Source organism: Galeopterus variegatus, unplaced genomic scaffold, assembly GCF_000696425.1.
Source record: "Galeopterus variegatus unplaced genomic scaffold, G_variegatus-3.0.2 Scaffold136, whole genome shotgun sequence".
NCBI classification, from domain to species: domain Eukaryota; kingdom Metazoa; phylum Chordata; class Mammalia; order Dermoptera; family Cynocephalidae; genus Galeopterus; species Galeopterus variegatus.
The window spans coordinates 603,167-747,345 of NW_007726247.1; the positions used below are offsets into that span (position 1 = coordinate 603,167).

General features: G+C 40.2%; 2 protein-coding genes across 6 annotated transcripts; one reads left to right on the forward strand and one right to left on the reverse strand.

Moving 5' to 3' along the window:
* Positions 1-10,549: 10,549 nt before the first annotated feature.
* Positions 10,550-60,813, forward strand: DMTF1 (cyclin D binding myb-like transcription factor 1). 4 transcript variants are annotated; one of them, XM_008589327.1, is made up of 19 exons: positions 10,684-10,743; positions 11,322-12,642; positions 20,114-20,234; positions 21,629-21,745; positions 23,847-23,969; positions 30,379-30,473; positions 35,880-35,994; positions 37,060-37,136; positions 43,516-43,673; positions 44,991-45,023; positions 45,917-46,026; positions 48,210-48,438; positions 49,744-49,895; positions 52,438-52,647; positions 55,664-55,749; positions 57,757-57,912; positions 58,318-58,698; positions 59,382-59,526; positions 59,746-59,952. In XM_008589327.1, the coding sequence occupies exons 4-19, from the start codon at positions 21,637-21,639 to the stop codon at positions 59,850-59,852; spliced, it is 2,286 nt and encodes a 761-aa protein (XP_008587549.1). In that variant the 5' UTR covers positions 10,684-10,743; positions 11,322-12,642; positions 20,114-20,234; positions 21,629-21,636; the 3' UTR covers positions 59,853-59,952. The 4 variants fall into 4 exon arrangements, with proteins under 4 accessions (XP_008587543.1, XP_008587563.1, XP_008587549.1 ...); XM_008589321.1 differs by lacking the exon at positions 11,322-12,642 and having other exon boundaries at positions 10,550-10,743; positions 59,746-60,813; XM_008589334.1 differs by lacking the exons at positions 10,684-10,743; positions 11,322-12,642 and adding an exon at positions 19,635-19,671.
* Positions 60,814-60,837: 24 nt separating this feature from the next.
* Positions 60,838-81,196, reverse strand: TMEM243 (transmembrane protein 243, mitochondrial). Of its 2 annotated transcripts, XM_008589360.1 has the most exons (5): positions 81,085-81,196; positions 80,290-80,560; positions 63,807-63,857; positions 62,683-62,787; positions 60,838-61,431 (listed from the first exon to the last, which is right to left on the reverse strand). In XM_008589360.1, exons 2-5 carry the CDS (start codon positions 80,365-80,367, stop codon positions 61,309-61,311), a joined length of 357 nt encoding a protein of 118 aa, XP_008587582.1. In that variant the 5' UTR covers positions 80,368-80,560; positions 81,085-81,196; the 3' UTR covers positions 60,838-61,308. The 2 variants fall into 2 exon arrangements, with proteins under 2 accessions (XP_008587582.1, XP_008587573.1); XM_008589351.1 differs by lacking the exon at positions 81,085-81,196 and having other exon boundaries at positions 80,290-80,648.
* Positions 81,197-144,179: the final 62,983 nt, after the last annotated feature.

Below are 144,179 nucleotides of genomic sequence, written 5' to 3' on the forward strand. Positions count from 1 at the left end.
AGGTTTGGTGCCTTTGTCAAAGATCAGATAGCTGTAGGTGTGTGGATTGATTTCTGGATTCTCTATTCCATTGATCAGTGTGTCTGTTTTTATGCCAGTACCATACAGTTTTGGTTATTATAGCTTTGTAGTATAGTTTAAAGTCAGGTAGTGTTATGCCTCCAGCTTTAGTTTTTTTTGCTCAGCGTTGCTTTGGCTATAGCATAATAATATTTTTAAAGCTATTGCTTGCTGTTCCTTCCTGCATTTTCTTGTACCTATTATCCTTCCCCCATCATAAAGGCAGCTTTTATAATTTTCTATACATTGCCTCAGAAGAAGAGCATACATACAGGCTAGAACAAAAAAGTGAATTAAATTTTCAATGGATTTTTATAAATTTGTATGAGACAATAATATTAAAATTCAGAGCTTGTGATCTTTAGGAGCTGGGAACTATGGAGAAAATTGGGATTTGGGGATTCTAAAACCTTTTATGTAAAAACTAAGAGAAGGGCTTAGACCACCTAAATCAGAGTCTATATCATGAACCAGAGCACAGGGAGAATGCTAATTACATAAGAGCAGTTTTCCCAACCAAAAGGAAATGAAAATTTGACAAGCTAGTGAGTACTAGTAGGTACCTGAGAAGAAACCTCCATATGCTGCTCCTCTCTTGGAGTCAAAATCCTAGGTTGAAGGGAGAGAAAGGAATAGAAACCCCAGATATGTTTATAGGGATCCCAGAAAAGAAGTGACCACTTTCTGACTTTTCAGGATTTTGTCCAGAAGACTCCATGTTCTAATTAACTAGTGCTAGGAAAAAAAAAATTCCAAAACATAGTGGCTTCAAACAACAATAATCATTTGTTTATTGCTTATAGTTTCTGAGGATCAAGATTTTTGGAAAAGCTGGGATAAGCAGTTCCAACTAGTGAACTAGTGGGTCCCTCATGCCTTTGCAGTGAGATGATAGTTGGAACTGTAACAATGGGTGAAGGGTGTCCACTAATCCCTTCAAAAGATGGAGCCTAATCTCTATCCCCTTGGCTGTAGGCTGGCCTTAGTGACTCACTTCTAATAAATAAAGTGGAAATGACAATGTGAGGTTCTGAAACTAGATCATAAGAGGCATTGCAGCTCCCTCTTTGCTCTCTTTCTTGGATCATTTGGTCTTAGGGAAGCCAGCTGATGTGTTGTGAGGACACTCAAGTAGTCCTGTAGAAAGGCCCATGTGTGAGGAATTGGGACCTCCTGCCGACAACCATGTGAATGAGCCATCTTGGAACTGGATCTTCCAGTCTCAGTTAAATCTTCAGATGACTGCAGCCTCAACTGACATCTTGGTTGCAACATCAAGAGAGTCCCTATGCCAATCACACAGCTAAGCCACTCCTGAATTCCTGACTCACACAAACTGTGAGGTAATAAATGCTTTCTGTTTTAAGCCACAATGTTTTGGGGCAATTTGTTATGCAGCAATAGATAAGCAATATGGAGGGGAGGCTGGAGCAGCTAGGGTCTCTCCAGTCAGCCCCCTCTTTTCATAAGTCTCAGGGCCTCTCATTTGGTTTTTCTGCAGGGGCTAATTTGGGCTTCCTCCCAGTATGGCAACTGGACTGTGTATATGGGGACTGATAGGCTTTTTTGACCTATTTTCACAAGTCACATAGTACCACTTCCTCCATTCTCTTTGGGTTAAGATAGCCACCAACACTGTCCAGTTTCAAGAGGAGGGAGTCAAACACCCCCATCTGTCAATGGTAGGAGTGAGAAAGTCACTCTGTATAAAAAGCTTATTGGATGGGCAATACTATTGCAGCTATCTTTGGAAAATACAATCTGCCACATTGCAAGCCTCATAGGGACGTTTCAGATCCAACAGGGCATTTGAATAGTAGATTAGCAGAGTTATAAATTTAGGAGTCGTCAGAATATAGAGGGTAATTGAAGCCATTGGAATGGATATTACTTAGGGAGAGAGAGCAGAATGAGAAAGAGACATAGTCCTATGAGGTCATCATGAAGAACTCTGAAATTTAAAAGCCAAGGCACCAAAGAAGTGTTTAGAGAAGTAAAGTGCTGTATCACAAAGCCAAGAAAAAGTGTATTCGAAGGAGGGACAGGTGATCATTTCAGGAGCAAATGCTGCTGACAAATTAAGTAAAATGACCACAAAAAATTGTTCGTTGGATTTAGCAATGTGCAAATAATTAATGATCTTCAGCAGCAGGTAAGGGGCGGAAACCAGACTACAGTGGTTGAAAATATGGAAGAGGTAATAAGCACATTGAGGGGTGGGGGTGGGGAGGAGAGATGAGCTCAAAAGTACAAACAAAGGGATTAACCTTAAATAAGAGAAGGAACATCTGTAGTATTGGAGGGAAGGAGTTTAGGATGAGCACAGATGAGTGCATAAGTGTTGCAACAGGCTATTGAGGAAGTGTATGTTTAAGTCTCGGTAAAGGTCTTTTATTGAGAGACAGGTAAAAGGAATAGCCATCAAGGTCTGAGGAGCACACTGAAGGCTCCTAACAAAAGAGAATACAGATATATTCCTTGCAAACCTATAGTGTATGATCCATGACTTAAGATTCCATAGGAATCAAATTTCACCTTTTACTTGCTTAAACAACAATAAAAAGAAATAGAACCAATTATGTTGCTTTCTATCTAAAATGTGATAAAAATAAAGAATTTAAGAACATCAGAATCTAATACCAAGTGAAAATGGGAATGGTAGGAAAACTGTGGTCACTTGTCACATCCTACCATCAGATACAAGCCACCTACCCTAGGGAAATCTAATTTTAAAATTTTCATTCAATTTATTATTTTAGCAAAATGTTTCTGTAGTAGAGAGAGGTAGGAAAGGCCAAAAAGTAAAAGGCTTCAGATTTATTTTCATATTTATTTTCAGTTTGCACGGAACAGATTTCTTATAGAATACTATATTTACTACAACCTTTCCAAATAACATAGTTATTTATACTACTATGTATGAGCCATTGTTGTACCATATATTTCTCCTACAATTGGTCTATAATGGTAAGGTGGCATGGGTTTCTTCTCAGGGGAGATCCAGGTGAAAATTTATTACAGGCTCAAGATCAAGAGTGTTCTCTATAGAGAATGACTACATGACAGATGGCTCTTTGGCAAAGGGAAAAAAGAAAACACTGTAGCATCATGTGAAAATGGACTCCTGTTCAACAAAAATAGGGTTTATCCAACTATAATGGAAATAGAGAAAAGAGATTCACCTTATTTTGGAAAATGACTGTAATAGCCTTATGTCTTACTATATATAGCAGGTTGAACCAACACAGACCAAAGTTCGGCAGAAATATAAACTTCTGGTAAGAAACGTAAACAGACACAGAAAAAATAACATCAATAATACTGTCACTGCTAAAGTCACATATCTTCCTTACCCTAAGTTTGCTAAAATAGAACTGCTGCTATGGCTATAATTACAAGATACGATTACATATAATAATGTTATCCTCAAGTCTAAACAGATGACCCATAGTAACTTCTGCTTTTCTAATCCCATCAGTCCCAATTTTATTAAATTAAAAGTTATATATTACATGTATTTTTTTTTTTCCTTTTTTTTGTCTTTTTTCGTGACCGGCAATGGATCGCAACCCTCAGTGTTGCGCCCGTACCGGACCGGGACCGGCAACGGGATCGCAACCCTCAGTGTTGCGCCCGCACCTCGCTCAGCCAGTGAGCGGCCGGTCTGTATGTGGGATCCGAACCCTCAGCAGGAGCGCCGCCGCACTCACAAGCGGCGCACTGTAGCAGTGCGCCACCGGGGCAGCCCATTACATGTCTTCACTAGGTCTGCCCACTTAAGACGCAGTCATTATAACAAAAGTATTATGCTCTGGAATTTAATTTGATACAGTTATATTTAATACAATGTAGATATTCTTAAATTAGATAGGTATTAAATGACTGAGTTGATATTTCAGGCAATTTGGGGAGAAGAATAACCTGCCTTGACAAACAGTGGTTTCTGTTGGGTTTAGATTTTAACTCTAACAATTTCAGGTCAAGAAAGACCTTTAGCGTGCATGTGTTTATATGCATCTGTTGCATATATATTAAGGGTATCCAGTGAACCCCAGTAGAAGGGGATTCCTTAACTAAGAGGCCATATCTATTTCTCTAGTGCATAAAACACCTTGTCCAGAAATGTGAAAACAGGGCAATTTCCAAGAAGAAACAAAAAAAAATTTTAATCAAATTTATAATATCCCCTTCCATATCCATCAGCAAGACTGCCATTTTGAAATGCAGCTTAAAATAAGTTAAAAATATATCTAGACATAGATTATCTATTATTATTAGATAACTGTCTATTATTAATACATTAAAGAAATTTTTGATATCCCAACTCTCCCCACTGAAATAGAATTGTCCCTAACAAATTCCACACAGTCAGAAAAACAACAGTTCTCTTTCCGTGTTATTCATTCTTTGTTGTTAAGGGTAAAAATAAGTAATATCTAACACTTCAGGGCACTTACTATTTGCCAGACACTGTTCAAAATGCTCTAAGCAAAAGCAATGGCTCTTGGTCCATCTTTCCTAATATTTGCAGTTTAGCTTAATCTGCTTGATACCAAGTGATTTGATTCATATTTTATCTTCATCCCTCATTAAGTCGTTAATTACAGGCAAGTTTTAAGGGCAGTTGCCAATAACTGAGTAAACTGGTGCTTTAACCAAAAAAGTTTGGTACAAAGATACTTTGAAAATACTACTATAAAGTAAACTCCTCCACTAGAATATATGTTCTTTGACAGCAGAAATCTTGTCTCTCTTGATCTCCACCATATTCCATGTGCCTAGCATAGTGATCAGCACAAAGTAGGTGCTCAGGAAGAACTGATAAATGAAATGAATAAATGAGTATCACAAATGTGCAAACTCCTGAAAGTTATAAAGATTACAGGGGTTCCTTGTTTCTTTCTCTGTCACTGCATTTTCTGTGCAAGGGAATTAGATGTATACTGAATAGAAGATAAGGGGATTAATCTATAACACATCTTTTAAATGCAAGAAAGCTTTTTCATATTTGAATTTTAATGCATAATTCCTATACCTTTGGTTTTATTATTGTTGAGACTTGCCTTTGATCTACCATAACAATTCAAAATTTCCATCAACTGTTGGAAGCTACTACTGTAGAAAGAAAAAAAAAATCTTGCTGAACAATAGAGACATCTACTGGTTAAATAACGTGCTTCTATCCTTAAAATAATGCATCTAGATGGACAAGGTTTGGGCAGTAAGGTTTAGAGTAACACTGAACATGTGGCATTGTGTTAAAATAAACTCTTCCCACTTGAATAATAATAAAAGGTAACATTTGTTTTATTCCAGAATTATACAAGTAGTGACACTATCTGAAAAAAGGCTGTGGCTCTCCTGTAGTCAGTAGTTATTGCCAAAGTATTGAAATGGCTAGCTTCCATATCTCCTGACTTAAGACAATTATCTTGGATATCAACAAATATTTAAGAGTCTCCTAAGTTAAGGTACAATGCCATATGCTAACTGAAGGAAACTGAAGCTATGACATGGCAGAGGTGGCAGATGGCCCATCTCTGCTCTGTCTGGGCATGTGCTGAGCTCCGGCCTTAGACTGGTAGAAATACTATCCAACCTTCTTTTAAAAAAAGGGAATTCCACAATATGCAATAGCATGGATGAATCTGGAGGACATTATTCTAAGTGAAATAATCCAGTCACATAAAGACAAAGACTACATGATTTTATTTATATGAGGTATCTAAAATAGTAGCATTCATAGAATCAAAGAATGGAATGGTGGTTACCAGGATTGGGCCACGGAGAAATGGGGAGTTACTAGTCAGTGGGCATAAAGTTTCAAGCAAGATGAATAAGCTCTAGTGATCTGCTGTACAACACTGTACCTATAGTCAACAATAATGTATTTTACCTGTAAAAATTTATTGAGAAGGTAGATCTCATGTTACATGTTCTTACCACAATAGAATAGAATTTTAAAGAATATATATTCAGTTAACATCTGCAAGGGACTTAGCCTACCACTTGGCAGTGCTGTACTATCACCATTCTGTAAGTATTACATTGACCTACTGCTTTCTAAAATTTCACTCCTTCCTGCGCTAGCTGGAGAAATGCCTTCCCACCTCCCTCTCCCTACTATGGTGCTTCCTTCTCACCTTTGTAATTTCTGCTTAAATATCTCCTCAGAAAGACTTGCTCTGCACTCTCTACATAAAATTCACTTTCAGAGCACCCAATTTGTATCTTTCTTGGAACTTATAAAAAAATGGCAATTATTTCTTGGCTTACCAATAAATTGTTCCTCTCTCTTCCATACTAGATTATAAAGGAACAGGTCTCTGAGTCTGGGCCCTATTTTAGTAAAGTTAACAACCGTTTTGCTTTGCATACCAAAATTCAAGGGCAGAATGAAAACTTCTATCCTCGTTAGCTGGAAGTAACTGAAGCTGTAGCTTCCCATTCCCCTAACTGGAAGAGGAACCAATTTTTGCTAATATCCCATTAATAGGTCTCAGTAAAGATCTATTGCAAAAGAAAAAAAGTGAAAAGAGTATGAAGAGGTGGTAACCAGGTTGAGGGGTTAAAAAAAAGTGTGGAAATGAGACAAAGACACAAAACAGAGAGCGGGGAAAAGAGATAAGATAGAGTGCTGTAAGGCCCAGAGGAAAGCCTATGGGAGAACCTGGTGTGTGGGTCTAACTAGGGACAGTTTATTCATTCCTCTATAAGCATAGGAATTCCTATCAGCTCTCCAGAAGTTCTGGAAGAACTTCCAGGGTATACTTATCAGCTGTTTTAATAGACTCAGAGGCTGTGTAGAAAGAAAATTACTCAGTAATCATATTTTTCTTTTACTTTGAACAAAAACTTTTACATATTTTTTTCTGAATCATACCATCTAGTACATGAGATGCTCATGAAACAACAGAACCTGCTTCTCAGTATTGGAAACACTTTCATATCAATATATCAACCTTTCATAAAAGAAAGGTAATTTCATCAATATTCAATCACTGATGACGTTACTGAAGGTGTTATAAAAAATCTTGAGTCCAACAGAGTTAATCATAACCAGAAATGCAGGAAATATTACAACTGTGCTATAATTACTTTTCTAATATAATAACTTCTGTTTGGGATAGAAATGTTTCTCATTTTTTTTCTATAAAACATTTGATTCCTAATTAGGTAAATCCTATGATAATATTCAAAATCTCACACATTCCATAGATACACATTGACTTAGTAAGGCAGGATAATGTAGAAGTATAACTGCAGAAATTTGCTCCAGGATTTAATTGTGACATGGATAGGCTGTATGTTGATTATTCAAGTTAAAGGTATAGAAGTGTTATTATGACAATAGATTTACTTTTCAAATTATATATAATAAGCTAATATTAAAATACACTTGTCTTCCCCAAGTAAATAACAACTGACCATGGGAACAGTTAGTTAACAAAGAAACTCTCCCTGAAAGGGAGAGTTTAATTATGAGGATGCAGTTGACATTTTTAGGGAATTAACAGCACAGTGCAAGCTGATTTAAGGTTTTGCAGAAGAGAATGGGTAGCCAGACTATAATTTAGATATCACTATTTTACGCCTTAGTGAAAAGAATCCTATAAGGTTATGCTTTACGAAAAATGTGGCTAATTAGGAATTACTTTCTCATAAATGTTAACGTCAGCAATTTTGCATATATATTATTTCATTAGAACTACTGAGTAGCTTTATTGCTTTTCTTGTTCAGGGGTTTATTAGTTTCCATTTTTAATGCTTACTGTGTATGTCAGGTTCTGTGCAAAGCATGTTATCTATTGTATTCTGAAAAGTAGATCTTATTACTTTCTTTTTTCTAAGGTAAATAAAGCTTGAAGAGGTGAAGAACCATACCTACTCTTAAGAAATGGAGCAAAGATCCACACTCGGGTCTGACTCCAACGTTTATACTATAATACTATCCTGCCTCATAATCTTGCTTACATAAACGTTACTTATGTACTCACTAAAAACTGAATATGTCATAACTCCAGTTGGATGCAGAGACTAACACAAATTGGTAATAAAGTTACCAACACAGTAAAATGCTGCTTCTATCATTTACTCTTGAAAATCAGTCAGACATGTCCATCTTCTAGTTAAGAATTGGAAACTGGTTGTAATCATTTGTTTTCATTATGAAAATACTATTACCAAAGTGTATTTTGTGAGCTGCAACAGCATACTTCAGAACATAGGCTCTAGAGCTGGCTTCAATTATGATTCTACCAATTACTGTGTCCTCTTGAACACATTCCTTCGCTTCTCTTTAGCTCATGTGTAAAATAGGATTCATTTGTAATAACTGTAGTGATGCATTTGACACTTGAGAACATTAAATGAATTTAATATATGTAAAGCATTTAACTGAAACATATGCACTGAAAGAATGTTGGCTCACACTGTTCAAAATCCAAAGTCTTATTTAGCCCTTTCATATTTATTTTAAAATAGAAATTATTTTTTAGAGCAATTTTAGGTTGGCAGCAAAACTGAGCAAGAAGTACAGAGAAATCCCATATACCCTCCTGACCGCACACACGCACGTGGTCTCCCCACTACCAATATCCCCCACCAGAGTGGTACATTTGTTAACAATCAGTGAACCTACATCAACACACAATTAACACCTAGAGTCCATAGTTTACCTTAGGGTTTACTCTTCACGTTGCACATTCTATGGGTTTTGATAAACCTATAATGGCATGTAACTACCTTTATAGTATCACAGAGTAATTTCAATGCCCTAAAAATCCTCTGTGCTCCACCTATTCATCTCCCCCTACCCCTAACTGCTGGCAAAGATTGATATTACTGGCTCCATATTTGCCCTTTCCAGAATGTCATAAAGTTGGAATCATATATAGCTATTTCAGAATGGCTTCTTTCACTTAGTAATATGTATTTAAGATTCCTCCATGTCTTTTCATGACTTTATAGCTCACTTCTTTTTTTAGCGCTGAATAAAACGCAATTGTATGGATGTACCAATTTATTTATCCATTCACTTACTGAAGGATATCTTAGTTGCTTCAAGTTTTGACAATTACGAATCAAGCTGCTGTAAACATTGCATGCAGGCTTTTAATATGAACTAAGTTTTCAATTCATTTGGGGAATAACAAGGAGCAACTGCTGGATCCAAACTGTCTTCCAAAGTGGCTATACCATTTTGCAGTCTCACCGGCAGTGGATGAGAATTCCTGTTGTTTCACAACCTTGTCAGTATTTGGTGTGTTTTGGCTTTTGGCTGTTCTGATAGGTGTGCAGTGGTATTGTTGTTTTACATTTTTAATTTTTATGAAATGCAACATTGGTGAAAATGTTACTCCCAAAGAATTGCATGGATTGGTGAAAACTATGTACATTTGGCTGAAAACCTAAGCAAACACTTATCTTCCTAAACCTATTTGAATGTGTAGTTTGCTTATTTTTCCCCAGTGTTTCTTTGATGAATTAGTGTCACTTACACTTAGTCTTCCAATTACACGTTGTATTTTTAAAAAAACAGGATTGCACAAAACAATCCAAACTGCTAAAACAAGGCAAAAATATCCTGTCTTAACTTCATCAGTTACTTAAAACCATTTTAGGATGTACATATTCCTGACAGTCTTCGTTTGACCTACGCAACTGATACTAAAAACCCACTGTGAGTCTCTACACAATCGTTGGATGCAAGAATATTAGCCAAGTCAAACTTTTAAAACTTGTCACCCGAGTAAAGAAAGGAAAGCTGAGTACAATACATTTAATTCTATAAACAAGTAAAATGAGGTTGGAATCATAAAAGGAATTGTAATAGGACTCATATCACTCATCTTCACAAGGCCTGCCGTGGAACTCCAAAAGCGAAAGCAAACGAAATCTCCGCCCGTGTCTCAGAAAGATTTTGGAATATTGGCCTGGGGATGGGGCACGAGGACTGGTCTTCTCTAAAAGCTCTCCTGGTAATCGAACCTGTACTTTAAGAGACTGGACACAACAGAGTAGCATCTTCCTAGTACAGTAGCGAGATCATACGCACAGAGGACACTTTTCACCAAGAATTACATCACACGCCCAACCAGAAAACGCCTCATTTCAAGTGCCTTGGGCAAGGAAGACCAAGCCTGAAGAACCAGACACACTCTCCCTGTTTTCTTCTGCATTCAAGAGCCCGGGTTCAATGCCTTCCACAACGCGGCTCCCTCCTCTCCGATTCACTGGAAACGCGGCCCTCATGGCCTAAGTGTTCCCAGAGCCAAAGGGACCATAGCTGCACCCGAGGAGAAGGGCCTTCTTTATAACGTTAACAGCGTCATAGTCGGTGCCAAGATTCCCTAGGAAGAATAAAGGAGAAGAGCGGCAAACATCTACGGCCACACAGATGAGGTCTGACGCATCAAGAACCAAGGCCCTTTTTCACAGTCCGACTTAGCCGGAAATGACGCCAGCAGCCGGCGCTTAGGGCCGCCCCGCGAGAGGGGAGGGCGGGAGGGGGAGCGTGTGGGGACCTGGGGGCGGGGCGCGGCCGTAGCTCCGTTTCCGGTGGCTTGTCGCGCTCGCTCGCTCCAGCTGCAGCCACTCTTGCCCGTGGCTGCTTCCTCCATCCTGGTATTTTTTGGAGCCTCCATCCTGGTTCTTCCAAAGTGCCCGGACCCAAAACAGGAAGTAAGTGCGATGGAACCTTCAGGTCCCAACTGCCGCTAGGGCCGCTCCGCCCAGTGGAGCCTGTCCGGCCCCCTTGTTGCCCGCTAGCTCCCGCCGATCGAAGGAAGCTGTCGGCGCTCGGGCACCGCGGGTAGGGTCGGAGCCGGGCCTTCGTGACGCTGAAGCTATCGTCCCTGCACGCCCAGGCCAGGGCCTTCCTCTCAGGGCCAGGCTGGCGGCGGTGGCTCGGGCTGCAGAGCAGGAGATCGAGCGGCAGTCGAAGCACAGCGGCGAGCCGGCGGGGGCGGAAAATGGCGGCGGCTTCGGAGGAGCTAAATGGCGCCAGGACCCCTGGGGGGGTGGGGTGGGCCTGGCGCTTTGGGAGAGAATTGGGTAGGGGAGTGGGGACAGGGAGGAAGTCTCGCTTGTTTTCTTGTGGGTGTTTTAAAAAATTTTTTGTTACCTTTTTCGGTTTTGTTGTGAGGGTCCACGAAAGAGGTGGGATTGGGTGGGGTTGAGAAGTAGGGGCGGGTCTCGCCCCAACTGGTCCCCTGCCCTGTTTTTTTTGTTTTTTTGTTTAAACCTCGTTTGCGTCTTAGGCAACGCTTCTCCGGTGTTTGGGGGCTGAGACTCGCCCAGGCTGGGGAAATCGGGATTGCTGGCCGAACCGTCTCTGTCAGCAGGAATCTCTCGAAAGGAGTCCTCACCGGGCGGAAAAAATGTGTCTGTAAAGTAATAGTTGTCATCGTGCCGAGTTCCGAGGAAGTTTTTACATTTTTAAAATAAAGTGGACTTTGCTTTGAGAATCTCTTCAGGGACGTAGGTAGAGTGTTTTACCCCAGGCTCCAGAGTGGATTTGAGATAAGTGGCCAAGTGCTGCTCTGTACAATTGAATGATACAGCATATGTTTTTATAATGAAAATATTCGGTGTAGATAAGGAAAGGGTGATAATTCTATGAAATGTAAGTCAGGATTCCTTCTCCCTTTCCCTCATTGAATTTGTGTGGTTGCTTCTCTCAGAACTTGATGGATCGTTGTGTACCTCCTTTCCGACAGTAGGCGAGGTTGCTTGTTGGAACATCCGACAATATGCATATCCCGTAGGATTACTTTATAATATTAAGTCTGAGATTAAAATAGTGCCACTTGGAAATTTTTTCTTTATTATACCTATTTTTTAACTCGTGGAAGAAAACCATGTGTAGGTTTTAGGCTCCATTCCAAGTGAAAATATTCTTCCATTATGTTGAAAGTTTTACAAACATAAAGTCGATTTTTCTTCTTCAGTTAAGGATTTTCATATATTTCCTTTACTTAAGATTTCTTTATGCTCGGTTTAAATTTGTTCCAAGCAACTTTGAGGATTACTGTATTGTAATTATTTTTGTAATTTGAGTAATTTAGCACAACTTGGCATTTAAAGATCCGACGCTTAGCTTTTTACTTTGGTATGGAAGTAATGATTTCATGTATTTCATTAAAATTTAGAAATTTAAGATTTAGAAAATAAAAGGTCACGTTTACATTAACATTACCATAATTGTCATCCTGAGAGAATACAACTTGGCATGAAAATAAAATTTTTCTTCCATTCACAAAGCACAAAAACAGCTTGATTCTGTCAAAAAAAAAAAAAACACCGTTACTCGCAACAGTTACAAAGAAAAATGCATTTCATGATTTATAATAAATTTATTATTTTAACTCCCACATACTAGATGCTTTTATGTGCCATCAAAAAAGCTAACTTTATATTTTATTTTATTTTGCTGTTTTAGTTGATAGGCTTACCCAAAAATATTCTTTTGGGGACTGATCTAGAACCTGCATATTCTATGTGAATCTCTTTAACTGATTACATTTGAGCTAGATTGTGGAGCCAAATTGCTATTGCCCTATCTTCATCAGCATTGAACCAGTAAGTACTGGGCATTGCATAATTCTTAGAACTTTTAAGTACATACTTTAAGTTGTTAGATGGATAAATAGATACTATGGAAACACTTTTTTCTAGGTGTTCAAGTTTTATCAGCACCGCACTCTCCCGAGTGAGCCACGGGCCGGCCCCGGGTGTTCAAGTTTTAGAAGTATTTTGAGGGGGAGAAATCAAAGTTTTGGAGTTAGGATTTGAGCTTTCAAAGCAGAGCATGGTTGGGAAATAGGTTACCGGTAGAGAATCATATCAAAAGTAGGTAGGTGTGTTTTTTCCAGGTGCTTAAGAAAAAAGTCAGGAAGGTTATCCAAGTCCACCCTAAGAGTGCTTTCAGGGGGTGGGGGTGGAGGACAAGTGTTTAAGTTAGATATCACTAGTTAGTATTTAAATAAGAACAAAAAAACCCTAGCCCTTACCATCCCCATGTAATGCTTACCCATTAGCTTCATTTATCTCCCCAACATCTACACACTCTAATTTTTATTAAGGGCATAATAAACTTTTATTGTCCTAAAAATAACATCTCATTACCTTAAACAGCTGGTTTTTGTCATGCTCCATTAAATACATTGGCTTAAATTAACATTTGTGAGGATGAATAGGATAATGCAAAACAAGTGTTCCTAAGGATTTACAGCTTCACACGTTAAATTATCGAGGGTGCTTAGTGTTTTCAAAAGCATTGAGATCCTAGATCACTTGTATTAAACACACACATCTGTTACGAAGACGTCAAAACTTTAGTACAGCAACGAAATTTAGGAAGGGTTTATTCCACTTTTTTTTGTTTTATGTATAGAGGCTGCCTATTTAACACTGAGATGTTATCCTGCCTTCTCAAGATAGACTTTAATAGTCTATTTTCTCTTAGTGTTATTTTCAGCACTTTTTTTCCCATATAAAAGGATTCCCTAGGAACTGGTACACTTTTAAATGCTTTGCAAGTTCAGCTCCAAAAGCTTTTTTAAATTTCTAAATGATACATGATGATCTGAGAAAATGATAAACCTATTGCCAAGTGTTAAATATAAAATACAGGCTGGCTGGTTAGCCCACTTGGTAAGAGTGGTGCTGGTAACACTTAACGTCAAAGGTTCAGATCCTCAGACCAACCAGCCACAAAAAAATACATATCAAACGTGTATGGCATTGGTTTCCTTTCATGTCATTTCTCCTTTTGTCTTTATGGTGTTTGTTTTTGTTTTGTGAAAATTCTTGTAATAGAAATTACAAATAGGTTTTGTGTCTCTTTTGATTCCGTCAAGGTAAATGATAAGTTCAAATAAAAGGAATAACCTGTTGATTGTGTCTGTTTTTTTAAGTTTGTGAAAAGATAGCCCATTCCGTGACTGAATACCAGAAAGAAGTTGTCAAGAAAAAGCATACTGGAGAGCTCTTTGTGAACAATCTTTTTTTTTAATGACATCTTTTTTTTTTTTTTTTATATCACTTTAGTATATGCACTGTTGTCAGGCCATTCTTTGACTGGTGGTCAAAGCTACGTATTCAGTTACAATCAGGTTTATGCAGCAGAATAAATGCTCATTAGGTTTATTTACTGCCTGTGTGTGTTTTAGTATCGGCTGAGGAAGTGTGCTTTAAAAATTAACTTCAGTGTAAATCAGGGGAATATGGTGATAATTTTTATTTCCCTTTAAAGATCTCCTGATGGTGCCATGCATGAAAGTGCTTAGTTTTGGATGGATGAAATCTTAAAAAACACAATATAAGCTCTTGAATCATGCACTGGGTGAAAAATAACATATTTGCTTTATAACATGAGCTAAACCTAGTGATATGATTTTATTGCCAAAGCAGGTATGAAATGCTGCACCTTAAAATGACACATATTACCAAGTAATTTTCTTTAGTCAAATAATTGAAATCAATACTTTAAGCAATTAAAGCTATTAGAGTAGACTCCATTAATAGCTTTTGTGGCATGGTGTACAGTTATGTTTTTCAATCTTAAAACGAAGCCATAATGAACATTAGGTACCTTAATTCATTGTGCTTTATTTTAACTTATAGCTCTGCTTTTGCAGTTTTTCCACAAAGTATAGAGTCCTCAAATCCCCAGGGGCCTGGGACCATAGTCCAAAGCATTCTACTCAATTGTGAGGTATCCCTATTCCTATATTGAATAAAATCAATGCCTGTGAAGATGTTGTTATGTGGCCTTGTTGGTCTGTTACCTGACATCCCTTTATGTACGCATGTTCAAGATGAAGGAATTTATTATCTTCCACTAAGATTTTCTGTTTAGCAAAGAGTTTCATTCTTTCAAAATAAAAATATTTTAAAACATATCTTTCAAAGTTTTTATTATACATTACTAAGCAAATCCCCTTTTTAGTATTTCCTAAGGCATTCGTTATGTATGTTGGTGGTGGTCAATATGGAGTTTTTATAATAGCATAACCTCAAAAATGTTCAGTAATAGTTACTGGTTAGATAAATTTAGATACTCTGTACCCATTAAAAATGTGGAATAAGTAGTAATATTGGGGGCTGGCCAGTTAGCTCAGTTGGTTAGAGCATGGTGCTATGACACCAAGGTCTAGGGTTCAGATCCCTGTACCAGCCAGTTGCCAAAAAAGAAAAAAAATAATAATATTGGAAAATGCTCCTGATACAGTAAATGTGAAAAACATAAAAGATGTGACAGTATGATCTCAATATTGTAAACACACTAAAAAGTAGGTGTATTGATATATGGATAAAAGACATGGAAGAAGATCAAGGATTATTATACTATATTGGGTCAGGAAAAAAGGTATCTGAAAATTAAATGTGTCCTTACTGCCTTATTTGAATTATACTAGAGACTTTGCCTCTAAGTCAGTGTTTCTCAATCATTAACTCCCCAATAAAATTGTGGTGCTATATGTTCAATAACTTGCTAGATGTCCCATTATAAGAGTATCTTAAAATACTGCATGTTTTTTGTACTGTGTAGTCTCATCACATCCTCCAATTTAGAATCACAGCTTCAGGCATCTAGAGTCAGCAAATGTGGGCTCCTGTGCTTCTCATGATCACAACTGATAGCATCTACTCTTCCACACTGTACTAGTGCTGTGCTTGGGAACTGATAGAAATCTGTTTACAGAATTAGCACCCCCAAACTAGGAAGTAGTGTAACTTCTTTCCTTGGTTTGCTCTGGCTTTTAGAAGATGCTTGACAATTAATTGTCCAGAAAATCAGGACAATATGTAGACTCAATTGATGGAAATACCAGTCTAAGATAACCCATTGAATAAGAATTTTACATCAGTACTGGAATGGAGACTGGCATATGAATGACTGATTTAAGTTCTGTGTTAGATCCAAGAGTGGTTTTTTTATGCTTACGCTTTTCTTTTTGTTCTAGCAGGTTATTGTATATTAAATAGGGTCATCTTGTTCTTTGGGAGCTATAAATGAAAACAAACGTATTTCTTATTTGAATGCAAAGATATGTAAGAACTCATAAATGTTTTGTACCACATTTCAGGTATTTTAAAAGATTTCTTAGGGTGGTATTGTTTAAAAATATCCACCAAATGATGGAAACATGCCTCAAGGCTACTTCACAGGTTAAAATGGCTGTTAAAATTTTATTTTTCTTTCCTCCATTATATCTTCTTATTTTTAGTAGGTGTAAAAATAGTAATATATGGTATAACCCATTACAAAGAAAGAAGGGAAAATGGAAACAGGTTGGTTTTATATTTGTTCCAAAAAGGACCAAAAACTTGATGGTGTGGAGTTGGAGATCATCTTGATGTTTCCCTGATAAAGCAAATGGAGAAGGGCTCCAGAAGTTGTTCAACGTGGTTTCATGTGTAATGAATTAGAACAAAGGCACTAAATTACTCAACTTTTTGCCCTACTGTCTTAAGTTGATTTATGCACCATTTCTCAGTCTAACATCAGAATACTGATATATTCTTCTAAATAACTGTCTTGATCCCACTTTTTCTCATTCTACTTATCTTCAAAGCTAAACCTTGAGAAAGAAGTGTCTGTGGTTTGTCTTTTCTTCCCTACTTTAAATTGTATATTCCAGTAGGGCTTTTGCCCCTAGTACTACTATACTGAAACTGCTTTTGTTAAAGTCACCAGTTTTTCTCCATATTGCCAGATCAAATAGTCACTATCATCTTATCCTCTCAGCAGTATTCAGCACAATTGACAACTTAATGCTCATTGAAAAACACTGTCATCCTTCTTAGTTAACACGGCTTTGTTTTCCTCCTACATCACTGGCTGGTCCTTCTCAGTCTTTTGCTTGTCTTCTTGTTGACTTCCAAATGTAATAGAGTGTTCTCCGACTGGAATCTAGACTCCATCTTCTCTAACCTCTCTAAATAATCTTTAAAAACAGTTTGCATGCCACTGACTCTAATTTATAGGTCTGATCCTTACCTTTTGAGCTTCGGTTTATATATCCAACTGTCAACTTGACATCTTCATTTGGATGGCTTATATCTTATATTTAAGTAATATTAAAAATAATAAAATATCTCTAGGAAGTACCTCAAAATTTAACGATTCAAGCCAAAAGCCTAGGAATCATCTTGAAATAGCTCCCCTTCTTTTCATCTCCAACCTTTAATTCAACAAATACTGTGGGCCCTGCCTCCAAAATGTATCTGTCCAGCCTCTCCTCTTTGATTGCTGCCACCTTTCCAAACCACAATCATCTCTTAGACAATAACATGTCTTCATAACTTAACTCCTTTATCCATTCTTTCTACTGAAGTATAAGTGATCCGCTAAAAAGGTAAACTATATTTCCCAGTTTAAAACGCTTCAAAGATTTGCAAGGCCTTGCATCACCTGCCCCTATGTCTCTGACCTTAACTTCTCTCTTGCTCAGAAGGCTTTGCCATGCTGGCTGTGTTTTTTTTCCTCCAGCAGGCCAAATCAGGTTCTATCTTAGGGACTTTTGCTATTATTTATCAGTAAGCCGACTAGCAGTTATGTGCTTGGAGTGGTATCTCATCATCTTGCTGTTGAGGCAATGTAAAGTAGCCAATAAGGCACAGTTAAGTGTTTATTAGTATGATGCTATTTCTATAAAAAAGGTGTGTGTAGCACAGAGGGATATATACGTATGTTGTCTTATGTACGCATAAAACAACCGTAAGGAAACCTGAGAAAGTTATAACCATTTACCTCCAGGGAGGGGAACCGAGTGACTGGGAAACTAGAGTAGGAAGTAGATTTCACTGTACAAACACCTTTACCTTTTGAATTTTGAACCCTGTAAATGTGTTACCTATTAAAAGTAAAACTAATTTCTTAAATATAAGTAGATGTACTGACCATATAGCTTTAACTACAGGAAAAAAAGTCAAGCATATCTAAGATGACACTGGAAAAAAAAAAGTGGCCACTATATCCCCAGTGCCTGGCACATAGGAGACATATGGTATACATTTGTTGATTAAACAAATATGCTTGTTAATTTACAAAGCAGTGTAAAATCATTTACTAACCTATTTCGTGCGTGTCTGCATGTGTGTGTGTGTCAGTGTGTCAGTGTCAGCTGGCCAGTACCTTTACCTAGGTGTTACAAGACATGCTCTAACCAACTGAGCTATCTGGTCAGCGCAACCTATGATTTTTATAGTTTTTTTGTTTCTTTGTTTTGTTTCATTTACTAATCTCTAACATGAGTTGCAGAACTTTAAAAAAAAAAAAGGAACCAGGATTTCTGATTTAAAGCTGTAAACTGCATGGAATCACCTCTAACCAATGCAGATTGTCATGTTTAGGTATTTCATTCGTTTTTTCCTAGTACTCTTAAATGTCTCACCACATCTTCTCAAATCTACCTTTATTTTTCCTTTTTCCCAGAGTTTTATATTAACTTGGGTCCTGAGATGATATTCATTAAAATGCTGAACCAGTAACTATTTTGCCCCTACCAAATGAGAAGTTGTGTTGTTTTTTACTTAGAAGTTTCTTTTTAAATAAAAATGGCAAGGTTACCAGGAGTAGAGTTGACACCTTGATGTTTGGGATATAAATTTGTACAACCTTGTAAAATAGATTGCTGTATGATTTAAGAGTTTTAAATTTTGTCATATCCTTTGGTCTAATTCACTTATTAATGTTGCTTCAGGAAATAGATTATAGAAGTATATCTCAATATGGTTTTTAAAGAAATTAAAAACTGGAAAAAATAGTGATGAGGAATTGATAAATAATGTCACATTTTTATGTAGCATAAGTTTAATGATACAAAAAACTGCCTAGCTTGGTTTCCTTCATACTTTTCAATGTGAGTGAACTCTAAAAAACAGGATATAAAATTGCATATACATTATAGTCACACATACACACCCCAAGGGTGTAAGATTGGAAGGAACCACATGAAAGAATGTGAAATTCATTTTTCAGTAAGTTCATGGATGATTTTAACCTTTTTAAAAAAATATTTTTTTCACACCTTTTCGAATAGCTATTACTGACCAGTTTTTTAAAAAAAATTTAATGGATTCAGAAATAACGTGAACTGTAATAGCTGACTGGAGGTTTCTCTAGCAGGATCTCTATCTCTTCCACTGCAAATTTATTTATGTACAGCAATTCTTAAATATAACCTGGAGAGGAATTCTAATTAATACTGAAAAAATGGGGATTTTAATCCCTAATTTTTGCTAAAACATCATTTTGAACCTCAAATCCTATGCCTTTGGGATAAAGATGAGAAGCCGGTTGAAAAAAACCTTTAAAAACCAATCATTTCAGATTTCGTAAGGTTTCACATTGCATTCAAGAGCTTTTTTGTGATTTATCTTTTCTGTCCTGAATCTTCTTTTTTCCCCCCCTACAGATTCCTGGATAGAGTTGTTCACCTGTCATCTTAAAATGGTTTCTGAATAGATATTATATAATATTTTTTTTGCAGCTGGCCTGTACAAGGATTGAATCCTGGACCCTGGTGTTATCAGCACCATGCTCTAACCAACTGAGCTAACTCGCCAGCCCTAGATATTATATAATTCTAATGCTTTAAGGTAAAATATGGTATTACTAAGAGGTGTTAATAAATCATTATAAAGAAAAACTATAGTTACTGGTAGTATTTATGGTACTATATTGGTTGATGTACACACCAGATTATTTTACATAATAGTAACAAGGGCTACAGTTCGTAGAACCACTAGCATAGCTGAATCTGTTTTTTCAGAGAAGGTTTGCCTGATGAGGGACACCTTGGGATGGGAACTGCCTATGAACTTAGTAGATACAGGATGTCACCATTTCTCTCCTTTCCTCATTGGGGAATACTTTTACAGGCCGATTTCTAAAAGGTCTACTTAAAAAAATTCTGGTTTTGTCTTACTCTTCTAGTTGAGACATCACAGAGGCTTGAGGCCAGAGTGTCATCAGCATAATGCTAGCACTTAATTGTTTTGTCTTATTAAGCCTAATTGTGTAATGCTGTTACTTTTTCAGAGTGTTGCAGAGATAGAAACATGGGGGAGAAACAATCTGGATAACATGAAAGTGATGCTGGTGGCCACGGGAATGCGACTTGACTCTGGGAAGGGCTGTAGCTGATCCATCCGTTGTCTAGGTAAGCCTTCCTTTGTTTCAGGGACCTCACCTCATAATTTGCCAATTTTAGTCTTAACTAGATCATGATTTCCATTTATCTTTATTTTGGGAATGGCGTCATTACCATTGTAAAATGAATGATATCCTTTTCAAACAGTAGTATCATAAAATTTTAATGAATCATTGGATCTTCACTGTGTAAATGTTAATGTATTTAAGTTTTTCTACCAAAGGAAAATATATTGATTTAGATGGTAGACATATGAATGGACTAATATCTTGTGCATAAGAGTCAAATAACTATTGAGTGATTAATTGAATACACATCAAAGCCTATGTTCTCTATATTATTTAGTTGGAATAAAGTGTGTAGACAAGAACAAAAGTGAGTATTGAGATAAGGACTTCATTGAACATTATAAAGTGATTCTGAAGACTTCAACTAGGCCATTGATTGTAATCCAATATATTTCCCCCTGCCAACCATGAGATATTGTATTCTAAGACTCTGATTATTTAGTCTGTCTGAGCAAGAGGAAAGCAATACTCCTATATGTGTAAAGTAGCAGAGAAAGGCACTTTAAATGAGTTCTCTATTTCAAAAGAAGGCCTAACTCTGTATCTGTTAGAAAAGCAATCTGATCAATGACAGATGTATACACTTATTTAATATTATGAAAAAAACAGCAAGAAGAATGACTTAGTGTTTCTGTGTTTCAGATAATAGAGCTTAAATACCTGTAAAAAGTGTTTTGAAAAAATAATTCTTAGATCAAGATAAAAGTTTTGATGAATCTTCTGCTAAAGATCCCTTATTTGAATATATCATGAAGCTGCTAGCAAAAACTTAACCAAAGAGTAGTAAAAGTTTTGCTGATAGGACAAGTAACTTCAAACAGATTTTTTTTCATTGGATGTGGTAAAAACTACTCTTTTTAAAAAGTAAATGCAAGCTGGTCATTTAGTTCAGAGCAGTTGGATTCTTGCAGATTATTATTATTTTTTTTTTGTCTTTTTTTTTTCGTGTCCGGCAACGGATCGCAACCCTCAGTGTTGCCCCCGTACCGGACCGGGGACCGGCAACGGGACTGCAACCCTCGGTGCTGCCCCCGCGCCTCGCTCAGCCAGTGAGCGGGAACCGGTCTGCATGCGGGATCCGAACCCTCGGGCGGGAGCGCCACCGCGCTTCCCAAGCGGCGCACTTACCCAGTGCGCCACCGGGCCGGCCCGATTCTTGCAGATTATTAAATCTAATTCTAAATAAAGGGTATAAACTTATGAAAGGCAATTTTTGAAATCTGAACTCTCATTGCAATTTCAAATTTATGAGTTACTGAGGGTCAGGCGGGTCCTTTATGTTTATATCTGGAAGTAAGTTTTTTAAATCCTAATCTGAAATCTGTTCTTGTACAGATTTGAGTATGAGCACAGTTGAAGAGGATTCTGACACAGTAACAGTAGAAACTGTGAACTCTGTGACTTTGACTCAGGACACAGAAGGGAACCTCATTCTTCATTGCCCTCAAAATGGTAGGAGAACTTGCTGATGTATATATAATTGTGACTCTTTTTGGAATTCTGAATTCCATGTCACTTTTGACCCCTGTTACCTAAACAGTTTAGGCTAGCACAGCAGAAAAAGAGGTTATCTCTGGATCATGAATTAATCTTAATTAATATTCTTTATTTTTATATTTTTAAAATATACTTTTATGTTTGTAAATTTATTATAAATTTTAGCCTTTATCAGTGTCATTGCTCTTATAAATAGGATCTGTGGAGACTCCAAAGCTAATGATGAAATAATTATAATATACTTTTTCTTTTATAGCATTTGGTGCCATCAGTATATTTAGTACGTTAGAAAATTGGGGGTGAGGGGGGGTTGGGGAACGATGGTGGACCTGTACAAAGTAACAGTTAGATAGGAAGAATAAGTTCTGGTACTCTAGGATGACAATAGCTAATAATATTGCATATTTCAAAATAGCCAGAAAAAAGGATGTTGAATGTTATAACCACAAAGAAATGATAAATGTTTAGGTAATAGGTATGCTAACTATTCTGATTGGATCATTGTACAATATATGCATGTATAGTAACAACAAACTATACCTCATAAACATGTACAGTGAAAGACATTTTAAAAAACAGTGTAGAAGTAGTCTTGCCAATGTAAATAGACGTTTTTTGTGTGTTGGAACCGGTGTTAGAGAATTTTACACAACTATCTGAATAAGATTTAAAATGATCATCTGTAATGAATTAAGACTCAACTGCCTTGAGGCTTGTGTTTTTATTGTAACTCCTCTTCCTACTCTATATTATTTATTTTGCTTTTATCTTTACTTCAACTAGGTTCTGTCTTCTCTTTTCTCTTTGTACGTAGTACCTGGGTTATTTTATTCAAACTTGTGGTTTTAGCCATCATCGCCTATTAAGATGTCTTAATTCTGAATTTTCTGTGCTTCTTGTAGGTACCTTAAATTTCACATGTCTCAAACAGTTCTTTCACATACTTCCTAAACCAAGTTCTCTGTTCTCCTTTCTCAGTTAATTTCGTTAGAGAGTGTTCCAGATCATAAATGTGGTTAGGAATAAATTCCTTCTCTTATCTCCCACATTCATTCCATCGGGAAGGCTTGTTGATAGTACTGTTTCTTAAATCCATTCCTCCCTCTGTTTCAAGTCCTGCTTTCTTAGTTCGGATTCTCATTTATTATCTGGGTACCTTTAACTCGTCTCCCACCTCTAATCCATCTTTCAGACTGCTGATGAAATTGGTCATACTCAGTAGCATAAGGTTTTTGTTTTTGTTTTTTTAAAGCTTCCCATTGTTTTCAGAATATAGTACGGGTGCTTTAAATTGGCACATAGGCCTCCCTTCATTTCAGCTTTCTTCTCAGCCTCACCTTCTACCACATTTTATATATCTTTGTTCCATCAGTTTATAGCTATTATTTTCCTAACATATCTTGAGCTTTTCATACCTCAGGACCACTATACATATTGCTTCTGTGTCAGGAGGAGTAATTAATTTTCCTCTGGCTTCCTTTTTCTTGCAAGTTTAAGACACCTCCTCCAGGAAACCTTCCCTCATCTAACAGTCTAAATTAAATGTGTGTCCTCTGAGCTCCCATAACAGCCTCTTCATTCTGCTATCATATCTCTTATTACGCTATATAAAAATTGTTAGTTTAGTTATCTCCATCCACTACACTTGAGCTTCTTGACAGGGTAGCCTTCGTTATTCTGATCCTAGCACTTAATGCATAGTAGGCATTAAATAAATATTTGCAAATGAATCAAATAACCAGCCCTTGTCTTTATATGTAAAACATTTAGAAAGCCAAGCATGATGCTTTAAAAGGTGGCACCTTTGTTCGTAGTTCCTTTTCATAAGAATAGGAGCTGAGTACTGCACTAGGCATAGAGAACACAATGTCCTTTTGAGTCTGGTTTTTACAACTGGGTTTAGCTAAATGAGCAAATGGGTAAGGAGATTATTTTAATGGGTAAGAAAATTGTTGTAGAGTCATTACTACTCTTAGAGATTTCATTTTTTTCCTCATTGGTTTGAAGTTTCTGAGATTTTTGTTTAGGTTTGTTTGTTTGTTTTTTCTTCTATTAGAAGCTGATGAAATAGACTCAGAAGATAGTACTGAGCCTCCACATAAAAGGCTTTGTTTGTCCTATGAGGATGATCGGAGTATTGATGATTCTACTCCTTGCATATCAGTTGTTGCACTTCCACGTAAGTCACTATGTATTAAGAATATAAGGTTCTCTTTTGAAATCAAATTTTAGCTTGCAGTAGATTTATTTGGCACTTCTAGGTAGCCTTGGACTCATTACTTTTCATTTAGCCAAAAAAACTCTTTTTTAAAAAAAATTTTTTATTGAATCAAAATAGATTATACAAATTTTGGGAGTTCATCATTGAGATATGTTGATCAAATCAATATTACTAGTATATATATTGTTACAAATTGTAATTATTATTTATGTCCCTTGTCCAATCCCTCCCCACCCCCCTTTCCCTCCCCCCCAATCACCCTAGATTTCTTTTCACCCTCTCAAAGAATAATGGTTACTCTGTTGATTTGCTGCCCAAATGATCTGTCCAGTGCTGAGAGGTGTGATGCCAGTACTATCATAGAGCAGATGCCTCTTCCATCATTCTGAAATGGGCTCTGTGGAGGGAGACATCCTCCTCCTTTCTTTATCTCTGCTGGTGACTCTCCTTGTGTTAACGCATTCCACTGGCTGGCAGACCATCTGCATGGTGGTTGTGGCATCTAGCTGCCTTCGTGGCAGTCATGGTTATCGTGGTGGCTGTGGTGGGCCACCCACATGGAGGAGATGTTTTTGGCATGCTCCTTGGTGCTGGCGTTGTGCCTGGTTGTGAAGAGTGTCCGAACCCCAGGTCCCCAGGTGGGTCCCAAGGTGCTGATGCAGGGTGCCTGGTTGTGGCAGGGGGATCCGGTCCCCTTCTCCATGCCCTGGGTCCCCAGGTGGGTGCCGAGGCACTGGCGAGGTGTGCCTGGTTGTGGGAAGGGGTCTAGTCCCATTCTCCATGCCCCTGGTCCCCAGGTGGTCCCCGAGGCACTGGCATGGTGAGCCTGGTTGGGGGTGGGGGGGAGTCTGATGTCTGGCTCCATGCCCCGGGTCCCCAGGCAGGCCTCGAGGTGCTGGCATGGTGAGCCTGGTTGTGTGGAGGGGGTCTGGTCCCCTTCTCCATGCCCCAGGTCCCTGGGTGGGCCCCGAGGTGCTGACGTGGTGAGCCTGGTTGTATGGAGGGGGTCCGGTCCCTTTCTTCATGCCCCAGGTCCCTGGGTGGACCCTGAGTTGCTGGCGTGATGAGCCTGGTTGTGGGAGGGGGGTCCAGTCCCCTTCTTCATGCCCCAGGTTCCTAGGTGGGCCCCAAGGTACTGGCATGGTGAGCCTGGTTGTAGGAGGAGGGTCTGGTCCCCTTCTCTATGCCTTGGGCCCCCGGATGGGGCCCTGAGGTGCTGTCATGGTGTGCCTGGTTGTGATAAGGGTATCCAATCCCCAGCTGCTAGCCCTGGGTCCCTGGGTGGGCCCCAAGGCATTGGTGTTGTGCCTGGGCTGAAACTATTTTTTTGTCCTTTGCTTATTTCTAACACAGGGGAACTTCCTGTAGGAACGAGTACTTGAGCTGTGTGGTTGACCTAAATTGCTGCTTTGCTCCTGTTTCCCTAGGGAAGACTTTTTGTGCAGCTCAGGGTTTAATGGTTGACCTTATAGGTCCTTCCGGCTCTGATACTCAGTGCACCTAGGTATTGTAAAAACTGATCTGGGCCTGAGTTTTTTCATTAAACTGCACCCCATGCAATTCTGCATACCTGACCAGTCTCCTCTGAGTGGTCCTGTGCTGATTGGGGGGCAGATCGGCTGTCTTTGCTGTGTCCCAGTGTTCTCCTGGTGGAACTGTCTCCTCCACTGCCTGTGCTCTAAACACTTCCCATGGGACGGGCCTTGCACCAGTCCCCTGCGTTGACTCACCGGCCTCTGAATGGCTCCCCGTTTTCAGCTATTCTCGCTCCTCGCTCCTGTGTGGGTCTAACAGGAAACCTATTAGTGGTCTTGCTGTCCTGGAGGCAACCAGAGTCCTCTTCTCCCCTTCCGCCTCCAAGTAACTCCATCTAAAGGGCACAGCTGCGGCTTCTGCCTGCTCCTGCTCCTTGCGCTCCAGCATTAAAGCGGCCGTGGGCCAAAACACTGAGAGCAGTTTTTTCTTTCTCTCATTGTGGTTTCTCCTGCCTTCATGAGTTCCATAGGTCTCGCCTCCTCTTCCCCTGAGCTCCAGCCTCCCCAGCTTGGCTGTGTTATATTTTTATAGTTGTAAATTTGTTGATTTGTGGGAGAGAGTGATGCCAGGGACTGTCTATTCTGCCATCTTGACTGGAACTCTCCAAAAAAACTCTTAAACTAATACTTATTACTGTTTATTATGTACAAGGCATAACTCTAAATGCTTTTACATATACTGCCAAATTTAATATTCTCAACCTTTTTTTTTATTATTGCTCCATAAGGAGCCTTTTTAGACATTTTTTCCTGATTATACTCTCCCCCATGAAAAAATACAGTTAACTTATATAAGCTCATGTCCAGGCATTCTGATTCCTGTAGTACATACTCTTAACCCCAGTGCTGTACTGCCTCTTTGATGTGGTATATGACTACATGGAAGTTAGATAGAAGCCTAATTAATTAGTTGTTCTCACTAAGAACCTTCTTAACGTGCTTATATTCCAGGGTCTTTTAGAGTAGACTGGATTCTAGAGGAGGTATATTTTCAAGTGGACTGCTATTGGCAAAAGACTACAGCATACCAACTGCAATGTTAGGTTGTATTTCTGATTTGCTTAGCAAAGAATATGGAATCTTGTTGAAGAGTGGTGACGCACAAAGCTGAAGTTAATGTCTTTGTCCATGGCAATAGGCATGGCACATGGTTGGTGGCAATCTTAGCATGAAGGAGAGTTTTCCAGATCCGAGAACTTTGATTTTGCATTCATCATCAGGCAGAATCACATCTTCATCTGGTGAAAAAAACTAAGACTGGGTTTTCAGCATAGAAAATCATGTCTTAATATATAGATATATACTCAGTATTTAAGGTTAATTGCTTGTTAAATTGAACAGAAGCAAAACTTTTATTTCAGTTTACTATGAGACTTCATTAAAAAACAGTGTTAATGTTAATATTGCATCCAGTTATGGTATATGCAAGCATAACAAATTTCTAATTAAATGATCTTTCCTCCTAATAATGATTCATATGTTTTTTAAATCTTTCCTAATTTGACTGTCATTATGTTGTGATTCAGTGTTAAAACTTGATTGGCCTATCTGTAAAGATATAATTGTATATGGACATTTTCTAAAGTAAACTTTCAAGTCTGCTCAAAATTATGACTGGTTAATTCATTTGGTTAAAGTAGAGTGCCATAAGTTCAAACGCACTTGGTATTTTGTTCTATTTTATGGTGCTAAACCAAATCCTTCATACCCTCATTTACTTAAACTGAGAATATGAATATGTTAACATGAAAGCACATGAGCTGCTTGATGTTGGTTCATAGCATCATCACATGTTCAAGACATTCTGGAGCCTAATATTTAGCAATAAGACTGAATTTATAAAAAGTAGGTTCAAAGTATTTACATGTTCCCTGGATTTGTGAAAAGTGTATTAATAACATCAACTTAGGAAAGTTTCTACATGAAGAAAAAACAGTTATATTAAAAGCATCAAGTTCTACATCCAGCACCATCATGTAGAACTAAGCAAATCATTTGCTGGACAGTCACTTCATGGAGATGAATTTGTTTTTTAAGATTTAAGTATGTTTAATTTCAGTGTTCAGGTTTTCTTTCCATGTTTTATAACACTGATAAAATTTATCTGTCTGGGCCTTAAAAATTCTCTCAGCATCCGACCTTAACTCTCATGTTTGTCATTCTAGCTCACTTACTGACCACTTTTTTTTACAGTCATCTACCACTACATTTATTCCATCCCCTGTTCATAGTTACAACTATATGATGATGATATTCATTTAGATGGTTCTTTCAATACTTTAGCCTCTTATTCCTTTTGTTCTCTATCACTCCCTTTACCACTCTTGCCATTACCTATTACTGGAGTCCATTTGTGATCTATTTCAGACTTACCATTTTCCTACCACTGTTTATCTTTCCAGCTCACTTCCTCTAGTACTCTAACTCCTGAAATTCTTTGCTCCACTAGGACCCATTGACCTTGTCACTTTTTCCTTCTCCACTTGTATTTTTTCTTTCCCCTTACCCCGTTTCAATTTCACAGTTAATCATCATAATCACAGTCTTGCATTTTCCTTCAAATCCTTTTTCCATCTCTCACTTCATTGTTCTTTGGTGAAACTATAATCCTATCTACCTACAAGTTCAGCTAATTGAAGAGGATTAGAGAAAAACAGCACAAGCAAGCTGACTGGTCTCACTTCAAATTCCTAATTGTTAACCTGAAGTGGACTCACAGTGTTACCCACAAATCATACCATATTTCTCCAGTGTTTTTTCTCCCACTCTGAGATGACTATTTTGTATGTTCTGAAACCGTCAAGACATCCTCCACCTCTCTTACTCTCAACAGGTAACTTTGTTTCCTACTTCACTGAGAAAATTGAAGTAACCAGAAAATAATTTCTACAAGTTCCTACTACCACAACTACACACCCTCCTGCATCTGTGGCCATATATTCTGTACTTTATCCTAGCTGAGGCCTGCTCTTCTGTTTATGAGATTTCATCCCCTTTACCTACTCAAGGACACTGTTCCAATAATTCCTTCCCCTCCCTCCTGAATCGTTAATTTTTCCTTCTCTACTGGACCATTCCCCCTGTATTATAGACATACTGCTATTTTTTTCTTTAAAATTGAAAGTCCCTTTAGCCCACTTTTTTTTTTTGGCTCCTGTCCAGTTTCTCTTCTTGCCTTTAATGGAATACTTTGAAAGAATCACCTGTGCTTGCCTCCATGTCTTCTCCCATTTTTCTTTAAACCCATTGCAATTAGGCTTTGACCCCTTAACCAAAATTCTTTTTCCCAGGTCTCCAGAGTCCTTCTTGTTGCTAAATCCAATGGTCATTTTTTTAGTCTTTGTCTTACTTGATCTGCCAGCAACTTTTGACAGTATTTATCACTCCCTCTCCACTCTGAAACATTCTGTCACTTGAATTCTAGGAACATATTCCTCTGGTTTTCTTTCTACTTTTCTGTTCATTCCTTCTCAGTCCCTTATGCTGACTTGTCCACATTACCTGAACCTCTAGACATGGAGTGCCCCAAGACTCAGTCCTTGGACTGCTTCTTTCTGTTTTTACTCACTTCCTAGGTGATCTCAATTCATGGTTAAATGCTAACTCTAGTGATGACTTCCATATTTATTTCAGCCCATACTTCTCCTCTTAGATTCCAGACATTTAGTAGATATCCTAAACTAATGTGTTTAACACTGAGCTCCTGAAACTTTCAAATTTCCTTAAATTTGCTTCTTCTACAGTCTTCCCTATCTCACAAATGACAGGTCCATTTATCTAGTAGTTTGGATAAAAACTTTAATGTTATCCTTGATTCTTCAATTTCTCCCATACTTGGTTTGTCTGTAAATCATATTGGCTCTACCATCAAAATAGGGTTGGCCAGTTCGCTCACTTGGTTAGAGTGTGGTACTGATAACACCAGGGTCCAGGGTTCAATCCTGTACTGGCCAGCTGCCAAAAATATATATACATACACAACACACACACACAAACATATATATATTTCCATGATTTGAACTACTTACCACTTTTACTTGCCTTCATCCTAATGTAAGCCACTGACCTCTCTTATTTGCATTATTGCGTTAGCTTGTTAACCGATCTCACTCCAGCCCATGCTGCCCTTCAGACTATTTTCCCCATAGCAGCCAGAGTGATCCTGTTAAAAGTCAGTTTATATCACTCTGTTCATAATCTTCCAATGGTTTCCCACCTCAGAATCAAAGCCAAAGTCTTTAAGGTGGCCTGCAAGGCCCCACACAATCTCCTACAGTTCTTAGTCTATTCTAGCCACACTGGCCTCTTTGCTGTTGCCATGAACACTCCACAACATGCCTCTTCTCAGAGTCTTTGCACTTGGCTGTCCTTGAAATGCTCTTCCTTAAGGTACCTGCATGACTAGCTTTCTTCCTCACTTTGTTCCAAGTCTTGGTCACTTTTCTTAGCTTCCTATTGAAAATTTTAACGATCTTCTCCTACCAGCAACACATTCCTTTTCCTGCTTTATTTTTTTCTCCTTACTACTAATCACCATCCAATATAGTAACTTGTTCATTTTGTGTCTTTTCTCGCTAAAATATAAACTCCAGGAAGGCAGGATTTTCGTTTCTTTTGCTCACTGCTGTATCCTCAGCACCCAGAGCAACATCTAGTATTAATTACATGCGCAATAAATATTTGTTAAGCAAATGAATATATAAATATGGAGATGTATTGACAAGGAGTATGTTAGGAAATTAGATGTTCACATTCTTTTTTCCATGAATATTTTTAGAATAATTAGAACTTGCCATTATTATTCTGGAGATGAACTGTTCCTTTTCTTGAAGTTTCAGAAAATGATCAGAGCTTTGAGGTGACCATGACTGCGACCACAGAAGTGGCAGATGATGAGATTACTGAGGGAACTGTGACACAGATCCAGGTATAGTAAATCTTTTAACTGGCCTCAGGAGGATGATCCTTTACACATAGCTTAGGTGATAAAATAATGAGAATGTATTTTGTCTAAACAAAATAGCAACCACAAAATTAAGGTAAGACAGACTTCCGGTCAAGATGGTGGAATAGAAGGCCCCCAGTGTCACTCTCTCCCACAAATCAACCAATTTACAACTATAAAAAAGCAACAAGAGCCAAGCTGGGGCCGCTAGAGCTCAGGGGAAGAGGAGGAGAGACCTACAGAGTGTATGAAGGCAGGAGAAGCCACGATGAGAGGAAAAGAAAAAAACACCCAAACCGTTTCAAGCCCCAGCCATGTCCAGGCCGGAGCTGCTGAGCACATGGAGCAGAAGCCGGCAAAAGCCACATCTGTGCCCTCCAGATGAAATTGCTTGGAGGTGGCAGGGGAGAAGAGGGCCTTCGTGGTCCCCAGGCCAGCAAGACCAGTGATAGGGTTCCTGTGGACCCACATAGGAGCAAGGAGCCATAACAACTGAAGAAAAGAAGCCACTCAGAGGCCGGAGAGTCATTGCAAGGGACCAGCGCATGGCCTATCCCATGGGAAGTGTTTGCAGCACGCGCGGTGGGTGAGACAGGCCCACCAGGAGAACAGCTGATCTGCACCCCTATCAGTGAAGGACCACTCAGAGGAGACTGATCAGGAATAAAGAATTGCATGGGTTGCAGTTTGATGAAAAGACTTAGGCCCAGACCAGAGTTTCAGATCTCTCGAGAGCTGGAAGTACCTATAAAGTCAACCATTAAAACCTGAGCTGCACAAAAAGCCTTTCCTAGGGAATCAGCAGCAAAGCAGCAATCTAACTTAACCACACAGCTCAAGTACTGGTCCCCACAGGAAGTTCCCCCATTTTAGAAGTAAGCAAAGGAGAACAAATTAGTTCCAGCGCAGAGTTTAAATGGTGAGAACAGAAAATAATCCAACACAGAACTGAAAGAACAAAACAAAGTACCTGCAAGCAGAGACAAAGTTTCATATTAACTAGTAAAGGTCTCACTTCACCAAAGAATGCCTATAACACAGAAGAACCGAAAGTCCCTTGGGATACCAAGCCAGAAAGGGGGAGGGCCAGGGGCATCAGCAATGCTCCCCAGCATCCGCAACCAATCCCAAGGGTGGGGGTTGAGGGCCTCAGCCACGCCACCCTGACACCTGTAGCCAGACCAGCAGTGAGTGACCACTGAGCCACCACAGGAGTACCCCAGTCTCTCCTGACCTGGGGTGGTGGAGGGCCAGGGACTCAGCCACTCATCCCCAATGCATGCAACCATCCCAGTGATGACCACCAAGCCACTGCAGGAAGCGCGCCAGGCTCTCCCAGCAGGGGGGTGGGAGTGGCCCTTAGCCACGCCCCCACACACGTGCAATCAGCAAAGCGACAGGCGACAACCACCAAGCTGCAGCAAGAAGGGCCCTGGGTTCCCAAGCTGGGACAGTGCAGAGTGAGGGCTTTTCCACACCCCCCTGACATCTGCACCCAGCCCAGCAATGACCAAGCCACGACTGGAAGCTCCCTGGTCTCCCTTGTGGAAATGAGGGGGTGATTCCACAGGTCTTAATCCCACCTCTCCTCTCCCTCCTCCTCCCTCTTTCCATCCCATTTCCTTTCCCTTTCCCCTGTCCCCTCCCTCCCCACTGTTCCGCAACAACATCCTAGAATGTAAAAACTGATATTAATGAAATTTCATTTTCTTTAAAAAAAAAAAAAAGCCTAAAAGAAACCCATTAATTTAAGACTATTACTTCATTCAGGTTTCCAGTCCCCACATAGGAGTCTCAGTTGTAAGCAAAGATAGATTTTTAAAATTCATTTCCCGTAGAGTGGAACTGGAGATGATGCATGTGTATTCATTATCTACATGTAGTTATCTTACTTGAGCTGTTAAATAACAGTAGTTGTAGTTGTGGTAGTACTTTTCATTTTGGTGCTTGTAGGAGTAGATACATTTTACCACATGTTGAGAGGTTGGATAGAAATCGGGCCTTACTGTTTTTTCTTAGTCAAACTTCTTTTTTTTTTTTTTTTTTGCGACCAGTAAGGGGATCGCAACCCTTGGCTTGGTGTCGTCTGCACCGCGCTCAGCCAGTGAGCGCGCCAGTGAGCACACCGGCCATCCCTGTATAGGATCTGAACCCGCGGCGGTAGCACCGCTGCACTCCCAGCGCCGCACTCTCCCGAGTGAGCCACTGGGTCGGCCCTTAGGGAAACTTCTTTAATGGTCTCATATAAGCCCTACCTACATTACTTCTGCCAAAAGTAATCAGAATTCCTTGCGCTGTTAGATACCCTGAAACTTAAATTTATTTTACTTATACATTTTTCTCTGGGTGATTCTGCCTTTCTTTTTTAGTAACTTCTCCTAAAAAGTTGCTTCATCTCTTCATTTAATACAATATTTAATAAGATATTTTTGAAGTAGAGCATTGTAGCATTTTTCTTTTATGAAGCATCACAATGACCCTTCATTTAAAAAGTGTAATAGTTGCAAATTGATAGGTAACATCAGGGACTTAAGGACTCCTCAGGTATGGGCATTATGAACCTTTTGCCAGTAATGAGCTTCAAAATAGTTCCAGAATCATAGGATTTATAGAGGAGTGAGTCTCAAATGTGGCTCAGACAGGTTTGAGCCAGGCTATAGATCCTCATAATCTGCCCTTGGATTTCAGTGGGTAATTTGGAAGGGAATTTTTTCCAAGCTGCTTAAAGTAATAGAACATATTTTTCCTTCAAATTGGAGCTTGCCAAAATCATTTCATATTCAAAGAGTATGTAGTCTCACTTCTATTCAATTTTTAGGACAGTAAAAGTAACTATAAATATATGCAATTTGGTTTACAACGTAATTATATTGAGCAGTGGCAATGTTAGTCTTTATTATAAGTTAAATTGTAAGTTTGCTTTTGTTATTGTGAAAGAGTTAATGAATTATAATGTAATATTTAGCCTCTTAGTTTGTTATTACCGTTTTAGTGAATGAAAAACTTAATAATTTCTAATTTTCTAACTTTTGTTTAATAAGATTAACATTAGGTTGTGAATTGAAAATCAGCATAGTTAAAAAGCTCAGAAGTACTCTGCTTCTTACTGTACTTTTTAAACCAGGTGCAGCTCTTTGACATAGTTTAGTAGTTAGTGTACTATGTCTTATTTCAATGATAGGAATAATTTGAAAAATAATTAGAAACCATAAAAAGTCCCAATACATGCAGTACCTTGTGGTTGCAAGAGATCTTTAGTGGATTGAATATCTGCTTTTGGATTTCTAAACCTGTATGTATTACAGACATGAAATCCTGCAACAGGTCACAAAAGCTTCATTTAAAAAGCAACAGCAGGGGCCAGCCCCGGGGCTAACTCGGGAGAGTGTGGCGCTGATAGTTCTGAGGCCGTGAGTTCGGATCCTCTGTTAAGATCCCCTTACCGGTCATCTTTTTTTTTTTTTTTTGTCTTTTTCCATGTCCGGCAACGGATCACAACCCTCAGTGTTGCCCCCGCACCAGACCGGGGACCGGCAACGGGACCGCAACCCTCGGTGTCGCTCCCGCGCCTCGCTCAGCCAGCGAGTGGGAACCGGTCTGCATGTGGGATCCGAACCCTCGGGCGGGAGCGCCGCCGCGCTTCCCAAGCGGCGCACTTATCCAGTGCGCCACCGGGCCGGCCCTTACCAGTCATCTTTTTAAAAAAGAAAAGGCAACAGCATACTAAATAAAGCCTGAGTAATTGTAAAAGATGTACACATAAAGTACTGAAAAGGGGTTAAATACTGTAAAATGTACTGATATCTATGTACTAAGTATAGATAGGTATGATTTGAGGTACCTAAGTGTTCTGCTGTACTGACTAAACTCATGTTATCGGTAGTGTTTAATATTACTGCTACCACTTAATCATTTGCTCATTTGATGGCTATTTACGTGTTTGATACTATATGACTAAAGTAATAAGTGTTTGCCCAAAGATAGCAGTTAATCAGCATGATAGGCTTACTCCTAAGGTTCATGGAGTGGGCTCTGCTGCATAGTTAGACACATTTTGGGAAATGGTGATTTGATTCTCTTATCTAACTGATTAAAAGATCATCTGAGAGTATTTTCTACATTACAGTTCTTCGAAGTGGATATTGTATGTATCAAGGTCATTTAATAGCTCTGTGTTTTACCTCTTACTGATGTATAACTCCTGTGTCAAATTTTATAGAATTGTGATCTTCAGAATATAAGGGGCGCTAGACATCATCTAGTCTGTCTCAATTCTCAGCTTTGTAAAGGTCTCTCTTGATCTTTTTAAAAAATAATCTTTAAAAGTATGCCATATAAGTATAGGTCTATAAAATTCTTCAGACTGATACTGGTGATTTCTAGCTTTTTGCCTCTCGATTTAAAAACACTCTCATAAATACATTTATTGCCACCAGATATAAAAATAAAGTAGGCAACAATAGAGACATGGCTGTTCACGTGCTTTAGTTTTTCACTGACAGCTTCTCTCTTTCCAAGTGTGATGGGTTTCATTTCTTTTTCAAGTTAGAACTTCAATTTCTGCTCTATTCAGGAAGTAGTCCAATCTTTTTTTAGTACTTATCTCCAGTCAGTGATATTGCTTAGTAGTTTATCCAGCCCTAAGACTAAATTAGGTTGAGTGGTCACTAAACATGTGACTCTCCCCTAACACTGGTCTATGATAGGCTCATACCTGATATAGTAGCAATACGGCCAAGTCTTCCTCATTTACACTATAGCTTTCTTTAAGTGAAAGGAAGATACATTAATAAGGCTATGAATCACCTCTAGAGGTTGGCTAAAACAAAGTTGTCAGTAAACAATAAGCAGACCATGATTTTGCAATAAGATCTTTTGATTTAGCTTGTTAATCCTTTAAGTTTAGCAAGAGATTACATTACAGATGACTGTTTACTCAGGCAGCAAACTATTTGTGAGGATATTAACCAATCAGTCCTAACAACCAACCCTAGCATTTCTATTTTCCTATCTGGAACTGATTAAAACTGTATGAGCTCAGTTTACACATATAAATATACAAATGGCTTTGAATATCATGTATTGATTTAAATACTTAATGGAATCTTAGCTCATATTATATAAAATTGAAGCCACTAGTACAGTTACTTGCTTAAATGAAAGTCATATTATGTTAATGCAGATAATTTTGTTTTCATAGTGCCATAGTAAAGACAGGAGGAAATACTGTCTTTCTATAAATTGAATATACTTTCTACTATATCTAAACCAAATGAATTTGATATTACTATATTAGAGTTTTATAATGCTTAGCATTATAAACAAAGATGAATTAGGTTGGGTATTAAATCAAGCTGCTACTTTTTTTTTAACTGTTACCTTTTCAAGATTTTACAAAATGAGCAACTAGATGAAGTATCTCCCTTGGGTAATGAAGAAGTTTCTGCAGTTAGCCAAGCATGGTTTACAACTAAAGAAGATAAGGATTCTCTGACTAATAAAGGTAAGATATACTGTGAATTTTAGTGTCCAGTGGAAAAAATGAAGATAGAAACGGCTTGCAGTCATCGAGATTCTGAGTTGGACCTTCATCATTGTGATTTAGTCATTACAGTAATTGAGCTTTTCTAATTGAATTAAATTTGACCCTGAATGACTTTGAATGAGGCCATGAAATCAACATTTGTTTTTCAATAATTAGTAATTATTTTTCTCTTTCTGATATGAAGTAGATTTTGTCTTGTTAATTTTTGAACAAATGCATACCAGCATTTAAAAGACAATAGTTATTGCCTATGAGAGTAAGAAGTCAAGACTTTTCAAGGGTCTGCTAACTCTGGTCTGATAAATGGCCTTAGAGGCTTAAAGAAACATAGTGTTTATGGTACTTCCATGCTCATAAACATATCTGGGGAAGCTGATACCAAAATAGTGGGAATTCACATATGCTATTCTGAAGTAAGGAAGGGAAGTAGAAATAAATTGTTTTCAACTATTGTATAGTAAACACTCTTTAAGAATACATTATTCTCAGAGCTGGTCTTTTGCTCTTTTGGTTAGAGTGTGGTGCTGATAGCACCAAGGTCCAGGGTTTGATCCTTGTACTGGTCAGCCAACCCCCCATACCACACCCAAAATACATTATTCACTTAGTATTCAATGTATTATGTTTACCTTGCCCTAGAATATTTTGTACATGTTCTTTTGAAAAATAAATTTATTTTTCATTGGAAAAATTTTTCAAACAAGTTTTGAGCATGATTTGGCTTTTCTTATTTTTAGAAATTTCTTTCTAGCAGTTCTATACTGCTGAAAGGATAAGAGAAGTAATATTTTTTAAATCTATTAGTCACCATTGTCTGTCTTTAGTATTCAAATATATTCTTACTTAAAAACCATAGGTTACCAAAGCAACTTTGCCTGGGGATCTTTCAGATTTCAGATGAGTGAGAAATTAAATTAGCTATATTTTATTCCCACTGGTAATTTAACCACAAGGGAAATCTTCAGTATTTTATTTCTCTCAAGGAGTAACATTTTTTATAACATTACTTTTTTTCTCTTAAAGGACATAAATGGAAGCAGGGGATGTGGTCCAAGGAAGAAATTGATATTTTGATGAACAATATTGAACGTTACCTGAAGGTATCTTATGGCATATTTTTATGTTTCACTAATTTGTTTAGTGACAATTGCAAAAATATCTAAGCAGCATGTTATATATTTATTAGGAGCTTTTCACTAATTTTTCTTTTTTCTTTTTTCTTTTTTTTTTGTCTTTTGTCTTTTGTCTTTTTCCGTGTCCGGCAACGGATCGCAACCCTCAGTGTTGCCCCCGTACCGGACCGGGGACCGGCAACGGGATCGCAACCCTCGGCGTTGCTCCCGCGCCTCGCTCAGCCAGTGAGCGGGAACCGGTCTGTATGTGGGATCCGAACCCTCGGGCGGGAGCGCCGCCGCGCTTCCCAAGCGGCGCACTATCCAGTGCGCCACCGGGCCGGCCCCACTAATTTTTCTAACAATGATTTGCTAATATGTTGTAGCTTAAGTCTAACGTATATGATTATATTATAATATTTTTAAACAAATTTTGAATTCTCAGTTTAAAATAGTTTTATTGCTTTAGTTACCACCCTGAAGTTTAGACATAATCTTAACAGCCTCTCAACATCTTCAACTCTTGTATTTTCAAGCAGCCTATCAATTAAATTTATATTGTCTAAAGCCTAAGATATGCATCTGTTTTTGATGAATTTACATCATAGTAGTCCTTCCCTTTTTAAAAAAATATTAAAAATTTAGTGAATTTTTATTTTTAGGCTTATTTCTCGTTTAGTCCTCTCCATTAAATAACATTTGAACATAGTATTTTTGAGGCACTATTATGAATTGCCTTAACATGCAGTATTTGCTTTCGGAAAGGCTGAAAACAGGTGAAGAAGGGTGATACAAGGCTTTATATGTACCATCTGAGTGATGCATTGTTGTGAGTTCTGCAGGAAATCAGAGAAAGGATAGTTTATTCTCAGAGTTAGGACAGTTATGGAAAATTTTTGAAGAGCAAAGATTTGAACTGAACCTTGAAGTGTTAGAACTTAGGCTAGTGTAGGACTGGAGGGAACAGCATTTGAGTAAATGCTGAGTGGCAAGAAATCAGAGATCAAAACCAGGACGCATTAAATTCACCCCATTAACTTGAACCGAGATAAATAGCCTCTGGAAAACTGGGTTTTGAAGTCCAGGCCAAAGAATTAGAACCTAATCCTACAGGAAATGAAAAGCATTAAAAAGGTTTAGTTAAGTGAGAGATTAGTGGGGTAGATGTCTTTCTCTTCTTAAGGAAATCTTTCTAGAGACTTACTGACCATCCCTGTAGTGGAGTATTTGGAGAAGGGGGGTGTACAGTACTTATTTAACCATTCTCCTATTGTTGAATTGTTTAGAACTTTCCACTATTATAAATACATGGCTGCCTAGAATGTCCACATTCTTACGATTAATTTTAACTGCTGCCTTCCCAAGCTAAGCTTTGTAAGCTATGGAGAGTTAAAAAACTTGAATTCTTTACTAATTAATACAGATCCATCCACCAAGTTTATTGTTTTAAGAGAAACAAATACAGTGACCATTGAAAATGTATACAGAAGTGAATTAAAGTTTTCTACTAGTCACATACACTTTAGTTAAAACTGGAAAATGCTATGGGTTTAGGTAACAAGTGGTGAGAACACTGAACTTTAGAAATTAAGGAGCTGGTTTCTTATCTAGGGGATTGGAGTAGATGATCTGCAAGGACCCTTCCAATTTAATGATGAATAAGCAGGAAAGTGATTAGAATTTGAGACCTTTTAAAGAACCATTTTAGTAGACCTGGTGAGAGTGGCAAGAAGTTAAACTACAGTGGTAGGAACAGAATTGGCAGGGAAAGGGCAGATGAGCAAGTAGTCTATAAGGAAGCCTGGTGACTAGATGTTGGGAAAGAAGGAAAATAAATAGTTGGAGTAACTTAACAGTTTTTATTTTGGGTGATTAGGAGAATGATGATAGGATTGTCAGGAATAGGAAATGTCCAAAAGATGCGCTGATCTTGGAAAAAGATAATTTGATTTTTTTTTTAATTCTCAAGTAATTTAATTAAATTACCTAAACCTTAAAATTAAACATTCCATTAGAAGTCAATAGCCAGAATTCTCTTTTACCTACCACATAGTCTATCCAACTCAAATCCTCTTCAGATCTGTATTTTCCTACAAAACTTTCATGATGTCCTAAATCTGAAAGAAATTCATCTACTTCTCTTTGGAGTTCATTTCCTTCTAAATTCTTTAATTTCTTCAGTTCATTCTATAGAAAAAATTGGAGCTCTTTAGCTCCATTTTCAGTCTTTCTTAGGATTTCATGATCATTCCCCAGATGATATCTGGTTTGTTCCTTGTAATTTTCAATCTGTTCTTTGACCTTAACAACCTGCTCTTCTAAAACAAGTATCCTTCCTGTAGCTGGCCCCTGATCAATGGGGCCTTCTGTTATCCAGAGAGATTCAGCCATTTGCCTCAAGTCTTCATTCTATTGTTTTAAGCCTTCAAGCTCTGCCAGAATCTTGGACAGTTCTCTGCTAGAGTGATCAGGGTGGTCATTATCTTGTACCAAGTGACCACCTATATAAAATAGCACGGTCCCCCAAGCAAAAAGAATGAGCATAATCCAATGCCAGGAACCAGTCCATGGCCACATTTTCAGATTTTCACCTCACTCCCTGGCTTCTGGAGCTCAAAGAATTGAAAATATTGTAACTGTGTCTAGTTAGTGCACAGGTGAGAAATGACTTCTGCTGGTTCAACACATGATGCTTCAGACAAATTAGTCTCTCTAGTAGTCTTGTGGTGAATCTTTGAAAGAGATCTTTCTGGTGATAAGAGCAGGAAGTTTTATTGCTTCATGGACTTTACATGCTTCCTTCCCATAGAAGGAAAGAAGCTGATGAAACCACATGATATTTCCAAAGGAAGGTATTATTGATTAGATTTGGGTCACTAAAATTATTAGCTGAATTTGTTCAGTTAATCAGTAAAGGCAGTAAAGCACTTTATCTTGAACGAAAACACCATCAGGGTTATGGATGCCCTCTTAGCAAAAGTAGCAACCTGATTTGTTTCCTGTCTCTCAGGGATCAGTGTCTTTTGTTGCTTGATGGCAAATGTCTTGAGAACTGTTGTTTCATTCTTTTGTTCAGTCCTTTAGTTATTTCAGATGGAAGGGTACTAATCCCTGCTAGTCTGCTTGGCTGGAAAGAGGTTTATGTTTTCCTCCTCAGTAGTGGCTCCAGCTCACTTTCGGCTCCTAGGCTTCTGCTCCGATAAGTTGGGATTCTCTGTCTGACTCTCCAGTTGGGGGGGGGCATCCTTTTGCCCTGTGACTTCGATTCTCTCATGGATCCTTTGACCTAGCAATTTCACTTCTAGGAATTTATCCAAGGCAGGAGGAGTGGTGGTCTCTGCTGTCCCTGTCACCGCTGCCACAGCCCTCCCAGAGAGCTGCCCCGTGCAGGGGAGCAATTTGTTAGATTTTGACCAGGCTTTTTATTATGCAGTACTCTTCTAAGAGCACTGTAGAGCTATTTTTACACTTCAGAGGATTCCAGTTAGTTAAATATTACATATTCCATATTTTGAGTAAAAAGGTAAATGACAGTAACTGGCACAAGCAAGAGCACGGTGGGAGGTGGGAGTGCAGAAGAATCTTTCATCTCATTAATGGTCATCCTACAAAACAATGCCTTGCATGTAGGTTCTCAGTAAATATTTAGGTTTAATCATTTACAGAATTGGAATGGCATAAAAATTTTAGAAAACATTCTAAAATTTAGCAACTTTACTATGAAGTTTTATACATTCAAAAGTGTATAAAATGCATACCAGTGTAGTTTCACCTGTTTTTGAAATTTATATAAATAGATTCATTCCCTGGGTATTCTGTAACTTGCTTCTTTTGCTCAGTATTATGATTTTGATATCCATCCCCTGTTGATTTGTTTAGCTGTATTTTCATTGTGCGAATATACTGCATATTATTTATTTCCACAGTTAATGGTCGTTTGGGTTCTTTTTAGTATTTTTGCTATTAACTTGTACAAATCTGGTGAGGGTGAATGATATTTCATTATAATTTAACTTTTTACTTCTCTGATACCATTTTTATGTGTTTGTTGGCCATTTGTATTTCTTCTTTGAAATTCCTGTTTGTCTTTTATCAATTTTTCTATGAAGTTAACCTTTTTCTTTTACTAGACATTCTTAATGTATGTGGATACTAATGCTTTATTGGTCATATGTGTTAGAGATATCTTGTCCCATTTTAGTAGCCTGTCTTTTCCTTCTTTTTAGGTGTCATTTGATGAACAAATATTCTTAATTTAAATGTCAAATGTATCATCTTTTTACTTTTGTTTTTAGCATACTTGTTTAAGTAATCCTCCCCTACCTCAAAGGCATGAAGATATTCTCTTATATTGTCTTATTAAAAAGTCTTGTAATTTTGCCTTTCGTGCTGATTTTTTTTTCTGTAGATGTGAAATAGGGTTTCAATTATATATTTTTCTGTACAGATGACAAGTGTCTCAGCATTGTTTATGGAATATCTGTCTTTTTTTCCAGTCTACAATGTCTGTTCTGTCCTAAATCAAGCTTCCATAGATTTGTTTCTAGGTTTTCTAATTTGTTTCCAGGTTCTTTTTGTTGATACCTGCACCAGTACAGCACTGTCTTGAGAAGTTCCAGTGTCTGATGGGGCAAGTCTCTTCATGATTGTCTTAGCTGTTCTTGGCCCTTTGCTCTTCTCTTTTAAATTTAGAATCAGCTTGCAGAGAATGAAAAACTCTGATGGAATTTTTATTGGGATTGCATTGAATCTGTACATCAATTTTGCGGGAATTAACATCTTTACAGTATTTCATCTTCCCATTAAAGACATGATATAACTCTTCATTTTAGTTAGTTCCTTTTGAATGTCTTTTGATAAAGTTTTATGTTTGACTCCATAAAGGAATTTCATAACTTCCGTAAGATTTAGTCCTGAAGCTTTTTATTTTGATGCTATTGTAAATGATAACTTTAAAAAAAATTTATAAGCTTTATATAGAAATGCAAATGATTTTATGTGATTTTGTATCCAGCAACCTTGCTAAAATGTTTTTTTAAAACAAATAATTTTTAATGGATGTTTGGGTTTCTATTTATATACCATTATCTACCAATGATTCTTTTTTTCCCAGTCTTTATCCCATTTGTATATTTTTCTTTTATCAGGTTGTCAGCAAATCCTAATTTCCTAAGAGTTTTATCATATATAAACATTGAATTTTATGAAATGCTTTTTCCACATCTATTGAGATTTTACATTTTTAGGGGCTGGCCAGTTAGCTCAGTTGGTTAGAGTATGGTGCTGATAACACCAAGGTCCAGGGTTCAATCCCTGTACTGTCCAGCTGCCAAAAACAAAGAAGATTTTACATTTTTTCCATAAATATACTGATGTGATTAATTGTATTAATGATTTTTCTGAAATTAACACAAACTTTTATCCCTGCGAAAAACTCACTTTTTGCATTCTTGTGTTAGCTTTTTTATACATTGCTGAGTTCAGTGTACTAAATATTATCAGGATTTGGGGATCTGTGTTAATGAATGAACTTGGCCTGAAAATTTTTTTCTGAGACTGTTTTGACTGGTTTTGCTATTGAGGTTATACTAGCCTGATAAAATGAGCAAGGAAGTATCCCCACTTTCTTTAAAGATCAGAATTATGCATCTTTTGACTATTTGGTAGGGTTTACCTGTAATGTCATCTGGGCCTGGTGTTTTCATTGTGGGAAGATTATTAATAACTGATTAAATTTTTTGATGGTCTGTGCCTATTTGAATTTGTATCTCTTCAAAAGTCAGTTTTGGTAAGTTGACTTTTGGGGAATTTATTCATTTTTATCTAAATTCATGTTTATTGCCATAAAATTGTTTATAATGGTATTTTATTACCTGTCTAGTCTCTGTAGCATCTCTACTTAGGCCCCATTTTTTCATTTCTAATAATGTTTGTGTCCTTTTTTTTTTTTTGGCCAGAAGTTTATTGTTTGAAGTTTTGTTGATCTTAATGGATCTTTTCAAAAGAACCAATTTCTAAGTTTGTTTATCCTTCCTGTGTTTTATTGATTCCTGATTCTATTAATTTTGCTTTTATAATTTTCTTCCTTCTGCTTTCTTTAGATTTATTTTTAATTTTTTATATTTTTTAAGGGAGTTGATAGAAGTTGTATTGAATTTGGTACATTTATTTTTGGAGTACTTAAGTATCACTTTATTATTTCGTGCAACATTTTAAAGTTTATATTTGATTTATTAGTAAATTAACAATATGTTCTTTTTTCTAAATGGTATTGGTGACCTTTAACACTAAAACAAGTTTTAAAAGCAGAGTATATTCATATGCATTTTATCAGAAACCCTAAATCAAAGAAATGTAACCCATTTAGGCACGCGGAATAAAAGATGCTACAGAAATCATCTTTGAGATGTCAAAAGACGAAAGAAAAGATTTCTACAGGACTATAGCATGGGGTTTGAACCGGCCTTTGTTTGCAGTTTATAGAAGAGTGCTTCGCATGTATGATGACAGAAACCATGTGGGAAAGTATGAAAACTTGTAATGCTGCATGTTTTCATGTAATTAGGGGAAATATTTAAGAAATTGTCATTTTTTAAAAAGATATGATCAAAGCTTTAATTGGAGACAGCTATGAATTACTGTTAATATTTTTATCCTCCTGGTCTGTGTTGTGAATATGGTGAAACCTCATTATAATATAAGGCCTCTTTTAGAAATGAGAATCTAAATTACCCTATATAGGTTAGATTTAAGACTTAGCTTAGTTAATATGTCAAAGTCTGCTTGGTAGTACAGTAAGTAATAAAGTAACATAAAAAGTATAGTAGTGGTTAAAGATTTAAGAAATATGAAAAGAACACTTATTCACTGGTAACACTTTTTCTGTTTGTTTTTGGAGTAATGCATTCCTACCTAGGTCAATGAGTCTTTTTCCACTCTGGTTTTATTTAAAAAGTAAAAATAACTGCATTTCTGGCAATAGTACATGGATTTTTGTTACAGGTAGCTCTATGGGAAGGCATCATTAAGATTTTTTAGTGCAATGATAATGTGGGAGTTACTGATAATTTTTAATTTCTCTTTGGGAATTTTAGGTGGTAGTAGTATGGTTTACTAATAAATATTGCCAAGCTACTGGTGCTGCTTTTGCTGTAGCTCTTCACCAGCCTACTAATAAGAAAGCTGAAGGGAATTAAATCATATATTTATGACAGTGGAAAGACAAATTTTTTAAAGCAGAACACGAATTAACTTGTTAACTATTCATAAACTTTCTATGCAGTACCAATGGTTACAAAGTGAGCAGCCTTTTATAATTATTAAATGGACATTTTTAAAAAGAACATTGCATGAGCTATATTAAGTACTTCCACACTAAAATAAAGAACAAGAATATGTCAGATGTCCATGCAAAGGTACAAGAAATGAAGATAATTTTAATTTTTTCAGTGCCTTGAGAGAATTTTCCACAGATTTTCTTTTTAACTCTGATTTACAGTGTCATCTATTGAGTCTTTTGGAATAGTAATTTCAGAGTGCCTGAACCTAACTTTGAAATAAATGAAGAGTTAGGTAGCATAGGAGTAAATATATGTTTTAAATGTTGAATTTTCCTAAAGAAATTGTGCAGTGCTTTACCTTTATTATAACTAAAAGTGTTTAAAAAAAAAAAAAGAAGCATTTAACTTTTATTAATCCACTTTAACATGGGTTATTTAGAAAATATTATCAGTATGCTAAGTGACTTAACATTTAGCTCCCTAAATTAAATTCTGATTTTTTTTAAGGTTTTTATCATGCCTTGTTGTAATTGATTTTTTTTTAATTTCTCTGAATTTCTAGATATACACCTGAAGAAATTGAGAAGCTCAAGGAGTAAGTTTTAAAGTTTTTCTCATTAATTCTAATTGTTGCTTGTTTTTTAGTTTTATGTTTTTAAACATTTTACTTAGAAAACATCAAGAGATTTTTGGCAGACTGGTATAATTTAATCCTGCTATTAAGCATGGTCAACCATAAAAACAGCTTATCAGATCCATACCTGCACAGAGTAGCTGTGCCCATAATGTACAAATTGTCACCTGTTGTTAGTCACCAAATGCTTCCTCAGACCATTGATAGGGGTTGCAGAAGAGATTAGATGGCCATTTTTGGTGTACTAAAGATTAAATTTGGAAACTGATATATCAATATCAAGATCAAGGTTGTGCTTACATGGCTTAGTTTAGAATGGTGACTTGGCAAATGTTTCACTGAATATCTGGGCTGACTCTGCCTTGTAAATAAGGGCTATTTACAAGGACACATAATTTTTCTTCATTGAGTTAGAGCCATAAAGTGGTTTAAAGCAGTGTACGGCTCATGAAAAAAGTTGAGGGTTGATCCTGTTTATGTTGATAAGGACCTGTGAAACTACTTCAGGTGTCTGAAGATCTTGTTAGGTATATGTTCAAAAGGGAACAATCTGGGGCTTGCCTAGGAGATGTGTCAGTAACCTAAAGGGGAAATTTGGTCTTTTTTGAACACATATCCAAGTTACTTATTTCTTCTCTGACCCAGGAAAAAGGCAATTGCTGCCTGTTTTTTTTCACCCACAGACAACTGTGGACCCCAAAAAAGGCCACACTTTCAAACTTTGGCTCTCAAAGTATTGCTGCCCACAACTTCCAAACCAGTCAAATGGGAAGAAGAAGAATGAAGAATAAATGATGAAATTAAAAGGGAGAAAACAGTTGAACCAAATGCTGATTGGCAGACTCTTGTTTTAGGCTCCGGATAAAGCATGGCAATGACTGGGCAACAATAGGGGCGGCGCTAGGAAGAAGTGCATCTTCCGTCAAAGATCGGTGCCGACTGATGAAGGATACTTGCAACACAGGTACTGTGAGTGCTGCTGGTGGGGTTTTCTTGTCACCATTTGAGCCTCCTGCCCCTTCAGATCCTGCCTTCTCTTCTGTGAAAAAATTTGTCATTCACTGTAGTTCAAACTTTATTTTCTAGTCTTCCTTTTTCTTCAGCTTAATAGATAGACCCAACTAATCATTTACTTTGTTTTTGTGCTTTTGTATAAAGTGACATTGTTCACAGAGACACAACACTGTCTTCATTTCAAAGGGATTTAGGTCTAGCATGTTACGGTTTCATACCAATTCAGCCCCAGTTGGGAAAGTATTTATTTTTGTGGCATATATACAGGAAATAATTTTAATTTAGATCCATCTAACTGATGAACTTACGTTAATGGCAGCTTTTAATAACTCATGTAAGTCCTAAATTAGGAAGAAGCTGTGTTCCAGAGGTTTGTATGTATTTTGCTTATTTCAAACTTGAAGTATATTTTTCCTAGAAAAAATTTATGATTGGTGTTTCAGTCCCTAAGCCAGACCACAAATGCCTCTTAATGTATACAAATGTACTGATGATAATGTTAAACCTAACCTTTGTGACCAACAACAGTATTTAGGCACTGTGATTAACTGTCATTTAACCTTTCTGAGCCTTAGTCTCCTCTGTAAAATGAAAAGGTTAGAATAGATGACATCATGGTTCCCTTTTACCCCTTATGTTCCCTGAAGGATCCACATCTATGCTCTTTCAATAAAAAAAAAAAAAAAAAAAAAAGTAGTTCTCAAGTGTAGCTTCAGCTTCTAGGACATATATTTTTTATTCTCATCACCCCCATCCTACTAAAGTGAAATCAAGAATGTTTCCTATTTAACTACTCCACCATCACTGTTACCTGCAAGACAGTGAACATAAATTCCACCAACTCTGCCATCCTGTGGCATGCCTAGCTTAATGGAATGAAGCAGGGACCCCAGAGGTTTATGTAAGATGCTATGAGTACAAAATCACCTCTGTTCATATAATCTAGAGACCTGGCCAGTTAGCTCAGTTGGTTAGAGCATGGTGCTGACACACCAAGATCCAGAGTTTGATTCTTGTACCGGCCAGCTGCCGAAAACACACACACACACGCACAATATAAAAATATAAAGCCTGGAAGGACACTGTCATCAAACCTGAGGGACTGATCTGCCTGCTTCCTTTTCATGTTGCACCATCTGGCTTCTGATCAGGAGTTTTCTCCTGTGTGCCACACCATGAAACAGCACAATCTCAGAGTTTTTTCACCTTCCTTTCATATCATGCTAGAATAGGAAAGTAGGACTTTGTCTTGAATCCCTCCACACTTACCAGAACTGTGCCTAGCACATAATATATATTCACTAAACATTTGTTGAATGAATGAATCCCTGAAGCAAGCACATAGACTCTTTACAATTTTCTAGAAGTTTTTAGCTACTGGTAACAAAATGGAAACAGAAGTAAAGGAGGTTTAAATAAGATTCTCTTTTTTTTTTTTTTTTTTCCTTTCTGTTTTTCAGCTCATGCTCCATAGGAAACATTTGATATTATTTATTGGTGGGATTTATGGGTTCAGAAAAACCAGGAATAAAAATATATATAAATACCAGTGTCAGGCTTTACTGATAATTTCATCACAGCTTGAAGTTGGGATATTGGGGAAAGAAGATGATATAAACCTAGTTTTTACTAAAACAGTGGGAAGCCCATAGGTGTTATTCCACTTGTCCCTCATCATTCATTCCTGTAAGTAATGACCTCTTGAATTTACATACTTCACTTCTGCAGAGCAGGGAACTTAGGTGGGAGTAAGAAAAATATGAGCTTCTGTAGCCATCAAGCCATCAATGAAGATCTTCCTACTTACTTCACTATTTATATATAAAAGACTTAGTATAACTTGAGAGTACATAATTATTTGTGGTCATATTTTGGGTGGTTTTTCTTGCCTTAAAGAGTCAGTCAGTGCTTTCCTTTAGGATTCTATATTTTCTTTTGTACTGAGAACCTTACATGGTTAGTAAAAATGTAGCTGTCTTAGTAGGTACATGTGGTTTCCCACCAGAGGATCATTCAGAAATAAACTCTTAGTACTACTGCATACTTCCCATCAGTCCTTGGAAATACAGGGCTGAATCAGGTTTGTAAAAGAAGAAGATAGCATTGGTAGTCTGGATTATTTCCTTCTTTCAGGGAAGTGGACAGAAGAAGAAGAAAAGAGACTTGCAGAGGTGGTTCATGAGTTGACAAGCACTGAGCCAGGTGACATAGTCACACAGGGTGTGTCTTGGGCAGCTGTGGCTGAACGAGTGGGTACCCGCTCAGAAAAGCAATGTCGTTCTAAATGGCTCAACTACCTGAACTGGAAACAGAGTGGGGGTACTGAGTGGACCAAGGAAGATGAAATCAATCTCATTCTCAGGTTTGTATCTTAAATCTTTTATTGACAAAAGCTGCCTAGTTACTGTGGATGTCTTGATTGACTTTCCTCTTTTGGTTTCCCTAGATGCCTAATGTCTGAAAACCATACTTTCCATAGAGAGCCACTGTTTAAGGTCCTAAGTATTTCATATTGAGCTTTTTTTTGTTTTGTGTTCGTTCCTTTTTAGTGGATTTAGTCCTCATGCAAAGTACCAGATTGAAGGCATGGAGACTAGAGTCCTCTCTATATCCACAGAACAGGTATGGCACAGGCAGCGGCAGTGCATCTTTTCCACTGTCCCACCAATGTGCCTCAGTCCTAGCCTAGGGGAAACATGTTTAGGGTAAGAGGGCTATTCAGTCTCCATGCCCTTCAATCCTTGGCTACTGTGCTAAGATTGCCAAAAAGCGGGGACCAGTCTAAGCTACTCCCTCATTTTCAAAATGGACCAATTCAAACACTTTTTAATTTCATGCAAATTCAAAAATACCTTTAATAATCCTAAGCTTATTTTTTTAATTAGTTGGTTTAACTATTAAGATTCAGTGACTAAAATGGGCAGAAATCAGCAAGAAAATATTTGGCACTAAAGTAAAAAGACTCTCATTGTGGCTGCTCCCCAGTGAAAGTCAAAAGTCATCACTAGTTAAAGCTAAAAACAAATACTTTTAAAACCCCAAATTTGTTGTACTGTTGTTTTTATCATTTTGTTTAGGATTTTACTTTTCGTTTGGTTTTGGTTTTTGGTGGCTGGCCAGTACAGGGATCAAACCCAGGACCTTCGTGTTATCAGCATGACACTCTAACCAACAGAGCTAACTGGCCAGCCCTTTGGATTTTACTTTTAATACAGTTTTTTTCCAACTAGTCATCTTTATCAATAGCTTATTTATAAATATTGTTTTACAAATGGAAAAGCTCAGATCCAGGAAATAACTGACTTAGTAAAGGCCAAACTATGAAACATTGCAGAACACTGTACAACTTAACCTGTTCTTATCCTATTTTAACCTTTAGTCTACTCCCTTTCCTTCAGTGCTTCTTCTGGTTCTAACCATTTACAGTTCAGCCCATTGGTTGTACCTTTAATAAAAGGCTATTGCTGGTGGTATTTCTTAGTTCTTAGCTCTGGAAGCAGGTCTGCATTCCTGGAATCCTTTCCCATGCAACGTAACAGTAGTATCTCGTTGGCATAACCTGCCATTTCCTTTATTGCCTATGCCATCCGTCACCTGTTAGCCAGAGGAGGGATCTTATGGAGAAATAAATTTAATGTCTAACAAATGCTTATTTTGTAACCTGTAGGATAGCGGAGTTTGATGTAGCTGATGAAAATGACATAAACTGGGATCTGTTAGCTGAGGGATGGAGCAGTGTCCGTTCACCACAATGGCTTCGAAGTAAATGGTGGACCATCAAAAGGCAAATTGCAAACCATAAGGATGTTTCGTTCCCTGGTAATGTATTATTTGCTTTTTAAGTCCTTCCCTTCTCTTACCGTATTACTCCTTAGGAGTGAGAGGTTAGAAGTTCTTTGCTTTAGCTAAAGAGATACAGCAGATTTTCATTTAAATTTGTGTCCTATTTCTTTGGGTGATTGATTCTTTTCTTCTCTAGAGAAGAGTTTAATGTGATATGTAATTCCCAAAGCCCCTAAGTTGAAAATATACACTTTACACATATTCTTATTATTCCACATAATCTATGAAAAAAGAAATGAATTTTTGTATAAAGATGTACTTCCGAAAACTTAAGTTTAAATCAACTCATGAGTTGAATAATTTCAAGTATTTTAACCAGGTATGTTATTTAGAGAAATTCTGTGATAATTTATTTTGTGGAACAAAGATTCTATTAATTTCTAATTTCATTTGTTATGTAAATCCAGAGAGCTTAAATTGGGTTTTCATACTTTTCATTTTGTTGCCTGTTTTGCATTTAGGCACTAAACTAAGTTGTACAGTCTTTTTGGTTTAGGTTACAAAATCCCTTACTATAGCGTTCCAACTTCCATTTTTCCAAAATAAAACTAAATGCTGAGGAACTCCGGCTTAATGAAAATGCGACTTTTATTTATTTTTTTTTTTAATTATTTATTTATTTATTTATTTTATTTTGTCAATATACACTGTATATGATTATTATGGCCCGTCACCGACACCTCCCTCCCTCCTCCCTCTCTCCCCTCCCCCCCAAGAATGTCCTTTCCGTTTGCTTGGTGGGAGCTAAAAAAAAAAAAAAAATTCATGAAGTCTGTGCCCAGCCCTATTTGCTGAAGGGTTTCTCCTATGTTTTCTTTAATAAGTTTTATTGTTTCGGGGTGTATATTTAAATCCTTAATCCATTTTGAGTTGATTTTAGTATATGGTGAGAGGTATGGGTCTAGTTTCAATCTCCTGCATATGGATATCCAGTTATCCCAGCACCCTTTGCTGAAGAGGGAGTCCTGACCCCAGTGAATAGGCTTGGTGCCTTTGTCGAAGATCAAATGGCAGTAAGTGCGTGGGTTGTTTTCTGGGTGTTCTGTTCTATTCCATTGATCAGTGTCTCTGTTTTTGTACCAGTACCATGCTGTTTTGGTTATTGTGGCTTTGTAGTATAGTTTAAAGTCAGGTAGAGTAATACCTCCAGCTTTATTTTTTTTTGCTCAGCGTTGCTTTGGCTATTCTTGGTCTTTTGTTATTCCAGATAAATGACTGTATAGTTCTTTCCATTTCTGAGAGAAATGTCATAGGAATTTTGATGGGGATTGCATTGAATTTGTATATTACTTTGGGTAGTATAGTCATTTTCACTATATTGATTCTTCCAATCCAGGAGCATGGGATGTCTTTCCATCTTTTTGTATCCTCTCTAATTTCTCTCAGGAGTGGTTTGTAGTTCTCGTTATAGAGATTTTTCACGTCCTTAGTTAGTTCAATTCCTAGGTATTTTATTTTTTTGGCGGCTATTGTGAATGGGCAGGCTTTCTTGATTTCTCTTTCTGCTTGTTCACTATTGGTGAAAAGAAATGCTACTGATTTTTGTGTGTTGATTTTGTATCCTGCTACTGTGCTGAACTCTTTTATCACCTCTAAGAGTTTTTTAATAGATGATTTGGGCTGTTCGATATATAAGATCATGTCATCTGCAAACAGGGACAGTTTGACTTCATCCTTTCCAATCAGGAAAATGCGACTTTTAAAAATTAATCACACAGTAATAGAGGATTAATGTAGTTTATGAATAGTAGAGTCCAGTGTGGTCTCCCTTTGCAAGAGCTTGAGGTGGCTGCATATTACTATTTGGAAAAGATATCTGCTACCTCTGGAGTTGTGAGTAGATCCACACAGTCAAGTGCCCTTGAGTCGTTGGGGGAAAAAATGTGCATTATTCATTTAAAAAATGAAGATAAGGTACTTAACAATGCTATCTATCAAGAAGCTCTACGACATAGAAAATATTCTATTTCCATGTTCTTCACAATGTCCACTTTTTGTTTTTTAGCATTATAAATCTTAGATGGCAAGAGAAACAATATTATCTTAAGAATTTTTTTTTTTTGTCTTTTTTTGTCTTTTTCCATGTCCGGCAACGGATCGCAACCCTCAGTGTTGCCCCCGTACCGGACCGGGGACTGGCAACGGGATCGCAACCCTCGGTGTTGCTCCCGCGCCTCGCTCAGCCAGTGAGCGGGAACCGGTCTGTATGTGGGATCCGAACCCCCGGGTGGGAGCGCTGCCGCGCTTCCCAAGCGGCGCACTTATCCAGTGCACCACTGGGCCGGCCCCTATCTTAAGAATTTTTAAAGTTTGTTATGATGGATAACGTTTCCAAAATTTCAGGATAGGTTGTGGTTTTAAAATATTTTTATTGTTATTCTGATAATATCTCACACTCAATATGCAATTATTTATTCCAAATACATTTCCTCCTTGCCCCCATCCCGGTCAACCTTGCTGTTTAGATTGTGGTCTGTCAGAGAATCAATGTTCTTTTTGTCTACCCATCTCCCTTCAGTCTTAATAAAAGGTCTTAAACAGTTACATGAGAACCAAAAAAACAACCCAACGCTTTTGGAGAATAAATCAGGATCTGGAGTTCCAAACAGTAATTCCAGTTCCAGTGTACAGCATGTTCAGATCAGAGTTGCCCGCTTGGAAGATAATTCAGCGATCTCTCCTAGCCCCATGACAGCGTTGCAGATTCCAGTCCAGATCACCCATGTCTGTAAGTGTTTGGACTGCAAGACTCCTTGCTATTTGAACTATGTGATTTGGTTAATGGATCTGACACCTCCCAGTCTTTTAGAATGTTGATTAAAATGTAGCCATGTTGATGAATTAAAGGAGATCTAAGGCATTTTATGTTTATCTCAGTTAATATATGCACAATGAATGTGAGACAGAAGAGACTTATAACCAGCTTCCCAGCTGTTATAAACCTTTCAAACTGTCTTACTCTCTAGGTTTCATAATTAATGATTTAATAGAAATTAATAGTTCAAGTAGAAGTTAGAATTAATTTTAATAGAAAACTACCTGAAAGGCAGTCAGTCAAGCAAAAAAAACAGACTTCACAAAGTAGCATGTCACTTGTAGTAATTTCACCAGAAGATACACAAATTGGAGATGAATTTGAGGTACGTAGAAGAAATGGGTCTTGGTGAGGTTCAGAAAGATTTTCTTTAGAGAGTAAACGGACAATTTCCTATGCGGAACTATGTGGTTTTTTAACCCTTCTGTTGTCCTTAGCCTCTGACAATTTTGTGCTTAATGAGATTATGGGAACCCAGCAGTTGTTACAGAAAGAGGAACTTTTTTTTCCTTCAGATCTAAGCCAAGTTCATCTATTTCCCTTTCTTTCCATCAGTCTTAGATTATAGTAACAGAAAAGGAATGAGAATGCAATTCTCAGAACCATATTATTTTTCACCTACTTTTATCTCACTTTGGTTTTTTTTTTTTTTTTTGATCTACGTAATGCTATTTGCTTGTGAAAGGGACGTTATTCAAAAGTATACCAATCACTGTGTTATTTTTAACCAGGTGATTATTGGCATTTTGAATGAGACGATTCTTTGCAGGATTGTCCTTCTCATTGCAGGATGTTCAGTGTCTTTTGACCTCACCCACAAAATGCCAGTAGTGCTTTCCAACATGATGACAAACAGAAACACGCCACACATTTCCATATGTATCCTGTTATCCTCTGGTTAAGAATCACTGGACTGGGCCGGCCCGGTGGCGCACTGCTACAGTGCTCCGCTTGGGAGCGCGGTGGCGCTCCCGCCGAGGGTTCGGATCCCACATACAGACTGGTTCCCGCTCACTGGCTGAGCGAGGTGTGGGAGCAACACCGAGGGTTGCGATCCCCTGGCCGGTCCCAGTCCAGGCGCGACACTGAGGGTTGCGATCTGTTGCCGGACACGAAAAAAGACAAAAAGGAAAAAAAAAAAAAAAAAAAAGAATCACTGGACCACCTATTGGTGTTAACACAATATACCTGTATATGCAGTATCTGTCAAAGTTGCCTTAAGAGACATTTATACTAATCACACTTTATTCTTAAAGTCCTAATTTGAGTTTGGTTATTTGCTTTACCTTTCTACCAGTGTAAAAGAGCATGAAGAATTTATTTTCCTTGGCCCTGCTTGTTTTCATTTTATAGTCTGAGAATTGCAAAACAACTGAAATTATTAGCCCATATAAATATGAGAGCTACAGTGGACTATAAATTGATTGTGCACAGAGACTGTTAACAGTTTTCCTTGGTTGTTGGGTTGACAATACCTATTGGGAAGACAGCAAATACTTTATAAGTAGTACCTTAATATTCATTCACAACCCTGTTTTTTGATAGTATTTAGAATTCCAGCAAGAAATGTGAGCATAGTAAGAGTTCTACAATCCACCCATTATTCTTAGCATTCTGATCAAAATCTCTTAATTATTTCTTTTTTTAGGTGAGAGGACAGGGATTAGCAGACATTTTCTTTATGTAAAAGGCCAGATAGTAAATATGAATATTTTAGGCTTCGCAGGCCACATAGGTCTCTGTGGAATATTCTATTTCGTTCTAAAACAACTCTTTAGGAATGTTAAAACCATTCTTAGACTTGAGTCACATTTGTCCCTGACCACAGTAGCTTGCTCACCTTGATTTAGGTTATTTATTTGGAATCACTTCAAATTATTCTAGCTGTGATCTTAATAATCCATCAAATAGTAAGAGAAAAAACATGAATCAAGAGCTTTTCTATTGGTAAGGGTGTTACATTGTTTTCAGACAACTAAGAAACGTTGTAATCAGAATGTAATATACCAAATAACAATAAACACTACACATTAAATGTCAGTTCCAAATCATTTTTCACATGGATTTACCTACAGGTATGACCGAAAGCACTAAAAGAGATCATATTTCTTCTAGTTAGTCTCAGTCCTATATAATTTAAAGCAGACATTGATCAAGTCTGAGCCTCAGTTGACACACCTATGAAGAGATGACACTATCGGCTCTCTAAAGTGCTATTCAGTCCCCTACATGTGGTCTTCTGAAATAATACTGTTTTATATTTACTTCTTGTTTTTACAAGTACTTTTCATTCTCACAGCCATATGAGGTAGGCAGGACAGATAAAATCTCTTAACATTAGTTTGAATTAAGTTACTTGTCCATATTTACATTGCTAAGAAGTATCACTAGAACTAAATCCTAGTATTTTGGTATTACCAATCCAGACATCTATGCTGCTTACCAGAATGTCCAGGAAAATTAGTTTTTACCAAGTTCCTGTCTCTTTGCAGGGTAGCCTTCATGTTTTTCTCTTACTTTCTAACATTAGAAACATTTTATGATAGAAAAACTTTGCTAACCACTAGTATCTATGATGGGTTAGATAATTAATGTTTTATGGGCCTTATGGTGTCTGTCACAAGTATTCAAATCTGTTCTGATGTGAAAGCAACCACAGAAAATATATAAATGAAATGGTCATGGATGTGTTCCACTAATGCTTTATTTATAAAAAGTTGCAGCAGGCTGGATTTGGCTGTGGGCAATAGTTAGCTGACCCCTGATCTATATGCCATCCCAAACAAATCTATTTTTTATCTCATAAAAACTTCAAATTGAGGTTTCCATGTGAATTATTCAAAATGAAATTGCCTTCATGACAGTTGAGTATACTGTAGAAATTTAAATTTATAAAGCATTTTATTTATTGTCTTTGTTCTTACCACAGCTTCAACAGACTCACCTGCTGCTACTGTTGATTCGGAAACAATAACACTAAACAGCGGAACACTACAGACATTTGAGATTCTTCCAGTGAGTAATACTTCATAAAATAGTAATTGGACATTTTTATGTGTAAGAAAGATGAGTTGATATCATTTTTAAAAACACTATCATAGAAGCAGATGAAATATAAAAATTTGAGGCTAGATGGATAGGAGACTAGATGTAAATCAGACTTCTACTTAAAAGTCCCTAAATGGCTTAGCTGCTTTGGAAAAGTCTTGCAATTCCTAGAAAGGTTAAACAGTTACCAAATTATCTGCCAATTCTAATCCCAGATATACCTAAGAGAAATGAAAACATCTGTCCACATGCTTACACACGAATGTTTGTATTTATAGCATTATTCATAATAACCAAAAAAATGGAAACAACCCAAATGTCTATCAACTGATAAGTGGATAAATAAAATGTGCTACTGCTATACAAATTATTATTCAAGAATAAAAAGGAATGAAATACCAACACATGCTACAACATGGATGACATTATGCTAAGTGAAAAAAACCAGACAACACAAAATATCACATAGTATATGGCTCCCATTTATTTGAAATGTCTAAATAGACAAATCTGTAGATATAGAAAGTAGATTAATGGTTGCCTACAGCTGCAGGGAAATGGGGTTTCTTTTGGAAGTGATGAACATAGAAAAGAAAAGAAGTCCCAATCCTTGTCCTGCTTTCTGAAACAAGTAAACCCAAAATGAGTTCATATTTCATTAAGAAGAAAATATAAATTTTATTTAAATTACATCGATTTATTTACTATGAAGAACAAAGGAGTGTTGGTGCAAGAGTATTCATCTTCTCCATAGCCGTATCCCAGCAGGATGGCCAGCACAGCAAAAGGTTCTCTTTCCATCTTTGGAACTTCTGCCGGCAGTTTAATTAACATAAGTCTCAGTTTCCTAATCAGTGGTCTCCAAAATAGAGATGTGTAAGACAACCATTCGACACAGGTAGAATAAACAAAAAATATATATTTTGGGGGGGTATATGTTCAGGTTTTTCCTTATGTCATAATCAAATATTTAGAGACTTCTCTCAGTTTATTAATGGGGGATGATAACAGTACCTCAGTTTCAAAATATTAAGAGAGTATATTTAAGTATATTAAGTAAAATACATATATAATATACATGCAGACATAAAGCCTTTACAATAATGCCTGACCATAGGTGATTAATACATGCAACCTTTAGGAAAATGATTAGCTTTTACTTTTACGGAAAGGAAAGGAAATTTCAATCCCCACCGAATACTAGGCACTTTCGTAATCATTTTTAATCCTAAACAAAACCTTTTCATAACAGGCAGTTATTATCCCCACTTTAGCAGCGATTCTCAGTAAACAGGAGAGTTGTTTTGGTTTAAGTCAGCATGACTACATTGGACTAAAAAACAGGCTACATGATTTTAATTCCCACACTTGTTATTAAGTGCAAATACATTTTCTTTACCTAACTCAAATTTTATATAGAAGCTTATGGTTGTGAAAGGTTTATTCATTAGCAAATAATTTTGTTATGCTTCCTTTAAAAATCTCAGAAGGTGCCGGCCAGTTAGCTCAGTTGGTTAGAGCACAGTGTTGATAACACCAAAGTCAAAGGTTACCAGCCAGCCACCCCACCCCCCCACAATCTCAAAAGATAAATGTATTATCAGTTAACTAGTTTTTCAAATAAGAATCTTTTTCCTTTGGCAGAATATTGCTTATTGCTATTTCTGTACATTTTCCTTTAATATAAAAAAAATTCCTAAACTTATACTATGAAAAAATGTAGTCAAGTAAGTAAGCACTGCTGTTCTGCCTTTTCAAAAATGTGAAGCTTTTTTAAAAACTGGGAGATTGTCAGTTTTTATGTGCTACAGAGAAGGGACAAAGAGGGATGATTGGGTGTGCTCATGAAACTGTGTCATGGTGCACCTGCATGACTAGTAAGTACATTTGTGGCTAGTAAAGTCAGTCCCTGTTTGGGGATGTAAAGGTAGATTTAATCATTCTTGAACTATTTTATTTTTCTTTTTCCTTTAGTCTTTCCATTTACAGCCCACTGGCACTCCAGGCACCTACCTACTTCAAACAAGCTCAAGCCAAGGACTTCCCCTAACTCTGACCGCCAGTCCCACAGTAACCCTGACCACTGCTGCTCCTGCTTCTCCTGAACAGATTATTGTTCATGCTTTATCTGTACGTTACATAAATTACTTGATTTTTAAGTACCTGTTACAGACCAGGATTAGTTGATAGAAAATAAGCCCCAAAACTATAAGGTAGTACAGCTATCTAAACAATCTTTCCTACCACTGTTGTCCCAGGCCAGTGTTTTACACCATCACTCTGCCTCCCTGGGGTCTCTCATCTCCTATATCTCCATATGTGAGATGGACGTACATTAGGATAGGGACATTAGGAGAGGAGAGCAAGGGCCCCAGTGAGTAAAGGAAAAGGGTTCTAGAAAAATAGTGATAAAAACACTGTAGTTCCAGGGGGTATGGGAGGGGACAGTGGGGTACCACCTCTAAATGTTGTGTAACTTAAATCTAATGGGTACTTTATCATTTTGCCATTGACTTTTTCTTTAACATTTTATAGCCAGAACATTTGTTGAACACAAGCGATAATGTCACTGTGCAGTGTCACACACCAAGAGTCATCATTCAGACTGTTGCCACAGAGGACATCACTTCTTCCATATCCCGGGCAGAACTGACAGTAGATAGTGATATTCAGTCATCTGATTTTCCTGAGCCTCCAGATGCCCTGGAAGCAGACACTTTCCCAGATGAAATTCATCAGCCTAAGATGACTGTAGAGCCATCATTTAATGATGCTCATGTATCCAAATTCAGTGACCAAAATAGCACAGAACTGATGAGTAGTGTTATGGTCAGAACGGAAGAAGAAATCTCTGACACCGACCTTAAACAAGAGGAGGAATCACCTTCTGATTTAGCCAGTGCTTATGTTACTGAGGTAAGTTGCACATAAAGAGAATAGCCTGATGGGTTCTTGCCTTGAGCCTCAAACATGCAGTTTGGAAAGAGCTTAGGAATCATTTAGAGGGATATGCTCTGGTACTTTACTTTTTTCTTGAGACTGGCAAAATAAAAGTACAGACCCCTACCTGTGACCTCACAAGTATCAGTAAACCGACAGTGTTGTTGCTGACATTAAGTGGACAGGCAAAGAGATCTTTGTGGCAGTCAGAGAGAATAAGAAAACTATGCTGTCTTATCACAGTTTCTCACTAAAATTTCCCCCTGTCCACCTGCAATAGATTAAGAAATGGTTGTTGGAACCCAGAGAAGCATTTTCCTGAGAGTGGTTAGTAATAGATTTTTGTGGTTCATTTTAGAAACCTCATCCCACAGCATAACAGCATTGTTTCTTCTCTGTTCAAGTGAACTATAACTGAATTGGTTCTTTTAAGTTCCTTTTTGTTAATATATAGTAGATTATGAGGCATTAAAGGTAACTTTTGTCTTTTTTTTTAAAACCGTAACCTTTCATTTCTTTATATTCTAACTATAAAACAAGATATGTCTTGAAGTCAAGTCCAGTTGTGTCAAACCTAGACATGCTTGAGACCTTAGAAACTGAGAAATTTGAGAGTGAATCTCATCCCTCTTTTTTTTAAAAAAAAAAATATTATTTAGGGTTTAGAGTCTCCTACCATTGAAGAACAAGTTGATCAAACAATTGATGATGAAACTATACTTATCGTTCCTTCACCACATGGCTTTATCCAGGCATCTGATGTTATAGATACTGAATCTGTCTTGCCTTTGACAACACTAACAGGTACTGTAATACAACTCACATTGTATGCCTTAAGGGGAAAATCAGTCAGACATTTAAATTCAGGTTTTAGTCTTTCTTGATCCAATAATAAAGATATTAGTCTTCTTGCTAGTTAAATCCTATGCTATTGGTAAAATACTTAAAATTCTTGACATGGATTAGAGCATACATACATACATACATTTAAGACTAACCTGAAACTTAATTCAATTATTACAGATCCCATACTCCATCATCAAGAAGAATCAAATATCATTGGATCATCTTTGGGCAGTCCTATTTCAGAAGACTCAAAGGACGTTGAGGATTTGGTAAACTGTCATTAGGTAATTCTTAGAAACGGGCAGCTCAAGAAGCCACACTGTTAATTACATCTTCAGTAGGAGCAACCCCCAAGGGGCTTAATTACCATTTAAAATAGCTGCTGCTGCTATGACTTTTTACCTCCTTTACATCACCTAAGGTCCAGTTTTTTGGCTGTAGTCGAGTGGAGTATGGGAATTTTAACTACATAGATCCCTTTGTTTAGTATTATTTGTCAGTAGGAAATTTTGTTCACTTCACCTATTGAGAAAAGTTTAAAACTGCCAAAGCTTAACTGCTCTGGTTTAAAGCAGTAATATTCATCTCTAAAGAACAGACATGGCGCTCTATTTTCAGGTAGGCCTGGATATATATTTCATATCCATATGAAGTCATATCAGTATGGTGTAGGGCTTATCAGTGACCTTAAAAAAGATTAAACACCATTGAGACTTAACCAGCATATAAATACAGAGACCTAGGAAGTGATTATGTGGCGGTTACTTTTGAGTAACCCATTGCTGGCAGTGGGAGCTGACAAAGAGGAAAGCATTAAGAGTCAAAATTCACTACAGGTTTTTTATTACTTTTAAAGGGAATATGGGTACGAGTAGTAAGAAAACCCACCAGAAGCTACTAAGCAGTTTCGACCCCCTCAGAAACCATTGTCAGTAGTTCACAAAGTTAGCACTTTGAAGTAAAATTAAACTGAATGGGGAAGGGGAGGTAATAATATTGCCTATCCTTGATACCATGACCATTTATTACATGCTTTGCTATATAAATTACCCAGAAAATAATTGTGGGTATTATTGGGGGTACAATAATTGTAACTTATCCCTCTCAGGCAATTTTAAGAAACAAAACAATTTGCTTCTGTAACAACAGGAAACAAATCAAGAGTCATTCCTATACTAGAGAAGGGTTAAGCCAAAACTAGCTTCTAGGGCTTTTAATGAATATGACCCCAATAGAAAAGTCACACACACACACAAAAAACCAACCTTGTATAAGTTATTTTATTTATTGTTGTAATTAGATCTTCACAATCAATTGTCTTTTCACTGTCTGTTTTGTTACCTTGAACTTATAAGCAAAAGTTGGTTGCCTAGGGAACAATAATTGTATATTCAGTTTAACAGAAATAAAAGAATATTTGTCTTAAAATGCAAGATTTTGTTTGTTACACAGCCTTCTGCCATGCAATTACATTTTTAAAAATTTTAATTTTAAAAGTGAAAATTACTTCTGCTGTTTGAACTTTAAGGGTTGTAATGTTTTAAGTGCAACATCAACTCCTCAAAGAAAAAGCAAAGTGATCTGTCTCCCTCACAAAAGGGAATTCAGATTTACAATTAACGTGAAAGTCACGTATCAGACTTCTGGCAGGAAGATTCTTCAGCATCCCTTATCCAACAATTCACTGTCCTAAATAAACCATTTTGAAGAGTCCTGGTAAGTATTTTCTCCTTGGCAGCCTCACCTTCCCACATCATGGAAATACAGGTTCGCACATATACATAACATGACGATAGAAAATATGATATAGTAAATAAGCTTTCTAAATTTCGGTTCTAAGTCTCCTTGTTGATACCAGTAGATCTAAAAGAAGAATTAAATAAAAGTTTAATTAATAGCTATTGGGCCAACTATTAAAATTTAAAATACAAAGTAAAATAAAAACTAATTTTTTTCCACCAATTTCATCAGTATTTATTCTCCTAAATCAGACAGTCTCATATTAATCTTATGTTCCTGAGACCAATGCAGCCAGAATTTAATTCTTATTCTTTATATTATAGTAGTACCATTTGAGTTTCCATATCCAAGATCATAATTCCAACTGTATTCTATGTTCAAACCTGTATAGTCATGCCTTTATTTGGCAGGCTATCTAAGAACATATACACCTGGTTATATTATAAATATATCTGAGTAAAAGGTATAACTTTTCTAGAGACTGGAAAGGAAGACTACTTTTAAATTCATATATACAATTGGATCAAACCAGCTCGGTTCGGGGGAACAGGAAGTCTCCCAAAGTGGGATATGCCATTTCTTCCTCCAGGTCATAGGAATGTAGCAGGATCAGTTTATTATAATACGTAGAGATGTCTCCAGGTTTAATTTTAACTCAACTAAACAAATTACTATTATGATTTAAGCCCTATATGAGTCAAAACAATTGTTTTTAAGTATTTACTGTTTTGATTCTGCCTCTCAAGGGACATGAAACAATAATCAACTAATAAATGACAACACTGAGGAACCACCACCTTTGTTTCCTTACCATAAAAGAAGGGCCTATTTGTAATAAAATTAAACATTCTTTCAACAAGGAAACAGCACAGCTTTAAGTTTTCCAGGAGATTTGGGTGTTAACTACCTCCATTTTGGGAGAACTACCTCCACTGGGAGATAAGCACATCGATTAAAATAGACTAATTTTGTAATCATTAGAAAGCGAGAGTGCTCTACCTTCCCTAAAAGCAATAACTGGCATCTCCCAGAGCCTCTTGAGCCCATTATACAGTTCTTGAGTGAAGATGAGTTAAGTAAATTACATCAAATCTTTGGCCACATAGTCTTTTCACTAATTTTATTATTTCATATTTTCTCTCAAGCGAACAGTTTCCCTTTAGGGTTATAACTTTGGGATTTAGGGGGAAAAAAGGAAACTCAGATTCCAAAAAAAGTGTGCTATATTGATTTGAGAATTCTGACATCCTTTCAGGGGGAGCAGGGTGTGTAATCAAAGATACCCTTCTATATAGACCAAGGCTGAGTCTCCTAAACACTACAGCAACATTAAGCCCTCAAAAACATGCCATTTAAATTCTAAATAGTACTCACAAGTATGCAGGCAGTAATACTACTCAAAGAGATGCAGACAGCAAAAAATATATTCAACGGTTTTGGAGGTAGTTGAGGGAAAACAAAAGCACTGATCAGCGTTACCTGTATGAAGAGAAATTATATAAGACTTTAAACAATAATTCTAAGACTTGGTTAGAGTATAGTCTAGGCAATGTAATAAAAAATGCTTCACATTATAAAATTACGTCTATTACCAGGTTTGCGTTCTGGAATGTTAATACAACATTTAATACAGTATTTGTAAATATGTTCAAGTTATTTCTTTTAGTACCTCTTCCTTTTCTAACTTTTCCTTCACTTATGAAAGGAGATAAAACATCAGTAAAGCTAGCTAATCTCAAAATAACCTCATTAACAGATTGGAAATAATTTAAACCTCATTCCCAGGATTAATGATTATACTAGAAAAAGTTCTAACCATTTTATTTTGAATACTGTTATCGAAAATGAATATAATCAAAGCTGGTTTTGCTTTAGCATTACAAAAAATGCCAGAAGATGGGTTTCTAATGCCCTATTAGTTCTGTTTCTACCACAGATTAAGCATCATACCCATTCTTTTTATTAATAAGCCATGGAAAAAACTTTACTAAAATTCTTTTAACAAATTTGATGAAAATGTGCCAGACAAATTCATTATCAGACTATGGAAAATTACTATAGACTGACCAAATCTTTTTAAACTTGACCAAAGAGTAATGGATGTTTTTTAGGAACAAAATTAACTGAGGGTATTAACGAAAATGGGGAGTTATGGTGGGTTATGACAAAAGGGAGTTGCTGGTAGCCACTGACATTTTAACAAATTAGTGGACAACCAAACAGCAAACTTGGTTATCTGAAAGTCAAACTGTCTCAGTGGTGCTATTTCACATATCTGACTAGGGGGTAGGAGTGAAAATTAAATTAGCTACTCCAGTTGCCAATTGCGGTTTTTTGGTAATTGAAAACGTTAACTATGACTGGAACGCTTCACATGTTCATGTATTAGCCCTTTAAGTTTGTTCTGTTTTGTTTTGGAGAGTTAATTGAACCACAATACTAAAGTTTTTATAACTTTGGCTAAGAGCCTGAGTGAGGCACAAAATACAGATACTTACTAGAATCAGTAAAGATGTTAAGCTGCCAACAACTAAATTGATGATTCGGTCCTGAAAGAGAAAAGAGTTTTTAAGCCATATGTCTTGGATCCATGGCACTTTCAGAATGGTACAATGCTAGACGTTGGGGTGGTTTAGAATGAAGAAATCAAGATCTGAGCTTTATACATTCTGAGCTTTATACATTCAACTGCCAGACAAAGCAAAGTGTACTGAGTCATAGAGTGGAAAAGGTACTTTGGGAAAATGGCCAACTTGGGGAAGGTCTCTTGAAGGGACAGAACATTTATACTACAGTCTTGAAAGGGTTGGACTGAAGGGCGAAGGGAGGCTTAAAAATAATCCACGTGCTGCTAGGAATAATATGAGCAGGAGAGGGACAGGGAGGCTGGGCTGGTAGGCTAGAAAAGTCTCAGGAACCAGACTGTAGGTGATGTGGAGTACCGTGATACAGCTTAGGTGTCCTCCTCAAATCTGAAAACAGATGCTACTGCTAGAAGGGATCATAGTGTGCCAAGGCTGTCCAGTGGTTTTTCCAACTTATTTAATAGCAAAAGCCATCTATACATAAATAAAAGTAGAACCATTTGACTGAAGGGCCTGGACTCCTACCCACTGAGCTTTGTTGTCATTCCCAACCAACTCCACAGAATGTTTAAAAAACTTCTGATCCAATCCTAATTTTACAGGTGAAGGTAAACTTAAGCCCATTGTGGTTAAATCATTTGCTAACAGTCATACAGCAAAGATAGAAGCAACTTTGAAACCAGGGATTCCTATATCCAGGTCACTGGTTAGAAGTAGTTTCGGGTATTAGGTCTAAAAAAGTAATATAATAGGTTGATAGACATTATTTACAGAACTACAGAATAAGGTAAGAGTTTAAGACTTGATCTGGAAATACTACTTTAAAGCCAGTGAGAATGCTAAGTCTTATTTCTGAGAAGTCGCAGCCAAGTCTTTAGTGAGTCAGTAGTCTTAAAGGCTAAGCAGAGAACAGCAGGTTATGAAATGAGAGCTGCCAATAAACAAAACCTCAGAGGTGGGAAGGGCACAGGAACAATCACAGAGCAGCAACTGAATTCTCGTTTCCAAGTTGTCTGCTTTTAAAGATAAGAATACAAAGAAGTTAAAAGTCAGACAGGCACAGCTGGAAGGGGAAGAGCATAGGAAAGCCAAGTATATTGGGTGTGCCTGATCTAACCAAAGACAAACCACAGCTCTCCAGACCAAGGCCACTGCAATTCAAAGATTACAGGACAAAAGAAACTGGACACCCACACCCTTACTAAACTTAGAGGACTAAGAACTGATCTTATCACCACCTCAGCTAGAGAAATCAAATGAGGACCATGTTTGGAAGAGACCCAGGGGATAGAGCACGGATCACTTAACTTATTCCCATACAAGACAAATGTGTGTATGCATGTGTTTAACACAAAATGTGTATAAAGACAAAATGTATTTATGGGAGCCCCACTGTCTTTGCCTTGTGAAAAAGGTTCACCTGTACTCTTCTGTCTACTCTGAGAAGCAATATCATCAGCTCTCATCTCCTTATGGGTTCCAGAGATTTGCAGAAGTTTACAAAGGTATGCATACCACACAACACGTCTCCTACCAAGAGCAGCCAATGAGGAGGTTCAGGTGAGAGGTAGCCAAGATGAATCACTACTTGCCAAATGGCACACAGCAAGTTGCCCACCAAGATCAAAGCAGGGGGGAAAAATAATGGTGAAGTGATAGTAACTACACTAAGAACTTTCACATATCTTTTCTTCTTAAAAACCCTGGGATGAAACGGTAATATGACCACTTTACAGGTAGCAAAGCAAAACAGGCACAGGGAATTGAGAACTTGCCCAAAGTCTCAATACCAGTAAGTGTTGGAGACAGGATTCAATGCCAGGCCTACTTTCCTCAACAGAGAAGATTCCATTTATACTCCTCACTGGAAGAGCAATCTAGAATGCTACTGTTGGTCTAGACAGATGTCAAGTGGCAGATGGCATCTCAAAAAGCCTATTTGCAAAGTACTATAGTACATGCTTATCTTTCAAGAATGAAGATTTCCTCATAGTGATTTTTCCAAGCTGTTCAGTTTTTCCATGTAAGCATAACTGGTTTTAATCATTCTGACAAAAATATATCTGAACTTTAATGAATACTTCCCTGCCTGCGTTCTAGAGAGTCACTGAACAGAATTCAAAGTCATCTTCATGAATATCAGTTATTGTTATAATGCAGTGGTTCCCTCTCAGACTCCCAAGATGGGGATGAATTACTTAGGACATGGCAGAAGTGTTTCTCTCAATATTTTTTCTCCAAGCCAAGACCTTGGCTTCAAGCTTTCTGCTATCAATATAACCATGACTCCAGGTCAAAGAAACAGCAGAGTTAGCTTTCAAAGAGCTCACACTTCTAATTGCTCTCTCTCCTAAACTCTTGCTACTCAAAGTGTGATGTGTGGGCCAGAAGCATCAGCCTCACTTGAGAGCCTGCCAGGAACGAAGAATCTTGGTCCTTGCTCTAGACTAACTGAATCAGAATCTGCATTTTAACAATAGCTGGTAATTTGTGTACACATTTAAAATTGAGAAGCATTGCTCTACAGTTTAGCTTTTCAAGTAAACTAATTTGAGTAGTAAGTTCAAATCATAGGGTGGAAATCCTTCCCTTGGCCCAGAGATTATTTTTCAGGGCCTTAGCAGCTCTTCCAGTTCCTAATTTCCAAAGAGGATAATAGAGAATAATTAAACAGCTAGTTAGTCGGCATTTCAGAAGGTAGTTTGGGGACTAATAAGCTCTAAATCAGAAATAAAGTACATGGAGAAAAGTGAATGTTGCATTTAAACTTTGCTGTGTATGGAATAAACTGAAACTCAGGTTATTTTACAGCTAGCTGGTCTCTATTAATTCAGTTGTTTATTTTTCGCAGAAACTAGCTCTGTCTCCTCGCTAATTTTATTTTTACCCTAGTTCTACTGACTAAAACTGTTTTCTCCTACCAGAGTTTTAAACCTTGTACTGCTGCTTATTTTTACTCCCCAAGGAAACCTGACAGGATCAGAATCAGCCTGGATCCTTACCTGCTAAGATGACTGAGAAGGGATTTAGGATCTCCCTTCCAAAGACAAAATATTCAGCAACAGGTTTAGAGATAGTCTTAATTCAAATACATATATATACATGAACATAAACATATACATATACATATGTGTATGTACATATATGTATATATAGTATAGTTTTGAGAGGGATTCCACGTTACCTCATAAGTCATTTATTTATTCATTTAAACATTACTATATTTCAAATACAACAATGAATAAAACCATCTCTACCCTCCAGAAGTTTACACTATACAGAGCTCAGGAGAGCACTAAGGAGAAAGGGAGTGAGGTATCTTGGGCAGTCAGAGCAGTCAAAAATGGAAGAACTAGAAGATGAGTAAGAAGGAAAGGAAAAGGGAGTTCATGAAGAAGAATTCCACAAAGACCCACGGGAGAGCAAAGCACTTCTGTTACAAAAAAAGAAATGGAGCAATGGAGACAGCTGATAGTTGAGCAAGTTTCATGAGAGCTGAGAGGAAAGGAGCTGGGATGCAATGCACAGGAAAGAGATCAGCCTGAGCCTGAAGGAGTCACATTTTTGTCTTCCTTTGAAAATGCGGAAGAAGAAAAAGATGGATATACATGCACATGATTTGTACCTGGGATGGCAGAAGGTAACCCATGAGGCAAGGAATACATTACCTCCATTTACCAATGGGTAACTAAATTCAATGAGACTGAGTGATTTGCTCAAGGTCACAGAGGTATGGCAAAAGTCTCTAATCCAATGCTCTTTGTAAAATGCAAGTCTAATCAGTTCAAAAGGTCTTAGACTAATACATATGAACCCTGAAATTAGAGTTGAGAAATAAAGGTTCTCATCTCATTCTGCCACTGGCTAGCTAACTATGTGACCTCAGGATACCTTAACCTGTCTGGGTCTATCAAATGAGAAGACTGGGCTAAATGATATGTGGTCTCTCCCAGTTTTAACAATTTAGATTCTGAGTCATCAGCTGCAGATTGCACTTGGCCAAAGAAGAAGGCTTACTCCCCCTAGTGAGTAGGGGAGCCCCCAATCTTGCCTGGTCAGTCATTAGCCAGCATCTTCATACAAGATAGGAGAACAGAAAACTCATTTCAAATGCTCAGGCGGTAATGATGGTGCTGGGAGCAGGTTGGCAATAATGTCCCAAAGAACCAAAAGCCAGCATCTGTCCTCAGCTCCCTGGAAATATCCTGGTTCTACAGTTTGGAATGCCAACAAGTGACTGTGTTCAGCCTTCCATTTCCATGGCCATTTATGTTTTGGCTACTTTCAAAGTGGATTTGAAGGGCTTGTACTACTGTAATAAAACCCTAACCCATTTAAGCAACAATAAAATGGCCAAGGCAAAATTAAAGGGTTTGGGGAATGGGGGGAAAAAAAGAGCAAAAGAATTTACCAGAAAAAATTTGGCTAAAGAAAACATTTCTGATTTAAACTCAGATGTTAGTACCAAGATTCCTGGCAGCCAAGAGTAAAGTACAATAGGATTTTAAGTTCTCACTGATAAAAGTAAGCATGCTGGATCATTAGAAGACGTAAATTTCTCCTGGCTCTAAGAATCTGTTGCAGAAGTCCGTATAATAAATACAGATAGAGAAAATATAGATTATTTCATATACAGTCATTTTTTACATTGGTCATACTTCCCAAAAGAGTGAGCTGTGTTTTGGGAGGTGGTATGGTTGAAATGCCACTCCAATTTGGCTGCTCATCCTTCAGAGTTCAACACAAACATCACCTCCACTATAAAATCCTTTGTGGACACTGTCCCTGGCAACTCCCCTCAGGAGAAGAAATGTTCCTACCTCAGGGCTCCCAGGTCACTTCACCCCAACTTTACACTTCTACATCAAAATAAAATGTATTGTTCATGTCCTCCACTAAGACTGGCAATTAATTAATGGTGGACAAGAAAAGCTACTTGTTTTCCTTCCCCATAGCATGGCACGCTGTTGGCACTCTGAATGTTGGTTAAACAAGAGAATCATGAAGCAGAATTGGCCAAAAGCATTTTCCTTAGAGTGCCTGTCACCAATAGACACTACTCTTCATCACTCACTTTGAATCTGACCTGTCAGAACAGCATACAGCCTCGCTGAAGCAGAATGGACACACAACAGCACAGCAGAAGCTGTGGCCTAGTCCTGCAGCGCAAGAGGCCCTGCTTTTGTCAGCCACAAAGGCCCTTCACCCTGATGGGTGCTTCCTGGGCTAGGCTCTGTTGATTCTAAGGAAATATCAATAGTAAGCCGGATCGCAAGCCTCGGTGTTGCTCCCGCGCCTCGCTCAGCCAGTGAGCGGGAACCGGTTTGCACGTGGGATCCGAACCCTTGGACGGGAGCGCCGCCGCGCTTCCCAAGCGGCGCACTATCCAGTGCGCCACCGGGCCGGCCCTATTTTAACTCCAGCTGAGCAACTTATCCTACAGCAATGCTCCTCAACACTCCCAGGGGAGGAGCAAAGCAAAACAGAGAAAGCTCCTTGCAGAAAAGGAAAAAACCCTGTATAGGGATGGCCGGTTGGCTCACTTGGGAGAGTGTGGTACTGACAACACCCAGTCAAGGGTTAAGATCTCCTTACCGGTCATCTTTAAAAAAAAAAAAAAAAAAATCCTATCCAGGATAGTCTTCACACTCCACACCTGCAGGTGTCTTCCTCTGTCAGCACCCCACCCCTGACACCTGTTCCATGTGAGCAAACTGCACCCTGGACTATTCAGAGCTGTCCCATGATCTGGCTTTCACCGGCTGCCCATCTCTGAATGTTCTCCCCAAATAGAGCTCATATCCCCACGTACTCATCCCAGGCTCACTGGGCCAGGAAGGAGTCAGAGGGCAGGTCATTCCCTGCTCCCCAGGCCAGCCTGAGAAGGCAATGTCAGTACCATCCTCTATTTGTAAAATGTATGTCCCTGAGCAGTCTCGTGTCAACCTCTTTCCTTCCTCTTCTAGTTACCTCAATTATTTCAGCACCTGCTATGCCAAATTATTCTTTCTCCAATCCTCTACCCTTCCCCCTTCTCCTCTACTACTCCTGAATCTGGTCTTCATCCATTGACTAGAACACTCCCAGCCGGTTACACCAAAGCTCCAACTTGAGAGCCTCCCTACCAATCTCTGACCATGGGATCAGCATTTTCAGCAATGCACAAAAGACTCCCTGGTCTGTTCCTCTGTTCTGATGCTTGCTTTGAAAACCCAGCCTTAACTCAACCACATCTAGGTGTCAGTGCTAAGCCTTGCTCTTAAGACTTTAAACTGTCCTAACTATAAAGGCCCGTTTACTATCTGTCTTCTCCTCTACACTATAAAGTCTAGGAGGGTAAGAACCACGTCTTCCTTGTACACTGTTGGATTTGGGGCCACCGCACATGGCTGTTTGGCTTATAGTCCAGCCCAGTGCTGCATCTTCCAAGCCGGGTGCCCTGGCACTGGCATGCCCCCACCCAGAGGCAGGAGCACCTTTGACTAATGTAGACAAAGCCAAACCATGTGCCCATGGGGGCTGCCCCTACCCGGAATGGAAATAACCTCTTTCTGATTGTACAAAGGTGCCATTGTATAGGTGGGTGATAGCACTAGCCATACCCCTCTGCCAACCACCATGTCCAGCATATATCAGATGATCAAATATTAGCAGAAAGAACTAACTAGGTTTACTACAAATCATGTTTTCTGCCCATGGCTGGGACTTCACTGTATTTCCATGGCTTTGATTCTGGGTTGACTGTTCCTGTCTCTCTCCAGAAGTAGTTCAAAGCTCCACCTCTCCTCAGGTTCCCAATCCCATTCTTGAAGGCTTTAACATCAGTAGACATCCTTACAAAACAAGATGCCAAAAAAGAGAGGCAAGTTCATCCTCCCCAATCTCCATTCCTTCTAGGCTGAAAAGGACCAAAAAGAGACCTGTTTCTCTGCCAATCCTGCATCCATGTCCTGGCTCAATTCATTATCTCCATTCTCACCTCTATATTGAATCTCTCCCTCATGGAGTCCTTCTCTTGCCCAAAAGTCTCAAGTCCCTCCAACATCAGAAGAGCCTTCCACCCATCCCACTTCCCACTTAGATGTTAAGCATTCATTCTCCACTCTTCCTACTTGCTAAGTGGTAGGAAGAAAATAAAACAGGGTAGATGAAGAGTGACCAGGATGGAAGGCTATTTTTAAAAGGGAGGTCAAGAAATCCTCTCTGAGGATGTGACATTTGAGCCAGGGCTATTATAAGAAAAAGAGAAGAGTACTGCAGACAAGCCAGTGCAGCAAGTGCAAAGGTCCTGAAGCAGGAATGAGTTTGGTGAACTGTGCTTTGGTCTGAACGATGGTGTCTTCAAAATTCAAGTTGAAACTTATTCCCCAATGCAACAGTATTAAGAGAGTGGCTTTTGGGAGGTCATTAAGTCAGGAAGACTCTACCCTCATCATAAATGGGACTAGCACCCTTATAAAAGAGGCTCGCGGATGAAGGAAGCACACTCTTGAGTTCCTCCCCTCTGGAGTATGCAGCAACAAGGCACCGTCTTGCAAAGGAGAAAGCAGCCAGTTCTGCCAGCACCTTGATCTTGGATTTCCCAGCCTCTGGAACTGTGAGAAGATAAGTTTCTGTTCTTTATAAATGATCCAGTCTGTGGTATTTTGTTATAACAGCACAAATAGACTAAGACAAATTTGGAAAACAAAAAGATGGCAAAGATGACCAAAGCTTAAGAAAGAAGAACAAAGATTTGTTTAATGCCTCTTTCCTGCAGTACATATGCTCCATGAGAAAAGATATGCTACCCAGCACATTTCCTGGGATGTAGTATGCACTTAATTAATAATTGAATGAAAGAATACATACATTCACAATCAACAACCTGCAACCTCCAGAAGAAAATCCAAACTCCTCAGCACAGCATTCGAGGCTCTCCATCCAGCCCAGCCTTTCCCCTGAATATTCCTCCCACGTTCTAGGGTCCAGTCACCACAGAACACTTACAGCTCCCTTACCACTTCCTGTACTTTCCTGCTCCCACCTCTCTGACTCAAGCTGGACTCCCTGCTTAGGATTCCCTGTCACCTCATCCTGTCAAAAACCTTACTCCTGCTCCTAGGTCCAAGACTCGCAAGTCCTCTGATTTGACACCCCCAGGAGAATGACCCCTTCCTCCATGCTCCCCAGCATTCGCTCACCTTTATTTTTTTGCAGCTGGAAGGAATGGGGATCTGAACCCTTGACCTTGGAATTCTTGAACTTTGTGTTGTAACACCATGCTCTAACCAACTAACTAGCCAGCCCCTGCTAACCAGCCAGCCCCTGCTCATCTTTTTATAAAAGGGTTCACTCCCTTTTTATATTCAGTATTTATCCTCGCCACCCCACAGAGTCCTCATGTCACTGAATACAGTGATTATCTTCCCCTGGGAGGGACAGAGAAGCAAGGCAACACAGTCAGCATGTTTTAAATACCCAAAGGACACTACTTCCTACCGTTGTTTACCTGACTGAGTGATTCAGACCCTTGAGCCACATCCCACAATTTTGACTCCGAAGTTTTGCATTTCTCAATCAAGGGTTTCCAATACCATTAATAAAAAGTTGATTCTCAGAAATGACTTTGCTTTTCTTTTTCCAAATCACAGTGTAAAACTTGTCATGAAAGTTATGGAAATAATCCAGTCAGAAGCCAAGGGAGCAGCCCTCCAGAAATAAAGATATTGAGAGGATGCAAAATGCAGGAAAAGGTTTGTTTTGGGCCCAGCAGAAGCAAGAAACCTCAGGCCCTGCCCAGGGGTTTAATTAGGTTCCACCAGGGCTGCACAGCTCTGCCTAAAGAGTTTCCCCTCACACTGCCACCAGAGACAACCAGATGGACTGTGTCGACACAGGTGGAAAGTCAGGAGACATCTTACCTCATTGGCTAACTGTAGGGTGTGGTGAACTCTGACTATAGATACACTGTTCTGAGTTGTCCTAAAGAAAAATGGGACTTTGAACAGTGCCTGGAGCAGAGGATACATAAGAAATGACATAAGAATGCAGGCATACCCAGCCTTTACAGCTCTCACACTGCACTCTCTTCTCAGACCCATGACATCTACTGTTATTTGGAGATCTGAACGCCAATTTCCCCCCTCATTTCTATCTAGAGAAAGTAAATTTAGACATTTGTTAGTTTTTCCCTTCACAGACTCACATTTTTGTTTGTTTTTTATTTTGGCAGCTGGCCAGTAAGGGGATCTGAACCTTTGACCTTGGTATTACCAGCACTATGCTCTAACCAAGTGAGCTAACCAGCCAACACCATAGATTCACATTTTGAAGCATCTTTCAGTTGTGAATATTTTTGTACAACCATCCAGCTTCTCCTTCTCACAGATATAAGCACATGAAATATATTTTCACTGAAGCGCCATTTATGGAAATCAGATCACAGTAAAAACAGAAAACAAACCTGCTCCAAATGTTTAAGAAGAAATGGGGCTGGCCTATTAACACAGTTGGTTAGAGCACAGTGTTGTAACACCAACATCAAGGGGGTTCAGATCCCCTTACTGGCCAGCAGCCAAAAAAAAAAAAAAAAAGAAGGAAAATACCCCTAGAGTTGGTACACACAGGCCCTTATCTGACATGCTCCAAGATTCAGAATGGGAGGCACAGTGCAAAGACTGCGAAGTAGGAGCCTGAATACCTGGACAGACCTAACAGACTTTCTCTCCTGCCATATACCTGCCTGTGGCCTTGGGTAAGTCACTTAACTGTTAAGCCTTAGTTTCTTATTTGTACATTGGCCTAACATACGGGGTTGTTTAAGGATTAGGAGATAGTACATATAAAACCCTTACAAAAGAGTACCTGACATTTAGTAGAGGGTCGGCGAATGGTAGCTAATAGGGAATCTTAATGAAAGATTTGGCTCCTCAGAGATAAGAAAAGTGACCTGGCCCCATGCCCTGACCCCAACTTCTAGAGCAGCCCCAATTTTAAATGCATTCCATTACTCCCATAGGGACGCTTAGGTTTGTCAAACCACGTGTTCCCACAGCAGCTCAGAAAATATGGTCACTATACCTGTATGAGTACATGGCCTATGGACTGACCACAAGAAAAAAGTGACTCAATTCAGCAGACCCAGGCTATTACCACAGACCAGCAAAAACATCTACAGAGAGGAAAACTCAGTAGACCATCAGCTTCAGAGGGGCCAGGCCTCAGTTTAAGTTTTTAAAATATAATATTGTATTACCTGTTTACTACCAGCCTCTTTGCTATATAGAGGGTACTTCAAAAAGTTTGTGGAAAGATTCATATTATCTTTTAATTCTATTTCTCCACAAACTTTTTGAAGTACCCTTGTATAGCTCAGCAGAGAGAAGAGAGAGAGTGATGACTTTATTTGCATAAGAGCCTAAAGCACAACCTTCTGTTTTGATATCCAGCACATTCAGGTTTCTGAACACCATTCCCTGTCTTCTACTGTGGGTACAGAATGTCTCAAGAATGCAAGTTACTTCCTGGTGATGTTAAATTCTCACTTCACTTAAAACTTAATCCACATGAAATTGAGAACTAGGTAAGATATTATACCTAGTGCTAAAAAGGTTACAGAAATGAGGAACCTGGCACCTACCAACAAAGAGCTTATACTCTATAGTCAGACAGGCAAGATCTATACAAGTCCCTCACGGTACAAGGATTAAGTGCCAGGGAAACATGGATAGAGGCTGGGTAGTAAGGGAAATTCTAAAGTGGAGATTTAGACTGAGCAGGATTCAGATGTTTGGAGAAAAGAGGACACTACAGAAAGGAGAACAGTATTTGCAAAGAGCCAGGAGGCAGCTAAAGGAAAGGGGTTAGTGGAAGGTGGTAGCCTGGACTAGCCTTACACAGAGAAAGGTTAAGATCAGTGGATCTCAACCCTCCCTATACACCAACATCCCCTGAGGAGCTTTCCAAAAATACCAATGCCTGAGCCCACCCCCAGAGATTCTGGTCCACTGGTGGGGTTGGGGGAGAGAAAACTTATATAGAGTAGAAAAGAAAAAAGTCATGGCGTCTGTTTGTCCTGAATTGCTTCTCTAGCACAAGGAATGGTAACTAAACGTTGTTTGGTAGGCTGGGTGAGAGGAGACAACTATGTTCAGTCCCTTGGGCAACAAGCCCTCCTTTGAGGGAGACAGGAGCTGTGGCCACAGGACCACCCAAAAGCTGTCAAGAGAAGCTAAAAGCCTGTACCCTCAGTCTCAGGGATCTAGGCAGGGAGAGGGGCAGCAGGCATACATGGCAGGCAAAACACGGCAGTTTTAACCACAGCTTTGTTCTTAATTAAGCAGCAAAAAAAAATTAAAAAAGAAAAGCATGAAGTAGCACTCTAAATCTTACACCATTATTTACAGAGGCCAAATACTCCAAATCTGAATTGCTTGACTAGAAATACTGTCATGGAAAGACCTTTTTTTTAAAAAAAAAAAAAAAAAAAAAAATGACCAGTAAGGGTATCTTAACACTTGACTTGGTGTTGTCAGCACCACACTCAGCAAGTGAGCTAACCAGCCATCCCTATATGGGATCTGAACCCGTGGCCTTGGCGTTATCAGAACCACACTCTCCCGAGTGAGCCATGGGCCGACCGAAAGACCTTATTTTTTACCATTTGTTTGCTTTTTTATTGGGGGAGAGGGGAATGCAGGTAGATGCTTTTGCCTTCGAAACCAAAAATCTGACCCTCAGAGCCCACTAACTTGGCCCCTCCACAGAGGTCCTCCCTCCCCTATGTTATCTGCTGGGAAGTTCAGTGCATGCACCTTCTCCCCAACTCACACACTTTTCATACATCACATCCAAGAAGGAATAAAGGGACAAGAACTGTTACCACCCTTCTTGGAGGATAAATCACTTATTTCGTGATAAGTGAACATCAATAGAATAGGCTGGTCTAAAAACTGGTTTACACTACATCCTACCACGTGTGGCTGTTCGGCCTTCTCCCATTTGCTCTAGCTATGGGATACCACTTTGCTTTCTCCCACTGAGAGAACCATTCCCCCTTTCCCTCCAAAGTCCACTAGCCTAGACTGGCTGAAACTGATTTCAGATGATTTGGCAGCCGACTAGCAAGTCAAGAAATCAAGACTGACTCACAAGCTCTGAGAATAACTTAATATCCTTCCATTACGAAGACAGTTGGAAAGACTGCTCAAATTGTGTGTTGTCTTAAAGAAAATTTAAAGGCAGCTGTGGGGGCCGGCCCGGTGGCGCTCCCGCCGAGGGTTGGGATCCCACATACAGACCGGCCGCTCACTGGCTGAGCGAGGTGCGGGTGCAACACTGAGGGTTGCGATCCCGTTGCCGGTCAGTAAAAAAGACAAAAAGGAAAAAAATAAAAGATTTTTAGAAATAAAAATTGGGGGGCCGGCCCGGTGGCGCACTGCTACAGTGCGCCACTTGGGGGCGTGGCGACACTCCCGCCGAGGGTTGGGATCCCACATACAGACCGGCCGCTCACTGGCTGAGCGAGGTGCGGGTGCAACACTGAGGGTTGCGATCCCGTTGCCGGTCAGTAAAAAAGACAAAAAGGAAAAAAATAAAAGATATCTCCAGGTTTTAGTTCACACTAGGGGAGGGAAGAGCAGAGGAAGGAGATTCCTAGAGCCACGTTTCCCAAAGGGCATCTTACAATAACGTTGTCTCCTGAATGCTCTTAGGGAGGTGGAGGTAAGATCTGTGTAAGGCATTGTGCTAGGGCTAGAAAGGCCACACCACCAAAATAGCTACAGACTTACCCACCCTCACCAACTAGAGTCACAATGAAAATCAGCACATTACAACTTCTGAAAGTCCCACAGTAAAGAAAAATGTTTCAGAAACATAATTATGGAACCACCATAACTAATACACTTGCTTTAGAACTGTGCTCTCCAAAACGGTAGTACTAGCCATACGTGGTTACTGAGCAGCTGAAATATGCCTACTATGAACTGAGATGGGCTGTAAGTGTAAAATACCTAATGGATTTCAAAGGTTTAGTATGAAAAAAGAATGTTAAAATATCTCAGTGTTTTAAATTGATTATATGTTAAAATAATAGTGTTCTAGGTATATAGGTTTAAGTAAATTAAAATTAATTTCGTCTATTTCTTTATACTTTTTTTTTTTTTTTGGCCAGTACAAGGGTCTTAACCCTTAACCTTGGTGTTAGAACACCACCCTCTAACCAGCTGAGCTAACCAGCCAGCTCCATTCTTTATACTTTTTAAAATATGGCTACTAGGAAACTTAAAATTACATATATGGCTCACATATTTCTATTGGATAATGCTCCTTGAAAAAATGCTAACCTGAAACACGGGCTTAGAAACTTCATATATATCTTATTATCTTGGTACCTACGCCATATTTGTTTTTCACCTGAAAGAGATGTCCTATAGCACAGAACTTGGGAATAATTTAAAACAGATGAAAAAAGCATCTGGACATTCTAACCAGGATTCATAAGATAGCCCACTTAATATGTACTTCCAAAGGTATCAAGGAATGAGGGATATATTTCCTACAAAAAAAAGAACACCTTTCCCTATTGTTAATAATCACTTAGATATTTATGTAACTACAGAGAACTGTTTCACTTTGCTTTTTGCTCCATGGCTGGATCTGTAAAGTTACTCCTAAATACCATGCTAAAGACTGAATAAATTTGGGGTTTCAGTAACTGAAATCACCATGCACACCCAGTACAGGTGAAGACAGATGTTCCTTCAGGGATTGCTCACAAGGGTGGTGCACACTGGGTTATATTTTTATTGTTCTACAGTAGATTCCAGTATCTTTCACTCACTACATGACTTGGGGCCAACCACTTCACCTCCTATTTCCTGTGGAAGGGCAACAGGTATGTGAATGTCTACAGTGCTTTAAGAAGCATGTGGCACAGACTGCATAATTAAGTTACTATTTACTATACTATTCAACTCACAAAAGGGAGTTGGTAAAACACTACCAGAGCACTAGTTATGTGACTGAACAAGTAACCCTCACTGAGGTGCGCTTCCTTAGTTTTAAAATAGGAATAACAACATCCATCTTACAAAGGAATCTGATGATCATACAAGGGTAAGCTGAATGTCCAGCATGTTGCCTGGCACTAAGGAAGCACAACCTTCTCTCCAGACTCTTCTCTGTGCTTTGGGCTCCAGCCCTCACTGCCTTAAACTTAGGGGTTGTACCTAAAATTGAGAGGCTATATGTCGTCAGTTGTTATAAAGTAAAATTAAATTACTAAAAGCTCAGAAAATCTGTCAAGACTATGACAGGGAGTAGGCTTTCCCCTTTCTGGATTTTCTCCTCAGAAGTGGTAATTCACTAACACCAAGTTTCCACTGTAAAGTGGCTATTGTGTCCAGTTTCCTGGCATCTTTAAGAAAGCAGGCTAGGGTCACCCACACACAAGGGCCAGTGATGGGTTTCTCAGGGCTCACAGAAATCTACTTGCTCTAGCAGCTACTGTCCTCCATGGAAATGGCTCAACTGTAACGTGTCCTATCCTTTCATTATTGAGGCCCCATTCCTGTGCCTCGCCCATCTCAGGCCCTCAAATAAAATCTTCCTTTGCTGGGAACAAAGATGGCTGCCTCTCCTCCCTCAGATGTGGCATCTCGATTTGCAAGAAACATGATCCTTTTCTCACACCCTCAGACCAGGGATCTCTCTCCTTTCTCAATTCTGTGGAATTTCTCTCTTCCCAATTACCCTGTCAGCCTCCCAGAAAGAGCTAAAGGGAGAAAATTTGTGAGATTTAGAATTACATAGTATTCTTAACTTTTTCCTCTGAGTAGTTGAACCTACTATTATAATACACTAAAGTTGCTGAAGTAATACCAGGACCACATACGCTTGGACTAAATAAGTATGCAACAAGCAGAGATACACTTGGAATACTAAAGTTCTTGGATGGATTTCAAATGTATCATAGGCAATAGGAAACTTAAAGTCTTTCGATGTTTTGGCCCAAGCTGTTCAGAAAACATTGGTATTTCCAAGTGTCTACATAAATCAAGTCCATTACCAAGTTATCTACCTCTGTATTACAAGGCTATGGGGTTGAAAAGGGTCAGAGGTCTGGTTCACCCAGAACCCCAATCTGTGTGCCAAAGCATGTGGGGGAAACACTGAATCTCTCAGCTGTTGGGACAGCTGAACAAACTTCCCATATAAAAGCAACTAGTTTCTTCTCTGTACCCCAACATGCCCCCTGTGTCCCTGTCACAGCACAGATCCAACCACATCACATTTGCTTACATATTTTCCCTACCTGACTGGTCTCCTTGGATCCCCAAGGCCGAGCACATAATGCTCAAAATGTTTACAGAAATAGTAACATCTACTGCACTAGGGCCATGCTTTTTAAACCAGGAGCACTGTGGGATTATGCAAAGCCACAAGATGAATGAAGCGCTTCTTCCTGGAGGTTAAGCTTAAAACGTTTTATTAAAACGTTTTCTTATTAAAACACTTTGAGAAAGCAAAATCCACGTGGAGTTTAAAAAATAAAGTAGTATTGTGACAGGCTGGCAGCTTCCAAATTCGGGACAAGTTCCTCATCCTGTCTGCTAGAGGGCTCCTGACAAAGCTAAGAAATCCAAGAAACTCTGGACTCTATGTGCCTTACCTTTTGAGTGGCTGAAAGCACTTTATCAGGGGTCAAAGATCACCAAGCCACTTTCTAGATGAAAGGAAAAAAACAAAAAAAAAAAAACAGGCTAATCTTGCCCGAACTACTCAGAAAGTTAATGCTGAAGACAGGAAAAGAGTTCTCAAGTGTTGGCGCAGGACATGACATAATTAAGCTTTTTAAAAGGTGTTATACTTTTAAAAGCCTCGAATAATGTACTACAGCTTGTTTGAACCCATGAATCCTTTGATCTCTTCCTGGAATGGAGACCATCAACAAAGAAGCCCTCATTTCATGCCTCTCCCCTTCTTCCTTGCTTGGCTGCTTCACCGCCTGAGCAGTAAACCATTAGGGGCTCTGCGTAAACAGGAATCAGAAGTACCTCTCCTTGCCTTTCTCACAGCAGCTCTGGGTGCACACCCGAAGCCTCTAGAAGGTCAGTACGCCTGCTGGAGGTGCGGTTGTGCAACCACTGCTTCTATCTCCCCACTCCCCACCAAAAGCTTCCAACAGCCCAGAACTTTCTGAACTTTTCGCCACTCCCAGCCTTTAAGGCTCTTGGCCAACCTTGTCCCGAAGTAGGCGACGAGCGGCAGGGCAAACATCCTGAGAGGGAAGCGGTTCTTTCTACCCACAAGTGCCCTCGGGGACCGCCCCAAGACCCAGCCGGGACTGGGCAGGAGGGTCGCGGGGCGGACAGACACATTCCCCCGGCCTGGAACCACAGACCGCACTCACCTTGGCTGACGTCTCCCCGAACAGAGGTCTGTTGTCTAGGCCACTGGTGCCGTAGGTCCTGGTAGAAAAGTCCTCCATTTTGGGGCTTCTTCACTCTCAAGCCACTCAAAAGCGAGCCAGCGTTGCCTCAGGCCCGCGACTGCAAACGCCTCCCGCTCGCGGCGCACGCATAGCCCAGACCCGGGGGTCCGGAAGTGGTGGCGGCGGGCGCTCACCCCCCGGGGACACGGCCGCTGTGCCCCGGCCCCGCTCTCCTCCTCATCTCGAGTAGCTGCCGCAGGAAGTGAAAGAAAACTACAGCACGTGGCCAACTCGCCGGGACGCCCCCCAGCCGGGCAGCGCCCGCTTCCCCAAATCTCGGCCTCAGCGGGGCGCGCTGCCAGCCCCGGCCCACGTGGCCAACTCGCCGGGACGCCCCCCAGCCGGGCAGCGCCCGCTTCCCCAAATCTCGGCCTCAGCGGGGCGCGCTGCCAGCCCCGGCCGCAGCCCTCAAAGCAAATCCGTTTCCCCTCCGTCCCCATTTCCTCCCAAAGTAATTTCCCGTGTCTGCAACATTTTCCATAGGGAGCACGTACGCCTGCATCCTCCACCGGGCGGTGAAAAGTTTCGGCGGGCGAAAGCCCTCCCAGCCCCTCCCCCAGCCCTCTGCCCCGCCCCCAACTCCCGAGCGGCGGGAGAAGTGAAGTTGCCGCGCGGGGCCAGCAGCTCGCGCCCTCGGCCGGCCGGGCGCAGCCAGCCAGAGTCCCGCTTGGGCCCTGCACAGACGCCCGCCCGCCCCTCGCCCGCAGGCCAAACCTGGCGTCCCCAGCCGCCCCTCGCTGAGGAGTCTCCGCTCCACACACCCTAGCCGGATTCGGGGCCGCCGGCTTGGCGCCTGGTGGACGGGGAGGCCTTCCGCGGCGGAGGAGAGCGGGCGCGCGGGCCGGGGCTACGCTACGAGGCCCCTCAGCTCCCCCGGCCGGGACCCGCGGCCACTGTCGCAAACCGGCCCGGCCCGCCCAGACCGCGTCACGACCAAGGCCTCCAATCCCTCAGGCCGAGGCGCCGCATTGGCTGCGGCCCTTCATTTCTAGCGGTGCTAGGTGAATCCCGGTGGGGCTGTCAATCTCCGCGGCTACGCGTCCCTCGGCCTCTTGGTAATCAGCGTCTGGCTATCCCCGTGGGCAAAGCACGTTTCTGGAGATAGCTTTGCACTTTGCCGAAAGCATCTTAAAAACAATCAGCCTGCTTTAACTATCCCGGTCCTTGCACAGCTAGGGCAGAACGGGAGTCACTGGTAATTTTGATTTAGGGTTGTTTATATATGTTTGTCTTGGTTTGTTCTGTGATGGGGGTCGTGGGTTGTTTACAGAAGCAGTCGGGAGGTGATACTGCCAGGTGCTTCTTTGACTTGCCCACCCATTTGTCCAGTGATGGTACTAACATGTTTGCTGCTGCGGATCCAGTGCTTCGCATGTCAACTTCTCTGGGTTTTAGCGCAGAGAACTAGAGGCAGACAGACCATAAAGGTAACAGCGTTGCTTTGCATTTGGAGGCATTTATAAATATTCGGAAACACGGCCACGCTGGATTCTCAGGACACTATATAGCGCCTAGATAGAAGCTCTGAAGACGTTTGTGTTCAGGTAGAGTCTGAGTCGGAACATTTTAGTCATACAGCACTTAGAATCCAAGCCATGATTCAAAGTGGTCACTCAACAGTTTAGGACAAGAGATTAGAACAAGGAATGGAGGAAGAATCACATAAATATATAGATTTGGAATTTGCAACAGTCAGTAGAATTAGGTACGGTGCACATCTGATCTACCAGTTATATATTTTACAAGTGATCTTCTCTTTCCTCAGGACTTTTTGTTAAAACAGCAGTGCTACACAGTACTGCACCCATTTCTATTAGAAGGTTGATTCGCCCTACAAATCATAGTCAGCCACATTCAACAAAATACATTTGAGAATCTACTATGTATCTGGCAACTACCAGACAGGGTAATACTCACACAGTGATCAAGACACAGGCATGGTCATAATCTCGAAGCGGAAGTGGAAGATGGAGACACATGATTAAAATCTGGAGAAAGGAGAAGATACAGTGGCTAAGAGCACAAGCTTGGAAGTTGATCATATCTGCCATCAAACCCTGATGCCACCATCAGCAAGTGATCTCGGGCAAGTTATCTAACCTCTCTTGAACTTCTCCATATGTAAAAAGTAAAGATGATAATAATAAATGAAACTATAACATCTAACTTCAACTGGGTTTTTTTGTTTTCTTTTTGGTGGCTGGCGGGCATGGGGATCCAAACCCTTGATCTTGGTATTATAAGACTGCACTCAAACCAACTGAGCTGACCTGCCACCCCTTGACTGGTTTTTTAAAAAACATTCAATAGAGTGCTGGCTGGTTAGCTCACTTCGGAGAGTGTGGTGCTGGTAACACCAAGGTCAAAGGTTCAGATCTCCATACTAGTCAGCTGCCAAAAGATAAAAACAAATAGTGGTTGTCATAAATGGTGGCCAGTGCTGTGAACTGGACACTATGGGTGCTATGAGGATATATGGGTGGGTGCCCACTAGTTTCAGGAGGCAGGGAAAGCTTCCTTGAGAAAGCTTTCTAAGCCAAGACCCAAAAGAAGAGTATGAGTTAGCCAAGATGAAGAGGAGATGCAAGAAACCAATCAGAGAGAACAAATAGTCATTTAGGGCATATTTGAGGGGGAAGGTTGAATCATGGATAATGACCTCATTTTAAAGCTGCTTAGGGCCAAGCCCGTGGCGCACTCGGGAGAGTGCGGTGCTGGGAGCGCTTTGCCTGCCGCGGGTTCGGATCCTATATAGGGATGGCCGGTGCGCTCACTGGCTGAGCGCGGTGTGGACGGTCTCAAAAAAAAAAAAAAGCTGCTTATTCTCCTGTTTCATCTATTTTTTGGGCCTTTGCGCCATTCTTTTTCCTAAAAACCATCTTCCTCTGCTTCCTCATGATTACTACTCCCCCACAGCTTCACCTTGCGAATGGCTTTAGCTTGTTTTTGTGCTAAACTCAAGGAAAATGGACCTGACAGCTCCAGTGCCCACCACTGCTTGGCAGGCTCAGCCTCTGTTTTTCAGTTCAGATTCGCATGAGGAATTTCGATTGGCTCAGTCCGGATTATGGATATCTTGTTGCATCAGGGTCCTCCACCCACAACCAGCCAACAGGAGAGACAAGTGGAACATGGCTCCTAAGCCCCACCCCTTCAGGAGAGTGGGATAGAGGATTGTTTAAAAGATGCAGTATGTGTGGAAGTCATTGCCACTCAACATGTGGGTCTCTGGACCAGCCGCATCGGCACCACCTAATAACTTGTTAAAAATGCAGAATTTCAAGCCTCCCCCTAAATCTACTGAATCGTAATCTACATTTTAATTAATACCTAGGGGATTCATATGCACATTGAAGTTTGAAAAGCACTTGTTTCATACACCTCTATTTTTAAAAACTGGACCAATGCCATATAGTTGACCCTCCCAATACTGTGGCTTCTCAATTCTTGATATTCTTCATTCTGCTTCAGCCGTTCATTCCCATTTCACATTCTGGACTTTGTCAGCATCCAGAATTTTACCAATGTCCAAAGTAAGGCAGACCATTTGGTAAGCCTTATCCTCCAATTCTCTCACTCATGAGCTTCTCTCTTATGGCTAATATATCATTCTTTTGGCCACTTTAGTGTCTCTGATCCTTTGGTCTCTTGACTTTCTCCTGGTGGTTCTACTTCCCCATTATCACTTTATTCCAATTTAGATTCTATGTTTTATCACTGCTCTTGTTCTTTTGATAATATTTTCAGTTTCTTTGCCCCATTTATTTTATCACATCTTTATTTTGTCACATCAAGAAAGTCCCTTAAGATATTAATCCTTCTTCATTCTCAACACCTGTGACCCGTCTAGTGCAGCTGGAAGAAAAAAATCATAAATGCCCTTGATTGGAGTAATCTTAAATTGAGGGCAGCCAACAACAACTGTGCCCTTAGAACCATCTAGAAGTCCTGTGTTGCTTGGGCACCTGTGTCTTATGTTGTTTACTTTCTTCAGACTCTGGTCCCTCCCCACGTCTCCCTTACTCTCAGCAGATGACTAAGCCACCTACTTCACGTGGAAGAACAGAAGCCATCGGATGGGAATTCTCTCAACTCCCCAACAAGCCTATTCATCTACATCCACCCTTTTCCATTACTCCTTCCCTCCAATTAGAATGAAAGAGAGGCCTGTCCATCTCTCATATTTTACATCCCATTGCATCCCAGAGGTCTCATTATTCTGATTATATTTTTTCTATGAAAAGCATCTAAACATGCTCAGTTCCAGCCATGTTAAAAACAGCAAAAAACTTGCATTGAGGGCTGGCTGGTTAGCTCACTTGGTTAGAGCATTATGGTGATAATACCAAGGTCAAGGGTTTGGACCCCAGATCCCTGGATCTACCCCCCATCTCTCAACCCCCAGCCCATAAGGCCAGCTGTCCAGCTAGGGCTGGGTCTGGAGCTCACAGACCCCTCAAGCCCATTGTCCAGACTGGGTCACAAACCCTTTATATGCCAGGCTGGGTCCCCAGACCCCTCACACGCAGGTCTATGAGCTAGGTAACTGGCAAAAAGATCCTCCGAGCCGTAGGCTGGAGAGCACGGCTGTGTGGGGCGGATGCCTGAGGCAGTAAATGCCAGACAAGTGGCAGTGCCACGCGTGTGTACTAACTCCACCCACACACAACTTATTTACAAAGAATATGCCACACCACACCCAACCGGACCTAAGGTGAAGGGGGCTGATTAAATTATTCTATTTTCCCAACAATCCACCCCTTCAGGGTCCCTTGCAGTAAAATCTACATGTTCAGAATATTCTGCTATGTTCCCTTAGCAAGGATAAGTGACCCTTACATTTACATAACCTACTGTCTATTCAATATGCCTTAAGGCTTGTAGTTCTTTCCTTTTAACTATTAGCCACATACGTCCAGTTAGTAGTCATCATTGGTGTGATTTTCCATGAGAATCCTGCAGTCATACTCATGGGAAGTTCAATGCACATTCACTAGGCTGACACATTGATCACGCGACTGTGGTGCAGTGCCTACAGCCAGAACACTATGGGCGAAAAGACAGAAGAGTTATTGGTACTAATAGGGGAAGTTCTTGCCCCTCTGGTAAGATACATGCCAGTTTGCCATCCTGAGAAAGGATGGTTGCAGGAATAGGTATCTTACCTGGCTTATGATACCATACTTTATCTGCTAACACTGTTAGATCTGTAGGTTCTACATGTAACAGTATAGGGGAACTCATAATTGGCTGTAATGATAACACAAATGTGCCGTTTGGAATAGAGTGCTTATCTGTTCTGGGCAATGTTACCTTTATTCGAGGAGGCCAGATACTTGTCACCCAAGGTGAAACTTGCAAGCCTTCCTCTAATCCTTTTCCCCAAGGCCCTATTAGATGTACCCAGCATATATAGAGGGCTTTTATTCTCCAAGGCCATTCCCATTGTACTGTCTGTCCCTGTTGCAAACAAGTTGGGGTTGGTAAGAGAATATTTCCATTCTTGCCATATCCTGGGCTTCAAAAGCTTATCTTTAGTGGTGATTTGCAGCTGCATAGGTCCTGCAGCCCTATGCAACAGAGCTTCCACTGGAGAGGGTCCACCCTTGCGGGGTCTCTCATTGAGAATTCTGACTATTGGCCATAATCACCATGTCCACCCCTTCAGGGATGGGGGTTGGGTAGATAGCCTTAGTCCCTTTTTTAAAAGACCATTGTACTGTTCAATCATTCCCGCTGCCTGGGGATGATATGGCACATGTAACTTCCACTGAATGGACAACTGGGAGGCCCACCTCTGAACCCCTCGTCCAGTAAAGTGGGTTCCATTATCACTCTCTGTAACTACAGGCCAACCATACATAGCCATAAGGCTATTCAATGCCTTCACAGTATTTACCTGGTCTGGGTCCTTATAAGGCCATACAAACAGAAGACCAGTAATCATATCAACAGCAGTGAAGATGTATCTGAAATTCTCTGACCATGGCAGTGATCCAACAAAGTCCACTTGCCATCGAGTCAGGGGCACCCTTCCTCGAATTATTTGCCCATCTGTAGGGGGCACCCACCAGGGGTATGAACTCTCTTGAGCACATACTGGACAAGCATGACAGGCATTCATTACATCTTCCCATTTTATAGGCAGGGCCCATCTTTGAGCCGCCATCCACATGGTTTTACTGCCAGCATGCTGCATTTGTCAATGTAACCACTGGGCTACATCAGCAGCTGGGGCTCTCTCCAGCCATCTTACCTTAGCCAAGGCATCAGCTTCATCATTTCCTGGACTGGCTAGGGGGAAATGTCCTGTGACATGAAAAAGGGTTACTTCTTTCTCATGCCCCAGTTCCCATAACTCTTGCCACATGGCTTGTCCCCACAGGGGTTGGTGGCCTACCATCCACTGTTGATACTTCTAAGTAGAAATCCAAAGGGTTAAACCTTTGTACACAGCCCAGCAGTCAGTACAGATGGTTAATGGCCCAGGCTCATTTTTTATCACCATCCAAACAGCTCTCAATTCTGCCCATTGACTGCTTTGCCCTTTGCCATTTTCATACCACATGGTATCTGTTAAGGGCTGGACAGCAACAGTTGTCCACAAAGCTGAAGGTCCCATGCTAGAGCCATCTGTATTCCAAGCTTGCTCTGTGGTGGGTCCCGGTCCCTCATGGAAAGGTGTAGCCTCCACTTCCATGGGTAAGGGTTGTGCCAAAGTTTCCTCCACGACCTCTACTCGGCCTAGCACAGTTTGCAGTTCTTTAGACAGAGGACTAGTTGACACAGTGCTCCTGTGTTCTATATATGCTCCCCATTTAGACAAAGCGGGAGTCTGAGCCACACCCGTTTTAGGGTTGGTGGCCCATGTGCACAGCCAACTTATTATGGGGTATGTCATCCTTACTAGGACTTTGGCAGTTCCTGTGATAGCTTCAGTGGCTATCAAGGCAGAATACACAGCTGCTAACTGCTTTTCTATTAGAGCATAATGCATTTCCTCACCCTTCCAGAGCTGAGACCAGAATCCTACAGGTGTTCGGAATTGGTCCTGTCTCTGCCACAAACCCCATCCTAACCCCTCCTGGGTTATATGCACGTCTAACTCAAAAGGCTTAGTGGGGTCGGCCACTTGCAAAGCCTGTACTTGCTGTATTGCCCTTTTTGTAGCCCAGTAAGCCTATTCTACTTCCTCAGTCCAATCCCAGGGGGCTCCTTTCTTTGTTAATGCATACAGTGGGCATGCCATTTGGGCCATATGGGGTACATAAGCTCTCCAATACCCCCAAAGTCCCAAATATATCTGTAGTTGAGCTACGGTTGTGGGTCGAGGGTATGCCTGTATCTTATCTATAATAGCTTCTGGGATGTCCCACGTTTTACCTGACCAGACCACTCCCAGGAATTAGACTGACAGCCCAGGTCCTTGCACTTTGGCTGTATTCATGGCCCACCCACATTGTTCCAAGTGACTTAGCAGCATTGGAGCTGCCTGGGTTAAATATGTAAGAGAATCAGAGGTTAGTAACACGTCGTCAGTATAATGAAACATTGTAACTGTGCTGGGCCTAGTCCACTTGGCTAGGTCTCCAGCCACCAAACCATGACAGATGGTTGGGCTATTCAGATAACCTTGAGGCAATACTTGAAAGGTCCACTGTCTTCCTTCCCAGGTGAAAGCAAACTGATCTTGGCTATCAGCCAAGATTGGAATAGAGAAAAAAGCATTTGCAAGGTCCAATACATAATGATAAGTCCCAGGTGGGTCATCAGCTGATCCATCAAGTCATAAACTGAAGGCACAGCTGCATGCAAAGGAGGTACTACTTTGTTCAGTTCTTAATAATCTACAGCCATTCTCCAGGTACCATCAGGCTTTTTCACTGGCCATACTGGAGCATTAAATGGGCTATGAGCCAGATGAATAATGCCAACTTTCTCTAATTCAAATATAGTGGCACTTATCTCTGCATGTCCTCCCAGTAGGCAATATTGCTTTACATTAACTACACGTCTTGGCTTGGGTAACACCTGTGGGTCATGTTTAACATATCCTTGTAACACAGGCTTTACTGTCCATATTCACAGCCAAAACTGTTCAACTGTTGTTTGCAAGTGCAAACCATAAAGTACATCCATACCCAAGATGTATTCAGCTACAGGGGATATATATACAGTATATACATGAGGAGGTAATCTTCCTATGTCCAATGGCAATGACACAGCTTTGACCTCAGTAGTATATCCTCCATAGCCATCTATATAAACTGTGGCCCCTGGAAGTTTATCTGGATTGCCATATATCAGGCTACATTCTGCACCTGTATCCACCAATGCCAAAACATGCTGCATATTTGTCCTCAACCAATATATTGCTAATTCAACATGAGGCCTCTGGTCCTCGCCTGCCCCCAAAAGACGAGCACCTTGGCCTGCTCCCTAGTCGAAATGGAACATTTCATCTGCCTCCTAAGGAGCAACTAAAACATCTTTTAAATCCACTGAGCATACCTTGCTACCTGTTTCCGGACATTTAGTAAAAAGCTGTTCAGGGTGCATTTGCTGCCACAAAGCAAACAGGACTGCATTTGGCTGCCAGTCAATTTTCTTTTTATCAATCCCTGCTGCAAGCAAGTCAAGCCACATCTGCTTATGGCTAGTCTTGCTTGGTCCCTTTGGAATAAAATCCCGAGCATTTCTTGGGGGTTTGGTGTTAGCCACCTTTCGGACCCCTTTTGCTTGTCTTCTATCCTCTACTTCACCCAGGCTGGCTATCATGGTCATTACCTCATGTATAGGATGACCAATGTATGGGGCCAATATGGCCATCAGTGACCCAAAGGACGTTGATGGGGCATTCTGCAGCATTACATCTCTCATGCTGCCTTTAAAGGTTTCATCGTCCAGGCCATGAGTGTTCACATTAAACATGGACTGTCACATCCCCAGCTCTCAAGTGATTTGGACCAGCTCAGCATATGTTTGCCATTTACTAACAATCTTGGGCAGTTCTCCAGCATTTGCCCACGATTCAGGCAGCTGCATTCACCCAGTCCATCAAGGAGTGACTACATGGCCCTTGTGCATATCTGTGGCTATTCTGCAGCTGCTGCCTCAGGGACAGGTGTATGGTGATGGAGGCCAATTTCTCCACCTCCTCACCAGAGCATACCACACTACCCACCCCTAGGTCCCATAACCATAACAGCCAAGCAGCCAGGGTCTCCCTGTGTTTCTGCCTGAACTGTCTCCCTAAGTCAACTAGTTCAACCTGGTTGTATGGGACATAGTTGAACTGGGTCACCTGTGGGTCACCCACTAGTTGTCCATACAGTCCCATAGGCTGCTTGTGTTTCAATTTCTCATGCATAACAGGTCATGCCTGAGGACACACGGTTTCCCCTAACTCACCACTGGGTTGGTCGTCTTCCCTGGTGTGAGAGGCAGGAATGGCCAGTCGCTGCACATCATCCTCCAGGACATTTATCCATGCTTCCAACAACTCTACTTTCTGTCACAAATCTTGATCAGTTTGCAGCATAGTGAGCAGTAGCCAGGCTCCGGTCAGCAGAAAAGTGGTCACTGGGCACCACATGCTCAAGGACAGCCACATTTCCTCCCCCTCCCAAGGGGTTTTCTGCCATAGTGCCTGGTCTATGCTGCCTTGCAATACTGCGAGCAGCAACCAGATCCCAGTCAACAAGAAGGTGGCTGAGCATATTCAAAAGTAGCCACATTTCCTCCTTCTTCCAAGGGCTTTTGGCTCCAGTACCTGCTCAAAATCCTGTCACAGACTACACCAATTATCGAGCTAGGGCTGGGTCTGGAGCTCACAGACCCCTCAAACCCATTGTCCAGACTGGGTCACAAACCCTTTACATGCCAGGCTGGGAACCCAGATGCCTCATATGCCAGGCTGGGTCTCCAGACCTCTCACATGCCAGGCTAGGTCACCAGACCCCTCACATGCAGGTCTGTGAGCTAGGTAACCGGCAAAAAGGTCCTTGGAGCTGTAGGTTCGAGAGCATGGCCACGCGGGGCAGACACCTGAGGCAGTAAATGCCAGCCAAGTGGTGGCACCGTGGTGGCACCGTGCATGCACACTAACTCCACCCACATACAACTTATTTACAAAGAATGTGCCACACCACCACCAACTGGACCTAAGGCGAGGTGTACTGATTAAATTATTCTATTTTCCCAACACCAGCACCAAAAAAAAAAAACTTGCATTGAGCTCATGTCTCTCTCTTGCTACCACACTCTCTCCACATCCTCTGTGGAACTCTTGGATATATAGCCACCTTTCTCCTCCTCCTTCTTGTACCAGGCTGGTACAAGGAACTGAACCCTTGACCTTGGTGTTATTAGGTCTTGCTCTAACTAACTGAGTTAACCGGCCAGCCAACCCTTCTTCCCTGAAAGCAGAGCCTACCTTCCAATTAAAGGGGAAAAAAAGCCAGATACTTCCTGAAACTCCCTTGCAGCTTGTAGGGGAGATTTGAGTGTTTAGGCCAATGAGTCATTAGGGCACATCTGCTGGGAGCTTTCAGGAAGGTTTCCTGCCTGATAAAAGGAGAAAGGTGAATGAGAAGGACTACCACTGTAGATGTTTTCATGTGAGGACAAGATATTTGGAGATGTTTCCAATATCTTATGACCATGAAGAGTGGCCAAGAGTATCCCAGAGAAGCCAAAGCCAACCAGAGTCTAAGCCTGTGAACTATCTGCCTCTGGCTTCTTGTTATATATTTATATATTTATATATTTATATATTTATATATATATATATATATATATATATATATATATATATTTAGATAGATAGTGTGTGTGTGTGTGTGTGTGTGTGTGTGTTGAGTATGGGGGGGTTCTATTGTGTAAGACACTTTTAGTAGGGTATTACCATGCTTACAGCTAAAAATATATTGATAACATTTTTAAAGTCAAAATTTCTGTAAGTGGGTCCATACAGATTATATCCACTTCCTTACCTCCCACATTTTCCTCAACTCACTTAAATCTGGCTTACCCACACTGCCCCATAAGTATTCTACCATGAAGAGCCCAGTGAGGGCTTATTCCCGAACCAAGTGGACACTTTTCAGGCTTTCTCCTATAATGCCTCTCAGCAGCACTTAGCACTAAAACACCCAAAAGTAGCCTTTACTATAGCTCTTCTGTGTAGAGGGTTAAAAATCTTGATTCTCGTTTGATTTTTAAACAGGGCTCTTTAGCTAAAAAACTTATGGGACAAAAGTCTTTAGCTAGGGGGCAAGAGCCCACCGCTAGGGGGCAAGAGCCCACCGCTAGCAGGGCAAAAGCCCATCTAATGAATTCTAATCAGGTATATGTTGATTCTCAGTTGATTTTTATTTTTTTATTTTTTTGTCCTTTTTGAGACCGGGCGCACCGCGCTCACCGGTCATCCCTATATAGGATCCGAACCCGCGGCGGGAGCGCTGCTGCGCTCCCAGCGCCGCACTCTTCCAAGTGCACCACGGGCTCGGCCCATCAGTTGATTTTTAGATAGGATTTTTAGGTAATGCATGTATGGGACAAAAGTCTTTGGCTAAGAGGCAAAAGCCTACAGCTGTGGGCAATGGCCCATCTAATCAACCCTAACTACTGTTTAGGGATGGGATTATGTACTTTGAATATTTAACATACTGATTGTTGTTAAAAGATGTTGAAAGAATTGCTGTAGGGAAAAATGTGAAAAAATGTTTGCTAAGGGCAAGCTGTTTGTTGGTGGAAACTTTAGAGACCATTATACTTAGATTTAATGATAAGAATGTAACTTTTGCTTAAATCATTTAAGAAGAGGTTATATTTTAGATTAGATAATGATCACAGTTTGACCAACTTAGCTTTTCACAAATTGTACTTTGGAATGTCATGCTGTTAATTTAAATGATGTTACTAGTTTCCATTGTTTAAGCTATACTTAGCCATAGATAACTTTTATCATGTTGCTCATGTCTTTGTGTCCTTTTGAAATGATTGAGTCAACTGATTTTTCATGTGCAACTTCCTTGTCTTTACAATAAAAACAGAAGCTAACTTCGAATTGTACCCAGTTTCTCCTTCTAACAGAGGAGTTGCTGAGGTGCAGTCCCTTCGGGCTTCTCATTGCATTCACGTTGCTTTGAGTAATCTTTTTTGCATCTCTGTTACACAGTGAGAAGTGTAACACTTCTGCTCTTCCTTTGCACATCTTTTAAACATTGTCTCCCAGGGTGTTATTCTTGCTTTTTCTCAACTTGTTACATGCTTTGCAAAGTTTAATCATCTACATCCATGGCCTTAATTGATATCTCTATGCTAATTTCCCAAATCTATATGAATATAATTTCACAACTTGGCAGGAGACATATAACTTATAAAGCCACTTTTTAAGTTAATGTGCAATTTAAATGTGTTTCCTTGCTTTCATTTGATGAAAAAGAAAAGAGCCAGGAAAGGAGAATAAAAGAAAAAAGAACCAAAGTGACTCCATTTTCTTTAACTTAATTGACTTGTTCTCTTCTAGTCCAAGAAGCTGACCTGCCATTAGAATTTATTGCTTGACAAAGAGTTATCACCAAGATACCCATTATGATGATGTTTAGAGAAAACCTGGGGAAATGGGATGATTGTTAACCTGTTGTATTTTAAACAAGTGGCACTTACTTATGAGTTGAGTTTGTAAAAGGTCTGAGAAACCATTTGTTCAATACGTCATAGTCAGTTATCTATTCCAGCTTCACACAATGTTTGGAATTTGTTTTACTGCTTAGAATTTCCTGAACTTGCACTATTAAACCTCCTCGGTTTTTCTGCTTGTTGGGTAGACTTACTTTTCATGCTGAGAGGTGGTCTTCCCCACTTTGCAAATCTAATAAAAGCCTCATTTAAATTTCCTTAGAGACTGAAGTGTTTTGCTTCAACATATTGTCTCTACAGTAAAGCTGTCATAGTGGCTCTCAATTCTGTCTGGATATTAAAATACTTAGGGAGTTATCTAACAGCCTAGGGCTATACTCCACACCAATGAATCCAGAATCTCTGTAGATGAGACTCAGGCAGCAGTATTTTTTAAAGCTCCCCAGATGATTCTGGCGGGCAGCCAAGGCAGAGAGACCCACTGGTTAAGCCTGGAGTTCTACTCTGAGTCCTCACTCTATTTATTACATGACAAGCCAATAACATAGACTTTGGAGTCAACAGACCTTAGTTTAAATCCTGGCTTATCCTCTCAGTAGATGCCTGAATTTAAGTAAGCTTCTTAAACCCTATGAGCCTCAATTTTTACTTTTGTGAAATGAGTAAAACAGTACTTGCCATGTAGAGTTCTGTGAAAATAAAACAATGTATTTTAAACACCTGACACACACTTAAGACTGTAAATTATGCAAGTTATACATACTAAGATGAACATAATGACGATTGTAACAAAATGAAAAAAATGCATGTGATTTAATGTTAAAGGGAAAAGTAAATATAAAGTAGAATCTATATGGTATAATTGTGTAAGATAGCTATGTACATTGTGACATACAAGAAATACATATTTGGTCTCTACCACCAGTTCGTGACACAGAGCTCCTAAAAACCTGGGAATGTCCTCACTGACAGGAGCATCTTTTGTTCTAATGAGTCAACTCTTGGTTGACTAAGCCCCTAGATAGCTTCAGGGTAGGGGCTGGTTACCAAAATATCCAAGCCATGATTAGAAGCTTGGAACTTTCAGGAAGAGGGGCTGGAGATTGGATTAATAATTGATCATGCCTACATGATGAACCTCCATAAAAATCCCTAAAAGATGGCATTCATAAGCTTACAGGTTGGTGAACACATCCACATACCAGGGGATGGCATACCCCAACTCCATAGGGACAGAAGCTCCTGCACTCAGGACACTTCCAGACCTCACGCTAGGTACCTCTTCATGTGACTGTTTATCTGTATCCTTTACAGTAATCCTTTATAATAAACAAATAAATGTAAGTGTTTCCCTGAGTTCTGTGAGCCATCACAGCAAATTTTCAAACCTGAGGGAGGGATTGTAGCAACCCCTGGTTCATAGCCACGTCAGACAGAAAGGTGAGTAACCTGGGGACCCAGTACTTGCAACTGGCATCTGAAGTGGGAGGCAGTGTTGTGGGACTGATCCCTTAACCTGTGGGATCTGCACTAACTCCAGGTAGATAGTGGCAGAAATTGTGATATTGCAAAAATATATATTTGCTCTTCATCCCAGACTCCTGACCTATATCTCCTAAAATCCTTAGAATCTCCAAGGTGATGAGTCTTTTTGGATGCTATTGAGGGCTTTCAGACTCTAGGCAGCTTCAGGAAGGGGACTAGTCACAGGAAAGACCAAGGCTGGACTTTCAGTCCCATCGCCCAACCCCTGGGGAGGGGAGAGGGACTGAAGCTTGAGTCGATCACCAATGGCCAGTGATTTATCAACCATGCCTATGTAGTAAAGCCTCCATAAAAGCCTGAGAGGCCTGGGTTCAGGAAGCTTCTGAGCAGCTGAATACATGGAGGCTCTTGGAGGGTGGAGGGTGCGGGGAAGGCATGGAAGCTCCATGCCCCATACTTTACCATATGCATCTCTTCATCTGTCTCCTTTGTAATATCCTTTATAATAAACAGTAAATGTAAGAACGTGTTTCCCTGAGTTCTGTGAGCTACTCAAGCAAAGTAAACAAACCCAAGGAAAGGCACTTAAACAAATTGTACATATCGATCTGTATGTACTCCTAAGTGTAGGTAGGATCTGTGGGCCTACTGATAAAACTTTCCAAATACAAGGATGAGATTTCTCCACATTGCTAGCAAATCAGGTAGATGTGTGGAAGAACCACCTCAGTAATCGGGAGACCCGAGTCTGTTCTGAGCTGGGGACAATCAGCTTGGGCACTAATTTCCTCATATGTAATAGGAAAGACTACTCTGCCCGATCTAAAATGCTAACACACAATGAGAATAATTAGAAGACCTATGTTAAAAAAAAAATTAATACTTTTAAATTTACTGAAAAGCTGAAGGGACAGTACAGAGGGTATGGTATACCCTTCACCCAGCTTCCCCGTGTTAACATCTCATACAGCCATGGCACATTTAGCATAACTAAGAAATTAACATTGGTATGATAATACAATCTAAGCTACAGATTTGATTTTATTTTGGTTTTGGCAGCTGGCCAGCACAGGGATCCGAACCTGTGACGTTGGTGTCATGAGGCTTTTTTGCTCTAACCAACTGAGCTAACCTGCCAGCCCAACAGACTTTATTTGGAGTTCCTTCTTTTGTATAAAGCTGATTTGTGGTGAGAACTGTGACCTTGAGCAAATCTCAGAGGCTTTCTTTTATATCCACTAATAAATAAGGAAAATATCTTCTCTCTTAGAGTTGTGGGAATTAAATGAGATGCAGTAGGTAAAATGGATTTTTATACTCAATTACTACTCACTGGAATGAGCCATAATGGATAAAAGGTAATTTTTAGATGTTTTAATAATTGACTTAGCACTGCTACTGAAACAGATAAAATCTGCAGCACTGATCTATCATACATTGCTGAAACACTGCTCTCAATTAGAGAGGGCAAAATTTGCACCAAGACATTAGATTAAACAACTATGTTCATTTAAACCAGTCCTCTCAAATATGACTAAATAGATTCTGGAGCAGATAAAGAGTTTATTGAATTTTCTACAACAACTTCTGGGTTTTTCATTTGTGTGTGTGTTGTTTTTAATGGATTTCATGAGTTAGAAATTTGAAAATAAAGATTCAAGGACTGATAAAGGATTTGTCAGGTTTTGAACTATATGTCTTAAGAAAGCTTAGGAAAAAATAACGGGAATGACACCAGTTGTTGTTTTGTTAATACTTCACTCAAGATCTAGAACATTCCTGATAATGACTTTGAGTAAATTATTTAAAATTCAGGTATAGCTTTAAGAGATACGTGTACCAGGCCCTGGACTTTTTCTTTTTTTTTCAGTTATTCATTTAAACTTAAGAGTTTCCATTTCTTTATTGTAAAATGAGCACAATAGTAGCTTTTTTAGGCTCTCTGACACTGAAATCATATGACTCTTTGGCCATAACAGAGAAAGGCCTAAAGTTAAAGAGGAAAAAGAAAGAAAAGATAAAGTAAATGTATTTCACAGATGCAGAGTAGTTACAGCAGCTTTTTACAAAGTGATACTATTGGCCTTTGTGTGGGCATGTGTGAGGGGGGGATGGAGTTTAAAGTCTTTTCCACAAAGGTGCTTGTTTTCTCTGGTGGCTGGCCTGTAAAGGGATCCCAACACATGACCCTGGGGTTACGAGGCTGCACTCTAAGCAACTGAGCTAACTGGCCCGCTGATAGTTAAAATTTTTAGGATTGTAAGCACAGCACAGGCAGCACACACTCTAGACCAAACCCGCCATCCTTGCTGGAGGCAACCTTCCTGTACTATGTAAGTTGTTCTCTAAATAGAAATTAACAATGGGATAATTACACTCCCTTTCTTAGAATAATGTCACTCTAATTTTTTTTAGAAAGACTAGACAGGAATACAATCTTATTGCCTAAAAATTCAGGTTCATAGTGAAAAATATCTGAAGAAGTAAATGGTATTGCTTAACATATCTATGATGTCTCTTTATAATGATGGGCAATATATCCAGTTAACTTTTCAAGTGTAAAAATACGTCAAAATAAATGAACAAACAAACCAAAAAACCAAGAATGACAAAGTTAACATTATGTCATTATTACTTCTGACTTTTTTTTAGAAAGACGTTAGACTGGGAAGAAAAAATTAAATAAATAACAACCAACCTATACTGGCCAGTCACAAAAATAAATAAATAAATAAATAAATAACAACTAAGATAAAGAAATTCTTTGCAATTTATCCATCCAACAGCACACGTATTTTTTCTTCTTAGAGAATCATTAGTATCCTCCCCAGTGAAAATATTAGGACTACCACCTCTTGGCTGTGTTCCTTGACAATCCCTGCAGTGAGGAGAGACATCTGTTACTGAGCATCTATTTAGGGAAAAGGTATGAACTCTCAGAAAACACGAAGGGAGAAATCTCATCTATGTCATCCAACATGGTGTTTTTCCACCCCACCATCCAAAAGAAAGAGATGAGCAGAACCTCTGAATATCTAATACAATTAACTTCTCTTGACAACATGTCTTCTGTCACCTCCTCTAGTGGGTTGAATTGTGGCTTCCCAAAAGATATGTCCACCAAAACCTGTGACTATGACTGTGTTAAAGAAAAAATTATTTAATGATACTTAAAGCACATCAGGAAAACTTTATTGAGGACCATCGCAATAGGTATAGGAACCACAGCAATGGGGTCTTTCAGTGGGAAAGAGAAATTGGGCTCAACTCCAAATCCGGCATAGTCAAGTGGGAATTGATAGCCAAGGAACAGAGTGGGACTCAGTGGATGGAATGTTACTAAGAGGAAACATCAGGAGTAAGGGAGATTCTGGCTAAACCAATCTTCTTTCCGAAGACAGGCCAGAGTTATTAGACATCACCTAGGGGATGGTGGAGGATTAGGAACCTGATCAGATATCAAGGGTGATAAGATATTGAAGGTAGGGGGTTCTAGTTAAACTGACTTAGCAGGGTTCTTTACTAATACTGGATTTTACAAGGAAGTGCAGCAGGTGAACCTAGGACAAGGTTCAGGAGCGTAACTAAAGTTTGGTCAAGCAGAACATTTGTCAACTGCTATGGATTGAATGTGTATGTCATCCTCAAATTTATATGTTGAATCCCTTATATCCAATGTGATATTTGAAACAGGGCCTTTAGGAGGTAATTAGATCATGAGGGTGGGACCCTCATGAATGGGAATAGTGCCCTTATAAGAATATGTGAGAGAGATGATCTCTCTCTCCACCATGTGAGGATATAGCAAGAAGACAGCAGTCTGCAAGCCAGGAAGAGGTCCCTCATCACAACCCAACCATGCTGAGACCCTAACCTTGGACTTTCAGCCTCCAGAACTGTGAGAAATAAATGTTCATTGTTTACACCACCCACTCTATGTTATTTGTTATAGCAGCTCAAGCTGATTAAAACAGTGAGCTTATTTGGAAAGAAGAGTCTTTGCAGGTATACTTCAAAGATCCTGGATTGGGGTGGGCCCTAAATTCAAAGACCAGTAACCCTATAAGAGAAGAAGGCCACGTGAAGATGAGGCAGAGATTGGAGTAGCATAGCTACAAACCAAGGAACACCAAGATTGCCTGCAGCCATGAGAAGCGAGGAGGCACACATGGAAAGGATTCTCCCCCAAAACATCCCAAAGGAACCAACCGTGCCTACACTTTAATTTCAGACTTCTGGCCTCCAGAACTGTAGGAAAATAAATGTTTGTTTTTTAAAGCTACCCAGTTTTGGGGCCGGCCCGGTGGCGCACTACTACAGTGCGCCGCTTGGGAGCACGGTGGCGCTCCCGCAGAGGGTTCGGATCCCACATACAGACCGGTTCCTGCTCACTGGCTGAGCGAGGTGCGGGAGCAACACCGAGGGTTGCGATCCCGTTGCCGGTCCCGGTCCGGTACGGGCGCAACACTGAGGGTTGCGATCCATTGCCGGACACGAAAAAAAAGACAAAAAGGAAAAAAAAAAAAAAAAGCTACCCAGTTTGTGGTAATCTGTTAAAACAGCCCTATGAAACTCCACAACTTTTCTTTTTTGAACTGCTTCTTCCTTCACTAGAGATGTTGCAAGAATTTATTAATGTTGACAAAGTTTCCCCCAGTGAAAAGTCCCCTAGAAAAACCACTTGTACCAAAGTGAAAAGGGTTCTAAGAGTACAAAGAGTCCTCTTATTGCATAAGAGTACAAAGTAGGAAACCTGTCACCTGTGTAGTATTTGATCTACCTATAAAATAAAGACACTGCATTTTTAATAGACAGACAGAACTTGTGCCATCCTTTGATGTCATCCTTAGACCATACACCTAAATCAAGTTGCCACAGTCACTCACACTTTTGAAAGTCTTCTTTTGTATTCACTTTAGAACCTGTTGGCAAGATATGCAAGCAAAACAGTTTCATTCATTTGTAGTCACTACTCCAAGTATTATTATCTAAACTTTATTTTTAGGCAATTTAAATTACAGTGGTACAGACAAATACTGAATTTGACCCCACATGACTTTTAGATTTTAAAAAATACACACAATATTATATATTGTATAATATATTTATTATACAATAAATATAAAATAAATATAAAAGTATAATTTATATATTTCAGTACATATTATAAAAGTATATATTTATATACAAGTATATATTTATATATATATTCTTAAAGGACAAAGGACTTCCACTATTTATCATTTTATACCTGCCAGACTAGCAAAAATTAAAAGCCTGTCAATAGCATGTTTTGACAAAGATGTAAAATATTAGGAAATCTCATACTCTGTTAGTTGAGGCTGTAACCAGAAGAACTGCTATACTCATTACTTGGTAAAGGTTAAAATACAAGTATCTCGGGCCGGCCCAGTGGCGCACTGCTATAGTGCGCCGCTTGGGAAGCGCGGCGGCGCTCCCGCCCGAGGGTTCGGATCCCACATACAGACCAGTTCCCGCTCACTGGCTGAGTGAGGTGCGGGAGCAACGCCGAGGGTTGCGATCCCATTGCCGGTCCCGGTCCGGTACGGGGGCGACACTGAGGGTTGCGATCCGTTGCCAGACACGGAAAAAGACAAAAAGGAAAAAAAAAAAATACAAGTATCTCCTACCTCAACAATTCTAAACCTAGGTGTGTAGGAAAAACTCTTGCACAAAGGCACCAAGAGATTTGTGCCAGAAGGTTCAAGGCAGCATTGTTGTGGTTACAAAAAGGTGGAAACAGCCCAAATGTTCATTAACAGAAGAACGAATAAATATATGGAATATAGCAATGAAAATGAAAGAACCAGTTATGTGTATCAACATACCAACAAGGGTAAATCTCACATCCATAATGGCGACAATAATAACCAAAAAAGGAAGTTGCAGAGTCTCATGGGGTTTGCAGCAGACACCTGCTGTGCCCTCCCTATTCAGATCCCCTCCGGCCTTACCATTTCAGCACAGGCCAGTCCAACCTCTGACTGCCAGTGATTGCAACCCTCTGCTAGAGGGGTTTCTCTCTTCTGAAAGCTTCTCTGCTGCACACATTCAGGCCAGAAGAGCCTGGAACATGCCTGCAATGTGTATAAATATTCCAGCACCTCTACCCTTGGGTGAGATAACTCTAAGGTATATATTCTACTCTGGCTCCCAGAGCTCCTTGGTGTGATTAATATAAAGTTGCCCACAGTGATAAATTCTTTGATAACAACCCTGTATTGACTGCCTTTCCTTCCCTGTCTCTGTTCCACACACCCCTAATGGGTTTTTGTCACTCACTTTCTAAATAAGCCACTTGCATTAGAATCTAACTTTGGGGCCGGCCCGGTGGCGCACTGAAGAGTGCACCGCTTGGGAGCACCGTGGCGCTCCCGCCGAGGGTTCGGATCCCATGTGGAGACCGGTTCCCGCTCACTGGCTGAGCGCGGTGCGGGTGCAGCGCCGAGGGTTGCGATCCCATTACCAGTCAGTAAAAAAAAAAAAAAAGAATCTAACTTTGTGCTTGTGGGTACACAAAACTGAGACAGTACGATATGTCTTAGTCTGTTTCACACTGTTATAACAGAATGCCACAGATTGGGTAATTTATAAAGGACAGAGATTTATTTCCTACAGTTCTGGAGACCGGGAAGTCCAAAGTTGAGGGGCCCACATCTGGTGATGGCCTTCTTGCTACATCATCCCATGGAAAAGTTGGAAGGGGGCTGGCCTGTGGCTCACTTGGGAGAGTGTGGTGCTGATAACACCAAGGCCGTGGGTTCGGATCCTATATAGGGATGGCCGGTTGGCTCACTGGCTGAGCGTGGTGCTGACAACACCAAGCCAAGGGTTGAGATCCCCTTACCGGTCATCTTTTAAAAAAAAAAAAAAAAATATGTGTTACTTTTAAAAGGTGAATTTTATGGTATGTTAATTATGTCTCAATAATGCTTTTATAAGAAAGTGTTTTTTCTGGGCCGGCCCGTGGCTTACTCGGGAGAGTGCGGTGCTGATAACACCAAGGCCGTGGGTTCGGATCCTATATAGGGATGGCCGGTTGGCTCACTGGCTGAGCGTGGTGCTGACAACACCAAGTCAAGGGTTAAGATCCCCTTACCAGTCATCTTTATAAAAAAAAAAAAAAGAAAGAAAGAAAAGAGTGGAAGGGCATGAGAGCACATGCAGACACAAGAGAAAAAGGGGCCACACTCATCTTTTTATCAGGAACCCACTCCCGGGATAATAGCATTAATCCATTCATGAGGGCAGAGCCCTTGTGACTTAATCACCTCTGAAAGGTCCTCCCACCTTTTAACACTGTTGCATGGGGGATTAAGTTTGTAACACATGAACTTTGGGGGACACATTCAAACTATAGCGTCATTCTATGTATATTTGATTTGAAAATAAAAAGAGCAGTAATATACTCTTCAGAGGAAGTAGACAGCTTAATGGTTAAGGGTATAAAAGCTAGAGCTGCCTGGATTTGAAACCAGGGTCTGCCTCTTATGAGCTATGTGACTTTGAGCAAATCACTTTACCTCTCTGTGCCTCACTTTCCTCATCTACAGAATGCGAATGATAACAGTATTTACCTCGTATAGTTGTGAGAATTAGAGTTAACATATGAAAAGGATTTAGAATAGTGTCAGACCAAGAGCAAGCACTCAAATGTTAGCTGTTACTATTATTAAGGATGCATTTATTTGCAATAAAACCATAAGGAAAATGTTAACATAAAATTCAGAAGTGTGATCACTTCCGGAAGGGAGGGACCTAGCTAGGTTCAGGGAGGGACATAGGATGGTCTAAGGTATTAGTCATGTTCTATTTTTTAAGCTTGGGTAAAGGATATAGTGTTGTTTTTTATTATTATGCTTCATAACTTACATATAAATCACATATTTTAAAATATTAAATATTTTTTAATTTTTAGAAGTCTAGGAAAAAACAGTCTCTACCAAATATATTCACATTTTATATCCTTTTAAGGAGAGTGCTCTCTGCTTTAGTTACAGCTGGTTTCCCACTGTTTTCTCAGCATGCCTTAGAGGTACTAGCCTCTGACTCTGCTCAGGGTGGCACCTTTGGGGAAAGTTCCCTGCAAGACACCTCCACCTTGCCAGTCCTTTGGGGCCTAGCTGAAATTACAGATTCTACTGGAGACCTTCAGCAAGTTGTGCTGTTATCTTTAAAAAGATCTTGTTTTTTAAAAATTCTCTCTCTTTTTAGTGAGCATTGCATTTAAAACTCTTATGACATTAAACAATGAGTATATGTTTTTTTAAAACTAAAAAAAGAATATTGTAGTAAAAAAAGAAAAAAGTTATACCATTCAGGTATAACTAGTGGATATCTTGATGTATATCTTTCCAGATTTTAACAATATACTAGGAACATCTTTTTTTTTTTTCCCCAGTTATACTCCTTTGTAGGAATAAACAGAAGAGACTCAACTGCTGCTAGGTCAGCAAAAGGAGGAATAGTTTACTATGAGGATACCTGGGAACTAAGAAATACAGTACAGGGGGCTGGCTGGTTAGCTCAGTTGTTTAGAACACGGTGTCGTAACACTAATGTCAAGTGTTCAGATTCCCATACCAGCCAGCTGCCAAAAAAAGAAATACAGTACAGGGATCCATATGAAATGTAGAGAGAGAACCCAAGACTGACCGGGCCTTACAGAGCCTGGAAGCTCTAGGGATGCTGGCAGCGGGAGTCTGGGGTCTTCACTCTGGGCTTCTACCATTAATGCCATTGAACATTAATATATACTGCTGCCCGTCTTCAACCAAAAGGCTTCCCCACCTTACATATGTTTTCCCCCTTATATCTTCATAGTTTCTACTTCCCCATAACTTCAACTTATTAAAACTTTGGCTATTAATGACCCATTATTACCATTCTAACCTCTCCTTACCCCATGGATTTTCACCTTTTGCCTGCTCTGTCAACCACCTAAATCTTTCTGCAGTCCCTTTCACATTTATGACACTGAGACTGATGGACCTTGATAATCTCCATAGGGGCAGGGCCTTTTGTGTTATGTTTTTTTGTTTGTTTGTTTTTGGCAGCTGACCGGTACAGGGATTGAACAACTTTGGGCCTTGGTGTTCTCAGCACCCCGCTATAACTGTCTTAGCTAACCAGCCAGCCAGCATCAGGCCTTTTGATATGAAATTGATCAAGATAGAGGCTGCTACCATCAAGCCAGGTGCCCACTCCTGATCCATTTGGCTCTGCCCTACAAAAGACAACATCCCTGCCCTTTCTTTCTCTCCCCAGTGGCAGTCCCTTGGTATCATATGTATCTGGCTAGAGTTGTGGTGTCCTCTCATGGACACTTTAGGTATTACATGAACCATAATTTTCTTCCAGTTTTCTTTCTTTTCCAATTTTCTTTCTTGTTTTCAAACCATGGGTACATTAAGTTAAGGTGATGAAATCAATGAGAGATTGGCAACCAAAATTTTAAGAATGGAGTGAAACTGAATGAAATGAAATAGAACAGAATAGAAAATATGAGTGCATCACATTTACTGAGATTATTATTTCATGAAATGTTTGTTTCAGAGATATGGGTGTGTATATAAAATAATGTATATGATATTCAAAATATTTAACAACTGACATGACATAGGAATAGACAGATGCCCACCATAAACAACTAGCAAAGCTGTACAGAAAAGAATTCCTTTACTAAGAATTCTTTAATAAATTATCCACCTGGAAGGACCTTCTACCACAAGTGATTAAGAGCCCTTTTCTCCAAACGCTAGTCAAAGCTGAATGTTATGATTTAAAACAAAAATCTTCCCCAATTTGGTTAGGGAATAATGATACTAATTATGTAAATTTTGCTTGTCTCTGATGACTAGTGAGGTAGAACAAGTTTCCAAGTGCTTATTTGTCATCTGTGTGTGACCCTCCAGAAAGCATGCCTTGATGTAGCTACTCTTATGTGTGATTACTTCCCAATTAACCTGTGAGGCTCTCATTTTTTAATCTTCCACTCTGGCCAAGTCCTGCAAGCTATTGGCCCTAATACATCTTAGTTGAATTAAGTATCACAGTTACCACATCTGATCTCCGTAATGAATTTTTGAGCAGAATTATCTGGCAGTCAGAAAAAGGTAGACATCAGGTTGATCTACTCCCCACTGTCTCAAAATGGCCTTGAGGTATCCTTCCCTTATGCTTCTGAGAACTGGATGATTACATAAGAATATTTAAGTGCATTTTATTTTATTACTGCTTCTCTTTGGTGGTTATATGTTGAAATGTTTCCCTTCTTAAAGAAAAAAGAATCGTTTTCATATATGAGACTGCACAAATATTCTGGTTCCAAATGGGACTGCCTTTTCATCAGCAGGAAATATTTATAAAGCACCTACTGCATGTCAGGCATGGGGAAGGAATGGGGGTGGGGAGGAAAGGGGTATGTACACAGAGCATAAAACACTTTCCCTTCCTGCAAGGAAGTTAGCCTTTAGTTAGTGAGAGAAGCAGCATAGTGAGGGGAGAAAGCTGCAGAAGGGGCACCCAGAAATTGGCGTTCTATACCCAGGCCTTCTCCAATTTACAGTGTCACCGTAGTTAAATCCTTTAACCTCTGTGTGCTTTTCTTTACCTGGGAAATTAAAACATGAGGTTATAGTCCGGCTGGTTAGCTCACTTGGTTAGCCTTGTAACATCAAGGTCAAGGGTTCAGTTCCTGGTACCAGCCAGCCACCAAAACAAAAAAACCCCCACGAGATTATGTTTCCAACATCTTCCCAACTGCATCATCCTGTGAGATGGATGGAAAAAGAGATAGGGAAAGAGGGAGACAGTCAGACTCCTAAGTGGTTGTTGCCAGGCAGTGGGAGATAGGCCAGACAACAGAGAAACTTTTAAAGGGAGAGAGGGCACGTGCAGTTGAGGCAATCTAGGGGGATGTGTAGAAGTTAGAATCTGAGCTGGACCTTGCGGGGAGGAGGGTTTGGTAGGTAAAGAAGATGATAAAAAAAAAAAAAACCAAAGTTGGGGAGATAGTGAAGAACAAAAGCCAACGTAGGAAAATGCCAGACATGTTCACATGTTCTTGGAATCACACATAGCAGTTTGCTAGTACAGAGGGGGCATGCAAGTATCCACCAAGATTTTCCTTTAAGAATGAAAACAATTATGGGGAGGGCCTTGACTATGCAGTGCAGGAGTTTACCCTTGGGACGCTAGATCCTGGGGCTGTGTAGAGTGTCTCCCATGTGCACCTCTGACTTGTTGGGATTTTCAGGGTCACTGAGTTGAGAGAGAACAGCGCTGTGGTCTGTTAGTGCACAGCTGGGATAAGAGTGAGGGGTGGCAGTGGGGCATGGAGGGGCTCTTCTGTGACGTGTTTGACATTCCAGCCAAGTCATAGGATGACTATAAGATGACTTGAAGGTTTTTGAACAGAGTCAACACAAAGCAGTGTTTTAGGGCAACTAACCTGTGTGAAACACAGAGCAGACTGGAGAAAGAAGAGACTGGAAGAAGGAAACTGGTTATTCAAGGCCTCATTCCTAGCATTGGGTACATGCAGTGGGTATGAAGAAGTTACGGCCACAGACATGAGGGCAGGGAATAGCCAATAAAACATACCCAGAAGGAGGGTGGGGATGTAGGCCTTGAATATGGGGCAGGTGAGGAGAGAGTCCAGCAAACCACAGACAGTGGAACCATAAAATGGGAAAGGGGAGAAGAGGACAAAAATTTCTTCCTCTGACTTAGGTGGAAAGAAGAGATGTCAGAAACTTCCAAGTGGAGGGAAGGGAGCTTATGCCTCTGCCTTTTTTCTTTCTTTTTAGTAAAGTGCGGTGCAGTGAGAGGCAGCATATTGTCTTGGTTAGGAGCATGAATTTTGCAACAAGACAGAATGATTTTTAGTCATTGAATTTTAGCTAGTGGCTCCAACACTGGTGGAATACGTGATTATCAGCACCGCACTCTACCGAGTGAGCCATGGGCCGGCCCTATACGTGATTATCAACAACTTCTAACTTACCCAAGCTTCTGCCTCCTCCTCAGTAGACGCGATATTGATGATGCCTACTTAACGGGCCCATTATGGGGATATTCACCTGGGACAGAGCAAAAACAATAAATAACAGCTATTGGTGAAACTATTATTTTTATTTTTACATATTTATATTTTTACATGTACTGAGAGTAGAAGTGTCAATGTTGTGGTTGGAGACTAAACAGTGAAGATGAGACAACCCTTAGAGGGAACAGGAAAGGGAGCCATTTTGTGATCAAATATCTTAAACATCCTGATTCTCCTTTTTTCTGTCTCTTTAAACATTTTTATTGTGGAAATTTTCAAACAAACACAAAGCATAGAATAATGAACCCCCTTGCACCTATTGCTCAGCTTCAATATTTTGCCAATTACGTCTCTATTTATTTTTAATGGAATTATTTTAAAGCAAATCCCAGATATGATTTCATGTAATTATTTTTTTTTTTACTTGTATGAAATGTTACTGGCATAAAAAACATACATATTTGCTCGTAGGTGCAGACTTCTCTGGAAGGTAGTGTTTGTTGGTTAGACTCAGAAGGGCAGCTGAGAGGTGGATGGAGACTTCTCACTGTGGGCCCTGAACCCACAGCGCTCTATTACTCAAAAAACTAGATGGTGCTTCTTGCCCTCATTTAAAGACAGAAGCGCTAAGCTTGTGACTTTCACACTCAGATTCTCAGGCTGCTGGCAGCCCAGAAGACCACAGGGGATGGCGGGGTGGGCAGCTGAATCAGTGGCCCATCAGTGGCTCCCCACTCCCTTGCCGAGGGCCCTGGGGAAGCTAGGAATCACCCACTCCATGCCCACAAACCCATTCTCTTCTGGCTCACTATGGTCTAACTTGTTGGCTTTGACGATCTTCATGACATGCTCAAAGATACTGGAACACTTGATCCCAATGACTTCGCAGGCCCTGGCCTTGGCAGCAAACATACAGAGTCCCTGTGCCCAAGTCCATGTCTAGCACCACCCTGTCCTTGAAGAGGTGACGGTTGTGAAACAGGGAGTTGTGGTACGTGAGGGTACAAACCTCAGCCTTCAGCATCTCCTCGTGGATGCTGATGTGGGCGCAGGAGTCAAAGTATTAATCTTTGGATGTCATGTCCTCAGCATTGTGTTTCTTGCTGCTTTCTGCTGGGCCACTGGAAACCATCTCTCCAGTCTCTCTGCCCAGTCTCTAGCTCAGCCCACAGCTGGAGGGGGGAGGGGAAGGCAGAACAGGGGGCAGACCAGGGAAGGGCAAAGGGGGGTCACTTCTTCAAGGGGTGGCTGGAGGCTCATCCCATTAGCCAAGGTGGCTACAAAATTCTCCATGATGCCCATGTAATTCTTTTCAAAAGAACATGGGAGTTCAATTTCCAGCAGTATCATGGATGAGATATTTTTAGGAAACATCTTACTAAAGAAAATTGTTTTTCTCACTAAAATTTAAAAAGAAAAATTGCTGGATTAAATTAAGGGGAGAGAAAACTTTTAAAATGTATTTAAGAATTGGCAAGAAAGAGGAATTCTCAGAGAGAAGAACTTGAGTGAAAGTAAGAATCAGAGAAGTAAGCAGAGAATTGAAACCAGCTTTTACCTTAAAGATTTTAATTTAATCCAGGTGAATTTGAGCTTCTATTCTTTTTTTTTTTTTTCCTTTTTTTTGTCTTTTTTACTGACCGGTAACAGGATCGCAACCCTCAGTGTTGCGCCCACACCGCGCTCAGCCAGTGAGCGGGAACCGGTCTCCACATGGGATCCGAACCCACGGCGGGAGCGCCGCTGCGCTTGCAAGCGGCGCACTCTCCAGTGTGCCACCGGGCCGGCCCTGAGCTTCTATTCTTAATGGTTTCTATGAATGCACCAGACAGGACCCTAAAGCCAGAATCCACCTGGGGGGAGGGGGGCAAGTATAATGAATGATTCCCACACTTCCACATTTAAGTTGGGGCTCCACAGGGCTGCATCCTCAGTGAAAACGTAACTAGAAATAGTCAGCTTCTACAGGGAGCAGCAAGGAAAATTGGTCATCTCAAATGTTGATACTGGGTGAAGTAAGAAAAAAAAAATCCACAAGAAATTATAACCACAAAATGACCTCACTATAGATTCTCAGCCTCAAAACAGCACTATCAGGGGACTTTAGAAAAAGAATAATCCTCGGGGCAAGATTTTAAAGTGGCTCTGGGTTGGCAGTGCTCTCAGGCTCATGGCTGACACATTTATTCTCCCTGGAGGAAAACATCTTAAATTCAGGCCTCCAAGAATTCCCACAGATAATAAATAAATAAATAAATAAATAATAAAAATAAAATCAATCAATAAATAAAAGAATTCCCACAGATAAAGTTTCAAGAAATTTGAACTGTCAAAAACCACAATACACAAATAAACAGCCATGAATGAGAGCTAACAGAAAAACAGGGGCTGGCCATTTAGCTCAGCTGGTTAGAGTGCAGCCTTGTAATGCCAAGGGCATGGATTCAGATTCCCCAGCTGCAAAAAAAAAAAAAAAAGGCAAGAAAAAAGAAAAACAGGTATCAGAAACACAAAGAATTATGACAATGTACTGGCCATCTGCCAAAAAAGAAAAAAAAAAAGAATTATCAGACAAGTATCAGAACATAAAGTATGCATATAAAGCACCTAAAGCACACCTAAAGTTAGAGAGCTAAGTGACAGAGCCAAAGTGTTTAGCCACAATGTGAAATCAGGTCTGCCAGATGCTAAGAGTCTTTTTTTTTTGTCTTTTTCCGTGTCCGGCAATGGATCGCAACCCTCAGTGTTGCCCCCGTACCGGACCGGGGACCGGCAACGGGATTGCAACCCTCGGTGTTGCTCCCGCGCTTCGCTCAGCCAGTGAGCGGGAACCGGTCTGTATGTGGGATCCGAACCCTCGGGCAGGAGCGCCGCCGTGCTTCCCAAGCGGCGCACTATCCAGTGCGCCACCGGGCCGGCCCAGAGTCTTTTTTTTTTTTAAAGGTAACACTTAATGATTATTTATATACTCCTCCCAGCTTTGCCAACACTTTATCATGTTTGCGTCACATTTCTTTGTAAAGAAATAAAACATATTTTATTGTCAGATGTTTTCATTCTTGCCAATATTATAAGTATGAAATCATATTAATCTGCATTTTCCTGAGTACCAGTGAGACTGAGCATCTTTTGAAATATGTATTGGCCTCTAGGTTTTCTCCTTAGTGACTTGCATATTCAAATTCTTTGCCCATTTTGCTATTGGCTTGTTCGCCCTTTTTCTTACAGATTTGTAGGAGATCTCTTATATACTCTGGATACCAAATATTCATTGATAATAAGTGCTGTGAATATCTTTCGCCAGTCTATGCTCTGTCTTTTCATTTTTGAAAAGGTGTCTTTTGCTTGGTTTGTGCAACACACTCTCCCAAGTGAGCTGCCAGGCCCTAAAGGTATCTTTTGATATACTGAAGTTTTAATTTTGACACAATTTATTAACATTTTCCTTTATGGTTTGTTCTCTATATGTCTTTAAAAAGCATTTTTTATTCCAAGATCATAAAGATACTCTTCTATATTTCTTTCTAGATGTTTTAAAGTTTTGCTCTTCACATCTAGATCTTTAATCCATCTGGAATATATTATTGTGTCTGATGTGAAATAGGGACCTCATTTTATTTTATGCCATAAAGGTAATGAAGAACCTATCCTTTCTCCACTGATTTTATTTTATTTTTTTTAAAGATCACCAGTAAGGGGATCTTAACCCTTGACTTGGTGTTGTCAGCACCATGCTCTCCAAGTGAGCTAACTGGCCATCCCTATATAGGGATCCGAACCCTTGGCCTTGGTGTTGTCAGCCCCACACTCTCCCAAATGAGCCACGGGATGGCCCTCTCCACTGATTTTGTAATGAAGGAAAGGAAGATAATATCTCACAACCTCACCAACAACCAAGACGATTATCAGAACATGGAAGAAATGTTAACTAAGTCCACTAGAACTAGACTAAAAGCATAATTAAGGACAACAAGACTGCTTTAAATAGAGGGAATGTCTTTAATTTTTCTGCCTCTGTTTGCTCTCCATTCCAGAAAGTCTATTGGCTATTCATGGGTATTGCTTTTTGAGGCAGACACTGTATTTTTCCCATTTTCCTTACTGTCACACCCATCAATGTACTTTTGTTAAAAATCCCTTCTTGCAATATGCCTGTCCTGTTTACTTTTGTTTCTCCCAAGTGCTATTTATACTGCTTAACTCATACTCTCTGCTTGTTAACAAATTTTACTGGAAAAGAATTTGGAGGTAAGGGAGCCTTTATTTGGCAAACAGTTTGCAAACCACAGAGATGCAGCCGTCTACACAAAACAAAAGTGGACTCCACCAGAACAAAGAGAGAGAGTGTCATATAGCAAAAGTTCCCACTCAGGTTCCCACTCAGGTTCCCACTCAGGTCCTCTTATACAAAGGAGGGACTCAGTCCTGACTGGTTTGACCCGATATGCAAAAGAGGGATTCTGATTGGCTGAGTGCTGGTTTGTTAACACTTGAGAGGTTACAGTCCATTAATTAAGTTTAGATAACAAGAGGGAAGTCCCGAACAGGGTACGTGTGTAGACTCCATTCAGAAGTTAGACCCAGTTAGCCACTCAAAATCCATCTTGAAGGACTGGCTCTTTCAAAGTTTCCACAGTAAATATTTCTTGCATGAATGTATTAATCAGTTCCTTTGTGCTATATCCATCCAGGGATTGCTGTGCTTAGGAAACAATTAGGCAGAAGGATTATTTGCGGTCACACAATACATGCTGGAACTTAGAGTCCCTATAGTAAAAGCTAAAAATAGGGGCAGAAATATTCTGGGAACTATTTTTATTTCACCCATTTGATGACCAAGATCCAGGCAATGGCGGCAGAAGGCTCCATTTCAGTTGGCAAAATCACACGCGAGTGACTGCCAGACACTGAGCATCAGGAGAGAGGCACACGGCTAAAAACATGGGAAGGGTATCTGCCAATTCAATGTGTTTAAAGACCTATAAAATAGTACTGTCTGTGTTTGATACAACAACTGGCATCTAGCAGGAGCCTAATAAACTGTAGTTTATCATTGTAGTTACTACTGTTATGTGCCGGGCACTTACAAAATAGAGAAGAATAAGATAAGGTTCTTACCCAAGTACTTTTAAAAGGGTGGTTAGGATGGGGCGGGTGAGGAAAGCCAGATTACAGAGAACTGGGAGTGAATCTAAAGGGGAGATTAGACCTTGAGAAGAGGAGGAGCGTAAAGGGTATTTGTTTTGTAGGTCAGGAGAAATTTCAGAATGTGTGTAGATTGAGGGGAAGGAATCTGTGAAGAGGGAATAACTGAATCTAAGAGAATCAGCATGTAATTAATGCAGAAAGGTAACAAAGAAGTCAAGAGCTGAGGTGGAAGAGTTACACCGGAAAGTGGGAAGCTTTCCTTCTAAGAGAAGAGAGACAAAGGTGCCAGGGAACCACAGTAGACTGAAGATCTACTGGGCTTGCCCTGCATTGATTAAATCCTAGTGACCATGGGCAAGGAGACAGCCACATAGAGGAAAGGGACGCTGGGGCCAAATGGATCCAGTGTTACATCCTAGTTTCACCACTTACAGCTCTGGATCTTTGATCAGGTTCTTGATGTCTCTCTTCTTTATTTTCATCATCTGTAAAATGGAGACAAAATAAGAGCACTGAGGTGAGAGTTCACATGAAATGTACATAATCCCATGTACTGTGCACAGCACTGTGATGGGCACATAGTAAGTACCCCATGAATGGCAGTAATTATTAACATAAGAAAAAAAAAAAAACAAAAAAAACAAATCTGCACTAAATTCTGACCAAGTGAGTTTACAGCTTTGTGTAAAAAGAGTTTCTTGGGCTGGCCAATTAGCTCAGTTAGAATGTGGTGCTGATAACACCAAAAATCCAGGGTTTGCTCCCTGTACCAGCCAGACACCAAAAAAAAGTTCCTTGACTAAGAACCTCTTGGACCCCTTTGTCCATCTGCTTGAGAAAGTTTCTCTATTGAAACAAATTCCAAAGTAAGCCTTCTCACCAGTTTTCCTATTACACTCCAGCATAGTACTAACGATTAAAAATCTTTTCTCCACACAAATGTATTCAATTAATATCAAAGAAAGACAGTTTTTGTGGGGTTTTTTTTTTTTTGGCAGCTGGCCTATACGGGGATCTGAACTCTTGACCTTGGTGTTATAACACCATATTCCAACTAACTGAGCTACCTTGCCAGTCCCCAAAACAATTTCTAAAGTCAGATATTTGGGCCGAGCCCGTGGCGCACTCGGGAGAGTGCAGCGCTGGGAGCACAGCAGCGCTCCTGCCACGGGTTCGGATCCTATATAGGGATGACCGGTGCGGTCACAGGGCTCGCTGGCTGAGCTCGGTGCAGCCGGTCTCAAAAAAAAGGACAAAAAAAAAAAAGAAGTCAGATATTTATCAAGGGTTCAGATCCCCTTACCGGCTAGCTGCCAAAACAAAACAAAGAAACAAAAAAGTCAGATATTTAAAAGAAACTTTTTAAAATAAAAAATTATAGAAAATATTTATTATAGATATTATATTTGTATTATTGAATAATCATTTGGGGTAAATATATAATTTAATAAAATATATTATGTTATATTATTTGTATTTTATATTATAATTTATTTATTTAAACCAAATATAGTATATATAATATTTATAGATTAATTTTTAACATTGAATCCCCAAATTTGGAATGATTTATTTTTACTTAAAAGAGTATAAAATGATTTATTTTCTTATTAAATAAATCAGCAGTTAGACATATGGCATGATAGAACCATCCAATCACCATTGTATCAAAAATTTCTTCAAAATAGTACAGAAGAGCTCACAATAAAACGCAATAGTCCCCCACCCCACTTCTCTCCACCTTGACTCTCATCTCCAGAGATAACCACTACTACTCATTTGTTTTTAGTCTTTTTGGCATCACCATCATATCTCTAATAATATGCTTTCTCATACTAATTTTTCTCTAATTCTTGCCATCAAAAGTAATCTTATTTCAATACAAAAGCTCAAACAAAATAATCAAATAGCAGAGACAAATTTAACAATCTCATTCGAGATCACGTAAAGTGTGCTCAGTTTCTGAATAGAAAATATCTAGGGCTGGCTGGCGAGCTCAATTGATTAGAGTGTGGTGCTGATAACACCAAGGTCCAGGGTTCCACCCCCATCTGGCCAGCCACCAAAAAAAAAAAAAAGTGAACTGAATAGCAGGTATCTATACAAAGCACATTCTTTTTAAACATATGGGGAAGTTTCAGATAGGTTCTGTGCAGTCCTTGTTCAGGGGTGAGGTTCCATATGCAAGCGTTTGGCCCTTGTTCTGGTGGCTTGCTTTGCCCTCAGGTACTACTGGAAGGTGGGTGGCCTGATGTGCTGGCTGTGACGGAACTCACTCTACTCCAGCTGGGCACAGAGTCCCTGCACTCTGTGCCCTGACTCTTGTGATGGACCATCTTTCTTCCTTCCCTTTCTAGGACTCAGGTTCTTTACACTTTCCTTTCCTCCCTTGTCCTAGTCTGTCTTTTCAGTCTTCCCAGTCTGAGTCGCATTAGTTTCTGGAAATGGAGAATTTTTCTTTGTAAGAATGCTTCTAAAACAAGTGAGTTAGTTCTATTCGTTTTTGGGGTGAGAGAAGGAAAAAGCAGATATTACAAAGAGCAGTAGGAACAGTAAACACACAAGGAACAAGCTTACACAGTTACACACATGGACCCAGCATGTGTGTATTATGTGGAAGATATTTCAAATGTGATTGTGAAAAACAAAAATATCTTATTATTGCAATCCTTTATAATTCGCTACTTCTTTAAATTGAAAGCAAAAACTTAGTACCTTTTCTACTGTCAGTTTCTGGTCTTGCCCTTATTATAGAATTTTTGCCTTGGGTTCTTTAATTGGAAGCAAAAGTTGGTTTTATTTATTTATTTTTATTTTTATTTTTTTTTCCCTTTTTGTCTTTTTTTTTTCGTGACCAACAACGGATCGCAACCCTCAGTGTCGCGTCCGCACCGGACCGGTACCGGCAATGGGATCGCAACCCTCGGTGCTGCGCCCGCACCTCGCTCAGCCAGTGAGCGGCCGGTAAAGTTGGTTTTATTTAAAATGGAAAATAGTACTTCACAAACTTAGGTACTTCTGAACATGAAAAAAATCCATGGTTTTTATATTTGAAGAAGACGATTTTCGAGATTTTTTAATAAATCTGGTTTTCCAACATTTGTCTCCTATTTGGTTTTTAGTATTGTATTATACCACAATAAAATAGTTTCTATTTTTAGTTCTCATTCACAGCGTCAATATTAGTTATAAAAAGAGAACACAATAATGTTAATTCATTTTCCTCAGGTTTTAAACCAGAGAACCTTTCTTAAAGTCTATTCTTCAACTCTACAATTTTCGGAATGTAGCTGCCTCAGACCATCGCTTTCATTTCTGGGAGCCAACTTCAGTGTAGGAAAGTGGGACACATTCTATCTTGCCAAATTGGTGAATCAAGTTATACTGTCACGCAGCTATTGTTAATGCCCATGCAGAGAAATATGTTTTGATTAACGGGAATTTCAATCCCAGAGGCTTTGGTTCATTCTTTTCTGGTGAACTGAGGTAGGGATTTTTCTCTTAGATGACATGAACAATCTGATTTAATTTTAATCAACAAAAAATTGCTTTGCATTTTCTTCTGTTCTAAGTTCCCTAAAAAAGTAATATGTAATAATTAATTATGCTCTAAATCATCTAAAAACAGTGCCTGTTTCCTTGCACAGGAGTGGATTTCATTAGCAGTTTACACCTGGTAGAATTCAGTATTATTAAAAACGTTTTACATATTTTTAAACATATCAGCTTTTGACTCAAGAGAGATACAACTTCAATCTGCCTAGCAAATTTATCTACCAGCTTCTGCATTTTTTTATAAGAAAGAAACTTATGATTCAATTGATGTATTTTTCAATGTTTTTATTTTTCTTTGTATATTAGTCATGGAGTGTGAGTTCTTTTTATCTTTACCATCAAAACAGCATCACTGGGGCTGGGTGGTGAGCTCAGTTGTGAGAGCATGGTGCTGAGGACACCAGGGTCTGGGGTTAGATCCATTGTACCTGCCAGACACCCCACCCTCAGAAAGAAAACAGCATGATAGTTACCTTCTTCACTGTTGGGCAATATATTTTGTATGCCTTAATATCAGCTTTTCTAGTGTACCTGGAAATGCTGTTGTAATCCTTTTAATATAATGACTCCCAGAATGTAAAAAGCTTTCAAGAAAAATGCCAAGTGCCCTGTACCGGCCAGCCACCAAAACAAAACAAAACAAAACTGCCAAGTGAAATTTGGAGCACCAACTAAGGTACCAGGGAAACACTTTTAAATTTTATTTCATTTATGTATTTATTTATTTTTATTATTTACATTCTAAGATGTTGTTGTGGAACAGTTGGGGGAGAAGGGAAAGGGGAGGAGGTTAGGGTGGGAGAAGGAGGAAGGAGGGAGGGGGGCATGGTTGAGGCCCGTGGCAATCCCCTCATTCCAGCAGGGTAGCCCTGGGAACGTCCAGTGGTGGCTCAGTGGTCATTGCAGGGCTGGATGTGGACATCTGGGGGGCGTGGCTAAGGCCCTTGGCCTCTCACTGGCCCTGGGAACCTGGGGTCTTCTGGCACTTCCAGGTTTTATAGGTTGGTGGTGTTAGACCTTTACTGGTTAATATCTGAACTTTGTCTCTGATCTGCGGGGTTTTTGTGCTTTCTTTCACTTCTTTGTTGGATTATTAGCTATCTCCACCCCTTAAACTCTGTGCTGGAACTAATTTGTTGTCCTTTGCTTACTTCTAAAATGGGGGGATTTCCTGTGGGGACCAGCCCTTGAGCCCTGTGGTTGAACTAAATTGCTGCTTTGCTGCTGATTCCCTGGGGAAGGTTTTTTGTGCAGCTCAGGTTTTAGTTGTTGACCTTGTAAGCACTTCCAGTTCTTGTGAAGTCTGGTACATCTGGGTTGTGTAGAAACTCTGGTCTGGGACTGAGTCTTTTTAGCACACTGTACCCCTGGCAGTTCTATATTCCTCACCATCTACACTGAGTGGGTCTATGCTGATTGGGGTGCAGATCAGATGTCCTTGCTATGCCCCAGTGTTTCCCCAGTGGGCCTGACTCCCCCACCACCCATGCTTCAAACACTTCCCATAGGGTGGGCTGTGCACCAGTCCCTTGCAATGATTCACCAGCCTCTGAGTGGTTCCTTCTTTCAGTTGTCTATGGCCCCTCGCAACTATGTGGATCAACCTCATATGAAGGGCACAGCAGCAGCTTTTGCCAGCTCTTGCTCTATGTGCTCACCAGGGCCAACCTTGAAGTGGTTGGGGCTCAAAACAGTCAGAGCAGTCCTTTTTTTCTCTCATGATAGCTTTTCCTGCCTTTGTGCACTCCGTAGGTATTTCCTCCTCTTCCCCTGAGCTCTAGCAGCCCCAGTTTGGCAATTGTTGCTTTTTTTTTTTTCCTTGTTGTCTTTTTTTACTGACCGGTAACAGGATCGCAACCCTCGGTGTCATGCCCGTACCAGGGACCGGCAACGGGATTGCAACCCTCGGTGTTGCGCCCGCACCGCGCTCAGCCAGTGAGCGGGAACCGGTCTCCACATGGGATCCGAACCCTCGGCGGGAGCGCCGTGCACTCCCAAGCGGCGCACTCTCCAGTGCGCCACCGGGCTGGCCCGGCAATTGTTCCTTTTTAATAGTTGCATATTGGTAGATTGTGGGAGAGGGTGATACTGGGTACCATCTATTCTGCCATCTTAATTGGAAGTCCGCACACTTTCAAATTTTAATCTTGTGCTTTTACATAGATTTATTAAGAACACTTCTTAAATTGTGTTACAAATGAAGTAATTTTTTTCACAAGAAGTAAAATAAGATTAATTATTGTTCTGCTGTAGCTATGTTAAATTTTTTTTTTTTTTTTCCTTTGGCAGCTGGCCAGTATGTGGATCTGAACTTGGTGTTACAGGGCTGTGCTCTGACCAACTGAGCTAACCATGCAGCCCTGAACTATTTTCTTTATGGTTTAGTTTTTCAGTAAGGCCATGAAGTTTTGATGACTGATTCTACATAGTAACTGCCAAGAAATAGTCTAGGCCCAGATTTTTAAAATATGAAAAGATATTTGGCCAGTTAGCTCACTTGGTTAGAGTGTGGGACTAATAACACCAAGGTCAAGGGTTCGGATCCCACCCTGGCCAGCCACCAAAAACAAAAACAAAAAAATCTATCTATCTATGAAAAGAATGTAGAACCAACCAGGCAGTAAAGAAATTAGTTGAATTCTTAGTGAAGGAAATCAGCAGCAATCTGAAAGGGATGAGGGTACAGAATCTATCAAATAAAATCAGGAAATAGAAGAATAAGAGTAGAATAAAACCTTGATATGATTGAAACTAGGAGATACCAAGGGATCTGTGTTGTTGTGGGATTGCCTAAGTCTTAGCTGAAATGTGGTTTTGGGATCCCCCATTTACCCGGATGGTCATCCACAACTGTAAGAAAGGGCTTGGCATGCCCACCTGTAGCTCAGTAAATTTAACCAGGAAATATGCAGTACCCATGTCTCATATTCTGGTATTTAATTACTGCCCAAAAAGTGAAGATGATGAATTGCCCCCTTGTCCTGCTGCCACATCAAGTACCACAGTTAGAGAAAAAACAAAGTACTTTGCTATTTAAAATTAAATTTTTACAAAGCTACTATCTCTAGCTCTAGGTGAAACTGAGTCTCTAACAAAAACAAATTAGACCTTGAAATTCACATAGCTAACATCTACAGATAGTAGATCTTGCAGATATAATAATCATATGGAGGAAAAAAAATGCTGCTTTCCTGCCAGAAACAGACTAATCTTGATAATTTTTTCCTTAAAGTACTGTTGTGTTTTTTATTTGGTGAACTAATCTTTTAAAATCTAACTCCTTTGCAAAAGTTTGTAAGTAAACCTCATTTTACTTTCTTAATATTTTTTATTCTGAGTCTTCCTTTAACATAAGTAATTATTCCATGTTCCAAAACCTCCTATCCAGCAACCCCAGCCCATCAGAGATGGTAATTCTGCTCGTAAATTTTGAACTCATTGGGATGAACCCTGAATATTTTATGTAAGGTGTTTGAAACCTAACTGGTTAGAGAATCTGATATTCTAGACATGTGATTTTCATCTGAAATATGTAATTGATATTACATTTTTGATTTCAATTTAGCATGTGTAGAAGAATTTGATCAGGTTAGTAAACTAAATTTGAATGTTTAAGAGAACTTGATTTACAGGAGTTAATTACTAATAAAGATCTTACTTATGCGTCTTGGTTGACTGCCTCACTAAATATTTACAGTGTTTAAGAAAGTCAGATATGGGCCAGCCTGGTGGCGCACTTGGTAGAGTGCGGTGGCGCTCCTGCCGAGGGTTCAGATCCCATATACAGACCGGTCTGCTCACTGGTTGAGCGCGGTGTGGGCGCGACAGCGAGGGTTGCGATCCCGTTACCGGTCATGAAAAAAGACAAAAAGGGAAAAAAAAAAAAAAAAAGAAAGTCAGATACACTACATCTGTTCTTGTTTTTTAAAAAAAGATCAAGGCTGTGGTTCTCAAAGCATAGTCCCTAGACCAGTAGCATCAGCATCACCTAGAAATGCGTTAAATATGCATAATTGGGGCCCCACCCAGACTTACTATACCCGCAACTGTAGGGGTGGGGTCCAGCAATTTGTTTTAATAAACTCTTCAGAAGTCTGAGAACCACTGGTTTAAGATAATTTAATTAAATACGTTTATAAAAAGGCTATTTGGGGCCGGCCCGTGGCTCACTCGGTAGAGTGCGGTGCTGATAACACCAAGGCCGCGGGTTCGGATCCCATATAGGGATGGCCGGTTTGCTCACTGGCTGAGCGTGGTGCTGACAACACCAAGCCAAGGGTTGAGATCCCCTTACCGGTCATCTTTTAAAAAAAAAAAAAGGCTATTTGTTCAGAAGGATTTAAACTGTTAGGGAGGGGCTTGCCAGTCAACTCAGTTGGTTAGACCTTGTTATAACACCAAGGTCGAGGGTTTGGATCCCCCTACTGGCCAGCCACCAAAATAATAATAATAATGAACTGTTGGGGGTCGGGCCAGCTGGCTCAGTTGGTTAGAGCGCCACCTTGTAGTACTAAGGTTCAGATCCCCTGACTGGCCATCCACACAAAAAAAGAATAAAAATTAAAAAACAAAAACAAAAAACCTGTTAGGGGAACATTTTAAAGATATACAAAATTATTTTATTTATAAATGGAAAATCAAGCTTTCTTAGCTGAACTCAACACCTTAAGAAAAGCTAGGTTTTAAAATCATTGACTTTAATAAATTCATTATTAATTTAAATATAAGGAACTAACTATAAGCAGTTCTTTCAGCACACAGAAGTTCCTCTTGAACTTCAGAAAATTCAACTGAGAAAGGCCTAGATATATCTTAATTTTGTTTGTATATTGCCTTTGGTGACACCACTATCAGGTCAAACAATTATGTGAGCTTAGGGTTTTTTCCCCCTCTCTCATTTCATGAGTTTCAAAAATATAGGAAAAAAAGATGTGCTAGATTAGAAAGGACATTACAAAAGAAAAGGTTTTCAGGCTGGTTAGGAAATCAGCACAATTCTCAGAATTGTAAATCCTGGAACTAAATATTTGACACCTCAAAATTGCTCATTTTCTGTCTAGTACTAAATTGCTTTCCAGATGTCATGAGAACAATTTTCACTATAATGGGACCTCTTGGTGCTTTATACCTTCACAGTATAGTGATGGTGCAAGTACTGCATTTTCAGTTTCATAATTCATATAAAATTGTTCAAAATACACAACTAAACTGCAAGGTAATAAACTACACAGCTTATATTACTTCTGTGTAGCAAAAGATTTTAGTAGTCTGGGAAATCAATGGCAGAACAAATTATGCTTAGAACATTCAACATTTGACAATGTAATGGACTTATTCAACTAAGTCATTTCTGCAAAACTGCTTTAGAGGTAGAGCTATTTTCCTCTTGAATCATTAAGACTTTATAGTGTACTTAAAATCAATTTTATACTAGAGATTCTGTGTTAATAGGAATCCTTCCCATCTGAAATTTATGACGGTTCAAATAAAGGATATAAAATACTATGAAGTACTTAAGATACTTCTCTTTTTACTAACCCTAAGTTCCTTTCTGCCCCCTGAAGCAGTGTTTGACCTTAGAAAACCATTTTCTGGGCCGACCCCATGGCACACTCGGGAGAGTGCGGCGCTGGGAGCGCAGCGACACTCCCGCCGTGGGTTCAGATCCTATATAGGAATGGCCGGTGCGCTCACTGGCTGAGCACGGTGTGGGCGACACTGCACCAAGGGTTGCAATCCCCTTACCAGTCACGAAAAAGACAAAAAAAAAGAAAACCATTTTCTTTCTGAAATGTGCTTACGCTTTTAGTGATGAGCTACAGCCAGCTCCTACCAACTTTCAAGAGCCAACTGTTGAGTTTTTAGGAATTCCATGAGCCAGTCATTTAACCTAGCCATTGTTAAAAATTAAAGTATAAAAACTTACAACTAGATGTTATATATATATTTTTTCCTTTTTGTCTTTTTTCGTGACTGGTAACGGGATCGCAACCCTCAGTGTCGCGCCCGTACCGCGACTGGCAATGGGATCGCAACCCTCGGTGTCGCACCGGCACCGCACTCAACCAGTGAGCGGACCAGTCTCTATATGGGATCCGAACCCTCGGCGGGAGCGCCGCCGCGCTCCCAAGCGCCGCACTCTACCGAGTGCGCCACCGGGCCGGCCCGAGATGTTATATTTTAAATGAAGATAACACTGAACACTCATCACTTCCTAATCATTTTACTAAATTTTACTAGTATCTATGCCCTTGAGGTTACTTAGTGTATTGCATCTACATGGTTGGATATACTATAAAATAATATGCTACTTAACATCTCTTTCCAATTCCATGTTTAGTGATATCACCTTGGAAGCTTGAAATCAGCCACAGTGGGAATATTTATATCATGGAAATCAGCAAACACTTCAAATCAAGGTTTTCAAATGTTATGTTGTTTTTGTTTGTTTTCCCAGGAGTTGGATGTTTAATATTTGCCAGCATACCACTGGGTATAGTGGATGGATAGGCCAAGCCACAGCTAAATGTACTGGTACCTATTTAGGGTTGCCAAATAAAATACAGAATGCCTGGTTAAGTTTAAATTTCAGAAAAACAATGAATAATTGTTTTAGTATAACTATACCCCATGCAGTATTTGGTTATAAGTGTATTTTTAGTATAAGTGAGTCCCAAATACTACATATACTACATGAGGCATGCTTACATTTAAAACAAGTACTCATTGTTTGTCCAAAATTCAAATTTCAGTGGACATCCTGTATGAATATTTTTTTTTTCTAAATCTGGCAAGCCTACACCAATTGTCTCCTTATAAGGGGTTATTTTTTGTGGGGTTATCATACTTTGCTCTTCATACCCATCATCATCAACACAGCTGATTTAGCCACAGGGGAGCACCTGGTTAATAAGTAGCCTACAAGTTGGTTTAATGCGAAAACTTTCTCCAGGAGATCAAAAGTAGTGAAGTAGACTAATTACATACTGTTTTTTTTCAAATGTGAAACCAAGATTCAGGTGAGTGTTGTTAGCTGGTAGTGGGAATAACAGATAAAAAATACATCATAAGAATGCAGGCAGCAGAAGCCTTGAATAATGAGCAGCTTACCTCTCCTACCAAGTGCAAGGTGAAGAAATTGACTAGTAACCTCAAAGCCTGGCAGAGGGCTGGCCAGTCAACTCAGGTGGTTAGAGCGCAGCCTTATAACACCAAGGTCATGGGTTCAGATTTCAGTACTGGCCAGCCATAAGAAAAATGCTGGCAGAAGCAGAGGGCCGGCCCGTGGCTCACTCAGGAGAGTGTGGTGCTGATAACACCAAGGCTACGGGTTTGGATCCTATATAGGGATGGCCGGTTGGCTCACTGGCTGAGCGTGGTGCTGATAACACCAAGTCAAGGGTTGAGATCCCCTTACCGGTCATCTTTTTTTTTTTAATTTAAAAAAAAAGAAGCAGAGACAGAGAGGCGATGAGTCACCTAAAAGGTGAAGCACATTAAAATCACCTGGGAACTTTCAAAAATACCAATGTCCAGGCTTACAGCAAATCAGTTATTTCAGAATCCCTAGCTTTAGGGTATTTGTGTCTGTTTGTTTGAAAGCTCCCCAGCTGATTCCATTGTGAAGCCAAAATTTACATTTTATTAGGGCAAATAAATCTTTCTCATCTGCTGGGGGAAGTGACTACCAGGTTATTCACTGGATTTTGAATCACCTTTATGCTGTAAACTACATTCTGGCCACCTTGAAGCCTAGCTGAGCTATGATACCTGTTTTTCCAATGTGGTCCTGTATTGTATTTACATCTTCTGCCTTTTAAAAATGTCTATCTATAGCTTCACAATGTCTTAAATTCATAAAAGATCTGTATCTTCAGGGCCGGCCTGTGGCTCACTTGGGAGAGCATGGTGCTGACAACACCAAGTCAAGGGTTAAGATCCCCTTGCCGGTCATCTTTTAAAAAAAATAAAAATAAAAAATCTGTATCTCGGGCCGGCCTGGTGGCGCACTGCTACAGTGCGCCGCTTGGGAGCGTGGCGGCGCTCCCGGAGGATTCGGATCCCACATACTGACTGGCCGCTCACTGGCTGAGCGAGGTGCGGGCGCAACACCGAGGGTTGCGATCCCATTGCCGGTCCCCGCCCAGTACAGGCGCGACACTGAGGGTTGCGATCCGTTGCCGGTCACGAAAAAAGACAAAAAGGAAAAAAAAAATCTGTATCTTCATAATAGGCTTCTACTCTTTAACTCAGTTAACCTGTCAGTTTCTGTCCTTATAACTCAAAGAGCCTATCCAACCCAATAAAAAAATCAAAGCTTTAGTTTCTCTGACCTTCCATTTTCTTTTTCTTCCCATTTCTAACCTCTAGTCCAGTGGTTCTCAAACTGGGGCCCCTAGACCGGTAGCATCAGCATTGCCTGGGATGCAAATTCGATGGTCCTATCCATACCAGACCAACTGAACCAGAAATTCTGGGAGTGAGGCCCAGCATTCTACAGTTTAACAAGCCCTACAGGTGATTCTGATACACTTAAGTTTAGGAACCCCTGCTCTAGAGGCACTAACCAAACGCAGCCACTAATTAGAGGCAAAACATTGTCCAAACCCTTTTTTCTTCCTCTGCAAAATAAGGAGACCAGATGTGTTTGCTAAGGACCCTTCCAGTAATTAAATTTTGTAATTATGTGAAATTTGACTTGGAAGAAATGCTGTTGTTCTTTAATGAGCATGGTGCTCATTTGATGAATCCTTTCTCAAAGACTAACACAAAAACATTTTTTCAAAATTTAGTGACTTGAGCTGGCCGGTCAGCTCAGTTGGTTAGAGCATAGTGTGATAAACCAAGGTCAAGGGTTCAGATCCCTGTACCTGACAGCCACAAAAATAATAATAATAATAATAATAATAATAATAATAATAATAAAAATTTAAAAATTAGTGACTCTTTTTCCTCTGAAACCACTCTCTAAGTTTAAAATTTGAGGAGCTCAAGAAATATTTAGTAGAAAAAACAAATAGCTCCTATTTAGAGAACCACTCCCAATCTCTTTTATAAAGACCCCAGGAAATTGTGGGAATTTATCACAAGCCAAACTCACCTTGTATTTATAATGCAGATACCTATCCCTTCCTCCAGCTTCCTCTAATGTGCATGCACAAGCAGATATATGTTGTTACAGTGGTGCAGTCTCTCCTGGCTTGAGCACGCTGTGGGATCAGATGGTTTCCCCACTGCTCCCACTGGGTCACTGCTGACTGCATTTCTCACCACTCATTAAACAGTCCTTTTAACCAGATAGTGTCCCTTCTCTATCAGCGCCAGGGACAAATGGGTGACTCAGGCCTCTCCTTCCCTGACCTGATCCTTTCCATCTCATCAAGACTCACTTGCAAGGGTATATAAATGTTTTCTTTGAAAGGTTAGGGAATTTTCAAAGGGATTTATACCCTGGGAAAAGGACCAAAGTGCTTGCTAGCTAGTACTTTGCAAGAGCCCTACAGGGATAACATTAAAGGCTGGAGGGCCCATCGCAGAGAGGAGTCTTGTCCTGGGTGCTCCTCATTCCAAAGAGCCTCGTCCATAATCTTTCTAGATCAATCTCAACTATCTCTCTCAGCAGCTAACCCCTGTCCACAGGGAGCAGTCGTAAATGCTGGATCCATCCTCATCCACACTATGCATTTCATCCAAGTCTGAGGCATTCAGTCTGGAAGAGTCCATGGGACTGGGCTAGGCTGTCAGTGATGTGTGCTTAGGGAACACTGTGGGGAGTGGGCAAGCATCACCGCTGCTCTAGGTACTGAGGTCTACTGTGGACTCATCTCCTGATTTGTTTTGCAATATCCTCTCCAGTATGACTTGTTGGCATACCTGTTCTTTAAGTCTAAACCTGTTAGAATAAGTACATGCATATTTCTTACAGACAGCTACTACTTTACAGAGAGATTAAAAGAGAAAATATTTCCTTAATGTTACAGGTTGAATTGTGTCCCCCCAAATTCATATGTGGAAGTCCTAACTCCCAGTACCTCTGAATGTGACCTAATTTGGAAAAAGAGTCGACGCATAATTAGATAAGATGAGGTCATACTGGAGTAGGGTGGGCCCCTAATCCAATATCACTGGTGTCCTTAGAATGCCCTGAGAAGATGAAGGCAGAAATCTGGATGATGCGTCTATAAAACAAGAAACACTAAAAATTTCCAGCAAACCACCAGAAGCTAGCAGAGACCAACCCTGCCAACACTTTTTTTTTTTTTTTTTGTCCTTTTTGAGACAGGCCACACCACGCTCAGCCAGATGAGCGCTGTGAGCAAACGGGTCATCCCTATATAGGATCCGAACCCGTGGCGTGAGCACTGCTGCGCTCCCAGCGCCGCACTCTCCCGAGTGTGCCACGGGCTCGGCTCCTGCCAACACTTTGATCAGGGGCTTCTAGCTTCCAGCACTGTGAGACAATACATGCCAATTGTTTAAGCCATCTAATTTGTGGTACTTTGTAATGGCAGCACTAGCAAACTAATGCACTTAAATGACCATACACTGCTTTTCTCCTCTGAAGTTAAGAACCCCATGATGGAGTTTGGATGTGTTGTCCCCTCCAAAACTCATGTGGAAATTTGATCCCCAATGTGGCAGTATTGGTAACTGATTGAGTCATGGGGGTGGATCCCTCATGAATGGATTAATGCTCTCCCTAGGTGGGGGGAGTAATGAGTGAGTTCTCACACTATCAGTTCCCATGAGAGCTGATTGTTTATAGCACCCTGGCACCTCTCTCTCTCTCTCTGTCTCTCTCTCTGTCTCTCTCTCTGTCTCTCTCTCTGTCTCTCTCTCTCTCACACACACACACACACACACACACAGACTTCATCTAGCCACGTGATCTGCTTGTACCCACCGGCTGCCTGTCACTTTCCACCGTGAATAGAAGCAGCCTGAGGGCCATGCCAGATGCAGCTGTCCCAGAATCATAGGCCAAATAAACCTCTGTTCCTTATAAATTACCCAGTCTCAGGTATTTCTGTCATAGCAACGCAAAGCAGACTAAGACCCCCCATTACTGCATTTGGGTTCTTTTCTTTCCTCACTGCCTTGAGGCCCACCAGATTAATATGAGCTGAAATGCCCTTTAACCACTAGTCTGTTACCTGTGTCACCTAAAATAGCCTCTGGACTGACCATTGTTGCAAGAACTCTGGTTAATTTTGGTGCTATGAGGTCTCCTTTTGGGAGTGCAGTGGGGTGGGGGTCGGGGTGGAGGACCTGACTGATACCTCCCATAATGCTAATGTGATAGCTTTGTTTCCTTCTAAAAGGCCAGAGACAACTTGTAGAAGAGAGTAATGGAAATTATTAACTTTTAAAAAAAAATTTTATTTAAAAGATGACCAGCAAGGGGATCTTAACCCTTGACTTGGTGTTGTCAGCACCACGCTCTCCCAAGTGAGCCACGGGCCAGCCCTAAAATTATTAACTCTTTAACCCATGCTCTTACCTACCTTGACCCTGTTGAAGGGGCTGAACTTGGTCGATGGAGTTAAGATCTCTTGATCAAAGGCTAATCCCTGCCAGGGCCTCCTCAAACAGGTGCCAGCTAGCATGCAGTACTCCATGCTTGCCAGAAGGTGTCGCTTCATCACAGCCGGTACTTGAAAGAGATGAACTGCTGCTCGCTAATTTCTTTTAAATCTACTACCAAGTACCAGGCTGTGCCCAAGAGCATATTTCCATCGTATCATTACCCAAAAGAGATGTGACTAGATTTTTTAATTACTTTTAAATTCTTGAGGTAGTTTTAAAATTAATTTCTTTTACAGGCAGGTATTTTAAGATTCCGGTAAAATATGCTAGGAGCTTTCCCCAAAGTGGGTAGGAGAGTGTATATTTTGCTTTCTTTCAGGATAAAGCCATTGTAGGAAATCTGGTCTCAAAGAATAAATCTGTCAAGATGCTTTGAAAAAGTAAAGCCAACACTTGGCGTTAAAGGGGCTGTTTCAAAGACTGCAACCATGCGGACTGACCACCTTTGCTAGGTGGTCTGATGTGGTGGAAGTAATAGTGCTCAGAGGTGGGCAGGAAACAGGCTGTGAAGCTACATTTTACCACCATCTAAGTATATGACACATTTTTCCTCAGGTAATTTTCTTCCACCCGGGGGGAAAAATGGTCACAGCAAATGGCCTTCATAAACTATATAGAGGCTATACATGTAGAAAGGAAAACACATCTCCTCAACAGAGCTTCAGGGAGATATGCTCTGGACAGAGGGAAAACAATGTTTTGAACTGCTCATCTTCTGCTAATAAAGACTCATGTCTAAGAATTTAATTTTGTTCAAAGTAAAGACAAACTGACAATCAGTGCTCCTGTTTGGACTAGGTGTAGCTAAAGGGTAGCTGTCAGGGCTATATTCTCTATTGTTGGAAAGATGCTATAATGGGTTTGATTTTTAAAATGTATATTAAAACATTAATAGGTTCCTGGATAAGGTCTGGAAACAAAGAATGAACAAAGAGGAACGGAACTTGTTCTGCACAGTGAAGCACCCTTTCCACTGAGGAAAAGGGAATCTGCTGGTGAGCCTGCACTTAGAGAAATGATTCTCACTCTTCATATGGATTTGGACTCTATTGTCTATGATTACTAATTTTCAAAGGGCGTATATGTGGGAGTGAGAGAATACATCCGTTAGGAGACTACAGGAAGAATGAACAAGCCCCTCAATTCACACCTGTAGAGACTTCTTGAAGGAGGCCAGAAGACTTGGAGTGTCAAAGTCCACGTGGGGTCAATCTGATGTTAACATTTGGGAAATGTTTTATGGTAAGTTACTATCTTAAGATGCCCATTGGAGAAGGGATGGGAAATAGAACTTTAGCTCCTGCTATGGGTTAAGTGTGTCCTTCAAAATTAGTGTATTGGAAACATGACCCACATTGTAAGAGAGCTAAGAGAGTGGGAAAGCCCAATTATGGGTTGTTTTTTTTTTTTTTTTTTTTTTTTGGTGGCTGGCTAGTAGGGGGATCCAAATCTATGACCTTGGTGTTATTAGCACCATGCTCTCCCAAGTGAGATAACTGCCCAGTCCCCCAATTATGGTATTTGAAAGGTGGGGCCTTTAAGAGGTGATTAGATTGTGAGGACTGTGTCCATTGTGAGGATTGATCCATTCATGGAGTGATAGGCATGGTTCTGATGGCTTTATAAGGAGAGTGAGAAAGTTCGCTGTTGCTCAGCTGCTGGGCTGGGTCACAGACCCTTCAAGCCCATTAGACCCCTCAAATGCAGGTTGCAAGCTAGGCTATTGGAATAAGATCCTGGGAGCTGCTGGCAAGGTTGACATGCTTCATTCTGTTGCAAGCTCAGCCCTCAGCCCTCAGCTTCCTCAGTAGCAGCAGCAGCTTACAGAAGGCTTCCGCAGATCCAGCAGCAGTGAAGGTCTGGGGCATCCTGGGGGTTCTGGCAGCAACAGCCCCCAGCAGCAGTAATGGGTCCCTTGTGGGGTCTCAGGAGCAGGGCGCACTGTGGAAAAGAGCCATTAGTCCTTTATACTCAAGTCAAATAACGCAGGAACACCTGGGTGCCCACACACATCTACATCAGACAATAGCCAAGGAACACCTGGGCAGATGTGCGCAGTTAACATTTACATCAAACAGGCTAGGTCATGCTCGGCAAGATACTGAACACCCAAAGAGCCTGACCATTTTCCTATATTTTCCTTACACTCAGCCCATTCTCAACACGTGACACTTGGTTGCCATGGGATCCTATAGAGAGTTCCCAACCAGGGCTGGCCAGTTAGCTCATGGGGTTAGAGTGTGATGCTGATAACACCAGTGTTAAGGGTTTGGATCCCCACACCAGCCAGTGGACAGAACAAAACAAAACAAAAAAAGAGTCTGCAACCAGAAGAAAGCCCTCACCAGATGTGCCCCCAGATCATGGACTTCCCAGCCTCCAAAACTGTAAGAACTTTCATTTCTTCATAAATGACTGAGTTTCTGGTATTCTGTCATAAACAACAGAAAACAGATTAATACAGCTTTGTTAAGGGGGTTTTCTGAAGGAGAGGGTGGAATTTCTGCTGTGAGACACTGAAGAAACTGTCTTTATCTCTTTCTGAAGAGAGTGGACACAAAGATAGGAAAACAGATTGCATCTAGTGAAGGGCTTAACTTTTTTTTTTAAATATCTAAATTATGGGAACAGTTATAATTAGCATGTAATTTCAGGTTTTTCCCCTACATTGAAACTTCCTCTAGTCACTCATGGCTCTTCAGTAAATTGGTTCCAGCAGCAGTCTTTTGTTGGTGATACTATTATTGTTGGCTCTAAATTCAGAACACCTGAGAGATAAAGCACTCCAAAGGGACAAGTGGAGATCAAATATCAGCTTTATTACTATAAAACCAACCTGGAGAATGGGAATGCCCAGAAGAGCTAGTCAAACCACAGAATCATGAGAAATAGTAACTCATTTTATTAAGCCACTAAGGGTGGGGTAGTTGTTACGCAGCAAAAGGTAACTGAACAATTTGGGAGGAGTTTGCGTTGTGGAGGTGAGGAGCTGGCTCTTGAGCTGTATATGCTTATTATGTGAAGAAATGGGTCTGGGCTTAATGGACCCTGCCTTAAATTATTTTGAAATATTCTCTTTGATAGGCAGGACAATGTGAAGACATTCTGTTGTCATTGGTGGCTTGGGTTGGCCCTGAGTCCTGTGAGAATCATGGGAATTTCCATCCTTCCTTGTCGTCATTCCTGGCAAGGCTGGTGACAGTTATCTCTTTTATAAATGGGGTCTCCCTGTTCTTCTGTGGTCATTCATTTTTAACTCTCCTTATCATGTGTGGTCACAAACAAGCTTTGAAGAACAGTCCAGAACTTCGGATACTTAGTCAAGCTCTATTGCTTTCAAAAGGCAGATCTACATTGCCAGGAATCTCACTGGTTTAGCATGTCAAGGGGGGCTGATGTGTTTACATTGGTGTAAATGAACACTGATTCTGCTAATAGTTCTAACACTTTAGAAGCTATACCATGTATATCATTAAAACCACCAGTAAGTATCATCATCCTATTTCACAGGGGAGGACACTGAATTTAAGTAAAGGATCCCACATTTTCCACAATTCTACACCATTTTTTCATTTAGGAGCTCATTTAGAGGCTCTTTATTTATTTATTGTGGCTGGCTGGTACGGGGATCCAAACCCTTGACCTTGGTGTTCTTAGCACCATGCTCTTCCAAGTGAGCTAACTGGCCAGCCCTTAGAAGGTCTTTTAAAAGTTAATTCTGTAGGGCCGGCCCGGTGGTGCACTTGATAGTGCGCCGCTTGGGAAGCGCGGCGGCGCTCCCGCCGGAGGGTTCGGATCCCACATACAGACCGGTTCCCGCTCACTGGCTGAGTGAGGCGCGGGAGCGACGCCAAGGGTTGCAATCCCGTTGCCGGTCCCCGGTCCGGTATGGGGGCAACACTGAGGGTTGCGATCCGTTGCCGGACACGGAAAAAGACAAAAAGACAAAAAAAAAAAAAAAGTTAATTCTGTAAATTAGATAGGGATCTGATTTCTGAAAACCAAGTTTGTGGTTGAAATATTTCAGAGGTTTTGTTAACAGCTTGGCTTTAAAAAGGCAAATTGGCAGTTTTTCCAACCATAATGACACTGAAATGACTATATATACATACATACACATACATACATATGTATACATATACATACACAAAATCTGTAGCAGTACTGAAAAATATAAGAAGGTTTTGTTAGATCAGAGGCATTGAGGAAATTTGAGAAAATATGAAGCAGAAGGGTGTGGAATGAGGATATAGCTGGTTAATATTAAGTTACTTGTGATTTAAATACAAAGAAGCAGCTTAGTAGAGCTCCAAGGAACCTCCCAAACTCTGAATTGCAGTCTGACCATATGGGCAGTCAGTCTGCAGGAGCTGGCTACGTAATTCTACCAGGCCTCACTAACCAGGCACACGGGACTTAGTGAAAGGGGGTTGTAGTGGATTATGTCCCCCCAAAACTCACTGAAACTTGAATTGTCCCGTTTTATGTATTGCAACTTAGCCCCCACTGTGAATGGTAAGAGGGTGCATATAAAGCTACCAGACAATTGTAGGGTTACAGCAATACCTACACTAAAGCCAAAACATTTCATTATTTTAGTTATACTAAAGTTCCATTTGTATTGTCAAGATTAGGGCTTAAACCCTTCACACCCATTGTACAGACTGGGTCACCAGACCCCTCACACACAGGTCCACAAGCTAGGTAATTGGGAAGGTCCCAGGAGCCATTAACAGATGACACGAGCTCAGTCTTCAGCAGCAGGAGCTTACAGCAGCCTCCAGCAGCAGTGGCGGTGACCTCTCAGAGGGTTCCGGAGGCCCTGGCAGCAACAGCCTCCAACAGCACTAGCGGCCTCCCCATGGCCCCACCAGGAGCATCCCAGGCTGGGGGGTGCCCTGCAGATCAGAGCCATTTATCCTTCATACTCAAGTCATAACCCAGGACACCTGAGTGCACATATGCAATTACATCAGACAGTAGCCAAGGAACACCTGAGAACATGTGCATATTTACATCAAATGTTCGGCAATATTCTGAACATCTGAGGGGTACTGACCATTTTCCTAGATTGTCCCTACAGTGGGAAATCCTATTATGATAATCAAAAGGTGGAGCCCTGAAGGGGTGATTGGATTGTAGGACCATGCAGAAGTGAATGGATTAAAAATGGTGGTCAGGGGTGTGGTTCTGAGAGCTTTAAGAAGAGAGTCTTTCTCTCTCTGCTCTCTCTGCTTCCATTATCTTGCCATTTGAGACCCCTGGGTCACCATTGCCGCCACCAGATGGACTTTGGACTATCCAGCCTCAGAAACTGTAAGCAATAAATTTCATTTTTCTTTATAAATCACCCAGTTCCATGTATTCTAAGCAATGCAAATGGACTAATACAGGGGCTTTGCTGACACATACAAGTTGCCAGCTTCACTGGAGATGCCAGTTGCATTTCTGCTCTAAACCTTGCTCTCAATGGGAAGTACATCTGCTGGCCTCGCCTGCTATGATAGTTAATTTTAGGTGTCAACCTAACTAGATTAAGAAATACATAGAAACCTGGTAAAGCATTATTTTTGGGTGTGTCTGTGAGAGTGTTTCCAGAAGAGATTATCATGTGAACCTGAGTGAACTGGGTGGGAAATATCCGCCCTCAATATGGGTAGGAACCATCTAATCCACCGGGGTCCCAGGGAGAACAAAAACAGAAAAGAAGACAAATTTCTCCCTCTATTTCTGCTGGAGCTGGGATATACTCTTCTATCCTGTCCACAGACATCTGAACTCCAGACTCTTCAGTCTTTGGGTTCCAGGACTTATACCAGTGGCACCCCTGGCTCTCAGGCCTTTGGCCTTGGACTGAGAATCACACCACTGGCTTCCTGGTTCTGAGGCTTTATAGGGAAAATATAGGAAAATGGGCAGGGCCCTTCAGATGTTCAGAATCTTGCCGAGCATTTGATGTAAATATGCACGTGTGCCCAGGTGTTTGCAGGTGTTCCTTGGCTATTGTCTGATTAGATGCGTGTGGGCACCCATATGTCCTGGGTTATGGACTTAAGTATCAAGGACGAGTGACTCCGATCCATGGTGTCCCCCGCCCCCAGGATGCCCCTGGGGGGGCCATGGGGAGGCCAGTACCACTGAGGAAGCTGAGGACTGAGCTCATGTCGTCTGTCAATGGCTCCCAGGACCTTTCCCAATTACCTAGCGTGGACCTGCATGTGAGGAGTCTGGTGACCCAGCCTGGAATGTGAGGGGTTTGTGACCCAGTCTGTACAATGGGTTTAGATGGTCTGTGGGCCCTAACCCCTAGCCCTGACAATACAATGGAAAACTTAATGTAACTAAAATAATGAAACATTTTGGCTTTAGTTGTGAATTGCCTAGCCATACAACTGGCGTAGTCTGTAGCAATACAGGCTTCCAGACTTGGACTGAGCCACACTACCAGCTTCCAGTTTGCAAACAGCTTATTGTGGGACTTCTCAGCCTTCCTAATCATGTGAGCCAATTTCCCTAATGAATCCCCTCTCATATATTTATAGCCATATCCTATTGTTTCTCTCTGGAGAACCCTAATACACCTGCCCAATCACTTCTCCCAGGATGGGCAAGAAGATCATTGTAGGCTCCACCCATCACTCCCGCCTCCCACAGGAAACAATCACCACCACCACCCCCAGCTGCTATCATTTCAGTCTAGCCTATTACACAGAAATCGCCTGGGGATTATGTTTAGCGGCTGATTTTGATTCAGTAGTTCTGGGGTGGGGTCTGAGAGTTTAATGAACTCCCAGGTGACACCAATACAACTGGTTTCTGGACCACACTTTGAGTAGCAAGGGTCTGGACCAGCATTTTCTAAGATGGGTCCTCTGACATTTTTCAAATTAAAAAACAAACATTATTAAACTGAAAAAGTTATTCCTAAACCCTTCCTCAAAATACACTTATAAATTTGAAGAAGACTTGTGTTTTAAGATCAGTAATTATCTTTTAACACAATCCTTTACTCCTTGAACTTCCTTTCCATCACTCCCTTATGATTAAAAGTTTCCAACTTAAATAAGAGGGTGAATCTAATTACATTTTTTTGTACTTCTAATACAATGTTTATAATTTATTTCCTGATTTAACATGGAGTTAGGTTGGCTTTTCCTGACGTCCCTGGCATGACAGAACACAGGTTTCATCTTGTGCTTTAGCTGCCAAAGAATTACCATAGCTGCAGAACTTGTTCAGAAGTAAATTGTATTTGCTTTGCTCACTGAGTAAAAATCCAAATAATAAGACCCTATTCATTCACCCTGGGTGCCACTAGAGGCACAAAGACTATCCCAGAGGGTAGAGCACTTTGGAAACTGGAGGACAGTTCTGGAAAAAATGCACCTTTTAAGTCATGGTAAATATGATTAGAAAAGAAAGAAAAAAATGCAATGAAGCAGGTGAGCACTGTTTCTCCTTGGGCAACCTCTTTAGAGGCAGGGATAGCAAGCCCAGGTGGAGAGGAGTTCATTTAAATTCCTGACCTTCCTCATGCTCTCGGTTGAAGCTGGAGTAGCTGCAAAGAGCAGCAGCCACTGCCTCCAGATTTAGTTTCCTGACAGTTGGGGACAGCAGACAAAGCTGTGTATCAAGGGTAGGAGCAAGGACTTGGGGGCAGACCAAGTTAAACAGGAATTTTGGCTCTAATGGATGACTTTTGGCAAGTTACTCACTTTCCTAAGCCTGTGCAATGAGGATAATAGTATCTTTTGCCTAGGACTACTAAGAGGATTACACATGATGGCATATATAAACGATTCAGCAGTGCAAGCATGGCGTAGCTGCTGCTTGTATTAGTATTAATACAATCGAGTATTAATAAATGGCAGCTATTCATTGTGTTAGTATTTATGCTATCAAGCCTTGCTGGGTATGTGTCAGCAGCCAGCTAGCCCAGTCTTGGGATCTCTAATTTGCCTTCCTCTTCACACCTTGTCAAGAAGCTTGGGTGGAGGTGACCTGCCAGCTTTAATATCTGGTGGAGGGAAGGCTAGGTGTAGGACCTCAGTGAGAACACAGACACAATGATTTGTTTGGAAGATACATGCTATGTCAGGTCTCGGCAAGTTCAAAAACAAAACAAACACAAAGTCGAGAATGGAGCTGATTCTTCCATGCAGAGGAGAGTCATGTATGCATTGGAACACCCTGCACAGGGACAGGCAGGGTGCCTCCCTGTTTAGTATCTAGCTATGTTTGAGGGAGAAGCAGCCAGTCCCAGCCTCAGTTCCACAAATTTTGCCTCTGCCACCTCACTCTCACTATTGCCCATAGTTACTGAGACTAAAGGAGTAGTTATGAATCAAATCTGGATTCAAATCAAGTCTTGCCATTTTTTTCAGTTAAGGGATTTAGGGAAAAGTTCTCTCTCTGAGCTTCATTTAGTTTTATGAGAGTCCTTCGAAAAGTTTGTGGAAAAATAAAAGATAATACAAATTTTTCTATGAACTTTTTGAAGACTCGTGTATCAACTGTGAAATTGACACCATTCCCTTCCCTTCAATGTTGTTCATGACTACAATTGACAGATTTAGCAAATAGGAATATAGGATACCCATTAACTCTGAATTTCAGATATAAACAACAAATTATTTTCAGGATTGTGAAAGTTGTCACAGGGGAAGGGGCTGAAGGGAGAGTTCTCATACATTTATGCCTAATAACAAGAACTATCACAAAAGACTGCAAAACCATAACCTTGCACAAAGCTTATCACAACTGTACAAAGGGTTACTTCTGCAAGGACATCTGCTCAGCAACTGCCTGTTCAACCTACAACTGACACCACTCTTGTTATTGTTCCTTGTAGCCAAGAATAATTGTCACAAAACAACTTATGTAACCCTCTTCATTTTTCCTTTAAAATACCTTGTCTTTTTTTACCCCCTGACTACAACCATGCATATTCCCGTTGAAACGCCCATTCCCAGATAGATATAATTTTCTTTTAGAGAGTCTCCCTCCCTTTGTCTGTTACTTTTTTATTTTATTTTTATTTTTTGTATATATTTTTAATGGTTATGAATATTCATGAGATACTAAGCTGATTATCACCCCTCGTGCTCATGATGTATGGACAGATTCATACTGGCAGCATACCTGTTACCACAAATCGCATTTGTACCCTGTGTCCCCCACCCAATTATCCCCAACCTCGCTCTTCCTCCCCCTTTCCCCCCCACTCCACTTTGTGGCCCAAGGAATGTTCTCTCCCTCTACAAGTCCAATGCACTACTATGGTCTTTCTTTCCTTCCTTCTTTTTCTCTTGGCTCCAATACATGAGTGAGCACATGTGGTATTTATCCCTCTGTGCTTTGCTTATTTTACTCAACATAAGTTTCTCCAGGCTCATCCATGTTGTTGCAAATGTGAATATTTCATTCTTTTTTATGGCAAAGTATTATTCCATGGTGTATATATACCACAGTTTCCTTATCCAATCATCCATTGATGGACATTTAGGTTGGTTCCATGTCTTGGCTATTGTAAACAGAGCTGCGATGAACATGGGAATGCAGGTATCCCTTCGACGTAATGATTTCCATTCCTCTGGGTATATACCCAGAACTAGGATTGCTGTATCATATGGAAGATCTATATGTAGTTGTTTGAGAAACCTCCATACTGTTTTCCATAGTGGTTGTACTAATTTACAGTCCCACCAACAGTGTAGGAGTCTTCCCTTCTCTCCACACCCTTGCCAGCATTTGTTATTCACCATCTTTTTGATTATAGCCAGTCTAACTGGGGTGAGGTGGTATCTCAATGTGGCTTTAATCTGCATTTCCCTGATGACTAGTGATGCTGAGCATTTTTTCATGTACCTGCCCCCAAATCAGTTGCATTTATATATTCAAATAATGAACTAACAGAATGAGAAATAAAGGAAGTAAGCCCAATTACAGTTGTCATGAAAAAAATAAAATACCTAGTGATCGATTTAACCAAGGAGGTGAAAGAACTCTACAGTGAGAACTACAAATGATTTCTGAAAGAAATTAAAGAAGACACAAAAAGATGGAAAGAGGGCCAGCCCGGTGGCGCACTGGAGAGTGCGCTGCTTGGGAGCACGGCAGCGCTCCCGCCGAGGGTTCGGATCCCATGTGGAGACCGGTTCCCGCTCACTGGCTGAGCACGGTGCGGGTGCAACACCGAGGGTTGCGATCCCGTTGCCGGTCCCCGGTACGGGCGCGACACCGAGGGTTGCAATCCCCTTACCGGTCAGTAAAAAAAGACAAAAAGGAAAAAAAAAAAGATGGAAAGATATTCCATGCTCTTGGATTGGAAGAATTAACATTGTGAAGATGTCTGTACTACCCAAAGCAATCTATAGATTCAATGCAATCCCCATCAAAATACTACTGACATTATTCACAGAAATGGAAAAAACAATCTTAACCTTCATATGGAACAACAAAAGACCCCAAATAGCCAAAGCAATCCTGAGCAAAAAAAATAAAGTCAAAGGCATAACAATACCTGACTTCAAATTATACTACAAATCTATTGTAATCAAAACAGCATGGTACTGGTATAAAAATAGACATTCAGACCAGTGGAGTAGAATTGAGAACACAGAAATCACTCCTCAGGCTTACAGCCATCTGATATTGGACAAAGGCAACAAAAATGTACATTGGGGAAAAGACCACCTCTTTAACAAGTTGTTCTGGGAAAACTGGATATCCATATACAGAAGAATGAAACTAGATATGCATCTCTCACCATACACTAAAATCAACTCAAAATGGATTTAAGACTTAAGTGTAAGACCTGAAACTAACATTACTAAGGGAAAATATAGGTGATACACTTTAGCAACTAGATCTGGGAGCAGACTTTATGAACATGAGCCCAAAAGCATAAGCAGTTGCCGAAGTCCAGCTTCAGCGAGGGGTGGGTACCCGAAAAGGGAGAGAGAGTCGGTGAAAATAACAAACACAGATGGAGACCTCAATGCATCAATATGCACGTTCTCTCTCTGCGGGCTGTCAGCATGTTGGAGCTGGAGCCCAGTAGAGCATGAGACAATGCCTTTTATTTAGATTTTTCTCTGCAGGGGGGGGTTGGGTACTATTTTTATTGTATCAGCAAGCTTAAATCAATAGTCCAAAAAGCAGGGAGGAAACTTTTTTAGAGGTCAGCCAGTCCTTTCCTTTTGTCAGCATGTCTCAGGTGATCAACTCGTGCTTCTTTTTCCTGGAATCAGGTTATAAGATCCGAACCATCCCTTCATTGTCTTGAAGTTATCTCGTGACCTTTTTCTGTTAGCCAGCTGTGGTTAATATCCACCTTATTAACAGGGTGGCAGCTATTTTGTCTTAAATGTAAATGAACCTATTGTTCATATGGAAAAAGAACAGTGGATGTTTGAGCAGCATTATCATGCACATTTTAAGGATATGCATTGGCTGTGGCCCTATAGTCTTGATGTAGATGTTAAAGTGTCCTTGTGCACAGCACCATCCCTCACAAAACTAGGTGTACTCTTTTATTCTTTTAAGATCTAATTTTGCAGGTTTAATAATTTTACAGAATATATTTTTATCCCAATACCTGATTCTTAATGATTTATTTAAAACTGGACACCACCAAGTAAAGGGAATTCTACGGTTTCATTCCCATATACTTAATTTATCCCAATCATATAATTTCTCATTAATGCCAACCATTCTCTTGCCATTAATACAATCTCCAGTAAATGATGTTTGCCAACTTAGATCATACTTTGGACATCCCCTGGGAGAGTACCAAATTTTTCCCTTTCTCATTTTATATCCCGTGTAACCATATACCCAGATCATGGGAAGAGGATAGGGACTTCTTTTATTTATTAATTTCTCTGGTAAAGGCAATTGCTCATGATTAATCATGACCGCGTGACCTTTTTCTGTTAGCCAGCTGTGGTTAATATCCACCTTATTAACAGGGTGGCAGCTATTTTGTCTTAAATGTAAATGAACCTATTGTTCATATGGAAAAAGAACAGTGGATGTTTGAGCAGCATTATCATGCACATTTTAAGGATATGCATTGGCTGTGGCCCTATAGTCTTGATGTAGATGTTAAAGTGTCCTTGTGCACAGCACCATCCCTCACAAAACTAGGTGTACTCTTTTATTCTTGTCAGCATAATTAATTGACTCAAAAGGGACAATTTGGAATTGTTCAGTCTTCCCGTATCTTTGGTGGGACTATCTAATTTTATGACAACAACTGTTTGTGTGTCATTTTCTGCATCTTTTGGAAACTCAGGAAACTGCCACGCTAACCAAAACATCAAAAGAGAAAGTAAAAGCAGTACCACTATGCCAAGGCAGAGATCCTTACAGCGAAAGCAAGTGCTCGTAGCTGTGGTCTTGCCAGCAGCTCTCCCTCCGGCGGCCTTGCCAACTCAGAGAGGGCAGTCCAAGCTATTCCTTTCAGGACTCCACCATGGCATGGACTGCGCCAAGCAGTAAAAGGAAAAATAAACAAATGGGACTATATCAAACTAAAAAGCTTCTGCACAGCAAAGGAAACAATCAACAGAGTGAAATGACAACCTACAGAGTAGGAGAAAATTTTTGCTAACTATGCATCTGACAAGGGATTAATGTCCATAATATACAAGGAACACAAACAATTATACAGTAAAAAAACAAATAACCCAATTAAAAAATGGGCAAAGGAGCTGAATAGACATTTTTCAAAGGAAGACATACAAATGTCCAATAGGTACATGAAAAAATGCTCAACATCACTTTGTCTGTTATTTAGGCTTTAGAGTGTAAACTTATTTTTTAGGATACCCAGTTAAATTTGATGGTTTTGTAGTATAAGTATGTCCCAAATACTGCATGGGACATACTTATACTAAAAAAAAAAAAAACCTTGGTTATCTGAAATTCACATTTGATTTGTGTCCTGTATTTTATCTGACAACGCTATTTATTACAATTAAGAGAAATGTGTGAGAGTGTTTGGCTTTAGCATGTAAAAGATAGTAAGGTGACTCTGTACTCCTAAGAGCTCTGAACATACATATTTCAGGTCCACAAGGACAGTGAAAGAGGAGAAAAAAAGGGAAAGGGGCAGACTAGAAAAAGTATTTTAGAGGAGGTAACAGTAGATCTGGCTTTAAAGCACAAGTGGTTTACCAGGTTTAGAAGGCAGCATAGAGGATAAGGCACAGTCATGGCAGATGAGTAAAAAGCAGATAAGGACCAATTAAAGCCTAAACATTATCTTAAGATCACTGGAGAACCACTAATCTCTACAGGAGAGATTTGATCAGATTTGGGTTTGAGAACGATATCTCTAGCAACAGTGTGGAGAGTTGAGCAGAGGTTGTGATGCAGGATAGGAAGGAGGAAGGGGTGTGAAATAGGTGAAGGGCTTGAATTAGGCCCATGGCAGTGAATGGAGAGGAACAGATGGGTTCAGGAGAACTTAAAGACGTCAAACGACAGGATTTCGTGAGACTGAATGTGAAGATGGGACGAGAAGAGTCAAGAGTCCACACAAAAGAGAAAAACCTAAAATGGAGTTGAAATGAGAATGTTCAAAGGCAGAGGAAGAACACAAGAGAAAGTGACACCATAGAAGTCAGGGAGGATGGTTGGAAAGGATTCTCACGGAAGAGAGCTTAAAGGAGAGGATAACTGGAAAGGGAATGGGGCATTGAATTCCACCAACTGATGGTTATGTGGGGGTCATGACTGACATTTGCATGAACAGTTTTAGAAACACAGTGGATGGAGAATGTGGGAGATGAGTAGGAAAAAAATGAAGGTATGCTATTCTTTAAAGAAATTTATAGGTAGAAAGAAATCACTTAAAGGGAAAGCATGGTCCATGGAAAGTTTTTGGTTTGTGTTTTTGTATATGTAAGAAAAAAGCAATTTGTATAAATGAGGGAAAAATCCAGTAGAGAATGATAGAGATTAAAGATAAAGGAGAATGGGCAGGCAGCCTCCACCACCTGGCAGTGGCAGGAGCATGCTGAAAACACCACTTCCACATGGGTAGTCCACCACAGCCACCGCCACAGTCACGGCCAAAAGGGTGGCTTGTTGCCACAGTCGCAGCCACAACCACTCAGCTGCATTGACAGAAGGAGAGTCACCAGCAGAGACCAGAAAAAGAAGAGGAAGTCTCTCTCCTGAAAGCCCACTCCAGAGTAAAAGAACCAGCATCTGCCCTAACAGATGACCAGACATCAATGTAGAGATATCAGAAATACAAAAACCAAGAAAATATCACACCACCAAAGAGATACAGTAATTCTCAAGTACCAGACCCCATAGACAAGGAAACCCTTGAAATACTGAAAAGGAATTCCAAGCAACAATCTTAAGCAAAGTCAATGAGATACAAGAGGACGCAATTAGACAACACAATGAAATAAGAAAAAATATCCAGGATATGAAGGAGGAAATTTACAAAGGGATTACTACCTTTAAAAGAATGTAGCATCCTGGAACTGAAAGATTCATTCAATGAAATAAAAAACACAACCAAGAGCTTAAGCAGCAGGTGAGATTAAGCAGAAGCATGTCTGATGTCAGAGAGTCTTTTCGAAATAACCCAGGTGGACAAAAAACAGTAGTGTTTTCATACTCCAATAACAAACTAGCAGAAAAAGAAATCAAGAAAGCAAGCCCATTTAAAATAGTCACCAAGAAAATAAAATACCTAGGAATCAATTTAATCAAGGAGGTGAAAGATCTCTACAAAGAGAACTACAAATCACTGTTGAAAAAAATTAGAGGACACAAAAAAGAAGAGAAAAGCAGGAAAAAAAGCTAAAGGAGAATGAGAACATAAGCAATTGAGCAAGGTCCCTTGGAAGATGGGAGAGGGCTGGCCAGTTAGCTTACTTGGTTAGAGCATGTGCTGATAACACCGAGGTTGATCCCTATACTGGCCAGCAGCAAAAGTAAGTAAGTAAGTAAATAAATAAAAAGTACAGGAGATAAGATCATCAATAATGCAGGTGAAAAATGGTAAGGATACATTTTTCCTCTGTAATAGGAAAGAAGAATGTAGAATTACTAAACATGTAGGTCAGTGTGGAGGTAACAGAGAAAAGAAGTTGAGGGAATTTACGACTTGATGGCCTACATTTTCTTTGGAAATTAGAGATAAACTGAAGAGGGTAAGGTAAAGAGACTGTAGATCTGCCAAAGTCAATGAACACGATTAGTGGAATGAAAAGTGGTAGAAGTACAGGCATAGGAGGTTGTGGCAGAAAAGATAATTTATGACTTAAAGAATTAAAAATTAAATCTTAATTGTGTAAGATTTTAAAGGAAAATTTCAGGGTGGTAAATACTGGTTTGTGTCCTAGTGTGTTAGTTCCTGAGATGAAATTGAAGATCCTCAAAGCTGAGGTGAGGCATTATAAAACTCAGTGAAGGAGAGAATTCTTTTCTAAAAATCCTTTCAATAGATGCAGGAAAAGGGAGAGGATTTCTGAAGAAAGGCTACAGAACAATGAATTGAAAGGGCAAAGGCAAAGCCAAAATTACACTAACCCTGTCTTCTAGGCTACAGTTGAGTGTGTTGGGGTGAGTGGGAGAAGGAGCAGACTCCTCCTGACACTTAGGAGAAACACCGTCGTGTCGTCAAGGTACAAACGTCATGTCTCTGTCAGTGAGGAGATGGCAGTGTTTTAGGAAAGCACTAAATTTTTAGGGTGATTTCTTGGAAATTAATTTGCTGCTTGAGATCATAATAGGGAGCTTTAAAAGGAGATTCAGTGGAAGGAGAATTGGCCAGGAAATGGGCAAAACTTAAGTGGATAGGGACGAACCTATGTAAGAGATTCAGTAACCAGATAGGAAGTGTTACGGGCTGTAACTCTGGTCAGGGGCTGATGAGGCAGGGTGTTGAGAGCTTGACATGTATGGAACTAACTAGGCTCGGGTTCCAGCTGGTATCAATTGCTTTTTGTCTGTTCAGACTCTCCATCTTATGTCTAGACACAGCTGCATACCCTTTAAGAGCCAGGGCCATAATATACCAAGTATGTGTGATAGGTTATTTGTTCTTTGGTGGCTTTGGTATGCTATTTATACCACGTGTATTAGTCTGTTCCTGTTGCTTATAACAAAATACCTGAAACTGGATAATTTATTCAGAAAATGAAATTTATTGCTTACAGTTTCAGAGACTGGGAAGTCCACAGTCCAGGGAACACTTATGATGAGGGCTTGGTGGTGGTGCCAGTGACCCAGGGACCTCACATGGCAGAAAATGGGAAAGCAGAGAGAGTAATAGTTTCTCATTCACTCTCCTTTTAAAGCTCCCAGAACCAGCCCCCTGACTACCATTATTAATACATTCACTACAGCATTGTCTTACAAACTAATCACCTCTTCAAGGCCCCACCTTTCAATTACCATAATATGATTTCCCACCTTCAGCAGTCACAGTGGGGGTTAAGCCTCAGTGAGGCTGGGAGAGGGGAATCCAATCTACAGCACTGTGGTAGTTTAAAAAGGTGGGGTGGCGTTGTTTGGAAATTAAAATAATTTAACCCTACTGGAAATTAACTCTACTTTGACCAACTTCTTGGTTTTTATAAGAGGAGATTAAGATAGTCATGAGCACCCAGAAAAAAAAATTTGTTTTTAGAATTTTATTTTAAATTGACAAGTAATGATTGTATATATTTATGGGATGCAATGTGATGTTTTGATATGTTTACACTTACTGATGATTAAATTAAGCCAATTAACATATCCACCACTTCATGTACCTATCATTTTTTTGTGGTGAGAACAAACTACTCTTTCAGCAATTTTGAAATACACATTATTAATTATAGTCACCATGCTATGCAACAAATTTCTAAAACTTATCCTTCCTGTTTAACTGAAACTTTTTATACTTTTAACATCTCCCTATTCCCCATCCCTCATTCCCCTAACCCCTCTCCTTCCAGCCTCCACTAACCACCATTCCACTCTGTATTTCATGACTTTTTAAGTTCCACATTTAAGTGAGATGATGCAGTATTTGTCTTTCTGTGTCTGGCTTATTTCAGTTAGTATAATGTCTTCATACAGTTCAACCATGTTGTCACAAGTGACAGAATTTTCTCTTTTTTAAAGGCTAAGTAGTATTCCACAGTGTATATATAGCATATTTTCTTTATTCCTCCATTGATGGACACATAGATTGATTCCATATCTCAGCTATTGTGATTTCAATTCCTTTAGATATATATCCAGAAGTAAAATTGCTGTATCATATGGTAATTATATTTTTAATTTTTTGAGGAAACTTCAT

Coding starts and splice junctions, on each gene's coding strand:
- DMTF1 (XM_008589321.1), top strand. CDS start 21,637: ATGAGCACAGTTGAAGAGGATTCTGACACAGTAACAGTAGAAACTGTG. Junction 45,024..45,916: donor GAAATTGAGAAGCTCAAGGA/GTAAGTTTTAAA, acceptor CTCTTGTTTTAG/GCTCCGGATAAAGCATGGCA. Junction 58,699..59,381: donor CCAGTGCTTATGTTACTGAG/GTAAGTTGCACA, acceptor AATATTATTTAG/GGTTTAGAGTCTCCTACCAT.
- TMEM243 (XM_008589360.1), bottom strand. CDS start 80,367: ATGGAGGACTTTTCTACCAGGACCTACGGCACCAGTGGCCTAGACAAC. Junction 63,858..80,289: donor TCGGGGAGACGTCAGCCAAG/GTGAGTGCGGTC, acceptor TTTCTCTTTCAG/GACCGAATCATCAATTTAGT. Junction 61,432..62,682: donor GTATTACTGCCTGCATACTT/GTGAGTACTATT, acceptor TTCTTCTTTTAG/ATCTACTGGTATCAACAAGG.